Source organism: Pelobates fuscus, chromosome 2 (assembly GCF_036172605.1).
Source record: "Pelobates fuscus isolate aPelFus1 chromosome 2, aPelFus1.pri, whole genome shotgun sequence".
Classification (NCBI taxonomy): domain Eukaryota; kingdom Metazoa; phylum Chordata; class Amphibia; order Anura; family Pelobatidae; genus Pelobates; species Pelobates fuscus.
In genome coordinates, this window is record NC_086318.1 from 155,763,108 (window position 1) to 155,885,003 (window position 121,896).

The 121,896-nt window shown below is 42.0% G+C and overlaps 3 protein-coding genes across 5 annotated transcripts; all 3 read left to right on the forward strand.

Annotated features, from left to right (window-relative positions):
• The first annotated feature begins 3,624 nt into the window (after nt 1–3,624).
• On the forward strand, nt 3,625–16,883 carry LOC134586227 (5-hydroxytryptamine receptor 3A-like). The gene is made up of 9 exons (XM_063441724.1): nt 3,625–3,703; nt 4,607–4,770; nt 6,978–7,022; nt 9,040–9,149; nt 10,478–10,647; nt 12,621–12,766; nt 12,886–13,096; nt 15,411–15,635; nt 16,407–16,883. The coding sequence occupies exons 1-9, from the start codon at nt 3,625–3,627 to the stop codon at nt 16,667–16,669; spliced, it is 1,413 nt and encodes a 470-aa protein (XP_063297794.1). The 3' UTR covers nt 16,670–16,883.
• A 41,833-nt stretch (nt 16,884–58,716) lies between these two features.
• Nucleotides 58,717–77,887, forward strand: LOC134586228 (5-hydroxytryptamine receptor 3C-like). Its single transcript, XM_063441725.1, has 9 exons — nt 58,717–58,804; nt 59,662–59,816; nt 61,440–61,484; nt 62,660–62,769; nt 63,965–64,134; nt 69,665–69,825; nt 70,044–70,254; nt 71,101–71,379; nt 77,649–77,887. The coding sequence occupies exons 1-9, from the start codon at nt 58,717–58,719 to the stop codon at nt 77,885–77,887; spliced, it is 1,458 nt and encodes a 485-aa protein (XP_063297795.1).
• Nucleotides 77,888–93,528: 15,641 nt separating this feature from the next.
• Nucleotides 93,529–118,291, forward strand: EIF2B5 (eukaryotic translation initiation factor 2B subunit epsilon). Of its 3 annotated transcripts, none has more exons than XM_063442873.1 (17): nt 93,529–93,757; nt 94,702–94,826; nt 94,967–95,152; nt 95,333–95,510; nt 96,597–96,677; nt 97,211–97,288; nt 97,375–97,687; nt 98,329–98,474; nt 98,574–98,712; nt 103,335–103,436; nt 103,644–103,751; nt 106,476–106,566; nt 106,704–106,827; nt 106,917–107,042; nt 108,694–108,804; nt 108,930–108,999; nt 117,975–118,291. In XM_063442873.1, the coding sequence occupies exons 1-16, from the start codon at nt 93,533–93,535 to the stop codon at nt 108,987–108,989; spliced, it is 2,193 nt and encodes a 730-aa protein (XP_063298943.1). In that variant the 5' UTR covers nt 93,529–93,532; the 3' UTR covers nt 108,990–108,999; nt 117,975–118,291. The 3 variants fall into 3 exon arrangements, with proteins under 3 accessions (XP_063298943.1, XP_063298942.1, XP_063298941.1); XM_063442872.1 differs by lacking the exon at nt 117,975–118,291 and adding an exon at nt 109,083–109,738; XM_063442871.1 differs by lacking the exon at nt 117,975–118,291 and having other exon boundaries at nt 108,930–109,737.
• Nucleotides 118,292–121,896: the final 3,605 nt, after the last annotated feature.

Consider the following 121,896-nt stretch of genomic DNA (forward strand, 5'->3'; position numbering starts at 1 on the left):
ACTGGTTTTCTACCCTTCCCCTTCTCCAGAAGAGGAAATAAATCTTCATCATCTGGGTCTGTCTATCTAAACAGAACTACAGGCTAAAGGAAATCTCAGACTCTTTATTTTCCCAAGTGGTCAAAATAAAGGCGAGAGGTCATCTGTGAAAACCATCTCCAGATGGATTACCTCGGCTATATCTAAAGCTTATGAGGTTAATTAAATTCCTGCACCCAGGTAACTGAAAGCTCATTCCACCCGGGCTCTCTCTACTGCATGGGCAGCTGCGGCACATATTCCTTCTGATAAGATCTGTAGGGCTGCCACGTGGTCCTCGCAGAATACCTTTATTCGACATTACCAGCTGGATGCTAGTTCCTCTCAAGGAACAGAGTTTGCTACATCAGTCCTTTCTGCTTCAGAAATTGGATAAGTTTAATAAATGTTTGTTTGCAGGGGGCGGGTCCTGACCGCCAAGCGAGCAGGACACAGGTTGAGGGAGCTCCTCAGATTATCCTGTGATATAAGCCTATAAAGCATAAAATATTGACCTTGAGCAGCTGAAATCGACCCATGATTTAGGGAGACAGCTGTGACAACCTCCTGAACTGACTTACTTAGCTTTGATCAGCTTTTTCTGGGCCCCTAAGCTTACTGCGGCCTACTATTTGTACTGGAGTAAGAGACACGGCTAGTTTCCCACCTATCCTCGACATGACCATGTTCCCCCCCTCTGGGTCAGCGGGGGTTATCCCAGTCCCCGCTGGGGCTGCAAACACTGACCCAACAAACAACCTGTGATCTCTGCAACACTCCTGGCCCGAGGCCTAGCTCTGCAAGATGGCTGACGCACATGGTCTGGCCCTGGAGGGCCAGCTACAACCGTCCTGCTTACCTCTCCAACCATGGCATCATTGAATGCTCTCTTCAAATTTTTCTTAGCGATACTGGAGACATGCTTGAGAATGCTGACACCAGCTGCTCGGTCAGCTCAGGAGGTTTAGGGGTTCCACTGAGAGGAGCTAGTGAGGCCTCTGCTGGGCAAGGTGATTTCCCATACTGTCGCACACAAATGTGCACACCTTCCGAGGCAGAGAAACAGAAGGGATATGGCTCTGGCACAAAATCCCCAGAGACGAAGGGCCACGAGACACCACCATCAGAAATTGCATCCACAATGCAGACGGAGGACCTTACACTGCTACCTGCAACGGAAGAACTCAGACACCCTGATTCCACAGTCCTGGAAGGAAAGCCCTGGAAACTCACCCAAGCCCAACACCTCCTGCAGAAGAGTGAAAGTTGCTCTTATATACCTACTGGCTGACCCACTGCATAAAAGCATACTGCTGAAGCTGCACCCCCACACTAGGCTGGCATCTCAGGCTTTACATTACATGATACCACTGTTACCAAGCACTGTCCGACTGCATAGTTTGTGGTTAATGCCTTCAATTTTCATTGTTATAATTTTTTATCGTTATAGTTTTTTGTTCTTATGTCCATCAGGTTCCCTTAATTAAAATAGCCAGATTGGCCCATGTGAAATCCTACCCTTGGAGGCATTTGTCCCAGACCACTCCAGCCTACCTAGCAGACATTCTGTTTGCTGCTTTTGATAAATCTCATGATAGGCATGCTAGTTTAACTATTATATTGAAATCTATTCTTCTCATAGGTACCTACCCCGAGAATAGCTCCCAGCGGCTACTAAGCTACGGAGTTAACTATAGATTAGCGTGTTAGACTATTTTTTTTTTCTTATTTCTTTGACTACTCTAATGTCAGCCTAAATAATGTCTCATTCAATTTTATTGCCCTCTCATTAGCTGACATACCTTGAATCAGCCTGTTTATCACCTAAAAAAAAAAAGTGCAGCCCTATCCCATACCACGGTTTAATACATCTTGCAGTGTTTTAGCATTTATAACACACTCTGATTGGGCACCTATTTACTAAATAGTGGTCACTAGTTGTTTTTTTTTTTTATTTAAAAAGATTATATGGAAGAGTTTTTTAATATTTGAATATTATAAGAATTCTTAAATTGTGCGCACCAATTTTATAATTTTTTTTTATACATCTTGCAATACCTGTATTTACTGTCGTGGATTAACAATATGTATGTTAAACTTTTGCACAAAAAAATAAAGAATTAAAAAAAAAAAAAAGTTTGTTTGCAGCAACAATATGTTGGTTTCTTTTTTTTTTTTCCTTTCTTTGTTTGTTTAGCTTGGGCTTGTCCCAGGAGTAGTGCTGCTATGGCCATGACTGAAAAAAATAAAAATGTACTTATACTTAATCTTATTTTCCTTTCCCGGTAATAGGCCTGGGGCCTAAAGGGGAGGTATTTATAAAAGACATCAGTGGTGGGCGGCACTAACCCAGGACTAGTGCTGCCATCGCTTGTTACCGGGGGGTGGGGGGGATTTGTTAAGTATAAGTAAATTTTCCGTTATTTTGAACTCTTATTTAAAGATATTGTTTAATTGTTCCTTTTCTCAACCACAATTCTGTAAACATTATCTCCATGTTTCCTCCTCCACTTTAGCTGGATGGGTCAGACAAACAATGACCATGGCATTGGCATTGACTCTACTCAATTCGGGACACATTCCACCAAGATTCTAAGTGGGGGGGGGGGGGGGAGGGGTTCCTTCTCTAATAACAACTGAATGGTCCTCAGAATCTGCTTTTTAGACATTTTATTTAAAACCTTAGCTCTATGTTTCTATGCCTATATTATAACATAACTTATATAATGATACTTCTTAGTATTGCTATGCTATTATTATGTATTCATTAGCATTTAACATGCATATGTGCCTCCTGTCTGTCATAAGATCTCTCTAGTCCTTCGGCATCAGAAATTATAGATTTTATTAAAGACAGGAGACAAATATTATTCCACCTAACTATTCTACCCTTTATGGCTGTTCTGCTTTTGTTTTTCAGTTTAAAAAAGGAATTGATTGTATTATTATTTTCCTTTTTCCGGTTTTGAAGTTTGGCTTATTTTAAATTCTGTAATTCCTCATCTTTATTAGATTTTCTTTTTTTTATCTAGTTTATTTTCAGCAGCACAAAAGATGGGGATATTTGTGGAGTTACCGTTTTTATAGCCTGTGCTTAAACTCACCTTTTATTTAGCTGACAGGGGACAAGTACCTAAACGGTGCAGTTAGACATATAGTGTCAGGAATACGCGTTTGTATTCCTGACACTATAGTGTCTCTTTAAGCATAATATTCATAATATTCATATTAGGAGCCTGGTGTCTAATTTGATCAGAAAATGTCCCCAAGCCAGGGTGAATTCTCTTATCTTCTGTCTGTTAGTTCAGGGGCAATCAAGTTCCCAAAGTGCATTTCTGACAATGTAATTATTATGGTCTCTTGGGAACTACAGATCTTTACAGTCCAAGAGAGGCAGTCTAGATCATTATTACTAGTCTCATAATCCAAATAACTTAAAGAAAAGGAGCCCTAATGAACCTCCAACCAATTATTCCAACCTCCTGTATAAGCCACGAGCTGACATGCACGCAGCTTTTTTTCAATTGGCCAAGATGTAAACCCCTTTGCTAATAAAACTGGCAGTTCTATCTAGAATGGCAAAAGGATACAATTCATAACTAAAGCATGCAGACTATCATAGGAGGTAGACCAGGGGTCACTACTGGAGCCATCGTCCTCCTAGCTATGATACTCTTGGCACAGGGTAAGACTATAAGCAGGCCTTCATAAATGCACAGTGATTGTGAGAGCAGCGGTGTGGAATGTGTGGGTTTTGTTATGAAATAATATCTTTATAAGTGATGTATTCAAAATCTTTTAAACTTGGTAATGGCAGAGCAGCAAGCTATGACTTATGGAGATAAAACACACTTAAATGCACCGATGAATGCTAATTCAAAATGGTTTGCCGTTCAGTAAACATCCTAGTTCTCTTTTGCTCTGGCTTTAAGATGCATGAGGATTATAAAGTAGAGAGACTGATCTAGAGAAAATGTTCCATATATAACCTTGGCCACAAAGATATATGTTCCAGTTTAAAAAGTCAAGATATTTGAGTTGCTGTATTAGTCTAGTAATGTGGATACAAAATACTGAAGTATTACTGTAGCTTTTAATATCTTTGTATTGGGCTAACAGAACTACTGCAATACTTCACTATTTTGCATTTAGTTCAAAATGAAAGAAAATGAGTTTTTTAGACCAGGCTGTTTATGTTTTCAAGTTTATATGTTGACTTATTTTCTTCTTTTTTTCTTATTTCTCTGCTTTTTTGCATGCTGGAATGTAAGAAAATGCAATTTTCCCAATAAATATGATTTATCGAGCAGAGTGTTGCTTTAAACACTTTGATGAAAGGGTAGATTTACAAAGAATGGATCTTTTGTTACACCTCAGAAGGTTAATTTCAGGTTTATTTAGGTTTACTTCACTTTATATATTAAAAAGCATGTCTAACAAAGCCTGCATCTTTATCCTACAAGATTACCATATCACTTTAAAGGATCAGTAACAGAACTTGTTTTTATTACAAGAAGTACAAATGGTGTAAATGTATAAATTCTGACTGTGTACCCATAATAATTTTTTCTACAATAATCTCGCATAGGCTCTGATGCACCTGGTACAATTAATTGCACAGGTGGGAAGACAGAAGATTTCCTGGAAGCGTTCAGACCAGTGTTCCTAAGGAAAGCATTACGTCCTGTAAGGGACCTGAGAAAGCCAACTATTGTCAATATTTCCATCACTCTGTATGCAATCCTTGGTGTGGTATGTATTATGTTCTATAGATTGTGAATGTTAAACATTAGAATGATAGTACAGTTTTAGACCATTATGTATCTGAGTGCAACTATTTTGTTTCCTGTCCCTGGTGCTGAGGAGAGATAAGGTGTAGGACAGTGGTAGGCAACCTATGGCACGTGTGTCATGCATGGCACTCGAGGTGTCTTTGCACGGCACTCAAGGCTGCTAGAGCCAAACAGGCTCTGGCCTATCAGGAGTCCAGTGAAACTTCAGATATCTGCGAATACGAAAAAGGTGGTGAAGGACAATCCTAAATTTATGCATTGCAGCATGTAGAGGAAGTGATCTTAGATCACTTCCTCCCAGCACTTGTGAATGATAATCCACACTGTAGTAGAGCAGCCCGCAGCTGCTGTTGCAGCTTCTGTCCTCGACCTGTACCTGGCCAGCCTGGACCCTAGGAAAGCCACCCAAACTGCTAGATATACACAGGAATGCAGAATAACCCTCCCCTCATACAAATAATACGAACATCCCACACACAAACACAGCACACAATCCCCACAAACTCAACACCACTAACAATCCACATACATGCACACAACACCACGTGCAGCCTCTCACATGCAATACCACTAGCAGCCACACACATACACACTACCAAACACACAATGTGACATACCCATCCAGACACACAATTCCACAAGCAGCCCCCCCATACACAGCCCACATTTATAGGTATCATACACAACACCACAAACTACTTGTGAACATATACAATATAACAGTTCATACACACACAAATACAACGATACAAAGCAACTGCAGTATAAATAACACAAGCAGAATACAGCAACATACACACCTCAATTTAAAAAAATAGGACCGGCACGCTACGGGACATCAAAATCTTATTTCGGCATAGGGCTGCTAAAAGGTTACCTACCCCTGGTGTAGGATGTGCTACTGACTGTCTCAGGTTATGAGCGGGCTTTATGTCAAAGCACTAGGAGCTCGATTTTACTAATAAGATGTATGATATGAAACAACAAGAGGGTACTAAAGTTCACATCCAGTAGCAGGTGCCCATTTACATTCACCATTCAAAGAATTTTCCTGAGCTTTCAACAGCTCAGTGTTGAATATCCCCCACCTAGCAGATATAGAATGTACTTTAAAGGAGCACTATAGGGTCAGAAACACAAACATATATTTCTGACCTTATAGTGTTAAAGCCACCATCTAGCCCTCCTGGCCCTCTCTTGCCTCCCTAAATATAATAAAATCTTACTTGTATTTAAGCCTGAAGCTGCTCTCTGCCCCTGTCTGCCTCAGACCTGCAAGCTTACTGCTGACATCATCAGAAGTGTTATTCTGAGCCAATCACAGTGCTTCCCCATAGTATCAACTAGGCAGATCAGGGGCAGAGCCAGCACAAGCCAGCACAAGTCAAACACAGCCCTGGCCAGTGTTCAGTGGAGATACTGAATGTTGTGATGCACACTAGGCAAGACTGAGATAGGAAGCAGCTCTAGCAGCCATCTAAGGAGTGGCCAGTGGAGTTATCACTAGGCTGTAATGTAAACACTGCATTTTCTCTGAAAATACACAATTCTACATATGGCGAAGTCAGAAGAGGGCTGGCACCTTCTTGCTCCATATACTGCTGTCTACCAGGAAATATACTAGTGGTCCTGACCAGGGCTCAGAACAATCATATTGTGGCCCACCAGTCCATTCATAAACACATACAGTACTGCACTAGCAAACATCCTGCACAAATCGTTCCTTCTGTCTAACTCTAGCAGTACTATGCTCACAGACATCCGGACACGTATCCTGCTACTTTAATCCACAGAAAAAATGTTGTGAGGCTGCAGTCTACAAACCATGTATGTTAATGGACAGAGGCAATTGCTCCCCTGCTTCCCTTGCCAGACCTCTTATGGGTGTTGTGTGGGTGACTTTGCCATTGCATTGTGGGTCCAGTCTCATGAGCTTAAATTGTGACATTAGGTACATTAAATAACGTTACATGTCACTATTTACTTTAAATTCTTGTGGATCTAGTTAATCATAATCTCCTAATTCCAGAGTATATCTGTGTGGTAAGCATTATCAGAACTCTTTTTTTTCTGCAGTTAACTGGGAAAATCCCTTGAATTAGTCACCCTTACCATTTCATCCACTGTAAACCATTCCAAACAATGTTTGTTAATTTATTGTTTCAGAATGAGAAAGATCAACTGCTAACTTCGTTCTTGTGGCTCCGAATGGTGAGTAAAAGCTATTATTATCTAAATAAGTAGCAAGTACCAGTTATTTCCCATCTTCAAAATTCCCCTATTAGTAACAAGCAATACCAGTTAAGCCTACCTAAAGTAAGAATGTCTTATTGAGCCATAATAATTAAAGTGGGCCATGAGACTGGACATCTCCTTTGCTCCATTTCATTACTCTTCACTCCACTGCCAATGAATTGAATGATGGGGATGGGGCCCTTATTCAGTATTATTATGATCTATGTGACCCAACACTTTTATAATGTATTTAATAATTTATTCTACTGTGCCTTTCCATGCCCCAGCAGAGAGCAGTGTATTGTGCAGATCTTTACTGAAACACTGAAAGGGTTCACTCTGTTCCAGGCTGGGTAATCGCTATGCTGTAATCGCTATCAGTTGCGGCAGTGGATACTAACGTTAGGCTGTTAAAAAATAAATAAAAAAGAGCAACAAGATTAGAAACTTGTTGATAATTTGTATTCACTATTATCTACAGGTTACAGCTGATATTTAACGACAAGGGCCTCAGCTTACTTATAGCAGCAGAAAATAAATATAAACTTTTTAGGGCTGATATTTTTATTGATTCTCAACTGGATTTGCTACCAGTTTAAATTTGAGCAGCCCAACCTGATAAATTGTCCGGCAGCCTGAAAACAATCCTCTGATAAATGTGCTTCAGAAGTACATCTATGGGAATTTCCATCTTCTCACCAAAGTCTTGAGATAGGCTTGTCAGAGCAGTCTGATTGGCTGATGTACAAGTCATCCAATCAGAGCATTCTGAATAAGAATGTATAGTGTGGGAAAACCCTTTTCCCTCTGTGCAAGCAATGTGGAGATCTTATTTTGTAGGCAGTTTGTTTTATTTATTGCAATTGTTTTTGTGCGATTGGGTCTTTTATTTTTATTTGGCCTGGATTTTTATTTGACCCTTTTAGGGGCGAGGAAAACAAGTTTTAAAAAGAAAGAAGACATCAGTTTAGTTATTTTATTGTTACTGTTAAATCGGATTAAATCAATGGAAAAAAAGTCCACTACCGACAAGGGAGTAGAAAAGTTTGTAATATACAGACCCCCTCCAAGTACAGGGCATAATCCTAACATTAGAAGTATTACCATGAATGAAAGAGACAAGTGGAAGGACCCCCTATATAAAGAATTGTAAAATATAAACTTTATTGAGATGATTTTACTATACAGCCAAATTTTCCTTTATTTGGGGAAATATTTCCAAATGAATCACCAAAGCCTAAATTTTCAATGTAAAATATAGTCTTCAGATTCAATATTCTAACCAATATTTTTCGGCTTCCACTAAGCATTAAATGGCAGTAACTAAATCAATCCAAACTATTAAATAGATTATTGGTAGCAAATACATGTGATCAGTGGGAATTTAATTGAGTACAAGGTTGGAAACGAGCCCCAAGTAGGCAATATAGAAGTAAAACAGGCTCTTTAACAACCAATAACTTTTCAGAGTTGCTTTTAACACAACCTGCATTTTTGTATAATCTATGACTTCGTTCAAAATTAAGAGTTATATCTCTGGTGTGATATCACCCTTTGTTTAAGGCATTATAAAATGGATACTATAGGCAACCAGACCACTTCATCTCTGTGACGTGCTCTGGAGCAGTGTCGCTTACCTCTTTACCTCTTAACTCTGCAATGTAAACCATATCCAGCGTCTTCAAAATTACCCTAAGAAAGCATAGATTGCCACGCATGCAGATTAGGTTTCTCCATTGCAACAACAGAGGAGGAGGAGAAAGAACCAGCGCTAAGGGAACCCGGCACTGAAAAGAGGTAAGTGTTTAAAGTTTTTTTTTAACCATTTAAACACGGGGGAAGGGGGAGGCATTGCAGAAAGATACTATGGAGTTAGAAACACAGCTTTGTTTTCCTATTGCTATAGTGTTCCTTTAATTAATTGTGTCTTACGTTTTTGCTGCTGCCTGACAGTATCAGCAGTTTAATGAAAAGTCTGTTTCATTTATTGTAGGTATGGCATAATGAATTTGCAGAATGGGATCCCTTACTATGTGGTGGCATAGATAACATATCAGTTCCTGCTGAGGAGATGTGGATTCCAGATATCTTTGTTCATCAGTTGTAAGTATCACAAGCATTCATATTAGTCTTGTCTAATAGGTCATGACACAAGCCACGTTTGTACCTAAGAAGAAGGAACCTCTATAGACCCACTTTCACTTTGTTGTATATTTCAACTTCTGGATACTGCCTCCTTGATAAGAATCCATTATAAAAGGTGCCACTACATGTCTGGACCCTTTTTTAAAACTATATTAACCAGGCACTGACACAGGAAGCACCTCTATTGACCTCTAAAAAGGCTGTTTTTACAGCAAAAAGCCTGCAGTGCCAGACTATACTCACCAGAACAACTTCATTAAGTTGTAGTTGTTCTGATGACTATAGTGTCCCTTTAATAAATTATAAGTGATAAGGACACACATATAAAGGTTACTTCAAACATCCTTACCTGCTTTGGTCATGGCTGGATTTACTTGCTGCCTCAAGGCCAGTTTCCTTAATGCACCCCCCTGTATTCACCAGACCTTTCACCATTGTATTAACCCCAACTCCACAAAGGCAGAATATACCCTTTCCTTGTCCATTGTCCACGAATTTGTTACAGATAGCTTTGTTTTTACCACATTTTAATTTTCACCTTAACGCCTAACATTTAACTTTTGGGTAGATGAGGAAAGTGAGTACTTTTGAAGGAGAGTAATTCTATTGAGATGTTGGCTCCAGAATATGTGTTGCTGTAAATCTGCCCTTTTATCATGAGACTGGAATACGAAACTGAGATTTTTAAGTAATTTGTATATGGCTACAGAGTCTATAGCAGAGCCGTCATTATCGTTCTCTCCAAATGGCCCTTACTTTTTCAGCTTATGGAATGAACATATTGAATTCTCAGACTAAGATGAATACATATTCATCTGTACATAATGGAAATAGTGCCGTAAAGTGTTTGTGTTTTTATCAAACACTCCCCATAAGTCCAAATTCCAGTTAGACTAAAATATGAAATTTTAATGGTTCTGTGCAAAAGCAACTGGATGTCATTGCATGATAATCTCTCCTCTTTATTCTCAGATCTGCCCATGCCTATCTGCTATTAATTTCAGAATATTAAATATTAAACAGGACATCATAACATACAGTGGTTATTTAACATAGTTATTGGAGTTGATGTCTCCAGTATTTTTATCTATGGATATGTGAAATGTAAATTCTGCTACAAGCTCTATTATCATTATAATGCTTTCCCGTATTTTTTGTTATTCTAAACTTTCTGTGCACCTATCCAGTCATTATTCACACACTTAAAATTCCTCTTTTTTACCCTTCTTTATTACTTGTTGGAGTTAGTCTCTGTGTATTACTAGGCTGTTTTGGTTTTCTTATAGTGTGGATGAAGACAAATCCCCACATCTGCCCTATCTCCTGGTGGATCATACTGGGCAGGTGCGATACCTGAAACCATTGAGGGTGGTAAGCTCCTGCAATCTCAGCATCTTTCGCTTTCCTTTTGACATTCAGAATTGCTCCCTCACCTTTGGCTCTTTTTTGGACTCAGGTATGTTTTGACACAAATTAAACAATTAAAATAGCACTGTAATTATTGCAGCATTTATTGATCCTTAGAGTTCACTTCTACATGTTTTATGCCTCGTAGGTTCTCCAGAACAAAGTGTTGTCTTCTAAGCTTTCAAACTTTCATTATTTCTTGAAGAGTGCAGAAAGCAACAAGGTGGAGTGGTATCTTCAGAAGCATACCTAGGTTACTTGGCACCCAGGACATATATGTTTGTGCCCCCCTGTAGTTTAAACCCACTTATCCATATGTGCATATATTCTGACCCATTTTGTATGTTTCTCCTAATTCACCCTTTAAACAGTATGTGTCTCTTTTCACAATTTGTTTGTGTCTTTCAACCCACATTACTTCTTGTGTATCTCTTAACTCCCCCCACTTACCTCTTGTCTGTTTCTGACCACAACAGTTAAACCACTGTCAGGTAACTGATGGCACAATATTGCCACTCTGTGGCCTCATTCACCAAAACATGGCAGCAATGGGAAGCTTACAAGAGAATATAATAAGAAAGAAGGAAAAATGACTCCAACTATAAATAGTTAGGACTCAATTCTGTCCTGTTGTATTTTTTTTATAGCTCCCAAGAATGCATTATACTTGTTATGTTGATATTTCCAGATCTGATCTCTGGTACTATTGACTACTCTCCTTTCTGTAACCCCTGACTTTTATTTATGGTTTCCCTTGACTAACTTGTCTCAGACTATTCTTTGTTTACTTACATAAAGCCTAGCCACCCTAAGGACCAGTATATATTATTTATTGTATCTCAGGATACACTCTGCGTGATAGGTCTTACTATTCTGACATTACAATAGGGCCTTTTGGACCCTTCATGGATCATCACATGGACCAGTTTGCTCATACATTGCTGAATTGTTCAGCAACCCTGCAACCTGAGGGACAAACTTCTCCAGCCACTAATACATCGGTTGGGTTAGAAACATGCGCCTCTCAAACTTCCTCTCGTGTGACTTCACCTATACGTTATGTTGGAGATCCCTATCCTACTGACAGAGCCAAGATGGGTTTAGTTTTTACTCTATTGATTGATAATGCTTTAGTGTGGGCTAATCCTTTATGGAAGAATGATAGTCCTTTGCTATATAACTATGTGGCATTTGTGGATACATTTAGGAGAACCTTTGATGCCCCTGGTAGAAAGGCTAATGTAGAAAGATCCCTTCTAAGCTTAAACCAGGGAAATAGATTTTTAGTTAATTATGTTTTGGAATTCTGTTCTCTTGCAGCAGAAGTGTGCTGGATTAATCAGGGATTCATATATGGTTTTATAAATGTTTTTATGTAATTCTTGATGAGGTAGTCACTAGGCATCATCAAGAGAACTTAAATAATTCATACTTATACTCATACTTACAAAATACATGTTTGTTTTCCTGACACTATAATGTTTCTTTAAAAATTCTAAATTTTGTCATTCGTGGTAAAAGTATCAAGGAGGTCAACATTTCTTTGTTATTTTTATTTGTGGAACAATGTTCCATTTTAGAAGTCCTCTTTGAATCCTATCAGAATAGAATTCTTTTGTAATTTTAAAGCCATTTTCTCCAGAACTGGACACGATATTCTTTTGTCCACTTACAATAAACCTGCATAAGATCTGTTTTACTTCCCATACTGTGCCCAGGACCACTATTAGTGGTGATGGCCAACACAGCAGTATAGTCAAAACCAGCAAGAGTGTGAACTTTGGGTGTGTTCATATAATTATGTTATGTTGTACCTGAATATCTGAATTCAGCCTCCAGAAGGACGTAGACTGCCCAACTCCAGGCATACTTTTATCATATGTTGCAGTGAGTGCTTCTTGATTTCCTTCCTTCTAGTGCGTTCCCATTCAACCCTATAGCATGTACCTGTAATAGAATATCAATTCCTCTCTACACATATTTGAGGTTGTTCCATACGTTTTATCTATGTCCTTCTCACAGTGCAGCACATTAAACTTGGTCTGCTAATGCCAACTGACATCATTGAGAAATTCGCTAGGAATGCACGGACCTCACAGGGTGAATGGGAACTTGTTAAAATTGAAAGCCTATTTGCTGATGAAACAATGGATCTAGTGACATTTAATGTAAGTACATGCAAAATTAAAGCACAGAGCTATCCTCAATGTTAAGAAGTAAGATCTATGAACTCCTACATAAGGGCTTATAAATATCTGATGTATCAGTTGTATATTGTTTCCCTTAGATTATTGTGAAGCGCCGCCCTACTCTATATGTGGTGAATTTGCTGATTCCTAGCGCTTTTCTGATGTTGATTGATGTTTTAAGTTTTAACCTTCCGCCACATACTGTGGACAGAGCGTCTTTCAAAATGACCCTGCTGCTGGGATACACTGTCTTCCTGCTTATTCTCAATGACCTGCTTCCAGCCACTGCCAGCGGGACTCCTCTAATAGGTGAGGTCATGCCACCAGGGAACTCACAGTAACCACAGAAACTGTTGTTTGTACATTACATCTATAATACTCTAGTAGATCTGTTTAGCAATTTACAGGTTATGGTAGGAGGGATGTACACAATAAGTTCTATGATTTACAATGCAAAGTCATTTATTAGTATAAGAAGTCACTGTAACGAACTTAGGGGACGGTTTCTCAAATATACACTACGCCCAACTTCAAAAATCAAAACCAAATATACAAAAACATAGAATTATTCTGCAAGTCACAAAAATAGAGGGGCAGCTCAGTAATGCATAAAAAAAAAAAAAAAGAACAGATACAAAGGCATTCTTATTTTTTTTTTTAGCATATATTGTAGTGTGGATATATATTTCTTCAAAAGAATAATACTCTAACACAAGCTAATGAAAAGTGCCTACAGTGTTTTTAACAGGCAGGACAGTTTAGCCCTATAGTCACCTGAACAACTTTAGCTTAATGAGGTTGTTCAGGTGAGAACTATTGCTCACTGCAGCCTTTTTCATGTAAACACTGAGAAAATACAGTGTTTACATTGAAACCTAGGAACACCTCCAGTTGCAGTCACTCAGAGTGAACCAGAGGGACTTCGGAGTTGATGGAGGCATAATATGCCTCCATCCACTCAAATCTGCTCTCAGTAGAGCACAGGGCAGCACTGTGCACAGCATCCTGTGATTCAGTATCTCCTCCCTCTGTATGCAGACACTGAACATTCCTCATAGAGATTCATTGATTACATTAATCTCTATGAGGAGATGTTGATTGGCCAGGACTGTGTTTGAATCATGCTGGCTCTGCCCCTCATCTGCCTCTTTGTCAGTCTCAGCCAATCCTATGGGGAAGCGCTGTGATTGGATCAGGCTACCACATGTCAGCAGACTGCTTGTTTTTCTGAGTCTAACAGCATGCAGATTAACAGCTTCAGGCTTGAATACAGTAAGATTTTTTACTATATTTATGGAGGCATGAAGGGGCCCAGGGGGGCTAGATGGTGGTGTTAACACTATAGGGTCAGGAATATATGTTTGTGTTCCTGACCCTATAGTGATCCTTTAAGCATGCATTGGCACACCTGGCACACTTCTTATGCATGCCTATAGTATGGATTATAATGGGGTAATATTCCCAATCACATATGCCTTATACATTAGTAGGGGAAAGCTAGAACTAGTTTAGCAAACAAAATTCTTAGAACCCTGCTCACAACCTTCTATTTAAAAAATACATTGATAAAAAACACATATGTAATGTAATGTAATGTAATTCATTATCAGAGCCAGATTAAAGGTACACTATAGGCACCCAGATCACTTCACACTAAATCCACTACACACACTGCATCTATTATATAAACTACATCCACAATACACACACACCACATCCACTACACATACACACACACACACTGCATCCACTTTGCACAAGCTGCAATCACTACACAAACACATATACTGCATTCACTATACAAACATACTGCATTCAGTACACACACTCTGTATTTACTCTACACACACTGCATGCACTCTACACACACTGCATCCTTGTGGATGAACTCGGGAATGGACACTGTGGACGGAATGAGGGGTGGGCCCTGTGGATGAATTCAGGGTGGGCCCCAGGGGCCCAGACATTAAGCTGTGCAAGGGGCACCAACATTTCTAATGCAGCCATACATGTACATTAGATTCTCCCTGATTGCTGGAGAAAAATATTACTGACTTTGAATTGGTTTGGATACACTTGGAGCATTCACCATTTTAATTTATTCTACTTTATTTTTCACTAATACATTATTTGGATGACTTGTTTTTTTTCTGACTACACTAGTGTCTTAGTCTTGAACCTTCTTTTTCTTTTTCTTTCCTATGTGCGTGGGTGCAACATGAACTTACTTTTATTTTCCTCTTTTTTTTCTTTTTCTTCTGTTAACTCTGGTTAATGATAATTATGCTACTCTGTACTTATTATGTACAATTTACATGTCGCGTTTGAATCTTTGTATAAACTTGTATATTGTAAAATATATATGTAACTTATTTTTTCTTCAATGGAAAAAAAATTACTACATGCTGGACATAAAATAAAGGTTATGGTCATAATACAAGTTGACCATGGCACCTTAATTCCTGTGGCACATGTAATGGTGTATCTCTTTGAGATGATATGTACTAGAACAGATTATGTTGCTTAAGATCACACTTTATAATGTTTTTTATACACAGCTGACTATTTTGTTTAGTACTCTTATCTTTCTCTCGATCTCTCTCTTGTTCTCCCTTTTGTGCAGGAATTTATTTCTCACTTTGTCTGGCTTTGTTGGTTATTGGACTTTTAGAAACAGTCTTTGTGATGAATATTTTGCACAGGGGATCCTCACAATGCCCAGGGGTGCCCATCTGGGCTCGTACCTTAGTCTTGAATTACCTTGCTAGGTTGGTGTGTTACAAGAAAGTAGAACAATTTGAACCTGAATCCCTGAACAATTCCTTAACCTCTGAATCAGCATTTCATGGTATGTAGTGAGCACACTTATCAATCATCATTAGACAATGACACAAATTGCAAAAACTTTATGTATTCCAAAGATGTTGTTACACTGAGTAAAAATACATAAACTCGCAGAACTCATTAATTTCTGACTGCATAATGTTGAATTAGCATCTCTGTGGAACACCTCTAAATAGTTTTATAGCAGCTTGTGCTATAAGAAATTTTTTATAAATTACAATAATGGTATTTATTTTGTAGTAGAACAGGAATCACGGTCAGATAGCTACTACTGTCATTCACAACCATAGTAATAGAATACACGGGACTACAACAATCTACCATTTCTAATATCAGCTACCGGGTGTTGTCGGGTACCAATGTTGATGAGATCCTAAACTTTGTAACCCTATGAGAAAAACATTTCCCTCAGCAGGTCATGGGGTCTAGGCTATATGCTAAAAATAACATTGCAGATAAAATGCAATGAACATGTAACATTAATTTTATCCCAAGGAGTAGGTACAAACCATGATCCAAGACTTGTGTTTTGCAAAATCCAAGAACGGGAACTATGTACTATGGCTTAGAATTAGGAAAGGGGTAAAGGTAGGCATTATAGAAAATGTAACAAAGGTGGAAATGGCATTGTCAGGCAAAAAAAGATTTGCTTACAGTCTGAGTGATACAGGAAAATCTTAAACAATATCACTAATGTGGGACATAACATTTGCCATACCTGCAAGTTCCTTCTAGCATAACTATGTGTTTGAATTGCTAATATTCTTCTCCACAGGGAAGAATGTCAGTGTGCAGCTCACATGTGTAGAAATGAGCCAGGGGGATGTTCAGACGCACCAATTTCTAAGAAATATCAGCAGTGACCTGCACTCAATGAGAAGGCTGATGGAAGGTTACTTTGAACAACAAGAGATTGCTGAAGAATGGCTGCGCATTGGGTTAATCTTGGATGCTGTGGTGTACCGGATGTATCTGATCTTTATGATGGTATATGCTGTGGTACTTGGTGCTACATGGGGAACATGGTACAATGTATAGAAAACCAACATCACTGCAATTACTGGACATAGAACATGTTGATTTATAATCATACATAGTGCCTTATTGTACTGAGATGTTTTTCTAGTTTATTATTTTAAGACACACTGGCAAAGAGAAATTGTGATGCATGGTTCCTGGTGAAACACTCTCTAAATTGGGGGAAAAAATAGGTGAGGGATGGGTGAGGAGGTCTGACTATCCTATTGCAAAGACGTCCAACTGCTGAACTTCTTTAATTCAATCTACAAAATACCATTTCATTATTCATCAAAGCACTCCAGCATTGCTGATCCACCAGATTGTCATTTATGGTTATCCAACGATCAGTTTGAACAAACTCAATTGACTCTATTTGTGGGCTGAGTGAGGCATTGCCATTGTATGTGGCATAGCTACAGATATGAGGCGAGAGAAGTGGCCATTCTCCTGTCACAGCCATTAGTGAGCTAATAAAGGGCCCCAGCGCACCCACCTTTGGTCAGTGATGTTTATTCTGGACTTGAGGTTTCTCCTGCAAACTGATGCCAAACCCAAAATGGCTAGTGACACAAGCAATGTGACGACCTAGAGGCAAGTGTGGCATCCTCTGCAGGCCTTACCTGTTTGCAGCCTTTCTTAATGGCAGATCTGTACCAAGGCACAGGTTGCCGACTATGACATCCTCATCTACCAGCGAGGTTACAGGGAAACATATTTGTTTTTCAATGACTATGATTTTATTCTGTATACTGGTTCTCTCTGTGATCTGATTTTATTTCTTTAGCTTTCATATATTCTAGTGTTAAAATGTGCAGATGCATCTCTACAACGGCATTTGCACTGCTGTAATCAATTTTTTTACAACATTTATCCTACCGAGGTCTATTTACATTTTTCTACGTGCAGAAATATATAAATTAGTAAATAAATAAAAAGGGAGAAAAAGGAAATAGGAGCATGCAATATTAAAATATCTGGATGTGCAAAAACTTCAGAAAGGATGCTACTGGTCCTTTCAATCTGAATTCCTCTTGGTATTTGTTATTGTGATGCACCAAAACCCGTTGATCAGTATTTTATCAGGAACAACTGAATACCCATGCAGAAATATGCTATAAGCTAAACCTGTGGCTGCCAGGTTTATCGCAAAAGGGCTAGCACCTATAGGTGTACATAAGTGCACGTTTCCAGTAATATTTCCCTTACACACAAACTTGATTGGATTTGAATGAATACAAATTAAAAGGTTTATTGTTTTTATATGAATATAATGTGATTTGTACATAATGTTCGAATGTTTGGCATCTTTTGTAAGTGATGTTATTGTTCAAAGGAAATAAAATAGTGCATCGGGTCTTGAACTAAACTTATTTGAGGTCTGTAGCCAAGTCATCTTGTCTCATTGGGGCCACAGATCCAAATCCCCAGATGCACACATACAGATCTTTATTACCGGATACACTCGTTTGCACACATACAGATCTGTATTATCAGATAGACACACATTTATATACATACAACTGCAGCACTACCAGCACAGTTCTGCATTAATCCCAACTCCAAGCATTATACCTACACTTGCTGCATTAGCCCCCTCACTTGAAGCATTAAGTACACATCCAGGGTTAGAGCTGACATTAGGTGAAGCAGTGACTCACAGGAAGTACCCTACAGCCAACATGGGCTTTCAGGGAGATCTCACTGGCCAGCCTTGCATGATTAGTCCTCTAGTATTTACGTTGTTTTGTCCATTATTTTTGTTCATATATTCTAATTACAGTGCCTTGCAAAAGTATTCACCCCCCTTGGCATTTTTCGTGTTTTGTTGCCTTACAACTGGGAATTAACATGGATTGTTTGATTTTCATCATTTAATTTACAGAACATGCCCACAACTTTGAAGATGTTTTTTTTTTTATTATTGTGAAGCAAGCAACAAATAGGACAAAATAACAGAAAAGGACAATGTGCATAACTACTCACCCCCCTAAAGTCAATACTTTGTAGAGCCACCTTTTGCGGCAATCACAGCTCCAAGTCGCTTTGGATAAGTCTCTATAAGCTTGCCACATCTTGCCACTGGGATCTTTGCCCATTCCTCCTTGCAAAACTGCTCCAGCTCCTTCAAGTTGAATGGTTTGCACTTGTGAACAGGAATCTTTAAGTCTGACCACAGATTTTCTATTGGATTTAGGTCTGGGCTTTGACTAGGCCATTCCAACACATTTACATCTTTCCCCTTAAACCACTCAAGTATTGCTTTAGCAGTGTGTTTGGGGTCATTGTCCTGCTGGAAGGTGAACCTCCGTCCTAGCCTCAAATCACGTACTGAGTGGTACAGGTTTTGCTCAAGAATATCCCTGTATTTAGCACCATCCATCTTTCCCTCAACTCTGACCATTTTACCAGTCCCAGCTGCTGAAAAACATCCCCACAACATGATGCTGCCACCACCATGTTTCACTGTGGGCATGGTGTTCTTTGGTTGATGTGATGTGTTGGGTTTGCGCCAGACATAGCATTTTCTTTGATGGCCGAAAAGTTTAATTTTAGTCTCATCAGACCAGAGCACCTTCCTCCATACATTTTGGGCAAACTCAAAATGTGCCATTTTGTTTTTTGCTGAAAGTAATGGCTTTCTTCTGGCCACTCTGACATAAAGCCCAACTTTATGGAGCGTACGGCTTATTGTCGTCCTATGTACAGATACTTCAGTCTCTGCTGTGGAACTCTGCAGCTCCTCCAGGTTTACCTTAGGTCTCTGTGCTGCCTCTCTGATTAATGCCCTCCTTGCCCGGTCCATGAGTTTTGGTGAGCGGCCGTCTCTTGGCAGGTTTGCTGTTGTGCCATGTTTTTTTCAATTTGGTTATGAGAGATTTGATGGTGCACCTGGGGATCATCAAAGATTTGGATATTTTTTTATAACCTAACCCTGACTTGTACTTCTCAACAACATCGTCCCTTACTTGTTTGGAGAGTTCCTTGGTCTTCATGGCAGTGTTTGGTTAGTGGTGCCTCTTGCTTAGGTGTTGCAGCCTCTGGGGCCTTTCAAAAAAAAGGTGTGTATATGTAATGACAGATCATGTGACACTTAGATTGCACACAGGTGGACATTATTTCACTAATTATGGGACTTCTGAAGGTAATTGGTTGCACCAGAGCTTTTTATGGGCTTCATAACAAAGGGGGTGAATACATACGCACATGCCAATTTTCTGTTTTCTATTTCTAAAAAATAGTTTTATGTATATATTTTTCTCATTTCACTTCACTAACTTAGACTATTGTGTTCTGATCCATCACATAAAATTCAGATTAATAAAACATTGAACTTAAGGCTGTAATGTAACAAAATAAAAAGTCAAGGGGGGTGAATACTTTTGCAAGGCACTGTATATAAGGGGTTATCCCTACTAGTTCAAAATAATGAACTACTAGTTTAAAAAAAATGAACTATGGTCTATTTCATGGTTATGCAATCAGTAAGTAAAGAATATCATACAAACCAAAATTTACAACATTCCATGGCATCCCAGGGCAGGATCTTCACGATTTCACTTGTTCTTTATTGTAACTTTTATGGCATTGGTGCAAACTCTCTGGTTTATATCAGGGTTCCAGCCAGCTTCTGCTCATTAGACGTCATGCCACTCTACTGGCAACACCAATGTGGATGGAGATTTGTTACTAAACATAAAGTTAGAAGAGGATAGTGATTTGATCCTAAACATTGACAGGGTTATTCACTTAAATGAGAATACAAAGTGAATTTCAAATTGAAAGCCAAACTGGTTCCAGTTCATCAATTTTTACGCAAAATTTGAAATTCACTTTGAATTCTCACTTTAGTGAATAACTCTGTTAGAGTTCTATAGACTGTAAGCTTGTTTGAGCAAGGTCCTCTTCAGCCTATGGTTCCTATAAGTTTTTTTGCAATTGTTCTATTTATAGTTAAATCCCCCCCTATTATAATATTGTAAAGCGCTTCAGAGTCTGTTGGCGCTATATAAATGGTAATAATAATACTAATAATAGAGGACAAATCTAACAAGAAGCTTGCTCAACCAGATCAAGTCACAGACATGACAGAATTAGAATTATCAATCGGTTAAAACAGATGCAAGTTCTGTAGTCTCAAAACAACATCGCTTTGTGGAGTCATGTGAAAGGTTACCTGCATGTATAGAGCATCAATCTGTGACAAGTGCAACTCTGCATCATTTTCACCGCACTCGCAGTTGTAATGCGTCCAGCCTTCTCCCTAACTGCATTTAAAAAAAAAAAATAATAATTTAAAGTCAATTTTCAAGCCTTTTTGCCATCACTCGCTGTAATGGCTTGGTATTTGGGACCTGAGCTTGTGTTAGCAATTAGCTGCTAGTTTAAATTTTTCTCTCTAAGAATTAAACCCAGCAACTTTAAAATCTTGTAATAAACCTGCAACAGATCCCCTATACTCCGCTTTAACAGCGCGACCGGGCCCCTTGGTTTTCGGCAGTATGGGAGGAAGTGACAGCCGCGAGTCACTTCCTTCTATAAAGAGAGGAGCTGCACGGGATGGGGCAGAAGGAGATGCGCAGGAGGGAGGAGGCGACAGCAGTGGCAGTGAGGATGGAGGCTCCTCACTCCCATCGGCCTAAGGCACCACACTGGACCCCAGGGAAGCCACCCTCCAGGAAAAGGTAGGAAACTGGAGGGTGGGTTTAAAAATTGTACATGTATGGTAGTATATGTGTGTGCTAGTGTGCCTGTGTGTGTGTCAGTATGTCTGACAGTGTATGTATTTGTGTGTCAGTATGTCTGTGTGTGTGTGTGTTAGTGTGTGTGTGTTAGTTTATCTGTCTGTGTGTGTCAGTATTTCGGTGTGTGTGTCAGTATGTCTGACAGTGTATGTATTTGTGTGTCAGTATATCTGTGTGTGTGTCAGTATTTCTGCCAGTGTCTGTGTGTGTCAGTGTGTGTGTCAATATGTATATCAGTGTATGTTCCTTGCAATGGCTCATGATGTGTGTGTGTGCTAGTGTGCCTGTGTGTGTGTGTTTGTGTTAGTGTGTGTGTGTGTTAGTATTATTATTATTATATTTTATGTATGTCTATGTGTGTCAGTACCTCTGTGTGTGTCAGTATGTCTGTGTGTTTCAGAATATCTGTGTGTGTGTGTGTCAGTATGTCCTTGTCAGTATATCTGTGTTTGTGTGTCAGTATGTCTTTGTCAGTATATCTGTGTGTGTGTGTCAGTATGTCTTTGTCAGTATATCTGTGCGTGTGTGTTGGTATTTCTGACAGTGTATGTATTTGTGTCAGTATGTCTGTGTGTGTGTCAGTATGTCTTTCAGTGTATGCATCTGTGTGTCAATATTTCTGTCAGTGTATCTGTCTGTGTATGTGTGTCCATTTGTCAGTGTATGTGCCTGTGTGTGTCAGTATGTCTGTATATGTGCCTGTGTGTATGTGTGTGTGTGTGTGTGTGTCAGTATGTCTGTCAGTGTGTGTCAGTACATCTACCAGTGTATGTGCCTGTGTGTGTCAGTATGTCTGTCAGTGTATGTGCCTGTGTATCTGTATGTGTCTGTGTACCTGTATGTGGTCAGTGTGTGTATCTGTGTGTTTATCTGCATGTGTGTCAGTGTGTGTACCTGTGTGTGTGAGCACCAACATTAAATACACATACACCCCTTCATTCAAAATGTAACATTACATACAAACACACTCCTGCATTGAAACATCAACACTACATACAAACACACTCCTGCATTGAAACATCAACACTACATACAAACACACTCCTGCATTGAAACATCAACACTACATACAAACTCACTCCTGCATTGAATGTCAACACTACATACAAACTCACTCCTGCATTGAATGTCAACACTACATACAAACACACCTATGTGTTAAGCACCAAAATTATATATAAACAAATTCCTACATTCAAAAACCAACACTTCACATAAACGCACACTTGCATTTAAACTTCAACACCACATACAAACGCTTTCACACAAACATACTCCATGCAAACACATGCTTATATTCAAACACGGATCAAACACGGATCAGTGCTAAATACAACCCTGCAAACATGGGAAACTGGTAGAGCCCCAGCTGTCAAAGCATTGTTGAGTTGCACGACAGATAGGGTTCTACCTTTTGTCCAGCCTTACAATTGGGGGGCCCAATAAAATTCTTGCACCCGGGCTCTTTCTACTTTAGTTCCGCCACTGCGTTGGGGTGGATTCAGTGATTGCATGCCAGGGAGTGCCGGGGGAGGCATGGTCCAGGGGGCCCAAACAAATGCTTGCCCAGGGTCCAATCATTATTAAAGATGGCCCTGCATGCAGTGTAGGGGAAACGCCACCGTGTCAAAGTTCTGACCGGCCGCACACATGGTCCTATGCCCCAAACAGTTCCAGGGCGTTTGGTGCTTTGGCCGGTAAACTTTCGGAGCTCGGGTGATCTGCCTGGGTCTCAGGTAGCGTTTGTTCTCCTTAGTCCCAGGCACCTTCCCTCCCAAAAGCGCTCTCCTGGCGGATTTCAAAGTCGTTCAAAACCCCGGACCAAGTTGTCTGGGAGCCCCACGGTCACCTCATGCCAAAAACAGTTCCTTAACATTCGCAACTAAGTCCCACTGAGGTGACCGGGAGCCCATGAAGTCCTCATGCCGAATTTAGTTCCATAACGATCGTGGCTAAAGACCGCTGAGAACAATTTGTGTGTTTCTTCATGCGAACGGCCGCCAGGTTGCTAATGTTCGGTTCTATTCAAATTAAAGGAAAGTGCAGAATCAGAGCACCCATGGAAAGATTTAACTCATGAACAGGGTCTTTGTATGTGGCCCATAGTCCTTGGGCAGGAGGATAGCTAGCAGGCTCCTCCAGGAGTTTGTGACAAATGTCCAGGGTAAGGAGCGTTTGTCACAAAGCCTATCTTTCCATTTTATCCTTTGGTGAGATACTGACGTATACCTTGCTGAATTCCATCCCTACCTAGACAGGATGAGTCAGAGGTGAAATGGAGTGAAAGGATGACCCTGAGTACAGGGCTTTGTCACTACCGATACAATTGATGGTTCTTGTCATGTGTGTTCACATTGGGATTGGGTTTACTCTAAGGTTTTGTCTCTTTAAGAAAGGCTAACGCATTTTTTCCCCTTTAATTTGCTGGGCTATTTAAATCACTCATTGCCTATTAGCAGGTTTACTGTTAGTGTGTCTCCAGAGACCTATTTTCTCCTGCTAGCTGTATGTGTTATCTTTGAATGATTGCCTCTCCAGGTAACAGCATCAGCTATCTGTTGCTACATCTTATACTTGAATTGAGAATCCAAATAATTGATATAATTTAGATTTAGTGACCTCGACTTGCTACTTTGGACTAATGTCTGTTCTGGTTTTGCCTTTGATGTGCATATCTCCAAGTGTCCCTATTTAGGAAGTATAGTCCCTATTTTAGGCCCAAATTAATCTGTCCCTCTTTTCTATCCTAATGGCCCTTTTTTCTATGAGCTCTATATTGTTGGTGTGTAAGAGTGTATAACAGAGCTCTACAGCAATCACAGTAAAGTGTAAGTAAAAAAATAAATGTTTTTAGAAATCAGTCTGTGTAAATAACACATAATCCAACACATAATAATAGTATACAAAATTATCATAAGGTATTTCAAGTTACTAATTATAAACTAAAACAAATATACATAAATATATACTCATGGTAACCTAATCAGCCAACCAGTATATTAATTGTATCCAGTAATCCAATGTTACAAAATAACATTATACAAAAACAAATATACATATATAAAGTAAACTAAATACCAGTCACCCGAAATACCTGTCACCTGGAAAAGAAAAAGAAAAAAAAAAGAGATGGGAGAAGAGGAGAAGAGGAGAAGAGTCAAGCTAGTACCAAAATAAAAATGCCCCCCAACATTTCAGCCCAAGGCCTTTATCAAGGGAGGATGGTGGACACAACATCAGCTGACCTATGGTGGTATATTTACCCAGGAGCCTGAGAACTTTAGCTGACAAATGATGAAAGTAGATGGTAATAAACTTGATGATTATCATGGGCAACTGTCAAGGTGTGTATACCCAAACCCAGGAAAAACATGACACATGCAAAGGTATTACCAGTCCTTAGACAGGCTGGGCTTAATGCAAAAAGGCAGGAAAATAGAATCAACTGAGACAAGCCAAAGTCAAAAGACACAAAAGTATAAAGAGTGGAGGGGCGGGGCCTGACCGCCATGGCAAGCGGTCGCACGGTGTCTGAGCTCCGTGCAGCATCGTGAAACTAACCTACTTTATGGTCTCTAAAACTCCTGACTTTTAAGCGTGACAACACCGTGAGACCCTTGCCCTTCATGAGAGCATTGCCCGTGAGACCCTTGCCCTTTTAGCAGAGCATTGCCCACTTGTATAGAAGAGCAAGCAACATATTTACGGCCTTCCCGGCGGCGGAGGCATTGAGAAACGGCCGATCTCTCGGTCCCCAACCTACCTGGAAGCAGAATCACGGTGGTTAAGCCCCAATATTCCTTCCCCCCTGCCGGTGAGGGTTATCCCGGCACACATCTACTTTGGGACCTGCTGCAGTTGGTAACACGAACACAAAGTGCACAGACCCACCTAAGATGGCGGCCGTCTCGTGCCCATCGGGCCCACTCTCTCACAGCATGTCGGAGCTGGATCAGATCTTCAAGGTTTTCTGGGCCAAGTTGGCCAGCAGACTGCACAGTGCCACGCAAGAGCGGACACCCGCTGACACACCTCAGCGACCACGAGACAAAGGTACAGCACGGGAGGTCGGGCCGGCAAAGCATGCAGTGGGCCTGACACTAAAACGAAGGCCTAAAGGCTGTGCGGATGGTGCTCCCTCTCCTCGGAGGCTCCGCAAACCTCGCAAGCGACACACTACCCGAACTCACCGGGTCACAAAGCAAAACAGCACTCGTGGCGCGAAGCATGTCTCGAGGACTCTCCATGTGCAGATAGCTCAGCTGGGGAAGCCCTGGGTGAAGAGCCGAGATGACTCTCGGGCGCACGGGCTGGAAGTACAAAGACCTCAGCCTACTCAGTGGGACCCTGCTGAACCAGCGAAGGGTGTGGGCTGACTGCATGGACTCTCTTTAGGACACTAGGCCGCGGTCTGGATGGATACAATCTCATGAAGACCCTAATGGCCTCCCTCTGTTGAAAAGCATACTTTATAATAGTTTTACACAGCACCTACTAACGTTGATTGTGTAGCTTCATAGAATGCCATGAAGGTGTTTTTGCAGCAAGCATTATATTCATATAGCCAGCAGCAATTGTATATGTGTAGCCATTGTACCTTTCTCTTTGTCTCATAATTTTCTACAGCAACCACTAGGCAAGCATTAAAATAGCCTGACAACAGCTAATCTCACACTGACATATCTGGTTACGTAAGAATCTACTTGTTTATTCTCCTTTTTCAATACTCATGTCTCGCCAGCTTGTTTTAAACTTCATTATCATATAACATAATACCCGTCAACGCATGCGGGCACATGGTCCACCCTGTCAATTCAAATGGGCAGTATAACTGCGCAGAACCACTGCATTATAAAGCTGTATAATATGACATGCCAAACCTGTTGTAAGATTAAAGGACCACTATTGTGCCAGGAAAACATACTCGTTTTCCTGGCACTATAGTGCCCTGAGGGTGCCCCCACCCTCAGGGCCCCCCTCCCGCCGGGCTCTGGAGAGAGGAAGGGGTTAAACACTTACCTTTCTCCAGTGCCAGGCGGGGAGCTTTCCTCCTCCTCTCCTTCTTCCTCGCGACGTCATCAGCTGAATGCGCATGCGCCGCAGGAGCCGCGCGTGCATTCAGCCGGTCTCATAGGAAAGCATTATCAATGCTTTCCCAGGGACGCTGGCGTCTTCTCACTGTGATTTTCACAGTGAGAAGCACGCAAGCGCCTCTAGCGGCTGTCAATGAGACAGCCACTGGAGGCTCTAGAGGCTGGATTAACCCTCAGTATAAACATAGCAGTTTCTCTGAAACTGCTATGTTTATTAAAAAAAAGGGTTTATTAAAAAAAAGGGTTAATCCTTCATTAAGCTGAAGTGGTCTGGGTGCCTATAGTGGTCCTTTAAGCCTGTTTAACCTTTAACATGCTCTCGAATCGTATAAGCCTGCTTTAACCTCACCAAGTTGACTATTCAGTTTACCTAAACCCTCGCTTAACCTATAATATAAAAATGTGCAAGTACTAACTCAAACCCTAATGTTATAACTGTTTCTCGAAAAGCATGAGGATTGCCGTTGGGGTACCGCATGCTTGTTTGTCATATCTCAATGCACTGAAAAAAAAACCACTACCACTGGTGATATCATCGACATGATACGTTTTACTGTTTTGAAACTCATATTTGTGTTCAGCGAAGTCTCCCGAGTATAACAACACCCCCCATGTACCCTCCATGGAAACAAAATGCAAAAAAACTAATAAAAACACTAACTTTGCCCAGCGTTCGTGACTAAGTGGCTACTACAAAAGACTGGACATACCCCATTTTGAATACCCTGGGTTGTCTACATTTGCAAATGGTATGCCATGATGGGTTTAATTCACATTCTTGGGCTACCAAATGGTCTCAAAAGGCAACAAAGATGGTTTATCTAGTTTAGGGTCTGATACACAGTTAAAATCACCCGCTATCAATAGTATTCCTTTACGAATTGTTTCTAATCTTCTCATTATTTTCGATAGATATCTAATTGGAGCTTTATTTGGCAAATAGATGTTCAGTAAAGTATATTGGATCTCGTTTATCTTACCTATCCATATAATAAATCTCCCTTCTGTATCGCTTTCAGAATAATCACATGAATAATTGATCAGACTGGAAAACAATATTGCAACCCCTTTTTTTTTTTTTATTTGATCCGAGGCTTCCGCAATAATTTTAAATTTTTTATAGTTCCAATAGTGATTATCTTGTTTTTTCCAATGGGTTTCTTGAATAAAGGAAATTTGAGCGTTTTCCTTTATTAGGGTATTATATAGATATGCTCTTTTATTTGGGGAGTTGAGTCCTTGAGCATTTATTGATATCAATTTTAGCATTTTTATTGATTAATTTCTAACCGATCCCCTGTAAACTAGCGATTCCCACAAACCCTTCCATTTTCAGCCAAGTATATGTACAAATACATTTAAAAACAAACAACAAATAACTCAAGATGCTTAAAAGCATCAAACCTGTATAGCTCCTGCCGGTTATGCAGCACCTATATATTGGAATACAACAAGATTCCAACATCAAAGTATCATATAGATACCCACAGGGAGGGAGTCCTAATTGGAGATAATAGGGGACAGTATATAAAACTAGGGAGAAGAGGAGTAACCTTATCTTAAAATATTTTCATAGACTGTATTTTGTAATCTTATCCTACAACGTTTCCAATGGCATAGCCCAATAGCTTCTAGTGCCTAATTACTTCAAAGCATTTTTTTTTTTTTTTTTTTTTTTATCTTACCATGGATAATTTCTGTGCTATAGTACTTTAACATATCTTAATTTCAAATGCCCTTTTCTTGTGCTTACAGTGCGCGATATCTAAGAAATGGATAATTCCTCTTTACATACATATTTTCTAGTGGTTTCTTACATACATTGCCTGTGCATAATTTCATGTGATGAATTACACTATGTTCCGTGTTCAATTTCTCAAATACCTTATATCTACTATATATATCATACTATATTATATACTCCTATTACATACTCTTATAATCCTTAATATCTCGCGCTATGTTCCACAACTTCGCCATGATCAATTTACAGTGCTCAATTCACCGTGCAAAATTCTTGTGTTATATCTTATACTATTACGTTCCACTGTAATATGTGATTACTGTGAGGATACCCCCTAAATATTTTCAACAAAACAATACTTGAAGTGATTAATACTTAATGATCAATTACACTAAGTCCAATAGGTCTATAAAGACTTTGGTGCATGCTTTTTTTTTTTTTTTTTTTTTTTAGTGTCTTTCCAAGACCATCTTATTAATCTATTATGGGATTGATAGTCCTATTGAAGTAGTAAACCACTTGTAGTCTATGACTGATGTTCTGATTTTACAGTCTCTTATTTTATTTCCCCTTTTTTTTTTTCCTTTTCATTTCTCTTCTTTCTTTTTTTTTTTTTCTTCAATTTTCCTTTTTCCCCCTTTCTCTTCTTGCCCATTTTCTTTTCATTCTTTTCCTTTTCTTTTCATTTCTTTTCATTTCACCATGTATCTTTTTTATTTTTTTTGTTCTCTTTTCTCTTTCTCTTTTCTTTCTCCTTTCCCTCTTGCTCTTTTATTCCTGGTCTTGTCTTCCACTTTAGTTTCGCTTTACTTCTCTATATGTTGTGACAGCCATTCATTGGCTTTCTCGAATGTTGTGAATGAAATCCATTCATTATGGTAATATATTTGCAAGAAAGCAGGATGTCGCCATCTAAACCTCAGATTGTGCTTTATTAACCCCTTAAGTCCGGAGGACGTAATATTACGTCCTGCAGGAACCGGCTCTAAACGCCGGCGGGCGTAATATTACGTCCTCGCCATAATGGCCGCCCACGTGGCCGGCGCTAATCGCCCGCTGCAGATCGCAGTCGGGGGGGATGCCTGGCCCCCCAGGCAACCCCCCCTGTGGCCGGTGACCGCGATCTGCAGTCTCTGATCGCAGTGACAGGCTGTCACTGCGACCAGTATTAAGCATGTGTCAGCCGATTTCAAATCGGCTGACACATGCGGCCGGCGGCGTTCCCCTTCTGCAGATCGCGGTCGGGGGACTTACCTGGCCCCCCAGGCAGTCCCCCTGGGGTCAGTGACCGCGATCTGCGAAGTCTGAGATCGCAGTGACAGGCTGTCACTGCGATCTCAGAGCTCTCTGATCGCAGTGACAGCCTGTCACTGCGATCAGTGTTACATGTGTCAGCCTATTGGCTGACACATGTAACTGGCACAGTGATCCCCCTGCAGATTGGAAGGGGGGAGTGCTTGTACCACCCAGGCACTTCCCCCTGTGGTCAATCACCCAATCTGCAGGAGGTGATCACAGTGACAGGCAGTCACTGTGATCACTGATCCTGTGTGTCAGCCAGTGATGTGAAATCACTGGCTGACACTGTCATTGCCCCCTGTCCTGTAATAAAAATAAAATATTAGTTCAAAAAATAAATGTAAAAAATTACAGTTACAAATAAGATATACTTAGATCATATATATTATATATATATGATCTAAGTATATATATATATATATATATATATATACACACATACACACACACACACACATTTACACATACACGACGTGTATTTAAATATTAATATATATATAAATATATATATTAATATCAAATTACACGTAGACTGATACTGATCAAATATATATATAATTATTGTTATATATATATTTATATATAATATAAAAAAAATATGTAAATACGTAAAAAAATAAAATTAAAAAAATATTTAAAAATAAATAATAAAAAAATATATAGATGTGTGTTATTTCGTTCTAACTGTATTGTGATAATAATATATATATATTTATATCAAAATACACGTAGAACAAAATAATATATATCATAATATATATATCTATATACATAAATATATACGTATATATACCTATATATAAATAAAAATATTTAAAAAAAATTATATATATATATACGTATATATACACATATGTATATATATACATATATTAATTCTACACATATATTTATGTAATAATTTTACATAATTAGGTATCCTAATTAATTACAATTAGCGGGACCTGCCTGGCAACCCATGCCGAAAGTATAGGGAATTTAATTTGCTAGCACTATATTTAACCCTATAACTTTCCAAGACACCATAAAACCTGTACATGGGGGGTACTGTTTTACTCGGGAGACTTTGCTGAACACAGATATTAGTGTTTCAAAACAGTAAAATGTATTACAACGATGATATCGCCAGTAAAAGTGACGTTTTCTGCATTTTTCACGCACAAACAGCACTTACACGGACGATATTATTGCTGCAATACTTTTTACTGTTTTGAAATACAAATATTTGTGTTGAGCGAAGTCTCCCGAGTACAACAGTACCCCACATGTACAGGTTTTATGGTGTTTTCAAAAGTTACAGCGTCAAATATAAGGCTTGTGTTTCATTTTTTTCACATTAAAATTCGCCAGATTGCTTACGTTGCCTTTGTGACCCTATGGTAGCCCAAGAATGAAAATTACCCCTATGATGGCATACCATTTGCAATAGTAGACAACCCAAGGTATTGCAAATGGGGTTTGTCCAGACTTTTTTAGTAGCCACTCAGTCACAAACACTGGCCAAAATTGGCGTTTTTTGCATTTTTCACACACAAACAAATACTAACGCTAACTTTGGCCAGTGTTTGTGACCAAATGGCTACTAAAAAAGACTGGACATACCCCATTTGCAATACCTTGGGTTGTCTACTATTGCAAATGGTATGCCATTATGGGTGTAAATTTAATTCCTGGGCTACTATACAGTCTCAAAGGCAACGTAACCAATCTGGCGAATTTCAATTTCAAATGTAACGTGCTATATTTGACCCTGTAACTTCCCAAAACACCATAAAACCTGTACATAGGGGGTACTGTTTTACACGTGAGACATCGCTGAATACAAATATGTGTATTGTATTGCAGTAAAAGCAAACAGTATTTTGACATCCACAGTTAAAATGTCACATAGAACAAAAAAAAATTTAAAAATTCTTTTTTTCTCCCATTTTTTTATAAATTTTTTATATTAAATTATGTTCAATACCTAAATATTTGATGTTAAATGAAAGCCCTGTTTCCCCTGAATAAAATGATATATAATAAGGGGGGGTGCATTTAATATGAAAGAGGTGAATTACGGTTGGACAGACATATAGCGTAAATGCCAGGTTTTGTTTACGTTTTGTTCTGTTCACAACTTGTACATTTGGCTGCGGTGTTAAGGGGTTAACGTTTGAAATATTGGTGAAAAATTTCTTCTTTTAGCTCTTGTGTGGTAAGAGATATCAGGAACGGCGAATATCCCTTTAAATTTTTCTTCTGTTGATCTGTTGTTTTTTAAGGCAAACAAAATTTGGTTTTTCGTGTCATAGGAATGAAACGCCACTATTACGTCTCTTGGGGAGTCATTCTTGATACTTGTAGGCTTAGAGATTCTATGGCATCGGTCCATTATTAATTCATGAGGACCTAGTGATAATTTGAGGGATATAAACAGCTCCTTCAGAAAGTCTTTCAATTTATCGTTTGTTATATCTTCTGGAATATTTCTGAATTTTAAATTTGTTCTGCGGGCCCGGTCTTCTAAGTCTGCTATTTTAGCTTCCAGTTGCTCCAATTTGAGCTCCATTTCTTTGTGGGACTCTCCAAAGGATTGAATCTGAAGCTCTGTGTGATCTTGCTTATCTTCTATTGTTTGTATTCTAGTTAATACTTTAGAGATGTCATTTTTAGGGTCGCTGGAATTTCCCTGGATCTCTTTTTTTATCTGTTTTAAAGCATCATCCAATAATGATTTTATAATTTCTATAGTAATTGTCGATGTTTCTGTAAGTGGCAAAGTTGTATCAATAAAGGAATCTGAGGAGAGGTCTTCGTTGATACCTTGAGTTTTTTGAGGAGAAAAAAATGTAGAAAGTCTCTTTTCTTGTTTTGAAGATTTCTTTTCCATTTTTGATGTTGCTTTGAGATCCTGTGATCGTTTGGAAGCCATTTTTTTTTTTTTTTTTTAAATGAGAAATAGAGGGGTTATCCTTTAGATTCGGGGTTTGTTTTCCACGCTTATATATATATTTTTTTTTCCCCCTTTATTTATTTGTTTGATATTTGTTTGTTTGAAGCCAGGCTGCTTTTCTAACTTACAGTTTTTTTTGTTTTTTTTAGCAATTTTTTTTTTCCTTTTTTTAGCAGTTTAGGTGATATTCCCAGTATTTTAACAGTTCTTTATCAGTTTAAGTGGCAGTTTAGATAGCATTCCCTTTGAATTCTTAATTTCTTTCTGGTCCTGTTCTCTCTTTGTTGGTAGAGCAATACCTTTGGGAGTTATATGTGGAGTTTGTATTGGGAGGAGGCATATGATTGATTGTTGGGGTATGGAGGATATGGTCTCTTTTATTTTATCTTATCCACTTTTGCTTCCTCTCTTATCCCATTCTTTCCCTCCTTTCTTTATAACTTTCTTCCCCTCGTCCCCTTTATTTCTCCCTCTCTTTTTCGTTTCTTTTTTTTTTTTTAAATACCTTGGAATACCTTTACAGGATGACTTGCCCCTTTAATTTCTGCTTCAGCGATCTCAATAAGATAAGCGGTATGCAGCCAGATCAGACCCGATATGCTGGGGTATACTGGGAGCTTTTATCACTGCTCCTCCGTCGGTGGTAAAGGAAAACTCCGTCTCTTACCACGCGGTCTCACCGGAACAGCCACACCGAAACAGCCACTCAGATATCCAGGTATCGCCAGACAGACAGACAGAATAAGAGGTAAGTAGAGATTATTTAGAAGCTGGTTGAACCGAACACCATTGGAAATGGTTTTATCCCGGGCAGTGTTTTGAGCGGTATCATGCTTAGCTTAGCGTGGTCTCAAGCAGCAGCTACCTCGCGCTGATCATCTCCGACGGCTCCCTCCCCCTTACAGTTCGTACACCTTCCGGTCTACGTCATCACGTCACCTAACATCGCAAAATACCACATTTAATACCTTAGGTTGTCTTCTTTTAAAAATATATACATGTGAAGGGTTATTCAGGGATTCCTGACAGATATCAGTGTTACAATGTAACTTGCGTTCATTTTGAGGGAAAAAATGGTTTGGAAATAGCAAAGTGCTACTTGTACTTATTGCCCTATAACTTCCAAAAAAAACCCCGCTAAGAACATGTTAACATTGGGTATTTCTAAACTCAGCACACAATTTAGAAACTATTTAGTGTCAGGGTACCTGTGGTCTCTACCTCCGAAAGAGGTAGAGACTTAGCTGTTCCTCCATCCAGACGGTCTGATGGCTCCCTTCCCCGCGGTCTATCCGGTCATGCTAGGCCGGCCGCGAGGGAGTGACTGCCTTTTACAGCATCTAGGCAGGAAGTAGTCATCAGGACACTCCCCCGGAACAACCTGTCAGTCAATGGCTGCAGGACCAATCAGGACGCCTTGGAGGCGTGGTTACTGCTCTGAACAGGGTATTTAACAGAGCTTCTTTCATTAGCTCATTGCCCTGTCGTGGTTCTAGCTTGTTCTAGTCACTCAGTGCTTGTGTATTCTATTATCCCTTTTGGTTTTGACCCGGCTTGTTTACCTTACTCTGCTTATCTCTGTTACCCTTGATTCGGCTTGTCTCTCGCTTACCTGTCTTCTGTTACCCTCGACCTCGGCTTGTCTTTGACCATTCTATACTGTACTACTTACGTTAGTCCGGCCATTCTAAGGTCCGGTATACGTATCTGGCTACTGTTTGTACTCTGCGTGTTGGATCCCTGTCCCGATCCTGACATTACGACAGGGCCAATGGATCCTGCAAGTACAAACAGTCAGCTGGCTGCTCCTGATCCTAGGTTTGAAGCCATGGATCACAGAATGGATCAGATGGCGCTTGCGCTACAGGCTCTATTAGCTTGTGCCAATAACCCACCAGAGGAGATACGTAATACCCCTGTTTCTCCTGTCGGTTCAGGTCTAGAGGTAGCCACAGTGGGTGCTTCTTCTCACATTACCCCCCCAGTACGCTATGGTGGGGCTCCTGAGAAGTGTCGTGGTTTTTTAAACCAAATTAGTATCCACTTTGAATTGCAACCTCGCTCTTATCCTACAGATAGGGCAAAAGTAGGATTTATTATCACCCTACTCATTGAGAAAGCTCTGAGATGGACCAACCCACTATGGGAGAACGATAATCCATTAGTTTATAACTATAACGCATTTGTAGCTGCTTTTAGAAGAACATTTGACCCTCCAGGTAGAAAGGTTAATGCAGCCAGATTACTGTTGCGCCTGAGACAGGAGAACCAAACACTGGTGGATTATGCACTAGAGTTCAGGTCTCTGGCGGCAGAAATCAAGTGGAATGAGCAGGCGTATATGGATGTATTTTTGAATGGCCTATCTGATGTAATCCTTGATGAGGTTGCTACCAGAGAACTCCCTGAGAATTTAGAGGATTTAATTTCGTTCATCTCTCGTATAGATGAACGTCTAAGAGAGAGACAGAACACTCGAGAGAGGAACCAGAGACCTTCTTTTAGGTTAGCTCCCGCTGTTCCAAGTCCTGACTCCACGATATCTTTGCTTACTGAACCTATGCAGATAGGGTATACCCGCCTCTCTGAGGAGGAAAGACAGCACAGGAGAAGAGAGGGTTTGTGTATGTATTGTGGAGCCAAGGGTCATTTACTCTCGAACTGTTCTAACCGCCCGGGAAACGCTCGCACCTAAGTCTCTCTAGAGGACAGGCCTTGGGTGTTTCTATTTTGTCCTCTACTCCTGATTATAAAGATCACAGGCTTCTGCTACCAGTTTCCTTAACTTGGGGGAAGGAAGTAGTAAGGGCTATGGCATTGATAGATTCCGGTGCTGCTGAGAATTTTATCGACCAAGCCTTTGCTAGTAAGAACAATTTCCCATCCCAGCTAAGGGAGACACCTTTGGCCGTTGAGGCCATAGATGGTAGACCACTACTAGACCCTGTTATCTTTCGTGAGACCATACCCATTAATTTAAATGTGGGTATCCTACACGTGGAGAATTTATCTCTTCTGCTCATTTCGTCTCCTTCCGTTCCCATAGTTCTGGGGTACCCATGGTTGAAAAAACATAACCCTATTATCGATTGGGAGTTAGGAGAGATACTCTCGTGGGGCCAGGGCTGCCAGGATCGGTGTTTGTGCAAGGTTTCTCCATTAGCTAATATTAACATACCGGAGAATCCTACTCAGTCCACAGAAAGACAAATACCAGACCTTTACCTAGACTTAAGGGCAGTATTTGACAAGAAGAATGCCGATTCTTTGCCTCCACACAGGTCATTTGACTGTAAGATTAAGCTTCTACCCGGCACTATGCCTCCGAGGGGCCATGTATATCCTTTGTCTGTTCAGGAAAACTCGGTTCTAGAGGAGTATATTCGGGAGAATTTAGAAAAGGGATTCATCAGGAGGTCTTCTTCTCCGGCCGGGGCTGGGTTCTTTTTCATTAAGAAGAAGGATGGCACGCTGAGACCTTGTATCGATTACCGAGGCTTGAATAAAATAACTGTCAGAAATGCCTATCCTATCCCACTGATTACCGAGTTATTTGATCGTCTTAAGGGCTCCAAAATCTTCACCAAGTTAGATCTCAGAGGGGCTTACAATTTGGTGAGAATCCAGCAAGGTCACGAGTGGATGACGGCATTCAATACCCGGTATGGCCATTACGAATACACTGTTATGCCATTTGGACTATGCAATGCTCCTGCAGTATTTCAAGATTTGATTAATGAGGTACTTAGGGAGTTTCAGCATGATTGTGTTATTGTTTACCTGGACGACATACTAATACACTCTAAGGAGATTGAGACTCACCATAGACAGGTCAGAAAGGTATTACACAAGCTGCTGCAACATGGTCTATATTGCAAATTGGAGAAGTGCAGTTTTGATCAGTCTCAGGTAGACTTTCTTGGATACGTGATTTCTGGGGAGGGTTTTAAAATGGATCCTGTAAAACTTCAATCTATTTTAGACTGGCCCTTGCCCAAAGGACTCAAGGCTATCCAAAGGTTTATTGGTTTTTCCAACTACTATAGGCGCTTCATTAAAGGATACTCCTCTATCATTGTGCCTATTACCAATATGACCAAACAAGGGGCTGATACTAAGTTCTGGTCTAAGGAAGCTCTGGGTGCTTTCAAGACTCTCAAGGAACTTTTTGCCTCGGCTCCCATTCTAGTCCATCCTGATACGACTCTGCCTTTCTTGCTCGAGGTCGATGCCTCTGAGACAGCAGTTGGGGCTGTTCTGTCTCAAAGGTTAGGGGTGGATAAACCGTTACACCCTTGTGGTTTCTTCTCTAAGAAATTTTCTGGGCCTGAGAGCAGATATGACATCGGGGAAAGGGAACTGTTAGCAGTCATTAAAGCCTTAAAGGAGTGGAGACATTTGTTGGAGGGGACCCTACACCCTATTATGATTTTGACGGACCACAAAAACTTGTCCTATATTGGGGAGGCTAAGCGCTTATCGTCTAGACAAGCTCGTTGGTCCTTATTCCTGACTCACTTCAATTATGTACTGACTTACAGACCTGGTTCTAAAAACTCTAAAGCCGATGCATTATCTCGCCAATATGAACCTTCTACTGTACCTGAACCAGTTCTTTCTTCTATAGTTCCGAAATGCAATATCATTGCTAATACGAATCTCAGGATTCATTCTCCATTACTGGCCGAGATCATTAAGTTGCAACATCTAGCACCTAAACAGACTCCTGCGGGCCGTCATTTCGTTCCTCCTGCTCTTCAACTGGAACTTTTACAGTGTTTACATAATAGCAAGATGGCGGGACATCCTGGTATTCGCAAAACTTACGCGTTGATCTCTAAGGACTTCTGGTGGCCTGCTTTACGGAGGGATATTGAGGAGTTCATCGCTGCATGTGAAGTTTGTACTAAAACCAAACAACCCCATACGCTTCCATGTGGATTCCTGCAACCCTTGGAGGTTCCAGAAAAACCATGGTCCTGTTTGGCCATGGACTTTATTGTCGATCTACCTATCTCTAAAAGACAGACTGTTATCCTCACCGTGGTTGACAGGTTTACTAAGATGGCACACTTCATTCCCCTGCCTAAACTCCCGTCTTCTCCCGAATTGGCAGAGATATTCGCTAAGGAGATTTTTCGCCTACATGGGATACCCTCTCAAATTGTATCGGACAGAGGCTCCCAATTTGTTTCCCGCTTTTGGAGGTCCTTCTGCTCTCAACTTGGTATTAAATTAAACTTTTCTTCTGCCTATCATCCTCAGTCTAACGGAGCTGCTGAACGTACCAACCAGAAAATTGAACAATATTTACGATGCTTTGTTTCTGAACACCAGGATGATTGGGTCGGTTTGATTCCTTGGGCGGAGTTTGCACACAACAATCTCGTTTGCGATTCTACTCATTCAAGCCCCTTCTTCATGAATTATGGTTTTCATCCGTCTATTCTTCCTGCGGATTCCCTTTCCCAGGGGGTGCCGTCGGTTGATGTTCATGTTGCCAATTTGAGGAAGTTGTGGGATCAAACTCGACAAATCCTTGTGCACAACTCTATGTTGGTCAAGAAACACGCTGATAAACGTAGAAGGGCGGCTCCGGTCTTTGTTCCAGGTGATAGGGTATGGCTGAGCACGAGGAACATCCATTTAAAAGTGCCCTCCATGAAGTTCGCTCCTCGTTATATTGGACCCTACAGGGTGCTGACCCGTATCAATCCAGTTGCGTATCGTTTAGCTCTTCCTAATACCTTACGCATCCCGAACTCGTTTCACGTTTCATTGCTGAAACCACTCATATGTAACAGATTTTCCTCCACAATAGCCCCTCCTCGCCCCGTTCAGGTGGAGGGTCAGGAGGAGTATGAGGTTAACTCTATTATTGATTCTCGAATCTCCCGGGGGAGAGTACAATATCTGGTTGATTGGAAGGGATATGGTCCTGAGGAGAGGAGTTGGGTACCTCAGGAGGATGTTCATGCTCCCCGTCTCCGCAGGGCGTATCACTCTCGCTTCCCATCTCGTCCCGGTTCATTCCGCCCGGTGGGCGTATCTGAGAGGGGGGGTACTGTCAGGGTACCTGTGGTCTCTACCTCCGAAAGAGGTAGAGACTTAGCTGTTCCTCCATCCAGACGGTCTGATGGCTCCCTTCCCCGCGGTCTATCCGGTCATGCTAGGCCGGCCGCGAGGGAGTGACTGCCTTTTACAGCATCTAGGCAGGAAGTAGTCATCAGGACACTCCCCCGGAACAACCTGTCAGTCAATGGCTGCAGGACCAATCAGGACGCCTTGGAGGCGTGGTTACTGCTCTGAACAGGGTATTTAACAGAGCTTCTTTCATTAGCTCATTGCCCTGTCGTGGTTCTAGCTTGTTCTAGTCACTCAGTGCTTGTGTATTCTATTATCCCTTTTGGTTTTGACCCGGCTTGTTTACCTTACTCTGCTTATCTCTGTTACCCTTGATTCGGCTTGTCTCTCGCTTACCTGTCTTCTGTTACCCTCGACCTCGGCTTGTCTTTGACCATTCTATACTGTACTACTTACGTTAGTCCGGCCGTTCTAAGGTCCGGTATACGTATCTGGCTACTGTTTGTACTCTGCGTGTTGGATCCCTGTCCCGATCCTGACATTTAGCATGCGTGTTTTTTTGGCAGTTGTAGATGCGTAACAGATTTTGGGGGTCAAAGTTAGAAAAGGTGTGTTTTTTTTAAACATTTTTCATCATATTTTATAATTGGTTTTATAGTAAATTATATGATAGGATATGATGAAAATAATGGCATCTTTAAAAAGACCATTTAATGGCGAGAAAAACAGTATATAATATGTGTGGGTACAGTAAATGAGTAAGAGGAAAATTACAGCTAAACACAAATACCGCAGAAATGTAAAAACAGCCCTGGTCCCAAACGATAAGAAAATTGAAAAGCGGTCTGGTCACTAAAGGGGTTAAGATGATTACAATTATGAAACCATGGTCTTTTGCCAGCTGCCTGTAATATTTTTATTGATTCAATGGCAAATATCCAAAGACTCAAAAGCCTTACCTTCCAGTAAGTGACTCACTTTTTCCAATTTCCCTTTATTGAATAAAGCATGGTGTACATATACTTTTAAATATATTTTTACCTCCATGCAAGGGCACTATCAAGTCATCACAAAAATAAGGGAATGTGAAGTACCCAGGAAAAGTAAGTTTAAGAACCATTTGAAGTGATGTACTATTATGAAGGGATACCTGTTGAGCATTATGTATCAAGAGGACCTCTGATTGTCTGAAGTGTTCTAAGTGAACCTGAAACTTGCTCTGATTGCAGCAATGTTGTTAACAGAAACTTACTTTGCATAAATACGTCCCTTTTTATGCTGTGTAATCTACTGAGGAAAGTAGTGCAGTGCATGATGGGCTACCATAAAAGTTAATAGTTATTCATCACCTTATATCTACAAGCATCCTCCAACTACATGACTCCATAGAGCAAAATATTTATTGTATTCCACAAGTGTTAAGGAAAATGACCTCCCAGATTCATATATCTTAAAGGACCACTCTAGTGCCAGGAAAGCATACTCGTTTTCCTGGCACTAGAGTGCCCTGAGGGTGCCCCCACCCTCAGGGACCCCCTCCCGCCCGGCTCTGGAAAGGGGAAAGGGGTTAAATCTTACCTTTTTCCAGCGCTGGGCGGAGAGATCTCCTCCTGCTCTCCTCCTCCGATCCTCCTCTTCTCCTCCCCGTCGGCTGAATGCGCACGCGCGGCAAGAGCTGCGCGCGCATTCAGCCGGTCACATAGGAAAGCATTCATAATGCTTTCCTATGGACGCTGGCGTGCTCTCACTGTGAAAATCACAGTGAGAAGCACGCAAGCGCCTCTAGCGGCTGTCAATGAGACAGCCACTAGAGGACATAGGGGGAAGGCTTAACCCATTCACAAACATAGCAGTTTCTCTGAAACTGCTATGTTTATGAAAAAATGGGTTAACCCTAGAAGGACCTGGCACCCAGACCACCTCAATAAGCTGAAGTGGTCTGGGTGCCTAGAGTGGTCCTTTAACTACACATAACAGGAGAGACACAGTCTGACTACACCAGTAGGAGCATTCCCAATGTGATGGGTCCTATAGTCTGCACATATGTAGCCAATGTTGGTCCATATGATGAGGAAAAACATATTAATCAGCCATCAATTACCAGCTCTTTCGGAATCTTAAAATACAGTTCATCAGGGTGGTGGCAGGCTCCTCTAGGAGTGCCCATGATGCCTTTGCCCTCAGGCAGTCATTTATCAGCAGGAACTTTGAGGTTGGCATCCATGCTGTGGGTTGACTATTGGATCAGGCTTATATGTTTGATAAAGATAGAATAAAACAAATTAAATTTAAAAAAAAAGGCTTGTTCTCATTGCGTTTTTGTTTGTTTTTTTATAGACTGTTCCTTCTACCTTAAATTTATTTTAGGTTAGTATAATTCTAAGGTCCCCTGGGTTGATGTACTGTAGAGCTTGTTCTGAATCCTGTTTATATTTAGCTCCTGATCTGAACAATGTTTTCCTTGGCAGTGCATCAGAATGCTAGGACAGTCCATGAGCATCTGTACAGTCATACTTAGCATCACAATAAACCATTACTTCAGTCAATCAATAAATGTTTAGTATACAAGGCCTGTAAGCCTTTAAATTGTGGATCAGATTTAATAGATACTGAGATGGAAAAGATTCCATCACCCATTGCACCAGTTATTGTTTTTAACGCAGACTGCACACCTGCAAAGAAATACTATTCCTATGCATGAGTCTTATAAAAAAAAAAACACACATTGTCAATACATAATTTTAATAGAATGTTTGCACTTTGATTCCTTGTCTGTTATGGTATTTAGGATGGAGTATGGGCCAGCCAACAGAGGGCAGAAACGAGAGGTGGGCTCATCTCGTATAGGGTAAGGCTCACTAAAAAAAAGTTGGAATTTCAGCCTGCATGCGTGCGTGCATGGCAGACATGTTGACTGAAATGCAGTCTGGGTGATCCTTTTACAGCAGCCCATGCACAGAGCGTTTCTGAAGCAGTCTAAGCATGGGATGTGGTTACTCAGCACTCACACTGCTCTAATTGCGGACATGGTGTCACTCATCTGGTAGGGGATCCTAATTTTGGGCCATCCTACTGGACCTGTGACATTTAAGAGACATGCTATTCTAACATAGTGTATCCTGCTTATACAGTGAGGGGAAAAAGTATTTTATCCCCTGCTGATTTTGAACTTTTGCCCACTGCCAAAGAAATGATCAGTCTATAATTTTAATGGTAGATGTATTTTAACAGAATAACAACAACAAAAAATCCAGAAAAATGCATGTAAAAAAAGTTATAAATTGATTTGCATGTCAATGAGTGAAATACGTTTTTGACCCCTTCGACTTAGTACTTGGTGGCAAAACCCTTGTTGGCAATCAAAGAGGTCAGACGTTTCTTGTAGTTGGCACCAGGTTTGCACACATCTCAGGAGGGATTTTGTCCCACTCCTCTTTGCAGATGCTCTCCAAGTCATTAAGGTTTCGAGGCTGACGTTTGGCAACTCGAACCTTCAGCTCCCTCCACAGATTTTCTATGGGATTAAGGTCAGGAGACTGGTTAGGCCACTCCAGAACCTTAAATTGCTTCTTCTTGAGCCACTCCTTTGTAGCCTTGGCTGTGTGTATTGGATCATTGCCCTGCTGGAATACCCACCCACAGCCCATTTTTAATGCCCTGGCTGAGGGAAGGAGGTTCTCACCCAAGGTTTGACGCTACGTGGCCCCTGTCCATTGTCCCTTTGATGCGGTGCAGTTGTCCTGTCCCCTTAGCAGAAAAACACCCCCAAAGCATAATGTTTCCACCTCCATGTTTGACGGTGGGGATGGTGTTTTTGGGGTCATAGGCAGCATTCCTCCTCCAAACAGTTGAGTTGATGCCAAAGAGCTCAATTTTGGACTCATCTGACCACAACACTTTCACTCAGTTCTCCTCTGAATCATTCAGATTAGGGATGTGCATGGGGAAAAAAAATTGTTTTGGTTCGGAAATTAATCGGCAATTGTACATGTTCTTTCTTAAACAGTGGGACCTTGCGGGCGGTGCAGGATTTCAGTCCTCACAGCGTAGTGTGTTACCAATTGTTTTCTTGGTGACTATGGTCCAAGCTGCCTTGAGATCATTAACACGATCCTCCCATGTAGCTCTGGGCTGATTCCTCACCATTCTCATGATCACACAAGGAAACTCCACAAGGTGATATCTTGCATGGAGCAGCAGACAGATGGAAGCAGTTATTTTGTGTTTCTTAATTTGCAAATAATCGCACCAACTATTGTCACCTTTTCACCAAGCTGTTTGGCGATGGTCTTGTAGCCCATTCCAGCCTTGTGTAAATCTACAATCTTGTCTCTGACATCCTTGGACAGCTCTTTGGTCTTGGCCATGGTGGAGAGTTTGGAATTTGATTGATTGGCCTGTGGACAGGTGTCTTTTATACAGGTAATGAGCTCTCTGTGGGAGAGTTGGGGGATTCCCTGGGGTCCAGTGGTGCTGCTGGCCCTGCTGTCACCTGGCTGGCGGGCGCGCGAGGGAGCACTCTCCCCTGAGTACTACCTCTTCAGCTCCCTCCCACAGGTAAGGAGGCTGGGGGATTAAATAAAAAATAACAAAAACATGTGTGTGTATGTTAGTGTGTGTGTGTATGTTAGTGTGTGTGAGTGTATGTTAGTGTGTGTGTGTGAGTGTATGTTAGTGTGTGTGTGTGAGTGTATGTTAGTGCGTGTATGTTAGTGTGTGTGAGTGTGTTAGTGTGTGTAAGTGTGTGTGTTAGTGTTAGTGTGTGTGTCTGTTACTGAGTATGTTTGTGTGCGTCTGTTAGTGAGTGTTTGTCTGTCAGTGAGTGTCTATGCCTCTCAGCTCCGAACGCGCATGCGTGGCAAGACCCACGCGCGCATTCAAACCGCCCATAGGAAAGCATTACTCAATGCTTTCCTATGGACGTTCAGCGTCTTCTCACTGTGATTTTCAAAATCCTCTAGCGGCTGTCAATGAGACAGCCACTAGAGGCTGGATTAACCCTCAGTGAAACTGCTATGTTTTCAGCTGCAGGGTTAAAACTAGAGAGACCTAGCACCCAGACCACTTCATTGAGCTGATGTGATCTGGGTGTCTGGGTGGTCCTTTAAGTGTATGTGTTTATGCATGCACTGGCGTACATACCGCGGTCGCATGGGTCGCAGCCCTGCGACCAGGTGCCCGCCACCATGTGTTGCGGCCCCAGCCCACGCAGAGTAAGCGCGCGCGGGGGGGGGCCCACGGATCAGTTTTCGCACCGGGGCCCCATGGGTTGTGTGTACGACACTGGTCACATTCTTAAGTAAATCGGGGAAAGACCACGCAAAGGTATTGAACAAGGTTTCAAATCGGCACAAGATAAACTCTTGGATATTCGGAAACTTTTTGTCCTCTCAAAACATTTACCTATGAGATCTCACACACATGATCGGTCTCCTCTCGGCTTCCATACAAGCCATCTTTCTGGGACCACTGCATTATCGAGCAATGCAACAGACGTTTTACTCACATCGATCCACCTCATACGACCAAATAATTTAGGTAACAAACAAAGTACGGCTGGAACTTCATTGGTGGCTCCACAACATGGACGCCTGGAACTGAAAAGCCATATTCGGCTCCCAACCAGATTTTATTCAGGAGTCAGATGCCAGTCTTCTGGGATGGGGAGCAACATGCTCTGAAATGTCAACTGGAGTCCTTTGGTCCCCTACGGAACAAGCACTCCATATCAACTGTTCGAAGCTTATCACAGGCTCCTTTGCGATCCGCAGCTTCCGCAAAAGACATGTACAATTGCACCTGAGTACTACGAATGGATAACATATCCGCGGTCCATTATGTGAACAACCTCGGGGGACCCCATTCCAAACTCCTCTCCGACATCACGAAACATCACCATATCAGTCCTGCCTATCAAGGAATCTGTCCATTCATGCAGAATACCTTCCAGGTCCCGACAATCTAGTCGCTGGTTCTCCAGACGTTGGAGGGATGCAAGCGACTGGCAATTGAATCCACAGATCTTCCACAGCATTCATCTATTACGTGGACCACTCAACATGGATCTCTTTGCGTCTCATCTGAATCATCAGACGGTCGCCTACTTCAGTTGGCTACTAGATCCAATCTCCCCGGCGGTAGATGCATTTCTCCAAATCTGGCCAATGACGAGGGCGTATGCTATTCCCCCCTTCTCCATGATCTCATGTACTCTCTACCTTCTATGAGTTCAGGGTGTCCAGATAGTTCTAATAATGCCATTATGGCAAGCACAGTCATGGTTCCCAACCCTCCTGGAGATGTCAGTAGACCTCCCTCTGCTGTTACCTCATTATCAGGATCTACTCCGGAATCCAGCAGACAAATTTCATCCACTCGCTCTTCAGGGTCATCTACGGCTCATAGCCTGTACCATTTCAGGGGATTCTGGCATGTTGCAGGACTTTCGAACACAGCTCAATCACTCTTATGGGACTTGACAAGCCTACATCTCCGCTTGGCAGATTTGGATCCGCTGGTGTGTGGGAAGGAACACTGATCCAGTTTCAGCATCTCTCACACACATTTTGAATGTCCTCTCATCCCTGTATGATCAAGGCAAATCCAAATTCAAACTTTCGATATCCACTCAGTTACTTTTGCCCTGGACAGGGTACACTTTACCATTACAAGACATACTAAAGTTAGTTCGTCATCGGTTTTCTATCCCACTTTTCCGGAAATTACTTCCCTCTGCTTGGCTCGATGCGTTCGCCAATACATCTCTCTTACAACTCCACTCAGAGCAACCTTGGGTCCTCTATTCATGTCATATGTCCGACCTCATAAACCAGTCTCCTGCCTGACTATTGCCCATTGGATTAGGTGGCTACTAACTCTAGCAGGGATTGACCCCTCTTTTGGTGCTCATTCATACTAACATAGGTGTTAGCTCTATCAGTATATTATATCTAACCTCCGAACTAGGACATTGTATTGTTTTTTTCTTGTAGCAATAAATCATACTTTCACAATGTCTCTTCTTCTTTCCAGTGTGAAAATCCATCCACTTTATTACATGGATCCCTCTTCGGTTCATAGTTTACCTGGTTGACTATTCAACTGCATTTACCTGTTGTTTCCTGTTATCGTTTCATGGTTGACTCTACTGCGATTCAGAAGCATCAAGAAAGAGCAGTTAGGAGGAGCCTAATTACAATACATACTACTGTCATGCTCTCTGATTGCTTGATTTTTGTTAACTGTTTCTTTGCTGCTGGAGGTTTCAGTAAAGAAAGATAAGCAAATATTAGCCTCTTGTCTTTAATAAAATGTAGATTATTCGGTCACTAAACTAGAATAATCCCTAATTGTTGCAGTCCATCAATCTGGGAATGGTTGTAAGGCATTTCCAAACCATTTACAGTCCATCATTCTTGTGGCAGACCCTGTTCTATTACATAAACTGTGTCCCGAAAAGAGCTGTTCACGGTCCCCCTGGTTTGGTACCTTCTCTTGAACGTATTACCGAAAGCCCCTTTCTGGCATTCATAAACTAACAAACAGTCTTCAGCAGTACTTAACCACAAACGCTATGGAATTAAACTTATTTGACTTTGCGGCTCCCAATAATATTGACCCAGTGGGATGATCCCCTTACAGACCTCACAGGAGAGCACTATTTGGAGGGAAGGTACTACAGACTTATAGGAACAATCACTTCCTGAGATCCAGAGGGAGCCCCCTTCCATTTAACCGCAGGAGCACCCGCTATTTGACCGGCCCCAGCTACAATTTAGCTGGAACTATTTTGGGCTTAGTCCTCGTGTGCGGCTGGTCAAAACTTTACCCTGGTGGTGATCGAACAATTCTTCATTGATCCAGACGCTATTTTGCCAACTTGGGTGCCTGAATGAGAGCTATCTAGGGATGTATGATATGTGGGGTTCCTGTGTGTTTTTATTGTATTTTGTTTTTGTGTTAGGTACCTTGTATCCGGGAGATAAGTAGTCTAGCGGTCAGCAACTCAGTTATCTCCCAGATACAGAGGCACCTGGGCGGGCACTGTATGCACACCATGGAGACCCCATGTATGGGATCTGTGTATAAAAGACCAATCCTGTTGAATAAAAAACAGTTGTACTCCCAGAGTGTCAACGTCCAGTTACTGGGGGAAAGGGCTAAACAGCGCTTTTTTCCAGCTCGAGAGAATTTTGGCTGAGATATTCGGTCTCAGGATTGCAGCCCTGCTACAATTCTACAGACTCTACAGGCCTCAGCATGTTAAATATTAAAGTTCATGACAGTACAATTATAAAAAGACTGAACAAGTGTTGCTATTAGAAAACCTCTTATCTCCATAAAGAACTGTCTATGTGGTCCAAACTGTGACATCCTAGAGTCGTCCTGATACTCGACGCTGCATGATCAAAAGTACCCCACGTGTCCCCAGGCGAGCGCTGCAGAGGCAAACAGCCGTACCTGACCACCACGAGCCTCTGTGATCCCAGCGTGTCCTGCCTATACCAAAAAAACTCCTGCTTTAGCATCAGGGCGCACAATACCCGGGGACCACCAAGTAAAATTTTTTGCATTTTTCACACACGAACTGCACTTTTACGGACGATATTATTGTTGTAATGTGTTTTACTGTTTTTTTTTTTATTCTTTATTTTGAGTGACAGAAGAAGAAAAAAGCCAAAAACAAAGCAGACACGTGAATAATACAGAGGCTTGCGCAGAAGCCAATTTTTGTGTTTTACAGGGTTTTCACAGTAATACATAGAGCCGAGATTGCGTTGTTAGGTGATAATACCACTGTACGGGTTTGTGCTCCTCTGTTTCGTTCTGTCAGGTTTTCTTTTTTTTTTTATATATTCAACATTTACATACAGTAAGCAAACAAAAAAACATTACAAGGTTAATTTTGACCTTGAACAGTATAGTAACTATGTGATAATAACAAGTGGTATCGTTAAGAGGTCTTATGACCTCGGGTATTTCTGTGGGTCTGTGGGGGTGGGGGGGAGAAGGACGAGGGTCTGTGATTCTACTTGTTGTGTGACCTCTAAGTGTCATAGCCAGGTCTGCAATCTTTATGTGCCTTTAGGTGTCAGTTGGTTCTCGTGTTTGGTGTGTCGTCCCCCTTTGTGTCGGTGGTCAGTCCAATGACTTGTATTTATCTTTTCCTTCTGGTGGATAGGGTTGGGTAAATTGGTGTGTGTATGGTGTTGATGGGGTGGGGACTGGGGGTTGAGGTCCCCTTCCCTGTTGGGTTGTGTGTCTACTATTTTCAGTGTGTATCTTTACATATGTATGGTCTTTCTGTATGGTTGGTTTCCTGTCCTGTTGTGGGGGGTGGGGAAGCGTTTTATGAGGGTTGTGGTGTCTCTGCTGTGGTGTTGTGGGTGTAGATATGGGTTTGTTTCTATAGTTTTGTTGTTGCGCCTCTGTAGTGTCTCTTGTGTGTTCTTTTAGTGTTGTGTTGGTGGTTGGGCCCTCGGCTGTGTTTTGCCTCTCATTTCTCATACTTTGTCCTTCCCTCTGTGGTGGTTGTGTTATGGAGTCGTGGGTTGGTATTGTATGGGTTGGGGGGTATCTCTTTACTCTTGCCTCCAGTGGCCCTCCGTATAGAGTTTCCATTCTGTGTCGGTTAGTGGGTAGGTTGGGAGGCCGGGTCTGGGTAGTGGTATGTCTGCGTTCCTGGTAAGAGTGGTTGAGGGGAGGGTGTGCGTGACTCTATGGGGTGAGTGGGGGGGGGCTGGGTATGTTATCGGGTCTGGGTTACGTGATGGGAGGATATGTTAGTGTTGTGATGGTGGTCCTGTTGTTTTGTGTGTTTTGGGGCCCTTATGATTAAGCTGCGGTTGTGGGTTCCATGAGCCAGAGGTCCCATATTTTGTTGCAATGAGTTGTGGTATCATGAATGAGCGCTGACATGATGTCCATTGTTCTGGCCTCATTCATTTTTTTCTTTATATCAGTAATGGATGGTACTGTGTTTGCTCCCCAATGTGTAGCTAGGTCTTCTGGTGGCTAGGGCCAGTTTAGCCATTAGTTTGTTGTGGGCTCTGGGCGTGCCTTCCGCCGCTTTGGATAAGAGCCAAATCCAAGGGTCTTTTGGGATAGGGTTATGTAGGACTTTGGAGGCGAGGGTTACCACTTCCTCGCAGATTTGTGTTATGTGTGGGCATTCCCACCATAGGTGGTAGTATGTCCCTGTTTGGCCGCAGCCCTTCCAGCATCTGTCTGATGTAGAAATACCCATTTGCTTGAGTTTGAGCAGTGAGTACCATCGCATCAGGGTTTTATAGGCCTGTTCTTTATGTGTGGCGCATATTGGCACTGCTGTGGCTTCCCAGAATGTTTTACTGTTTTAAAACACTTATTTTTGTGTTCAGTGAAGTCTCCCAAGTATAACAGTACCCCCCATGTACAGTTTTTACGGTGTTTTGGAAAGTTAGATAGTCAAATATAAGGCTTGCATTTAATTTCTTTCACATTGAAATTTGCCAGATTGATTATGTTACCTTTTGAGACTGTATGGTAGCCCAGGAATAAGAATTACCCACATGATGGCCAAACACTGGCCAAATATTTGTTTTTTGCTTTTTTCACACAATAACAAATATGAATGCTAACTTTGGCCAGTGTTTGTGACTGAGTGGCCACTACCAGGGCCGGACTGGGAAAAAAATTCGGCCCGGGCATTTTTTGATCACAGCGGCCCACTAAGAAGGGGGCGGGGCAGAGAGGGTGTGTTTCGTCATCACCAATGACAAACACGCCCCCTCTCAAAGTGAGCATGTTGGTTCAATGCTCTTCCAGGGCAGACCATGCGCAGAGCTCTGCTGAAGAGCTCTAACATGAGAAAAAAGCCCTGTATTTGTTCTGCACAGCGCAAGCAAATTTAATAACATGCTTGCACTGTGCTTCCTTGCAACTTGTCTCTGGTGTCTCTATAAATGGATACCAGGAGACAAAAATGCCAGGAAAGAGTATTTTACATGTTTTTGGAGCCTGCCGTTGTGTGTGTGCAGAGTGAGCTGATTGTGGTGTGGTATTGTGTTATAAGGTCGGTTTTAGTCGTGTTGTGTTTGTGGTGTAATGTAATGCATATGTGGCTAGGGGCTGTAGAGAATGTGTGTATAGGGGATGTAGCAAGAGTGTGCATACAGGCTATAGTGTGTGTGTGTGAATATTTTATATATATATATATATATATTATATAAATATGTTTGGAAGTATTGTGTATGTGTGTGGTGCAGTGTGTCGGGGGGTTCTGTGTGTATGTGAGGGGTGCAGTATGTGTATGTGAGGTGTGATGTGTGTGAGGGTGCTGAGTGTGAGGGTGCTGTGTGTGATTGATTTGTGTGAGGGTGCTGTGTGATGTGTGTAAGGGTGCTGTGGGTGATTTGTGCGTGTGGGTGCTGTGTATGATGTGTGTGAGAGTGCTGTGTGTGATGTGTGTGTGAGAGTGCTGTGTGTGTGTGAGTGCTGTGTGTGTGTGAATATTATATATATATATATATATATATATATATATTATATAAATATGTTTGGAAGTATTGTGTATGTGTGTGGTGCAGTGTGTCGGGGGGGTTCTGTGTGTATGTGAGGGGTGCAGTATGTGTATGTGAGGTGTGATGTGTGTGAGGGTGCTGAGTGTGAGGGTGCTGTGTGTGATTGATTTGTGTGAGGGTGTTGTGTGATGTGTGTAAGGGTGCTGTGGGTGATTTGTGTGTGTGGGTGCTGGGTATGATGTGTGTGAGAGTGCTGTGTGTGATGTGTGTGTGAGAGTGCTGTGTGTGTGAGAGTGCTGTGTGTGAGAGTGCTGTGTGTGAGAGTGCTGTGTGTGTGTGAGTGCTGTGTGTGTGTGTGTGTGAGTGTTGTGTGTGTGAGTGCTGTGTGTGTGAGAGTGCTGTGTGTGTGAGAGTGCTGTGTGTGTGAGTGCTGTGTGAGTGCTGTGTGTGAGAGAGTGCTGTGTGTGAGAGAGTTCTGTGTGTGAGAGTGCTTTGTGTGAGAGTGCTGTGTGTGTGAGTGCTGTGTGTGAGAGAGTTCTGTGTCTGAGAGTGCTGTGTGTGAGAGTGCTGTGTGTGAGAGTGCTGTGTGTGTGTGAGAGGGCTGTGTGTGTGAGAGAGGGCTGTGTGTGTGAGAGTGCTGTGTGTGGGAATGCTGTGTGTGAGAGTGCTGTGTGTGAGAGTGCTGTGTGTGTGAGAGTGCTGTGTGTGTGAGTGCTGTGTGTGTGAGAGTGCTGTGTGTGTGAGAGAGTGCTGTGTGTGGGAGTGCTGTGTGTGAGAGTGCTGTGTGTGTGAGTGCTGTGTGTGTGAGAGAGCTGTGTGTGTGTGAGAGTGCTGTGTGTGTGAGAGGGCTGTGTGTGTGAGTGCTGTGTGAGTGCTGTGTGTGAGAGAGTGCTGTGTGTGAGAGAGTTCTGTGTGTGAGAGTGCTGTGTGTGAGAGTGCTGTGTGTGTGCTGTGTGTGAGAGAGTTCTGTGTGTGAGAGTGCTGTGTGTGTGAGAGGGCTGTGTGTGTGAGAGGGCTGTGTGTGTGAGAGGGCTGTGTGTGTGAGAGAGGGCTGTGTGTGTGAGAGTGCTGTGTGTGAGAGTGCTGTGTGTGAGAGTGCTGTGTGTGAGAGTGCTGTGTGTGAGAGTGCTGTGTGTGAGAGTGCTGTGTGTGTGAGAGTGCTGTGTGTGTGAGAGTGCTGTGTGTGAGAGTGCTGTGTGTGTGTGAGTGCTGTGTGTGTGAGTGTTGTGTGTGTGAGTGCTGTGTGTGTGAGTGCTGTGTGTGTGAGAGTGCTGTGTGTGTGAGAGTGCTGTGTGTGTGAGTGCTGTGTGAGTGCTGTGTGTGAGAGAGTGCTGTGTGTGAGAGAGTTCTGTGTGTGAGAGTGCTTTGTGTGAGAGTGCTGTGTGTGTGAGTGCTGTGTGTGAGAGAGTTCTGTGTGTGAGAGTGCTGTGTGTGAGAGTGCTGTGTGTGAGAGTGCTGTGTGTGTGTGAGAGGGCTGTGTGTGTGAGAGAGGGCTGTGTGTGTGAGAGTGCTGTGTGTGGGAATGCTGTGTGTGAGAGTGCTGTGTGTGAGAGTGCTGTGTGTGTGAGAGTGCTGTGTGTGTGAGTGCTGTGTGTGTGAGAGTGCTGTGTGTGTGAGAGAGTGCTGTGTGTGGGAGTGCTGTGTGTGAGAGTGCTGTGTGTGTGAGTGCTGTGTGTGGGAGTGCTGTGTGTGTGAGAGAGCTGTGTGTGTGTGAGAGTGCTGTGTGTGTGAGAGGGCTGTGTGTGAGAGTGCTGTGTGAGTGCTGTGTGTGAGAGAGTGCTCACAGGGGAGGTCGGGGAGGGCAGGTTTCCGTGGCGGACGGGTAAGGGGGAAAACCGCCCGTCGGCCTGGAACTCTGGCTGGGCATGGGAGAACCAGCGAGTTCTGTGTGTGAGAGTGCTGTGTGTGAGAGTGCTGTGTGTGTGCTGTGTGTGAGAGAGTTCTGTGTGTGAGAGTGTTGTGTGTGTGAGAGGGCTGTGTGTGTGAGAGGGCTGTGTGTGTGAGAGAGGGCTGTGTGTGTGAGAGTGCTGTGTGTGAGAGTGCTGTGTGTGAGAGTGCTGTGTGTGTGAGAGTGCTGTGTGTGTGAGAGTGCTGTGTGTGTGAGAGTGCTGTGTGTGTGAGAGAGTGCTGTGTGTGGGAGTGCTGTGTGTGAGAGTGCTGTGTGTGTGAGTGCTGTGTGTGGGAGTGCTGTGTGTGTGAGAGAGCTGTGTGTGTGTGAGAGTGCTGTGTGTGTGAGAGGGCTGTGTGTGTGAGTGCTGTGTGAGTGCTGTGTGTGAGAGAGTGCTCACAGGGGAGGTCGGGGAGGGCAGGTTTCTGTGGCGGACGGGTAAGGGGGAAAACCGCCCGTCGGCCTGGAACTCTGGCTGGGCATGGGAGAACCAGCGAGTTCTGTGTGTGAGAGTGCTGTGTGTGAGAGTGCTGTGTGTGTGCTGTGTGTGAGAGAGTTCTGTGTGTGAGAGTGCTGTGTGTGTGAGAGGGCTGTGTGTGTGAGAGGGCTGTGTGTGTGAGAGAGGGCTGTGTGTGTGAGAGTGCTGTGTGTGAGAGTGCTGTGTGTGAGAGTGCTGTGTGTGTGAGAGTGCTGTGTGTGTGAGAGTGCTGTGTGTGTGAGAGTGCTGTGTGTGTGAGTGCTGTGTGTGTGAGTGCTGTGTGTGAGAGTGCTGTGTGTGAGTGCTGTGTTAAAATTAGGGGCCTCTGCTTATATTCGGGTCGGCTTATACTCGAGTATATACGGTATGTAACTATGTAACTATCTACATAAATTCATGTGACTAAACTATCCCTTTAAGACCTTCTAAAGAACAAATGATTGTTATTATGTCCTGATATGTAAAAATATAGAATTTAAAGAGTGAGTACTTTTCCCCATAACTGTATCTGCACATCCAAAGAGGGTTACCTCTTTATCATCCCTCCCTGACCCTTTAACCCCTTAAGGACACATGACGTGTGTGACATGTCATGATTCCATTTTATTCCAGAAGCTTGGTCCTTAAGGGGTTAATTTGCCTAATGTTAGCAAAGAAAAGCCTAGTGTTACCTCCTGATTCTGTTACCTTGCTAGCTTTCAATTTTTTCACTCTTCTATAATGAACTTCACACCTTTTTTCAGGTTTCCAAGAGGTTAAAATTATACAAATTGTTACTATGATGACAGCTATGGGATCCCCATGCATAAATGTGATTCTTGTGGGATATGAAATACGTATATAATAAGGGCCATTCCATTAACCTTTCTTCTTCCTGTTAATGAATCCTTTGAGGATCGAATGGCACATTATTTGGATCTGGGCAGTGAAAAGGGAATAGTGCTCGGAATATATGTATTGAGAGGCAGTGGGAAATAAGAATTTGATTTAACAACACAATATAGGGCTCCTGGAAAAAGTAACTAAATAACTAGACAATTAAACTACAACAGAATAAGAAGAGGAATTCAAGGAAAGATTATAGGAGGCTGTTGTCAGTAGTCCATGGAAGGACTGATGGAGGGATGTCCTGCAAGGAAGATATTGTTCTTTCTAGTGATTTGGGGAACGTTTGTTTGTGGTAAGTTGATATACATATGATATGTAGCAAGAGGACTGTATCATCCTAATATACAAACATAGACAGGGTTTTTTACTTAAGCGACTATTGCCGGAATACAAAGTGAATTTTAAAATTTACATCAAAATAGCCAAATTAGAAAAACTCTCCAAATCAATTCTGTTTAGAGTTTGGCTACACTGGCTTTAAATTTGAAATTTACTTCTAATTCCCAGAAATTCTCACTTTAGTGAATAGTATATCCTTATTCATCCTAAACATTGAAATTGAGCATTGAGTTACTTTAAATTTTAAAATTCTGAGTTTAGGAAGAACCTTATGAATCACTTGACAGTAACACCAGGTGTCGTTTATGTAGGTCATATGTTTGTGAGAGATCCCTGTGTTTGGCTCTTCCTTGAGCAATGTGAGTGTTGACATTTCTGGTATACGTGTGTATATCTGAACTTGATATGATGTCCCATGAATTTAACTGGTATGTATATATGAACTCTTTTAATAGAATGGATTTACTTTACTGAGATTCATTGTGATCCTACTCGAGTGTTACACCAATTTTTATTTCCCTCAAGAGTGAGAAGCCGATTAAGGCATGGAGCCTGGAATAGTATGCTTACATTATAGACTAAGAGCAATGATATGAAAACAATAAAGATATAATCAGTTAAGTAACTAATTGGCCCTCTGCCTTTGATACCCCTAACCAAGCACTTAAAGGATCACTATAGTGTCAGGAAAACAAACTCGTTTTCCTGACACTATATAATCCTTATGCCCCCCCACCCTCGTGGCCCCCCTCCCGCTGGGCTGAAGGGGTTTGAACCCCTTCAGCCACTTACCTTTATCCAGCGCCGGGCTCCCTTGGCGCTGGTGACCTCTCCTCCCCCTCCGACTTAAGCTCCCGAGTGAGCATTTCTCAATGCTTTTCTATGGACGTTCTGTGTACTCAATGCGATTTTCGCATTGAGCGTTGCAGAAGCACCTCTAGAGGCTGGATTAGCCCTGCAATATAAACATAGCAGTTTCTCTAAATCTGCTATGTTTACATCTGAAGGGTTAAAACCTAGGGGACCTGGCACCCAGACCACTTCATTGAGCTAAAGTGGTCTGGGTGACTATAGTGTTCCTTTAAGTTTGCTGAAGTGCTTTAGGGGGTTAACAATACCAATTTGTGAAAGTGCCTAATTCAAGAGAAAGTGTCAGTAGTTTTAAATGATGGGCCCATTACTGAGCACACTGGTGTCAATGCAAAGAAGTTATTTTGTTGAGCTAAATGTGCTGGAACAATGTGTGATATCAGTTTGTGATAAATGGTATAATGTAGCTTGTGACACCAATTGAGCATGTAAGGGGTTAAAGGGACACTAAAGGCACACAGACCCCTTCATATCAATGATGTGCTCTGGGTGCAGTGGCCCTGTTGTTTTAACCCTGCGATGTAAAACACTGTCAGTTTTTAGAAACAGTATTTTTTTCATTACAGGCTTAAACACCTCTAGCGGTTGTCTCCCTGACAGCTATCACAGGCGTTTCTGCTGTAATAACCGAGGCTGACTTGTTTATTCAATGAAATGTCTCTCATAGAAAGCATTTGACTGGTGCAACACAGGCTCTATTGCATTGATGAATTCAGCCAGCAGCATGGAGTGTTAAAATGTGTGTAAAAATGCATATTTATTGCACACAGGTAGCGATGGGGCGGCCATTACCTAAATAGTTAGTAGGACATTGTAGCATTTGGAATATAGTGTTCCTTTAATACTGCCGGAATGTTACGGAATGTGCTGCTCTGGTACCATGTGTAATTTAATTAAAATAGGCCATAGTTCTTAGTTTCCCAAGTCCTGTTACTGTTTGTTGTTTTGACCTCCCCTTGTGTTTTCCTATGTAAACTCATACACGCTCCAATAAAAATATAGATTGTTCTTCCCTTCACTAAGTCTTGCCTGGTGTTTGGAGAGAGATATAAAAGCTATTTAACGTTTCCTCACCTGACTTACTGAGGGTTGTTGGAGTAGGACGGAACAAACACTGTAGCAGGTTCAGCTCTGGTACTCAAGCCTGAGACCTGTCCCTCTGCCCCCATGCCCCCCTGTTCCCATTACATAGTTATATAACATTATACATTAACCCCTTAAGGACACATGTCATGATTCCCTTTTATTCCAGACGTTCGGTCCTTAAGGGGTTAAAGGGTTACTCCAAGGACAGCTTCAGTAATTTGAAGTGGTCATAGTGCTTGGAATCTGTAAGTACAGCTTTCAGTATAAGAAACTGCACATACATAGGGCTGGTCTGGGTATAAAAAGCAGACAGCATTTCGCCAGTATAGTGCGCGGATATAAAGGCGGGGGGAAAAAACAACCTTGAAAGTGAAAATTATTTCCTCTACGTTAAGAGGCATATTAATTGCACTTCAAAATAATAAAAAACCTTTTTTTTTGTCTAACATGTAACAGGATGCAGTTAACATTTTATCCGCATTAGCTTGATATTTTGTAACTCTGGTAATAAGATTAAAATTTAGATTTTTGCTGTTGCATGTTGCAAGGTTATTTTTTTAAAATTCTGTTTATAGTGAAGTCCTTGTGGATTATATTATTGGGCTGGAGTTTTACTTCAGGGTAACAAAGACTGGAAAATGTTTGTGAATCAAGGCTAAAGCATCCAAGTCATGATGATCACCTGTTTACGGAGGAATCCCTTCTTACATTTTATATATATATATATATGTAGGTATATGATTTATGAGTGTATTATAAGTACATATTTATATCGGGGACAATAAGCTGAGTCAGAGGCGGAACAACCACGGTCGCAGGGGTTGCAGCTGCGACCGGGCTCATCTGCGAGGTAGAACCGCCAGGGGCGCGTGTTAAGTGGCCCGGGGGGGGTGGGGAGGGCGGTCAGCTCTGTGGCGCCTTAACAGCACGACCAGGCCCCATGAGAGCACATTACAGCTGGGAGGAAGTGTATGCCACGGTCACCCCTCCCAGCTTACACCGTAAGCTGCGCGGGAGGAAGAGGAGGGAGTCAGAGTGGGAACTCTGACTCCCATCAGGCTGAGCCACCGGACCCAAGGGAAGTCACCCTTCTGCACCTAAAAGGTAGGAAACAGGAGGGTGACTAAAACATTTTGTATATGTGTGTGTTTGTATGCATGTGTATGTGTGTCTATATGAATGTTCCTCTGTATGTGTGTATGTATGTGTATGTATATGTCTGTCTGTGTGTGTGTGTGTGTGTGTGTATGTCTGTCTGTGTATCTATATGTGTGTGTGAGTTTATATGTGTGTGTGTATGTATGTATGTGTGTTTGTATGTGTGTGTGTGTGTGTGTCTGTCCGTGTATTTGTATGTATGTGTGTTTGCATGTCTATGTTTGTGTGTATGTCTGTGTGTATGTGTGTATGTCTGTCTATGTATGTGTGTCTGTGTGTGTATGTGTCTGTATGTATGTATGTGTGTGTATGTATGTGTGTGTGTCTGAATGTATGTATGTGTGTGTCTATGTGTGTCTCTGTATATGTGTGTGTGTCTGCATGTGTATCTGTTTGTCTGCATGTGTGGGGTGGCAACGTATGGGAGGGAGAGGGTACACCTATTGGGAGTGGCGGGGGGGTAGACGTAAGGGGGGGCCGGGGCAGTTTTTGCACCGGTGCCCCATGGTTTCTAGTTACGCCTCTGAGCCGAGTTATGTTAGTAGTGCACAAGTTGGTTGTAGTGTGCCGAAATCAAAATTCGGGTAGGCCTGTAAAAAGAGGGCAAATAGTTAATAGCTTGATAGTGTATACATTACGCAATCAATACTTTACATTTTATCAGAATTTATAACCATACCTGAAAGAGAAAATTTGTTAGTGGGGGATACTCTATAAAACCAAGATACTGGCTGACCTATGTTATGCCAGGTTGCGGAACAATAAAGCTAAATTGGTGACATGGGAACCTAACTAGTTGCCAAGTGGCGATTAGAGGCTCTACCTAGGATTTGGCCTGCTGGGTATGTTTGCAAAAAAGCGTTGTGGCGGGGTGTTGGCCTCTCGGTGAGGATTAAAGAGATTTAAAATAAATTGGCCGTGACAGGTGAGGCCCTAACTGCTTTTGCCAAGAGGGCGGAGATGCGAGGCACTAACTATGATTTGGCCTGGGGGCGAATAACTCCGTAGTTGAGGATGGGAGTTGGCCTCGCGGGACAGCTATATACTGGCACAAGAAGCCAAAAACTACTTATGGCCACTTAGGGTACTCTAACAGCCAGACCAAGCTAAAGTTAGGTTCTGTAGAGCGAGTGGTTGTTGTAAGAAGGGAGGTAGTATCGTAAAGCAAGTCACTTACGTGGTGACTTGAAAAATGTAAATGCAAAACAATAAATGTGGCATGAGTAGACATACACCTAGCAGATAAATGAAAGATATGCTGGAAGTTGATGGTAAAAATATGTGAATAGAAAGTGGAAGGCAAATGAAAATGTTTACAGAGGTACAAAACTGAAATCCCACCTGAGAGAGTGACACCAAAGAACTTAGTGTTCATAATTCAGAACTACAACACCAACACCAATGAAAATACAACAGACAGATTGCAGGTAAGGTAGGTAAAGCAAGTGCAATGGGCTCAGAACACAAAATACTCTATATTAATCTATGTTACCAAACTAACCAAAGGAAATTGAACAGTGTAATACATGACTCAGTTGACCATACATGCAAAAATACCCACAGATATGCCCCCAAGCATATATATATATATATTTTAAAAGTACAACGCAGATGCCTAAAATACTTAAGCCTGTATACAGACACTAGGCTACAGCAGAATATAAACATTTCTGTATTACCAGATCTTAGAGTGGCTAGGCTTAATGTATGAATATTCAGATATATAGCCGATATCCAGGGTAGAAGAAAGCAGAGTAAACGTTAGGCAATATTAGGGACATAGGGAATAGAATAAACAGCAAATTATCCAAGGTAAGTAACACGAAGTCAAAGTTATCACAAATTCACTATTGGGCTAAAGTACAAAAACCACAATAGGGCAACTGGGACGAGAAAGGCCAGGTTTTAAATAGCTGTGGCTTTATTCTGGTTGGACTACATCACTGAAGAGCACCAGAAGATGCGAGGCAAGCAAGTTGCTGATGTTGTGTCATTAGAGAATTTGTTCATGCACGTCAAATTCATTGGAGCTCTGGGGTCTGCTATTCGTACGTAGAAATAAATGCTTATAAACAAACGCATATTTATGAGCAATGTGAGGCATCCAAATCAATGTCACAGCAGTAAGTTTTAATTAAACTTTGATATTTAAAATCACACGTACGCTTTCAGTGACACATGCAAATACTCACTGACACACAAACCATAAATACTTACACACATCATGACACACAATCTGGCACAGACATACACTGATACACAAATCCACTCATTCACCCACATTACACTGACACATGCAGTCACTGAAACACACACAGTCACTGCCACATACACTGACACACACACAGCCACTGCCACGTACACTGACCCACAAACACAGAAACATTAATTGACACAAGCTTACTGACACTCAAACACACACAGACATATACTGCCTTTACCAACAGCTGCACGGATGCTTTCCTAGGCCAGAACTGGATCTTCATATGAGCCCCATCACTCCCTCTCAATGCATAGAGTCTCAGCCGCCATGGTCTGATGTCGTGTATCTCGGCAGCCTTAGCTCTGTGCATCATGAGAAACTGGCTGCTGTCGCTCCTCACAAATCTGACCAATAGTGAGAACCCTTGGGGAAAAAAGATGGTTCAGTCATACTGGACTTTTACATCAAGAGAGTTTAGTACTTCTCTGAACAAAAAGAGGATATAAATGGATCTGAGCAAACATCAGTCCTAGTGCACTCTATTTTATGTTTCATTTTTCATATTTTTTATATTTAACTTAACACATATGTTTCAGTAAATCTACTCAGAAGTTGATGCTGCTAATCTTACATAAAAGAGGTTTAGTGATTTCTGACATTGATTCCTTTTTAATTAACTATTTCCTCCATCAATTCCCCCAGGGAGCAGTGAGCTGCAGTGTACAGGCTCTGAGACCGGGCCCTCAGAAGAATCCCTAATGGCTGTTTTTGAAAAAAAAGCTCTTCGTCCAACACTGAACTACAGTCGTCCGACAAGTGTGAACATCTCTTTCACACTCTATGCTGTTTTAGGAGTGGTGAGGAATATGGTTGAAAGGGTGTGTCTGAGTTGACCTGAATGTCTTAAAGAAATACTCCTTGCACTAGGATTGCTGGATGAACCACCCTGTTTGTCTCCCTTTAATTTAATGTATAGTTCAGCAACAATTTGCAAAACTTGCCTGAGCTTTGTCCTACTTGGCTATTCTAGAACATCGTAAATAAAGTAAGACTTGTCCATGACCTATCCAAGATCATGTTGATATTGGGAGCAGACATGAATCGCTCCCGTAAGTATATTTCAGGGACTTTGTCATAGCTTTATATGAAAGAGCCACTAACATACAAGGCTGTTGATAGGCTTGGGAAACCAGGGCTTCTGCTCCCACACTTATGGGTCTTGTGGCATTTTTTATTAATTTGCTTGCAGTGTGTCTCAATAGTGTTCAGTTCGCAAGGGGATCTGGCCAAGGTCTCTGATGGTCCACCAGTGGGAGTTGTGGGAATTATGATATGAAAAAAGTCCTTTTGTTGCAAATATCTGCATAATTATTCATTTGATCTTCCCCAGGTCATCCTTCTTTTCTACCGTCACTGAATCCGTCCAAACATATTAGCTTCCATAATTAAATTATACATTTCTAAGAAAGCATAAATGTGCAAATAAGGTATCTCAATGATGAACAAGTGGTAAAATAACAAGTCAACTAAAATGTTCTATGCCCAGGGGCTTTTTTTAGATTTTAGCAAAACTAATACACTGTTTGCCAGGATGATTTAGTAAAGTGAGAATTATTGGGTATTCAAAGAGAATTTCAGATTTTAGCCATAGAAGCAGAATTCCAATTCACCTACTTTGGCCTTAAATTTAAATCCACCCTGTAAATGTAAAATCTTACATTTCCACAAAACTTTGCAAACAACTGCCACTATGTCGAACTCATATTTTATTGAGCAGAGTAAGTGATGAGAACCGCACTCAGTCCCAACGGCCAAGGGTGCTCCAGAGCAGGACCAGCAATCCCAGTACAGTAATCCAAGAAGAAAAAACTCACAGGCACTCCAACTTCAAGCCGCAGGCAGATTTATTATGACAGAATGCAACGCAACGTTTCGACCGGAAAGGTCTTTTTCAAGCTTGAAAAATACCTTTCCGGTCGAAACGTTGCGTTGCATTCTGTCATAATAAATCTGCCTGCGGCTTGAAGTTGGAGAACTCATATTTTATGTCACAAGTAAACACATAATGTTGTCAGTTTATTCTGACACTTATTTTTCATTTATAGTAAAAAGAGACTGTTTGTTTTTACCTGTATAATTAAGTTATTGAGTATACTAGAGCGTTATTTATGAAACTAAAAAGCAGGTATATAAATAGAGCAGTCAACTTACTGTGAAATTTACGCTGGATGCTATATACACATGACATTTATTGCTATTCCTTCTGTTACACTTATTTTGATTTCCCTTTCAATAAAAAAAAATTAAAAAAAAAATAAAAAGTGGAAATCACAATTTGAGCTTAAGAACTTTCAACTTGCAAATATATTGCTGGAAAAAGGGCTTATTATCGTGTGTTTTAAAGACATAAAGACACCAGTTTGTGAGTCTTTCCATTTAATATCTGTAATAATGGCTTTTCCATTATGTTTCCTTTGTAGAATGAGAAAAGTCAGATTCTGACGACATTTCTATGGCTGCGTTTGGTGAGTTACAAAGTCAGCCCTGTGAATCAAACTCTAGAATAGATCCTAAAACCTATCAAAGCCTTCTGCAAATTTGTTGAAGACAACTATTAATAGTAAAAGAAAGTTAAAAGCCTGTAACTGATATCTAATTAAAAACATTTCTTACATAAATATTCAAAAAAAAAAGACTAATGGAACTAAGACCACAAAATTGTGGCATTTGGCGGTTAAAAAGTATTCGAGCCAGAAAACGATCTAGATGCCAGTAATGAGTCTGTCTCCAGGAAACTATGAATCATATCTTGAAAAGCTGTGTTTTATGCTTAAAGAAACAGTACACATCTTCCAAGACTATACACCACATTGTGATTTTTCAGGAATTCAAAGCAAATTTTAAGTGTGAAAAAGTGATATATTGGTTTTAAAACGCACACATATATATATATATAGTGGAGCGCTTCCAATTAATAAAAAATAAACATGCAATAAAGCTTACCCTCCTATTATAAAGATAAAATGGGGGGATATACATCGATGGACAATATGAAAAGCACAAATACAGTGCAGATGGTACTGAATGTGTTTAAGTAATGTGAACAGTAATTAGAATCACTCACATGGACATGAGCCTGACAATGCTGGCTCAGTAGATTGCACCTTTATGCTCTTTTAGGCAGATTCACAACCCCCTTTGATGAGAAAGTTGTTCTCCAAATATGAAAAGAAAAGAAATAATAAATAGTGTAGCTTGTAGCTTGTATTCACTTCACAACTACTGCAATGTTCTACAAATAAGTGTATATTTCTGAGGTAGCACTACACTACATCACAGACTGTATCTGCTGGGATATGCACCAATATGGCAGTATATATATATATATATATATATATATATATATAATTATTATTATTTCTTTTTAACTTTACAATTAAAAAGCCACAAAATAAACATAGGAAGGATGTTAGGTTTTAGGGTAGGTGCAAGGTAAAGTGAAATTGGTTTAGGAATACCGAAGATTTAGGGTTAGGGGGCAACTTCAAAATGCAGTACACTTTAACCCCCTTTATTCTCAGCCAGACAGATTATTTAATTATTTTATAATTACATGGGTAAGACTTTCTAGCTTAGACAAACATAACCTTCTCATACTGCCCTTTAATTTTGTATAAATGTTTGGAATTTCGGTGATTAGTTTTGGCAGAACGAGCTTCTAACCTGGATTCCGGATAAATGTGGATCAGTAGAGAAGATTTCGCTGCCAGTGGAAAACATGTGGTCCCCGGATATTATTGTCTACGAATTGTAAGTGGTAAATGCAAATTTACAAGCATGAACATCTTTCTTATGTATATTTATAAACGGACAGGGAGTAATAATTTTAGAGCCTGTTAGAAGGCTACAGGGTGTGTAAGATCTATTGATCCAGAAGTAATTTGTGATACTTAGAAGAAAAAAAAAAGAAAGAAAATTAAATATCACCATGTCACTGGGTATAATATGGTGTGAACATTGCAGTGAACTATTTACCATATAGAACCATGAAGTATACACCTTTTTGTTTAACACAAATACATACATTGTGTGCTGAATTAAATCTGTGATTTCACAAGATAAAAAGTTGATGGTACAATAAATTATTGTAAAACCAAAAAACGTTTTTTATTCCATTTGAGAAAGCCTATATGGTGAAACGCGTTATGGGCATTACTTTTTATTTGATTGATTTTGGTTTCACAATAATCTGTTGTACCATCACCTTTTTATCTCAACAACTTATTAATACTTCTTGGCATTTTATAATTTTTTTATCATCTCTATCATCCTTACTCTCAAGAATATCCCAGGTGGGGATCATGCCACCAACGCTATCATCATAGAGCAGTGAGCCTGCTCTACGCTTGTTAGTACAATTCTGATTAATTTTATACAACTTTTACTTTTACTGAGAGCACTATTTGTGGCTATTTTTATTTCTTTTCTGAGTACCTGGACAACCATATGCTGTGAATAACCCTCACCATATCCCATAAGTGGGGATAATACCACTATATGTGATATACACTAGAGCTGGTCATAGCTCTCTTACATGTGAGTGCAATATCACTATTATTTATGTATTGTCAATCAAGCCCTGACACACTGCACTATTAGGTTGTCTTGTCTTTTTTCTATCCACATACAGAGACTAAAGACACTCAGACCTTCCACATCCCCCAAGCATAAAGAACCACAGCTGCATCTACTCCTTAATAGGAGACACCTTTATATGTGACAATTTGCACTGTAGGGACAGGATTTTCAGTACTATCTGTTCCTGTTCAATTTTATGTAGCACAGACCTTCTCTATCTCTATCCATTTTCTTGTGTTACTTTGAAGGGTTGAGAAGGATCCCCTTCTTAGGGTTGCTGCCTTGTTGTCTATTATTCTCTGTTACTAAGCGCTGACCCAATTGTGTGTTTTTATCTAAAATGTATTTTGTGTTATCTTTATTCCAGTATAGATGAGGATAAGTTCCAGCGCACACCGTTCACATATGTTAATCACACCGGCCGTGTACGCTATGACCGTATGATGCGAGTGGTCAGCTCTTGTAACCTTGGAATCTTTAACTTCCCATTTGATGTCCAGAACTGCTCGCTAACCTTTGGCTCTTATATGCATACAGGTACTAACGAATTACACATAAAATAAAAAAAAGGAATTTTTTAAGGAATTACACAGAAAAATAGTTATAGGTAATTATAATGAAACATACGTAGCAGAGAGCCTCATAGGAATTACACTAAAAGAGTCATCACATTGGAATTATAGTTAAATATGTATGGCTGGAAGTCACACAGTTAATTCGAAAATTTAAACATTAGCACCAAAGAGTAGTAGTTAGCCACCCAGTCTCTAAAGCATATCAGCCATCCAAAATGCAGAATACAGTTGCAAGAAAAAGTATGTGAACCCTTTGGAATGATATGGATTTCTGCACAAATTGGTCATAAAATGTGATCTGATCGGGGGGGCGGAGCCTGACCTGCAAGCAGACAAGACGTGTCTAGCTGGGGCTCCTGCAAATACCCGCTGATTCAAGGCAATATCTCAAGCCACAGAGTCCCAAACCTGAATCTGAGATGCACAGCAGAGAGGAGACACGATACCACACATTTAGACACCTGTAGCGAAGCCAAAAACCGCAGATAACCGCGGCAGTAATTTGCGGCCTGTCAACCACAGAGCAAGGGAGATGCGCCCGGTCCCCCCATGCTGGATACTGCAGCTTGACATGGCAAGAGACCACAGAGGACCCCCCCCCACCCCCTTTGGACCGGTGGGGGTTATCCCGGTCCCCACGGGTGGAACCCACAAAATCGACACAAACAAGCACGGCACAGACACCACTCACTGTAGATCCAAGATGGTGGAGGCATACCCCGACCCTGCACAGGAACAACAGCAACAAACGGTGGCCCAACATTGCCCTAATGACTGCATGCTGAAGTGCATAGATAAGCACTTTGCACGATTCTGGGCGCAACTTAGGGCACGATCGGCAGACTCACTGACCCAAGACCGGGAGGAGCGGTGCAGCGGAGCACAGCGGGAGTGGGGTACAACCCCTCCTGGTGTTACTCACCCTGAAGCATCTAAACCACTCACCCTACACCGGCCTGGACTGAAGGCCCGCAGGGCTCAGCCCCTGGGGCACCGACCACGGAAGCGTCAGGTCCACCGCCACAGGCGGAAACAGACCAACGGGAGCCTCGCCTGGAGCCAAACAAAGAGAGACTTGGCCTCCCTTACGATTACCCGAGTGTTTGGGGCTGAGAAACAGGTCTCCAGGATTGCCTGGGGCAGGAGGGCCCCTATACCCCATGCCTACCGGGATATTGCCGGGACTCAACACCTGAAAGACACCCTGACAGTCAGCAGGAGTATAACACCTCCACAAAGCCGAAACTCGCCCGGGAGCCAGAACACCTCAGCAGCGGAGGGTAACCATGCAAAGCCCAGGCCCTCAAGACGACCCAGCAGGCACCAGCAAACACCGAACATACTGCACCTGTCGCCTGACGGGCCACTGAAAGCCCTGCATGAACTGTCCACACATGGCGGCTTGCAGCCCACCCGGGGTATAGGTTGACGGACTGCTTAACTGTGCAGGCATGCCAGATCACTTATTATTGCTAGCGATGCATGTTACCCATTTATCTTAGTCACCTGTTGATGTTTCAATGTTTAAATGTTTTTGCTAGCTCAAGCTTTCTTTCTCTTCCCACCACCCACTCTCACCTTGCTCTCACACTAACTCACCTGTGCATCAGGTCTCCTATGCCATACATCGCTATAACTGCCATTCCAGCAACGAGACTATTCATGTATGTGATGAGCCTTAAAGCTATATACCTAATCTGTGTTACTTTAATCTAGACCAGCTGTTAGTACATAAAACGCAGACCTCTCACCTATGCACAATCAAGACTAACAGTGCTGTTGTACTTAGCGTAGTTTAACTTTTATCGTAAAGATCTACAGCGTCATGAACAGATATAGATGCAAGCGCTTATAATTACACCTATGTATGACAATGTTTGAAATATTAGTACTTCTGGTTTAAAATTAGGCCTCATATTTTGGAACAACCTTTCCGGCTTTAACTTTGTCATTATTATAAAAATGTGCTGTTAAATTGCATGCCATGTCAAACCATTTGTCTCTAATTAGCTTGCCAATGCTGTTGTGGCATCGCAAGAAAAATGTAAACTGTCTATCCATGCACAAGAAAAATAAAGAAATAAAAAAAAAAAAAAAATGTGATCTGATCATCATCTAAGTCACAACAATAGACAATCACTAGAAAAGATACAATTTATCCAGGAGCTTTTACAATAAAAAGAAGAGAATGCCTTATAGTTACACAATAAAATTCTAATTTCTAAAAATGAGGAATTTCTTAAAATGCAAATGTGTGTACTCAGGCAGACAAAGTTATACTCAGTATAAAATCACAGCATTATGTTTCATAGCAGCAAATAGTCCAAGTATAAATATATAAGTCCCAAATTGGATGAATAATATATACCAGTCTATTTATACTTGGACTATTTGCTGCTATGAAACATAATGCTGTGATTTTATACTGAGTATAACTTTGTCTGCCTGAGTACACACATTTGCATTTTAAGAATTTCCTCATTTTTAGAAATTAGAATTTTATTGTGTAACTATAAGGCATTCTCTTCTTTTTATTGTAAAAGCTCCTGGATAAATTGTATCTTTTCTACGTTAATCCTTGGGATTTGGTGAAACCCCACTCACTCCAGTTTTCGAGCTTCCACGTATTACTCTGTCTTGTTCCCTCTTATTTTCTGATAGCCATTACTTTTGTCTTTCAGTTTTGTTTATTTAATAGACAATCACTGACTGGCCGTGAAACAAAACATATGGAGATGTGGCTCCCGTGGTTCATGTACATTACCCAATATAGACAAGCAGAAGATGCTCCTGGACCCACTACTGGAGCGGCAGCAGTCGTGGGCCCCACTTGATGCAGATCAACTCATCCTACACCCCTTCCTTCTACACCTAATCCCTACTTACCTCCCTCCAACTCCGCAATTGCTAAGCCAACGGGTCCCGGGGCCCGGGGGACAAGGGCCAGGATCAGAGGGACATACCATTGACCGTACAATCTACTACACCTTAATGACACATAAATTCCCAGCCCTCACGGGGCACAGACAACCACCCATACTTTGGGAAATGCGAGATAAACGTAGACATACGCACTATCACACCATGAGTCGATGTAAGAGACAACACAGGTTTACAGCTTACGGTACTATACCACATAGACCTGCATCATACTCACTCTGCGCTAACACTGATACACATGCTAATGACTGACCACAATTACCCACACTCGACATTTGCACTGTCAACGACAACCACATGTAACTTGCAACCTAGCTTAGAGGGAGATTATGCCCCGAATCATATGCTTATACGAACAGTTGACTACCTGAGGACTGTGACGCTTACTAAGAAACACGACCCAAGTAATCCCACCTTTTCCGCGCACTAGGGTATACCAATGCGGACCTGCGAGTCTGCACCCAACAAGGGCCTGCGAGCCACCTTTCTCGTTATTGCTTTGACATCCCACCCAAACGTTCAGATAGCACCTTGTTGTCTAACTTACATCTTACATCATAGCCCACCGAGAACGGCATGTCTAGTTACAAACTATGTTTGTCCGTAGCACATAACCATATTACGCGATGCCCTCTGAGCGCTCCATACGTATTACTCTGTATGATACCACCGCCTCGCACTGTTGTGCACCTACGCTATCTATAACGTGTGAACATTATATTTCCCTTGCTACGAGACCTGCGAGTCTCTCTACTGAAGATTACGCAGAGATTTGCATATCTCAATGTATAACCTGCTCCACCAAACAACAGAAACCTGCGAGTTTCACACTGCTTACTTACTAAATGCTCTTTATAACATGAAAACACCTAATAAAAAGATTTAAAAAAAACAATAGACAATCACAGTCTGCTTAAACTAATAACACACAAAGAATGAAATGTTGCCATGTTTTTATTGAACACACCATGTAAACATTCACAGTGCAGGTGGAAAAAGTATGTGAACCCCTAGACTAATGACATCTTCAAGAGCTAATTGAATTGAGATGTCAGCCAACTGGAGTCCAATCAATAAGATGAGATTGGAGGTGTTGGTTACAGCTGCCCTGCCCTATAAAAAACACACACCAGTTCTGAGTTTGCTTTTCACAAGAAGCATTGCCTGATGTGAATGATGCCTCGCACAAAAGAGCTCTCAGAAGACCTACGATTAAGAATTGTTGACTTGCATAAAGCTGGAAAGGGTTATAAAAGTATCTCCAAAAGCCTTGCTGTTCATCAGTCCACGGTAAGACAAATTGTCTATAAATGGAGGAAGTTCAGCACTGCTGCTACTCTCCCTAGGAGTGGCCGTCCTGTAAAGATGACTGCAAGAGCACAGCGCAAACTGCTCAATGAGGTGAAGAAGAATCCTAGAGTGTCAGCTAAAGACTTACAAAAGTCACTGGCAAATGCTAACATCCCTGTTAGCGAATCTACAATACGTAAAACACTAAACAAGAATGGATTTCATGGGAGGATACCACAGAGGAAGCCCCTGCTGTCCAAACAAAACATTGCGGCATGTTTACAGTTTGCACAAGAGCACCTGGATGTTCCACAGCAGTACTGGCAAAATATTCTGTGGACAGATGAAACCAAAGTTGAGTTGTTTGGAAGAAACACACAACACTATGTGTGGCGAAAAAGAGGCACAGCACACCAACATCAAAACCTCATCCCAACTGTGAAGTATGGTGGTGGGGGCATCATGGTTTGGGGCTGCTTTGCTGCGTCAGGGCCTGGACAGATTGCTATCATCGAAGGAAAAATGAATTCCCAAGTTTATCAAGACATTTTGCAGGAGAACTTAAGGCCATCTGTCTACCAGCTGAAGCTCAACAGAAGATGGGTGTTGCAACAGGACAATGACCCAAAGCATAGAAGTAATTCAACAACAGAATGGCTTAAACAGAAGAAAATAAGCCTTCTGAAGTGGCCCAGTCAGAGTCCTGACCTCAACCCGATTGAGATGCTGTGGCATGACCTCAAGAAAGCGATTCACACCAGACATCCCAAGAATATTGCTGAACTGAAACAGTTCTGTAAAGAGGAATGGTCAAGAATTACTCCTGACCGTTGTGCACGTCTGATCTGCAACTAAGGAAACGTTTGGTTGAAGTTATTGCTGCCAAAGGAGGTTCAACCAGTTATTAAATCCAAGGGTTCACATACTTTTTCCACCTGCACTGTGAATGTTTACATGGTGTGTTCAATAAAAACATGCTAACATTTCATTCTTTGTGTGTTATTAGTTTAAGCAGACTGTGATTGTCTATTGTTGTGACTTAGATGATGATCAGATCACATTTTATGACCAATTTGTGCAGAAATCCATATCATTCCAAAGGGTTCACATACTTTTTCTTGCAACTGTATATTGTGAACCACACAGTTGAACTATAAATTGTATGTTTGTGAAAACCTCTATATGATTTGCACATATGTAAAGCACATTAATAATAAACAAAATGACACAGAGTACCATCTCTACCTGTCTTCTCATTACAGTGAAAGATGTGCGTCTTGGGCTGGCTCTACCTGTTGAACAGATCCTGACAAATTCATTGAACTATTTGGAGACCAGTGGCGAGTGGGAACTTCTGAGGATAGAAGGAGCCCCTGATGTCCTGAAATTTGGTGCTGATGAATGGGATATAATAACATTTTGGGTGAGGAGCAATCAAAGTAAGGTTTATTGGGGCTAGGGTGGCGGGGGAGGGGTGAGGGGGGCAGGGTTGATAGAGTATGAGTATATTAAGGTAATAAATCATAGAATGAATGAAAGAGCTAAAAGATGAAAGTGGAACATATTAAAATGTGTCTCTTTAAAAAAAATGTAAAAAAATGTTATGTTGCACAGTGCACATTTTCTTTTTCATTTTGCCAGGTGGTGATTAGGCGGCGCTCGGTACTCTACGTTGTAAACTTGCTCATTCCCAGCGCCTTCCTAATGCTGATTGATATTCTGAGCTTCTATCTCCCACCACACAGCACAGACCGGGCTTCCTTCAAGATGACTCTTCTGCTGGGATACACAGTGTTCCTTCTCATTATGAATGATCTGTTGCCAAGTACAGCTAATGGGACCCCTCTGATTGGTAAACTTGTGCTCACAGGTTACACACACACACACACATACACACAGCTGCCTACAAGAACTACAGGATGTGATGAATTAGACTACAAATATCTTACATTTAATTGGTTACCTGTTGCATTAAAGGAGCACTATAGGGTCAGAAACACAAACATATATTTCTGACCCTATAATGTTAAAACCACCATCTAGCCCCTCTGGCCCTCTCTTGCCTCCCTCTCTTGGGAGGGGTGCAAAAAATCCACACAGGTGCCTCATTCCAGGACCCTATTTAGCCTTGACTTGCAGAGAGTTCCAGTAAGGAAGTATTTCACAAGTAAGTTTATTAATCTCATAAGAGCAAGCATGAGGCTGCTAAAGAAGGACCTGCCAAGAATGGGGTACATTGACGTAGTTGGCAGGCTTATGCAATATATGATCATATAATGTAACTAAACCCCCATTATTTTTTTGCGTAGGTGAGGAGTTTTTAAATAAAACTATTACAATCTCTAAGATTTGAAATCATTGTTTAGTGAATAAGCGAGTGCCCTGGATTGTGTATTTTGAAATTTTTTGGCCCCAGCAGCAACCTATAATGAACAGCCACTAGAGTAGCTTCCTGGCCTTTCACGGAGTTTGACTATGGTGAAGTCCTATGAGCATGCGGCACTCTTCACGCATGTGCATAAGGTCCACCCCATCTGCTGAAAAATGTTTTTAATCCTTAAAGTTTTTTTTGTTCTTTTAACCAGAGGAACTATATTCCTAACATTAACGTTTTCCTTTAATGTGATTTGGCAGTCAGGTGGCCATTAATATGTCACTCACCATTCATTGTCACTCTTATTTTTTTGTCTGTTTTCAGGTATTTACTTTTCAGTGTGCTTGGCTCTGCTTGTTCTCAGTCTGTTAGAGACCGTAATAATCACTCATGTTCTACATCGTGGAACGTTGCAGAGCGGATCTGTGCCATCTTGGGTCAAACGCCTTGTGTTGGGATACATTGCTCAGCTCATCTGTTATCGTGTCACAGTTATTCCTAGCTCTGCTTCATCCAATAACCATGTCCCACCCACAAACAGCAAGAATTATACACCAAAACCTCCACCATCCAACAACTTCCAAGAAAATGGCAGTAACATAGGTAAGATCTTGGCACAGAGTAGTTCCTGGAAAGAAAGGTTGTCAAAAAAAGCACCCAAAAATATCATAATAAACTTATTCACTAAACTGAATATTTTGTAACCATGTCAGTAGTTGTACTATAAATAATTAGCTGTAGGTTTGTAATTTTCATCTATAATCAGTTGCTAACCTTGTTAGTTTAAAAAAAAATCGCAGCATGTGAGTAACTGTATTTTAAAGGTGAATCTTAATCAGAATATATCAGTTATGGACAGTACTAAAGTACAACAAAAACAAATAAGTAGGAATGCAGAGCAGAAGAGAAAAACACTTCTAAGGTGTAGATATAAGTATATATACAACCTTATTATAACGTGATGGGCGATATCTGCAGAAAGATATATAAATCGCACATAGTGTAATACAAAATAAAATATAAGGACACGCAGTGAATATCAGGCCCATCATCCTTAGTCCATCATCCAAACGCGTCCGCAGGACTTCCTCAGGGATTATGAAGTCCTGCGGACGAAACGCGTCTGATTATACCATTGGAGGACTTGCTATTGTTGCTTTTTAATACCACCTTGCAGTGGATTATATGCTGTTTTACCTGGACCTTTTTTGAGAAAGAAGACTCCTCTAATATATTCTGAAGACCACTTCTGACTAAGGATGATGGGCCTGATATTCACTGATCTCTTGTGAGTTTTATATAGTCATCCTGCGTGTCCTTATATTTTATTTTGTATTACACTATGTGCGATTTATATATCTTTCTGCAGATATCGCCCATCACGTTATAATAAGGTTGTATATATACTTATATCTACACCTTAGAAGTGTTTTTCTCTTCTGCTCTGCATTCCTACTTATTTGTTTTTGTTGTACTTTTGTATTGGTGTTTTAGAGGGCACACTATTTAGTAGGTTTTGCTGGTTTTGTATTTTAGTGGTTGGGCACTTTTTATTGCCTTATGGACAGTACTCAACCTATAATACTCCATAAACTGCTACAATCCAGAAGGAACCATTTCAGTCATCTAAATGGTCTTTAAGTATAAAAGACCAAAATAGAACATGCCAATCATTCTGAAAAACAGGCTCTACAGAGCTGCTATTGCTAATTAAATAGGATACTCCACCCTGGAACAATGAGTGAGCTATTTCAGGGCAAAATAACAGTTGCAAATCTGGGTCAAAGAGCACAATAAGCAGCAATCACACTGGAAACCAAAATTGTGTATGTCAACATTCAGCACTTTGCTCTCAAATTAGCACCAGTTTTGCCTTGATAATTCTCCCTCGTTATCTGTTGGGACTAAACTATAATGATAGCAAAGAATTCCAGAAGATTTATCATAAAAACAATAAAGTGAGATAGCATACAGACAGGGCCGGTGCAAGGATTTTGGGCTGCACAGGCGAAGATTAATTTTGCCCCCCCCCCCCCCCCACACACACACACAATAAGATGTATCTTTAGTGGTGTCTCATATCCAGGCTTTTGAAATCCCCATGTAGTGTATTGTACCCCCTTTAATGTGTCTTACACCTCCTTGTATGTCTCTTACAACCCCCATATGTATCTCCTTTCCCCCCCAGCCCCTTTGTGTGTGTGTCTTTCTTTCCCACAGCCCTTTTCTGTGGGTCTCTCCCCTCAGCCTGTTTTTTGTGTGTCCCTCTACCCCTCAGGCCCCTTTGTGTAACTTTTCCCTCCCAAGCCATATAGACATAGATATATAGCTACACACACATACAGGCACAGTCACAGAAATATGCAGGCACACAATCAAACAAACACAGCCATACAGGCACACAGTCATACAATCAACACATACAGGTACACAGACATACAGTCATACAGACACACACACAGAGACATGCAGACACTGGCATATAGATAAATAAAGACACAGTTATACAAACACAGACATGCAGACAGGTATACAGGTATACAGAGCAGGGGCAGATCCAGAACCTAATCTTGGGTGGGGGGGTGGTAGTGAGTTTTAGTGGGGTAATAGGGGCTCTAATTGAGGAGTTAGGGGCTGTAGTAGGGGGACAGGGGCTGTAGTTGAGAGTTAGGGGCTGTAATTGGGGGCTTAGGAAATGTAGTGGGGAATTGGGGCTGTAGTAGAGGGTTAGGGACTGAAGTAGGTTGATGGCTGCAAGTGGGAACAGGGGCTGTAGTGTGGGGGATATGGGCAGCAATTGGGGGAGAGGGGCTGTAGTGGGGGTAATGACTGTAGTAAGGGAATAGGGGCTGTACTGGAGTTATGGGGTGTAAAAGGGAGTGGAAGGGATGTGAAGTAAGGGAGTTAGGGGCTGTATAAGGGAGTATAGGGGCTGTGGTGGGAGCAAAGGGGCAATGTGGTTGGAAACGGGCAGTATGGTGGGAAACGGGCAGTAGAGGGGGACACAGGGGCAGTATGGTGTGGGCACAGGCTGTAACGAGGGACACTGAAGCATTAAAGTGGTGTCGCAGGGACAGTATGGTGGGGGTAAATGGGAAGCAGAGGGGAGGACAGGGGCTGTAGAGGCGGGTAGGGGAAGTAGAGGGGGAGACAGGGGCAGTAGAGGCGTGTGAAAGGGGGGCAGAGGCAGGGGGCAGGGTCTGTAGAGGGAAATAGAGGAGGCACAGGGTATAAAGAGGGGGGCACAAAAGCAATAGAGGGGGGCATTGGCAGTATAGTGGGGACAGGGGCTGTAGAGGGAAAGAGGGGCTGTAGAAGGGGGCATGGGCTGTATAGGATGCGCATGGGCAGTATGGTGGGGCAGAGGCCTTAGAGGGAAATAGAGGGGCTGTAGACAGGGCAGGGGCTGTAGAGGGAAATAGAGGAGCTGTAGAGGGGCTGTATGGTGGGGCAGGGGTTATGGAGGTAAATAGAGGTGCTGTAGAGTGGCACATGGGGCAGTAGAGGAGGACAGGGTCAGTATGGTGGGGGCAGGGGCTATAGAGGGAAATAGAAGTGCTGTAGAGGGGCACATGGGGCAGTATGGTGGGGCAGGGGCTATAGAGGGACGTAGAGGGGACATGGGCAGTATGGTGGGGGCAGGGTCTATAGAGGGAAATAGAAGTGCTGGAGAGGGGCACATGGAGCAGTAGAGGGGGGTTGGGGCAGTATGGTGGGGACAGAGGCTATAGAGGGGTTGTTAAGGGGCAGGGGTAGTTTGGTGGGGCAGGGGCTGCAGAGGGGGCAGGGGTAGTATGGTGGGGCAGGGGGTATAGAGGGGACAGGGGCAGTATAGTGGGGGCAGGGGCATAGAGGGGCTGTAGAGGGGGCAGGGGCAGTATGGTGGGGTAGGGGCTATAGAGGGACATAGAGGGGCGGGGGCTATAGAGGGGGCAGTGTGGTGGGGGCAGGGGCTATAGAGGGAAATAGAATTGCTGTAGAGGGGCACATGGGGCAGTAGAGGGGGCAGGGGCACTATGGTGGGGGCAGAGGCTATAGAGGGGCTGTAAAGGGGGCAGTATGGTGGGGGCAGGGGCTATTGAGGGACATAGAGGGGCAGGGGCTATAGAGGAGCTGTAAAGGGGGCAGTATGGTGGGGCAGGGGCTATAGAGGGACATAGAGGGGCAGGGGCTATAGAGGAGCTGTAAAGGGGGCAGTATGGTGGGGCAGGGGCTATAGAGGGAAATAGAAGTGCTGAAGAGGGGCACATGGGGCAGTAGAGTGGGCAGGGACACTATGGTGGGGCAGGGGCACTATGGTGGGGCAGGGGCTATAGATGGGCTTTAAAGGGGGCAGGGGTAGTATGGTGGGGCAGGGGCTATAGAGGTGGCAGGGGAGTATGGTGGGGGCAGGGGGAGTATGGTGGAGGCAGGGGGAGTATGGTGGAGGCAGGGGGAGTATGGTGGAGGCAGGGGGAGTATGGTGGAGGCAGGGGGAGTATGGTGGGGGCAGGGGGAGTATGGTGGGGGCAGGGGGAGTATGGTGGAGGCAGGGGGAGTATGGTGGAGGCAGGGGGAGTTTGGTGGAAGCAGGGGGAGTATGGTGGAGGCAGTGGGAGTATGGTGGAGGCAGGGGGAGTATGGTGGGGGCAGGGGGAGTATGGTGGAGGCAGGGGGAGTATGGTGGAGGCAGGGGGAGTTTGGTGGAGGCAGGGGGAGTATGGTGGAGGCAGTGGGAGTATGGTGGAGGCAGGGGGAGTATGGTGGGGGCAGGGGGAGAATAGTGGGGGCAGGGGGAGTATAGTGGGGGCAGGGGCAGTATAGTGGGTGCAGGGGTTGTAGAAAGGGGCTGCAAAAAAACGTTTTGATTTAAAAAAAAATACAAAAAATACAAATAAACATTTCTTCCCCCACCCCCTTCCCCTCCCCTCTTACCTTGGGCCAGGGAGGGAGAGCCTTACCCCTGGTGGTCGGCTGGGACAGGCTGCACTGGAGGCTGGAGCTGCAATCAGGACCGCTGGGGACTGGAGTCTGGGAGCAGTAGAAGTCCCGCCCTCTTCTGACATCATCAGAGGAGGACAGCTGACTTCACTGCCCTGCTCCTGCTGTGTGCTGGCTGCAGGGAGAGAGGTGAGTTTAAAAATCCGAGTCTCCAGCCAGAGGCAGGGGATTCGGATTTTTGCGCCCCCCTGCTCTGGCGCCCTAAGGCGGCCGCCTGTGCCACCTTATGGACGCGCCGGCCCTGCATACAGATAAAAATAAACACATGCAATTAATCATAGAAAAGAGTGAATGTAGCACAGCTCCCTGTACCCTGGTTGAGTACCTCCGCCAAGGATCGCTTCCTAGCTTGAACCGAGGAAAACCTCAGTGCTTTGGCCCCAGTCGCCGCTTGACTGGGGTCCTCCTGGAGCCTCTCTGTCCTGGAACTATTCCCTCCCAGGGACTGGATGACACATTGCCTCTGGGAGCTATAGTCCTTTCAAGAACTTTCCATGCTCCTCCACGAGCTGGAACAAGGTGCTGAGTAGTGATTAGCCCTTTCCCCTCCCAGTAACTAGACGACATATAGTTTGGTGAGTTCAACAAATTTTAATGAGTAAAACTCTGCCTTTTATGCAGAGACCCCAACATGGGTTCTCCATTGTATTCAACACAAGACCCTCACAGGAATCTCTCAGCCTGGGAGATAATTGGGGTAAAGACCAGTAAGCTAATTATCTCCCAGGAACAGAGAGTCAAACACAAAAATATAAAAACATAAAAGTACCCCAAAACATAATAAAAACATACAATAGCCCCACAAATAATAAATCCTCAAATAGCCCTGATTTCAGCACCAAAATTCTCCAAATAGCACTCAGATCCATGCAGTGTAGGGTAAACGCCACCGTGTTATAGTTTTGACCAGCCGCACACGTAGTCCTATGCCCAAAATAGTTCCTGGGCGTTTGGGGCTTTTGCCGGTCAACTTTCGGGAGCTCATGTGTCCGAAATATGGGGTGAAATATGGGGTAAGTAGTGTTTGCTCCTCTTAGTCTCAGGCACCTTCCCTCCAAAAAAGCACTCCTCCAGGAGTCCGTGGCAAACGTTCGTGGGAAGGAGTGTTTGTCACAGTGATTAACCATGTAATCCTTAAAGGAACACTATAGTGTCAGGGATACAAAAGTGTATTCCTGACACTATAAGTCTACATAATTGTTTAGTTACCCTACTAATCAGTTTTGTACATTTATTTATAACAATAACCATTGCAAAGTTATAGTAAAAATAAGTTATGTTGACGCTGAGAAGTTGCAGGTTAAATTACCCCTTCCAGTAATGCTAAAAAATATATGTATCATGGGTCAAAATAAGTTCTGGTTCTGCTGGGCCAGTTATCAGAAGATGAAATCCTAGTCAATTATGAGATTGATCGATGAAGAGTTATATTCAAGTCTCTGTAGAAATCGCAAGACTTATATCTAGAAGATAAGTCTTTTTTTAGATGTAAGTCTTAGTAAGATGTACTTACAAGAGAGACAAACTATGGTAACCTTCATAAAGCAGAACAGAAACTCATCACATTTCTCTGCGAGGAGATCAGATCTTTATTTAATTGGCATGTGACCTCACACTGTTCCACATCTAAACTTGTTATGCCAATATTCCAGACTTCCCTTTTACTGACTGGTGCAAGTGTATCCCTCTCTACACAGCTGGTCAACCTCTTCACATACATATTTAATATCTGTATATTTCTATTGTCCGATAGAGACATAGGAAATGTATGGCTGGTATAAATGTCCTTTATAGAGTTAGGTTTTCTCCTTGCTCTCTTTGACTGCATAGTTTGTATTGTCTTTTTTAAAATGTATTTACTTGTTGTTTCTACCCTCATACCTCAATACCAGAGCTGCCTCCTCCAGATGCCTTGTCCCCTGGTCCCGAGAGGCAATTAGAAATGATCAATCACAATCTTCATTTTATCAAGGAGGTGATGGAGAGCAAAAACCATCTTCAAGAACAAGAAGAGGAATGGATACAGATTGGATATGTTTTAGATTCTCTGCTTTATCGTTTCTACCTTATCTTCATTGGATCCTATGCCATCATCATTATCTGTGTGTGGTGTGTCTGGTTGGACATATAAAAAGATAAAAAATAATAATAAAGACCTTAATGATGATATGGAAGGGGAAGGGGGGGGGGGAGAGAGGGAGCATAAAATATCTAGATAAATAAAAACCTTCTCAATTGATTACCTAATTTGCTGTGTTGCTACTGGTTCCTTCATTAAGGAATAAAATGATATATTTTTGTCAGAAATCAAGAAAATTATTCTGTACTCAAATATAATTCAACTTAACATGGAAAAATCCATAGATGTAAATGACAAACGCCCCACCCATTTTAATTTACTACATATCTACTAGTTTTCATTTTATAAATATCTACTATTTTGTTATACCAGTGAAAAAAAATGTAGAAGTAGAGCAGAACAAAATGGCAATTCAGAAACAGGACCACACATGATTAAATCAGTGCTGTAATAGAAAAATAAAAAATAAAAAAAACATACTTTAACGGGGCTGAGTAGTCAAAGTTTGTTGGTCTACATTTCGGTTAAAATCACACAGGTGAGGAAGATATACAGGCATTTAGGTTTTTAGTTTAGTCTAGAACCAATTGCTTGAGTTTAGACATCTAAAACAAAAGAGCTTTGTAACAGATGAATAATACATTAACTAGCATTACCTATGATACAGAAACACTCAAGATACTGCACGCAACATTTCCCTGACGCCGGTACAATGTGAAACCGTGGATCCATTATTAGCCATTTCTACAGCTGTGTAACTGCTAGGTGTGAGTCTTGGGACAACATAGGTCTACAATGTATAATACTGTGTGACACATTGTGGGAATGTTCCCATTATCACATCATACAAGCTTCTCCCACAGTGCAAGTGTCTGAGCAAGACGTAACAAATTAGCAAAATGTATAAACCATTGCATATATGTTGTTCTAGGCAACATGGGTTTCTATTTAATATTTCACTCAAGCATGAATTTTAATTTAGATTGAAATTAGCAGATGTTGGCCACACAAATGCACAGAAGGCTGTATCTCACTAGAGATTGTTTTCTTATTTGATATGTGGTCGGCCATGCACTAAGCAACATGTGGTAGAAAAGCACATGACGACCTCATCACACTGGTTCCTGCACTTGTGGTACAATTGCACAATATTGCTTAGTGCTTACTCATCAGGTGAAGCTCAGGGATCTGAACGGAGAGATCTTAACCCCCGCCAACCCACACAAAATAGGGAAGTCATCTTCATGGGAAATGCTAAATATGCAAAGAACCCCAAAACTGACAGTGTCACTTTAACACATAGATAGATAGATAGACAGACAGACAGGCAGACTGACTGACTGACTGGTAAATAGTGGCCTGAGTATGTCAATAAATATTACAACCTACAAAAAGCATCAACAAAGCCTGAATTTCATAACAAGAATGGCATATCATCATATTTTTTTTAAGATTTTGCAATTGTATTGAATATTATGAAATAACAAATAAATACATCCAAACATTCAAATCTACATACATGGTTGGCGAGAGTCAAAACAAAGAAAATAAGGAAAAATTAAAATAAAGCCTGTCGATAGCACAATATTTTAAATATGTATGTGTCCCTCAGTGTTTCAAAATTAATGTGTGCTATCACTGGCTTCCCAGCGCCTGGCACTTAGAATGACAGCAGTGTGTATGAAAAATCCCCTTTAAATAGTATTTTGGAAAGTCTTAGGGAATTTAAACAATAAAGAATAATAATATAGTTTGAGGCAACCTGTCCCTAACACCTGCCGCCAATCCCTCCCTGCTCTGTATGTATGATGAATGCATTTGCGACTGTTTTTGTATGGTACTACGATACTCTTGTTTTTTTACAATCTTAGCATTAACAATATGGGTTATCCTGATTTTTTTTATTCAAAAGTTAAGTTTAGTATAACATAACTATCTTTTTTCTTTTTTTTGATGACTAATCCAAACTTAAATGGCTGTGGTGGCAGTCCTGGCACTGGAAGCCCCCTGCCCATTAGAGTAATGGGCAGGGGGTTCCCAGTGCCAGGACTGCCACAACTACCACTTAAACAGCTATAGGGCTCCCAGAGCCAGGACTGCCACCACAACCACTTACACATCCATAGAGCTCCCGACTCCCAGTGCCCGGACTGCCACCACAACCACTTACATATATATAGGGCTCCCAGTGCCAGGACTGCCACCACAACCACTTACACATCTATAGGGCTTCCACCTCCCAGTGCCAGGATTGCCACCACAACTACTGACACATCTATGGGGCTCCCAGTGTCTGGGGAGCGGGATGCCATCCTCTGATGAAGTGATCAGCGAGATAAGAAAACCTTTGGACCCTCAGTTTGTTAACCTGGTACTTTTTGCTTCTCACTTGGAACATTTTCTATTACTAGTCTTTTAAATATGTGTAGAATAAAGATAGCGAAAGGAAAGAATCCTATTGCTAAGACCAGGAGATCGTTACTAACACTTATAATTATAGAATAGGTATATTCAAAACCACAGTATTTAAAATGGGATAGGAAATTGGCAGCAGTGGTGGGTCTGCTAAACAATGTTATACAATAAATAAATCACAGTAGCAATGATAACACTCAGATCTTCAGTATGCGCAAACCAGATGGAAATGTATAAATTGTAACAATCAGTTATGAAAATTGTAACAGTCCTTAGTAATTTGAACCACCATACGTGGGTGAAACAGTCCTAATAAGTCTTTTGAGCTGTATGCTCCTATTTATGGCTAGAATCCCTTCTATTGAAACAGCAGGGAAAGCTGACCAATGGGAGCTCAATATTATTCTAGTAACACACTGATAAGGACATTTAATAGTATGGCACACATGAAAAATAACGTAATACACTTTGTGAAAAATGTAGAAATGTGTAATGAAACTTTTCTACACAAGAGTCAGGTTTAAAAATCGACACTGTTATCCATCCAACACCAGCCGTTGGTCTTCATAGTGAGAAACACAGAAAAAATGTCTTACTTAAAAACAGAAATTTTATTCTAAAAATAGAATCAATGTCACTCAATAAGTGGTTAAAATCAAATATCACAGACGGTGCAAAAGAGTGGGAACCTTTATCCGGAGTCTCACCAGCTTCAGTCTTGTTCCTCTGCCGTTGCTGACTGTCAGAAGCCGGCTTGCAGGCAGCTGCAGAGTCCTGTGTTTCCAGTAGCTGAAGGGGAGATTTGCCGCGTGCGTTCCACTTTGGATCTCTTTGCGTTCCAATCTGTTTCAGTGAGATGCAGCCTTACGCGTTTCGTGACGGTCCGTCACTTCATCAGAGGACTGTTACAATTTTCATAACTGATTGTTACAATTTATACATTTCCATCTGGTTTGCGCATACTGAAGATCTGAGTGTTATCATTGCTACTGTGATTTATTTATTGTATAACATTGTTTAGCATGTTGCCAATTTCCTATCCCATTTTAAATACTGTGGTTTTGAATATACCTATTCTATAATTATAAGTGTTAGTAACGATCTCCTGGTCTCAGCAATAGGATTCTTTCCTTTTGCTATCTTTATTCTTTCTATTACTTTTTCAGCCTAAGGTGTGGGTTGATTTACTGGGATTTGAGGAGTTACACACTTTTCTTGAGACCATTTCCTTAACCTTCCTATTTATCAGAAAGGAAGCAATACCTCTTCTGGTGATCCTTTATTTTTCTTTTTATATATGTGTGTTGTTATGACAGTGTCTATTTGCAATAAATATTTTATAGGAAGCACTCTCTCTGCTGCACTATATGACTCACTGATCAGCAAGGATTTTAACCCTTTGGGTATATTGTCATATACTTGGATTTATTATATTATACACCAATTTTGTTTCGGTTTTCTTACTTAAAAGTCACAGAACCTTTACTATGTTATTATTTGCAGCTCTATTAGATCTTTCCTGCCTATCTCATGGGAGGTAAATAGTCTGATAAGCTGTTACAATCTTTCCAATCAGATACAATTATCCTTTTGTATCAAATTCCTACAGCTAAAAGCATTCTATCTCTGTCAATATAACTTTTGACATATCTTCAACAAATCTATCCTATTCAATTTCCACTGCAGTCCTGGTTTTACTAGTGATTTAGTTCAGTAGTTACTTATGATATTATTTTCCATTATAACCTAAGGTGGTGGCTGTTTTTTTCAGTGAGACGGTGGTTATGGTAGTTTTATTTGGTCTCTCCATTTAACTTCAGCAGGGTATTTCATCATCCTTTTTTGTGAGTTTTTTTTTTTTTTTTTTTAAATTCTTTATTTTTGCTGTGCATATGGCGTTACAGACTTGCACGGGGTACCCCAAAGGCAATCCTCGTGCTATTCAGGCATTAGTTACAATGGGATATTCGTTGGTGCTTGCACAATTTTTGGTTAAGTGACATAACTGAACAAATGCACATTTTTATAGATATACAAGATTATACTACGTGTGACAGAAGAGAAATCGGTGTGACTAATGACTACAAGAGTGTGAACTGGTGTTTCTCTGAGACACACTGTAGAGATAAGAAAGGAGAGAAAAAAAAAAAATGAAACACAAAACGCAATAAAGGAGAGCATATTCTTCGCTGGTACTATATGCGCTATGAACGCGTTAATGCTTAATGAAGTATACATGCAGCCCTTGTCTGGTTATGTATTCTTGTCTATGTGTTTAACAGTAGATGTAGCCTATAGAGAGGAGCTTTAAACATGCACGGGTTTTTCCACCCCCATTTAACGCCTCACCGCACCAACGACGCCCGCCCGGGCTGAGAGCCAAAATAGGCATGGCCTCGAGACATCGACCACACGGGGGAAGAACACACGCCGCAGGCAGCGGATGTCACCACGATTTTCCAACTGCCCCTTTGGGGGCCAGGACTGGGCCACATGTAGGTACCGAGTCCGTGGACAGAGGGTGTCGGCTATCACACCAACCTGGGGCTGGAGGACAATCTCCTGCACCTGTTGCCCATCAGTTGAACCCAACAATTATCGCAAACAAACAACTACTCACCAAGCTGCTCAACCTTCCAGGCTAGAAACACCTTGAGGCACTGCCTCCCTGCAACAGCCATGCAAGCGGAAGATCACCCGCCATGACCGCAGTCACCCACGACCCTCCACAAACCTAAGGCAGGAGACGGACTTGAACCACATGAACACCAGGGACAATGGACTAGCGATACTTACCCTTCTGCAGACCTGGAGCTGGAAGAGGGTCATGAAACGGCACACTGCGGTAGATAATTGTTGGGACTCCCCTACACTTGTACCACCTCTGCTGCTACTGGGGATTGGATGACCGGGCACCCAAAACCACACCCAGAGCTCCTGGTAACGCACTGAAGACACCGAGCGAAGGGACAAGCCTGATAAGATACTTCCCACTTACACCCTGTTCCAAATTATTATGCAAATTCTATTTAAGTGTCACAAAGATTAAATATTTTGTTTTTCAGTTTAACTCATGGATGGCATTGTGTCTCAGGGCTCATTTGATCACTGAAAACAATCTTGGACACCTGTGATAATTAGATTGCCAGGTGAGCCCAATTTAAGGAAAAACTACTAAAGGAGGGTGTTCCACATTATTAAGCAGAGCACCATTTTCATGCAATATGGGGAAGAAAAATGATCTCTCTGCTGCCAAAAAGAGTAAAATAGTTCAATGCCTTGGACGAGGTATGAAAACATTGGATATTTCACGAAAACTTAAGTGTGATCATCGCACTGTTAAGAGATTTGTTGCTGATTCAGACGGGTTTGTGCAGATAAAGGCACATTGAGGAAGATTTCTGCCAGATCCAGGGCCGGATTTTCCTATAGGCTAACTAGGCTTCAGCCTAGGGCCTCAAGATCAAGAGGGGCCTACATTCAAATTGTTGGCAAAATTAAAATTACACTATTCTAAAAACACTGAACCGAAAACACTAAACCGAAAATAAGGAGAAATTCTACGCATATGATATGACCAGTGGCGTACTAAGGGGGGGCGGGGAGCAGTCCAACCTGGGTGCTACTTACTAGGGGGGTGCCCGGGGCAGACTGCAATGCTCTTCCTGCCGCGATAACCGAGACCGGCGGTCTGCAGCTTCGCAATGTGCAGAGCTGCAGACCATGGATCTCGCGTGCACTGCCCAATCAGAGCGTTGCCGCGGGTTACCACGGCAACGCTCTGATTGGGTCTCGCGAGATCCATGGTCTGCAGCTCCGCGGAGCTGCAGACCGGAAATGAGGGCCACCGGACCACCAGGCAGCCCCCACTGGACCACCAGGGTTTTAAGATAATTTTTTTAGTCCCCCCCCTCCTCATCACCCCCCTCCCTCTCACAATCACCCTCCCTCTCCTCATCACCCCCCTCTCACAATCACCCCCCTCTCCTCATCAGCCCTCTCACAAATCACCCCCCCTCTCCTCATCACCCCCCTCCCTCTCACAATCACCCCCCTCTCACAATCATCCCCCTCTCCTCATCACCCCCCTCCCTCTCACAATCACCCCCATCTCACAATCACTCCCCCTCTCCTCATCACCCCCTCCCTCTCACAATCACCCCCCCTCTCACAATAACCCCCCCTGTCCTCATCATCCCCTCCCTCTCACAATCACCCCCTCCTCATCTCAACTTTTTTTTAATTTATTATCCGTGCCACATTTTTTATAAAGGTTAGTACCAATCACAACATGTTTCATTTAACATATTGATATATATCACAGTAATTATGTATTTTATTGTCTCTCATGTAATTTACAAACTTAAAAATGGGAGGTGAAAGGGCCTCATAAGTGGAATAGCCTTGGCCTCTTTTCATCTAAATCCGGCCCTGGCCAGATCCATTCATCGGATCAAGTGAGCAGCTGCTAAAATACCATTACATAGCAGCAAACAGATATTTGTAGCTGCTGGTGCCTCTGGAGTTCCACGGACATCAAGGTATAGAGTCCTTCAGAGTCTTGCAGCTGTGCATAAACCTTCTATTCGGCCATCACTAACCAATGCTCACAAGCAGAAATGGCTGCATTGGGCAGAAAAATACATGAAGACTAATTTTCAAACAGTCCTGTTCACAGATGAGTGCCGTGCAACCCTGGATGGTCCAGATGGATGGAGTAGTGGATGGTTGGTGGACGGCCACCCTGTTCCAACAAGGCTGCGACTTCAGCAAGGCAGTGATGGAGTCGTGTTTTGGGCCAGAATCATGGGAAGAGAGCTGGTCGGCCCCTTTAGGGTCCCCGAAGGTGTAAAGATGACCTCTGCAAAGTACGTGGAGTTTCTGACTGACCACTTTCTTCCCTGGTACAGAAGGAAGAACTATGCTTTCTGTAATAAAATCATATTCATGCATGACAATGCACCATTACACGCTGCAAAGAATACCTCTGCATTAATGGCTGCTATGGGGATAAAAGGAGAGAAAGTCATGGTGTGGCCTCCATCCTCCCCTGACCTCAATCCTATTGAGAACCTTTGGAGCATCCTCAAGAAAAAAGATCTATGAGGGTGGGAGGCAATTTACATCCAAACAGCAGCTCTGGGAGGCTATTCTGACATCTTGCAAACAAATTCAAGCAGAAACTGTCCAAAAACTCACAAGTTCATTGGATGCAAGACTTGTGAAGCTGCTATCAAATAAGGGGTCCTATGTTAAAATGTAATGTGACCTGTTAAAATGTTTAAAAAGTTCAAATGTTTTTATAAGTTTGATTGAAATAGCTTTTGATTTCAGTAAATATGCTGCAAACACAACAAATGACAATTTTCAGTTCTTTACAACCTATAAAGTGTTTTGAAACTTACTGTGTGTAATAATTTGGAACAGTGCATTGTAAGTTTTTTATGTTTAAAAAAAATACTGTTATCATCAGGAGGTTTGTTCAATAAAATTTGAATTGTACTATTAATAGTTGATAACATGAGAATTATGCTGACTGTTATTTACATCAATTATTTAGGTAAATGAGAAAAATATAATTTGCATAATAATTTGGAACAGGGTGTATTGTTGAGGAAGTACTAGATAAGCTTTGTTTATTTAGCTGCTTATAATTTTGACCTAATCGGTTGCGCAGTTTTCTATTCCTAGACCCAGAACCCAGTGGTATACTGTTCTCAATCCATGCAAGACTCAATGTTTAACTAGCCTGTTAACTCACAGACACATCTGCCAAGCAATTTTCAGTCTGATGTCACTAGCCTGTATAGTTTCACGAAAAGTCAAGATTGTAATTAGCGGCTCGGTCACAAGAGTATAGCATGTCTTGGATAGCAGTCTATGTACCTTATGTATACACTACTACTAACTAATTTAACCGCGCTAGCCTGTTTAATTAACTAGCATATTGTACCCACACTACCTATACTGTTACTAGAGCAGCTTAAGTATTACCTTGACAATTGTACCTTACAGTAATGGGTGTGTTAACAATCTACTTATTCTTTGGGGGAAAAAACGGGGCAGACGCTTCACGAAGATGCTATCAACTGTATTGTTATACCTCCATTTGAAATGTATCTTAATTGTCCTCCCCTTCTTTCTTCTGTTCCCATGCAACTCTATGCCTCAATAAAAGAAAGATTGACCAAAAAAAAAGAAAAATTCCCTCGTGGCTCCACCAGGCATAGCTACAGCCAGGATACCTTCCAGGCGGTCCAGCCCCCAGCACCGCTGATCTTCCAGGGCACCTTCCCAAACTTCTGGGTCGGCTACCAGGCACTCGGTAACAGTGAGTACATACGAATGCGGTTAAACTACCGAATGGGGGACGCATGCACACGAACACAATTACACATTAACATATAGCTCGCACATAAACAAATGAAATAACGTATCAATAGGCACGAACACGGTCAAAACGAACCCAACTTCATTCTCCTGAAACATAGTAGTTCCCATAGACGAAAACCCATACGGCTACTATCACCTCATAATGATGAATGCAAGCTTTCCGTTTGGCTAAAGCTTGGTTACAAACTCTATACGAAACATGCACCAACACTGCCATCTACTGTCAAAAATTGCTAACTACGAGTAAATCCCAAACGGTAACTTTAGTGCGGTGAAAATTATAAATGGTTTTACTGGAATTGCCTTATATATACCAATACACGCTCATATTGTCATTATGTACTTTCAGAATTCAGATCAATACTCTCTTGTATCATCCTGTCACATTGATTTTTCTTGTATACACGGTACGTTGAAACTCGAGCGGATTCCAGGTGGTGGGGGGGGATGTTGCATGGATGTCATAACCTTGGTAGTTAAGATAATAATATATTAGACATATTTAGCTCTAAATGTTTAATACTTTTGTCATAGGGGTTAATGTCAGTATTAGGAGTACTAGGTAAAACCCCAGTAAAGAGTCTTGACATATCATGATACGATTAGATTCCAGTCAGAACTCCTATCAATCTCCAGTTCCTATTCAAATTGGTACGCTCACATCTGCCTGAATACACGATCTGTACCACAAATATACAGACCAGTAAGTTACATTTCCTATTATACCTCTTTCCGGCACAATTTAAAAGTTACGTAAATTTTCCACACTAACAGAATAACTTTAAATAGAGCAGCCTGGGGCGTGTCCTTGACTCGGACCGGGGCGGACGCACGTGCTGATTGCTCCACTTTGTGAGAGCTTCTACTGAGCAATTAAGCCCCAAAGAAGGGCACCAACTCCCCAACATGTCACAACCCAAGGCCAAGGGGAAGAGAACTACGGAGAGGTCAGAAAAGACAAATCTCTTCGACCTTGTGGGGGACAGGGACAAAAAGGTTACAGCCAATAATATTACAGTGACAAAGATGAACACTCCCAATGCAAACAGACAATCCCCTCCTCTCTGCCTGTGAGATAATTGAGTCAGCTGACTTAATATCTCAATTATCTTCAGGCAGTAAAAACATATTTTTCCCAAAACTTGGAAAGTACCCTAAAACACATAGTAACCCCGTAAAAGTCACATCTCCTGATAGCCCTGATCTGGGTTACCAACATATCCAAAAATCACCCAGATCAGTTCAGGGGTTTTCGAATTTTATGGAAGTCCCATTTGACCGACCACACACGAGGCTCCTGCTCAGAAACAGTTCCATGAGTTTAGGCTGTGCGGTCGGTCTATTTCGAAAAGTCATAAAAACGAATAAATGCACGAACGGAGCCCCCTGGCTCATAGTAGCGATTGTTCCCCCGGTTCGTGGGAACCAAACTACCGAACAGCGTTCTCCTGGCTGTTCGGGAAAAGGAAGCCGGCGTTCATATGGTTTGACCAGTGTTCGGGAAGTCGGGTGTCAGATTTAAGTTCCAGACACTCGACGACCAAGTCCCGCTGCCTCCTTTCATGCAAACAAGATGGCCACTGTTTTCTCTCGCACGTGGCATTTGGCTATACGAACGGCGGCCACACAAGGAGAGCACTTAATCGACAGTTTTCTTTGAAGATAATGAGCCAGGGGGTGGTGGATGTTCGGTAGTTACAGTTACCGAACCAATAAAACATAAAAAGTCCCGAATGGTAATAAAAGTCTTGAATAACATGCTATTTTCTTCACACACCTAATCTCTTGAAGATTAAGCATAAGCTTAATTTCAAGCCCTCAGTCTGCTAGGTCCAGAAGTAACCCAACCATACTTAAAACCCCTTAAAAGGAAAAACGGTTTACCCAGGTATGTATCACTTTGAATTAATATTAAACACTCACATATTCATGGTGAAGTTACCAACCATAGTCTTGGTTATCAACAGGTGATACATACTAATAAATCAGACATCCCGTCAAACCATAAGACCCCTTCAAAAAAGTTAACAGATATGTTACATCCTTCATACCTTTTACCCCAAGCATCGTTAACTGGCATTTAGATTACTCGAACAACCCCATATACAGATTAAGGTACTTTGGAAATTTCCGCAAGTCCAACACCCATCCTCACATAGAGGTATTTTCGTCCATCAGTCCAAGTCATAGATATAGTCTCGCAACACTCTGTTAAGAGGTTTAGAAATGGCGTCACTTTCTTATCCTTTTACCACTTATCAAGTTCCCCAGAGGCCTACACCCTGCCTCCGTTTTAATGGCACAGCACAGGGCCAAATCACAGACAGCGCCTCTATTAGCCACTTGGCAATTAGCAGGGCCTCACCATCTCACAAGTAGTTAAGTTCTTTGCAACCTGGCATTTAAAGAGATGCCAGTTAACGCAAGTCACAAATAACCATATCAGGATAAGTCTTACGTTTAAATTTCATTATAGCATGCCTCACGTGTCAGACCAAGGAGAGCACTTCTCCCTACCCAGCACGCCAGCTAGACCACCCCCTCCAACTACAGCCCCTACATCAGGCGAGAATCAAGACCCTTCATGTCCCTGTTCTTTAAGATAATGGACAATCCCAAAGATCGCCGATGGCGCAGTGTCGGCCTGGGGATACAAAGTAGCCCTGGAAAAAAATCTATGCCAGCCCATAAGTCATTGTCCTATGTAGTGTGTGTTATATACACACACACACACACACATATATATATATATATATATGTATATATATATATATATATATATATATATATATATAATTGGTATATTTATTTTTCCAATTCAAAATTAGTCCTTTCAGGGTAATTAAGTTATACAGTAAAACATACACACATACAGACACGGACAATCTTACTGATGCACACAAATAGGCTCATTGACAGACAATCTCAATGACACACACAGACAAGGTTACTGGTACACACACACGTTAAGAACAGACAAACTCTGATACACACACCAGCTTACTACAGACAAGCTCACTGTCACACACACACGCTCACTACAGACAAGCTCACTGATGCGCACACACTCTCCCTACAGACAAGCCCATTGACACACACATGCTCCCTACAGAAGAGCTCACTAACACACAGATTCACTACAGACAGGCTCAGACACACCCATGCTCCCTACAGACAAGCTCACTAACACACACACATGATCCCTACAGACAAGCTCACTGACACACATACAAGCTCACTCACTAGCAAGCACACACACACAAATGCACTAGCAGGCGCACACACACAGAAGCTCCCTCACTAGCAGATGCACACACAGAAGCTCACTCACTAGCAGATGAGCACACACAAAGACATCCACACATTTAGTACAGACAAACTCTGATACACACACAAGCTTACTACAGATAAGCTCACTGTCACACACACATGCTCACTACAGACACGCTCACTGATGCGCACACACTCTCCCTACAGACAAGCCCATTGACACACACATGCTCCCTACAGAAGAGCTCACTAACACATAGATTCACTACAGACAAGCTCACTGACACACGCATGCTCACTACAGACAAGCTCACTGACACACATATGGTCACTATAGACAAGCTCACGATCACACACATGCTTACTACAGACAAGCTCACTGCACACACATGCTCACCACAGACAGGCTCAGACACACCCATGCTCCCTGCAGACAAGCTCACTAACACACACACACGATCCCTACAGACAAGCTCACTAACACACATACAAGGTCCCTCACTAGCAGGTACACACACACAAACTCACTAGCAGGTGCACACACACAGAAGCTCCCTCACTAGCAGATGCACACACAGAAGCTCACTCACTAGCAAATGCACACACACACAAACACACAGAAGCTCACTCACTAGCAGATGCACACATGGAGGCAGACATCCACACACACAGAGGCAGACAGCCACACACAGAAAGCCACACACACACACACACACACAGGCAGACAGTCACACATACACACACACAGGCAGTTACACACACACTCACACAGGCAGACAGTCACACACACACACACACACACACACTCCTGCTTCTTACCTCCACAACCCTTGGAGACTGGTTGTTGAGGAAGCAGGGACTCCTTCCTGCTTACCATGCTGCAGTTACCCAGCTCATTTAGCCCCGACATGCTGCACTGTAAGCTCTGCCCCGTCGCACACTAAGCTCCGCCCCCACTGCGCGATAAGCTCTGCCCCTGTCGCAATATTGGGATATATTGGGGTTTTTTCTTTTGTTTTTTATAATCCTGGCCGGCCATGTGCGAGCTGTGTCGGCCGCCTGGCGCCCCTTGCTCCCATGGGGCCCTGTGCGGCCGCACAGCTCGCATTTGGCCGGCCGGGATTACAGGAGCCTGATCAGTGATTAGGGCTGTCAGCCCAGTCTTAGGTGCCACGGCCCACCGGGAAATTTCCCGATAACCCAGTGGGCCAGTCCGGACCTGCTGAGGCGTAGGGGCATACCTTATTGTGCCACCACCAGAAATGCAGAGTTATACAGAATTATGATGACCAGTACGGATAATCCACAGCCAGGGTCCAGTACTCAAGATAACTTAATGACACCCTAACAGGGATTCAGACCACAATAACAGCCATGCTGCATCCATCAATAATTTGAACCAAAGAATAGAAAAGTTGGAATCTCCAGCACCAGCTACCGTGTGTCCCCCAGATATCCCTTCAACACAAATCATCGACCAAACTGTCTCAAAGGGTAATGTCACAGGTACACAGAATTCACAGGGTTCCGCTACACACATCATCACACCAGCACATATGGTCCCTCCCAACATCAAGAAAGACATATTGGAGGGAAAGGACGTAAACTTCATGTCGTTACTGATTGCATCACAAGACATAGTAGAAAACAAGACATACAACTACGGTGACCTGTCAGTGGTGCTCAAAGCCAAAGATCCTAGGTTAAGTAAAAAGTTGTCCTTACCAGACTTTGTACTAGCCTTCGGGTTATATAGAGACGTAATATGCTTCAATTTTCCTCTCTAGAGAGGAACTGGACTTGACCATGCCCAAGTTGGTAGATCTGGGGAACAAGTACGGTGGTACCAATTTCTACGATTATCACAAATCATTTTCAGCCAAGGCAGTGCCAATCTTTGCCCAGTTCAACATCAGGATAGATTGGAGTCACGTGGACACTGAAGTGTCACTGACAGGCACACACACTCAGATACACATACAGTGACATACATTCAAAGACTGACACACACATTCACTGACAGACACACACATTCACTCACAGACATAGTGACAGAAACACTCGGACACAGTGACAGATATGCACACATTCACTCACACACACACACATTCACTGACAGACACCCTGATACTGACACACTCACGCACTTACAAAGTATTATATATATTTTTAACATTGTAATCCACCCAGCCTCCCTACCTTTGGGAGAGCTGGAGTGGATTCTTCCCTGGGGTCCAGTGGGACTTGCTGTTGGTGGCTGGGCTTGCAGGCAGGAACACAGTTGTGGCAGTGAGAGAGCTGTAATCCTCCTGCTCACCTCCCTCACATGCCGCTCAGTGATGCCGGGAGCCAGAGTGACGTCATATTCCGGCCCTCGGCGTTACTGCGGGGCGCGAGAGAGCTGAGAAGGAAGAGCACAAAGGAGAGTGCTCCCTGTTTCCCCTGTGATAATTTGAAAGTTTCGGAGGGGGCCAGCTCTTGGGCCCCCATGAAAGAGGCTAACAAGGCAAGGAAAATGCCTGGTTAGCCTTGTGGGAAATACACCACTGTATACACACACACACAATACGCATTTAAAAACAGTTTTATAGGGTCACTGTAACTTAAATGAACACTCCACACACCATATGGCCATAGTGACCCCTAGTGGTGAGCTTAAAGGAACTCTCCAGTGCCAGGAAAACAAACCGTCCCCTCTCCTTCCCACCCCTCATCCCAAGTTACTGAAGGGATTAAAACCACTTCAGTGACTTACCTGTATACAGCACCGATGTCCCTCGGCGCTGGTTCAGGGTCCGCCCGCGCTCCTCCCTGCCGGCGTCATCCGGTGGCGGGGCAAGACCTAATGCGCGTGCGCGGCATTAGACCTCCCCATAGGAAAGCATTGAAAAAAATTTTCCTATGGTGATTTCAGCGATGCTGGAGGTCCTCACATAGCGTGAGGACGTCCAGCGACGCTACAGCACACGAAATGTGTGCTATAAACCCGGAAGTGCCCTCTAGTGGCTGTCTAGTAGACAGCCACTAGAGGAGGAGTTAACCCTGCAAGGTAATTATTGCAGTTTATGAAAACTGCAATATTTACAGTTGCAGGGTTAAGGGTAGTGGGAGTTGGCACCCAGACCACTCCAGTGGGCAGAAGAGGTCTGGGTGCCTGGAGTGTCCCTTTAACACGATATTACCATATGGTGCAAGTAAATTCCATTATTTTTTGTTAACACAGGTGGTTTTAAGTATACTTGTATAATGTAAAACTGTATTCTTTTGTATGTGCTCTGTTCCCTTAATCTACATTTTGGCCTTACTGGCAGCACCACTGTTGAGAAGTGCAAATCCCACTTTTTTCAGTACTATAGATATCCAGGTTGACATGGGTGCCAATAATATTTTGGTAAGTATGCATTCATGCTGAGGTTAGTCATTGTATTCAACGCAGTACCGGCTGGTCATACTGTTTTTGTTTTTTTGTCATTGAATTACTAGTAGTGATTTAGTGAGCAACACCGAAAAATTGATTGCAGACCTATTACACCACCCTCTATAGGAGTACCAAGATGGTGGCGCTCGGATTTGAGTAGCAAGATGTCCAAATGCCAGCGCATGCACAGTCGGTATGCAATGTTTTGTCCCGCTTCGGCCGCCGTATACCACGCTTGCAGAGCATGCGGGCGTACGGTGTCCGCCGAGGGACACAGTGCACGCGTTGGGAACCTGCATGTCATGGCTTCGCGGCTCGGGAAACGGGCGGCAGCGGGAGAGGACGAACAGCCTCCCCTACAGGCCGTTCTAATCGCTGACAGCTTCAACCGGAGATTTTTCCCCATCACCAAGGACCGCCCTCGGGTAAACTTACTAAACAGAGCACGGCTTAGACTGGCAGCAATGGGAGGGCTTAACATGGGAAATGACAGCTGTAAAGTGGAAACCCCAGTGCCACCATATGCCTTGGCTCCCTCCCTCCCCCTGCCTCCATGCCAGCCCAATGACCCCTCCGGTCAATGACCCCCCTCCATGCCAGCCCAATGACCCCTCCATGCCAGCCCAGTGACCCCCCTCCATGCCAGCCCAATAACCCCTCCATGCCAGCCCAGTGACCCCCCTCCATGCCAGCCCAATAACCCCATCCATGCCAGCCCAGTGACCCCTCCATGCCAGCCCAGTGACCCCTCCATGCCAGCCCAGTGACCCCTCTATGCCAGCCCAATGAGGTAATTTACAATGAGTTGCTGCATGGCTTCAATGGGCTGTCTCAGGCTGTGCTCAGCAAGCTGCAGACTTACAGCAATGTCTTCCTGGCACACGTACATCTAGTACTAGCAAGGTGCTAAGTGGGGGGATGAAAAGCTTTATGGAAGATCACATGTCACGTAAGCAAATTGTGGGATGTGTAGTCATGAGCCCAGTATACAGGATCAAAGAAACACAGACACAATAAAACACTGACATACAAAATGAAGTCCTGCACTAAAAACTCCCACTACTCCTAGGCAGCAGCAATGACTGTAGTACACATCCGCCCAATTACAACCAAAGAAAAAGCTGCTCACTATCCCAGCTCCCCACGCACACCTAAACTATTGGAAACCATCATTGACCATCCAACATGAGTAAATGTAAGTAAATTTTCAAACATGCTCAAGATGGGCAGTCCGTGATAAGACTGTGAGTGTCACTGCTCGAGATAATACTTTCACGATAGCCAGAGCACAAGAGGAGAAGCAGGAGGTTACAGGTTTAGCATACCCCTTCTTGAAAAGGGACTGACACTGTGAATGTTCTATCTACAGGCTCTTCTACCATTAGCTAATGTGGCTCTGATAGATTACACTCTTGAATTTCTTACTGCAACTGGCGTTAAAGAAACATTTGTGTTCTGCTGCTGGTTGGCAAATGAAATAAAAGAACATTTGAGGTAAGCAATTTTGTTGTGAAATGATGGATAAGATTATATACAAGTAAGGAGTATGGTTACAGTTTCAACTTCATTGTACATATTCCTAAAATGCTACCAGCTTGGTATAGATCTAGACTTTCACTCTTTGTGATGTACAGGAATTCCAAGTGGTGTCGATCTACAAGTCCCAATGTAGTCCGTGTGGTGACATCTGAACTTTACCGGTCTCTTGGAGACGTCTTGAGAGATGTTGATGCCAAATCCTTATTGAGATCAGACTTCATTCTAGTCACTGGGGATGTGGTCTCCAATATCAACATTGAAGCAGCTCTGGAGGCACATAGGTATAAAAGGGAATCTTGTGTGTTAATGAAAATTGTTTTGGTTATTGAGGTGATGTTAAAATGCATTTTTTTTTTGTTTTGTTTTGTTTTTTGTAAATCTGTTTGGATTTTTTTTTTTCCCATCTAATCACTAATGGCCTATTGTTTAAAGTTCATACATTAAACCCCACACTTTTGTAGGACACGCCGAAAGCTGGAGAAGAATGTGTCTGTGATGACCATGATTCTCAAGGAGTCTTCCCCACGTCATCGCACAAGGTGCCAGGAGGACGATGTCATCATTGCCATGGATAGCAAAACAAAAAGAGTACTTCTCTTTCAGAAGAGCCAGGATCTAAAGCGGTTCCATTTCCCAATGGTGAGTGGATCTTATGTTCGTTATTAGTATAACATAAGTATATTAGTTAAAGAAACACTATAGTGATTAGAATTACAACCACTACAGCTTAATGTGGTGTTTCTTGGGTATATAATGTTTACATTGCTGCCAAAGTCCACCTCTAGCGGCTGTCACTTGGACAGCCCCTAGAGGGACTTCCTCGATGAGATCCTGCAATCTTCGCAAGACCTACATTTAGCATGGAGATGCTGAATATTCCCCTTAGAGATGCAATGCTTTAGTGCAACTCTATGAGGAGATGCTAATTGGTGCAGTGCACTAGCCTCCCAATGTTTCCCCATGGGGAAGCATTGGATTAGCTGAGATCATCAAGAATGATGATCTCAGCTAAGGAGGTGGGACAGCAGCATAGCAAGGACCAGAAGGTAAATTTATCTAAAATAGAATTTTTAATGCACATGGTCTAGGGCTAGAAACCTAAATAGTTAGCAGAGCACTATGGCATTAGGAATACATGTGTGTATTCCTAACTCTACAAAGTTATTTTAATTAATCTTATCTCATGGCTACTCTTTGGTAGATAATAGCATGACAAGAGTAGTATGAAGTATATTAATAGGTCTGTCAACTACAACCTTTAATCACTCCCATACATTTATATTTTTAGCACATTGCGATCTGTTGCTGTTTCTTCGTAATATTTTTTAATAACGTAAATTTTCTGTGTTCTCTTTCAAGTTTGGCATGTCTTAGAATTGGGTTATTCTGCTTATGCCAGCAAGGGGGAATAGGACAACGAATGCAATATCCAATTTTTAGTTTCCATTAGCGTCTTCTCACAGACATTGCCTTTTTTTTTTTGTACAATCATACAACCTAGAATTTGTAGTTCTTTGTGTATTTATATGATTTATGTCTAATAGGAAACATTAGATTTAAAGACATAACTGCCGAAATAGCATTGGTCCTATATACAAAACAATTTACTCCATTAACTGATCTATTTGGTTATCTAGCCTTAGCTAGTGATACCATATAAAAGAAAAATATTCATGTGCTAGTATTTTAATCAGGCCTACTTTTACTATGTCTTTCTTTTTAAAGAGCATATTCCAGAGTAAGACTGATGAAGTGGAACTACGGCATGATTTGCTGGATTGCCATATCAGTATCTGTTCTCCCCAGGTGAGTAATGGGAGATGTGTTGGGCTATTTTATTATTTCACCACCCATAAATAGGGTTTCTGGTTTATCTCTGTTTTCTTTCAGATTTAACAGGTTAATTTCAAAGGTATAATACAAAAAAAGAAAATGTTTATTCATTAACTTGTTCATTCAACTAGCTGAAATATTAATCAACCCATCCCTCTTCCCTGGTAAAGCATATATCACTTAATTAATCCCACCTTGAAGGCATGCAATGCAATATATTTTCATGCCAAACTCCTTCAAAATGCTTGGAAAGGGTTGCAATGAACATTTGATCAATGTCTTGGCAATCTTGATAGTACAGTGCATGAACCCAAATGCCTCTACCTCAAAATGATCCACTGCAATCAAAGTACGATATGTGTAATTTGTGATCAGGTTGAGAAAATAGATTTTACCTCTCGTATACTTTGTTTTTGTGTTTGTTCTGTTCTTACTTTTTCAATTGAATTTTTTCCCATCACCTCAATTTCCTATACATTCTGTGTTTCCCGTTTTTCTCCCTATAGGTTGCAGAACTGTTCACAGATAACTTTGATTATCAGACAAGGGACGATTTTGTCCGTGGCATTTTAGTAAATGAAGAGGTGAGGCATCTGTACTAGTATATTAAAAGATGTGCCCTTTTCTGTGCTCTGCTTCCATTTGTAATTATCTTTATGTCTGTGTGTAGATCTTAGGAAATCAGATCCACCTTCATGTAACCCAAGAAGAGTATGGTGCCCGGGTATCCAACCTGCTGATGTATGAAGCTGTGACCTTAGATATCCTGTGCCGCTGGCTCTACCCTCTTACCCCAGAAACAAATTTCACTGACCAAGAGTCCCAGTGTTGTACACACGCCCGTCATAATATATACCGAGGGTCAGAGGTTAGCCGAGGCCATGGTAGCACTCTGCGAGAAAATGTGCTGATTGGGAGCAATACCACTATTGGAGCAAACTGCAACATCAGCAACACTAGCATTGGAAGAAAATGCAGTATCGGTAAGAGGGAAGGGAGAGTATAATGATTGGCTAGTGAAGCAGAGAGTGAGCAGTAAAAGTGAGTAGCAATCAGAGAGGAAAGTGAAGAACTCAGATTTGTTTAACGTTTGTCATTACAACATTGGTTTGATGTACGCTTGTGCAAAAAAATGATTTCGTCCTTAATTGAACCATTTAATCCAGAACAGAACAAATCTGCTTGTTAAGGGAATCATTTATGTGAACACATTGATTAGTTCGTGTGTAGGTTAAAAGGTTTTGTTTTGGTTGAATTTATTCAATTAATTTTGTAAAATTATGTAAATAAAATACAGACCCATGTTTTCTGTTGCCTCTGTTTATTCTCAACAAATTGCTATTTAGTGAATATACCTCTGAATTAGAAGTTAGTCCTATGGAAAATAATGAGGATGTGCTTAAGAATGCAATGGATTAAGCATTGTAAAGCCATATTTATTTTTTAAATAATTTTTTAAAAAGAGATCAGGCACCCACACATCTCGTGCAGAATGCAGTTTAGATTAAACACTAGTATTCAGCCTCCAAATTATCTTGTGGAACTGTGTCCGCAAATTACTACACAAAAAAGTACCCGTGTTGGCAAGTTCCTAGTAAGAGTCTCCTTTTACTCTTTCTGACAGGTGACAGAGTTACTCTGGAGAATGTGTACATCTGGGATGGGGTTCACATTGAAGATGATGTCACTATCAAAACGTCAATCATTTGCGACAATGTGATTGTAAAAAAAAGGGTGCAGATAAATGCCAACTGTGTCCTAACTTCTAAGGTAAGGGAATGAGCACGTGTATGTGAAGGTAGCAGTCTATAGTGACACCAAACTTCACCAGGTTCTCAAAGTTAACTTATATCGCAATCTTGCCTTCAGGTGGTTGTGGGCCCAGACCTGCAGATCCTAGAGAGTACAGTAATTTCTCTACATCATCCAGATGAGGATGAAGAGGACGAGGATGAATTTAGTGACGATGCAGAACATGGAAAACTAAAAGAGATTTCAAAGGTCAAAGGTAATAAAGCTGCCATTGAGTTAAGGCCTGCATAATGTTCTATATGAGGCTTTACCAAACCTGGAAAGTTGACTTCAAACAATTTGAGCATTTTGTGCAGATATATGTGAATATACAAAATTGCCTTACAGAGTAGTAATGCCCAGCTTTCTTTTTTGAAGCTATTATAAATACATCGAACACTTGCAATGTAATTTTGCGGGAGTTTAAACTTTTTATTGTTAATGTGGGAAAGCTAAAGGCTTTAATTTTTTCCATACCCCAGTTTGTTAAATCATAATATATGTTACTCAGATCTGGCACTGTTTAAATATCTCATGTTTTCCTAAAGGTTTACGGTAAGTAGAAATGTTGTATTATGATATACCGTATATACTCGAGTATAAGCCGACCCGAATATAAGCCGAGGCCCCTAATTTTATCCCAAAAAACTGGGAAAACGTATTGACTCGAGTATAAGACTAGGGTGGGAAATGCAGCAGCTACTGGTAAATTTCTAAATAAAATTAGATCCTAAAAAAAATATATTAATTGAATATTTATTTACAGTGTGTGTATAATGAATGCAGTGTGTGCGTATGTGTGTGTGTATGAGTGCAGCGTGTGTGTATGAGTGCAGCGTGTGTGTATGAGTGCAGCGTGTGTGTATGAGTGCAGCGTGTGTGTATGAGTGCAGTGTGTGTATGAGTGCAGTGTGTGTGTGCATGAATGCAGTGTGTGCGTGCATGAATGCAGTGTGTGCAGGGCCGGTGCAAGGATATTTGCCGCCGTAGGCAAAAAAAATTTTGCCGCCCCCTCCCCCCCCCATATGTCCTGACTTCCCCTCCTCCTCCCTCAGTGGTCCTTACCTCCCCACCCCCGTGTTCCTTCACTCCCCCCCCCAGTGGTCCTGACTCACCCCTCCCCTAGTGGTCCTTACCCTCCCCTCCCGTAGTGGTCCTTACTTCCCCCTCCCCTCCCATAGTGGTCCTTATCCCACCCCCTCCCTCTCATAGTGGTCCTTATCCCCCTTCTCCCTCCCATAGTGTTCCTTATCCCCCCCATCCCTCCCATAGTGGTCCATATACCCCCCCCCTCCCTCCCATAATGGTCCTTATACCCCCCCTCCCTCCCATAGTGGTCCTTATCCCACCCCCTCCCATAGTGGTCCTTATACCCCCCCTCCCTCCCATAGTGGTCCTTATACCCCCTCCCTCCAATAGTGGTCCTTATCCCCCTCCCTCCCATAGTGGTCCTTATCCCCCCCTCCCTCCCATAGTGGTCCTTATACCCCCCTCCCTCCCATAGTGGTCCTTACCCCCCCCCCCCCCCTCCCTCCCATAGTGGTCCTTACCCCCCCCCCCCCTCCCTCCCATAGTGGTCCTTATACCCCCCCTCCCTCCCATAGCGGTCCTTATACCCCCCTCCCTCCCATAGTGGTCCTTAACCCACCCCCTCCCTCCCATAGTGGTCCTTATACCCCCCCCCCCCCTCCCATAGTGGTCCTTATAACCCTTTTTTTATTATTATTAATTTTTTTTTATTATTTTATTTATATTTTTTTTTTTTCGTCCCCCCTCCCTGCTTGATATATGGCAGGGAGGGGGGCTCTCCTTCCCTGGTGGTCCAGCATTGGTAGTTCAGTGGGGGGGAGAGGGGGGCTGGCAGAGCTGTACTTACCTTTCCTGCAGCTCCTGTCAGCTCTCTCCTCCTCCGCGCGGTCTGTGCAGCTCCCTCTGTCAGCTCCCAGTGTAAGTCTCGCGAGAGCCGCGGCTCTCGCGAGACTTACACTGGGAGCTGACCGAGGTGCTGAACGGACGGCGCGGAGGAGGAGAGAGCTGACAGGAGCTGCAGGAAAGGTAAGTACAGCTCTGCCAGCCCCCCTCTCCCCCCAGTCTGTATTATGGCAATGCAAATTGTCATAATACAGACTCTGACTCGAGTATAAGCCGAGTTGGGGTTTTTCAGCCCAAAAAATGGGCTGAAAAACTCGGCTTATACTCGAGTATATACGGTACTAAACATTATGAATACACCTTTAAAGGACACTATAGTCACCAGAACAACTACAGCTTATTGTATTTTTTCTGGTGAGTAGAATCATTCCCTTCAGACTTTTTGCAGTAAACACTGTCTTTTCAAAGAAAATGCAGTGTTTGCATTACAGTCTAGGGATAACTTCACTGACCACTCCTCAGGTGGCTACTAGAAATGCTTCCTGGGACAGTACTGCACACTGTGCAACACTGCCATTCAGTCTGTGCAGCACTGAAATTGAGTGTCTACATTCTCTGCATCTAGACACTGAAGTTTACTCATAGAGATGCATTTAATTAATTTATCTCTATAAGGAGATGCTGATTGGCCAGAGCTGGGCTTGACTTGTGCTGGCTCTCCCCCTGATCTGCCTCTGTGTCAGTCTCGGCCAATTATATGGGAAAGCATTTTGATTGGCTCAGAAAATCACTTCTGATGATGTCAGCCAAGCAGATCAGGGGCAGAGGCAGTGGCTGCAGACTTGAATACAAGTAGGATTTTACTAAATTTAGGGAGGGTGTATGAGGGGGGGCTGGGAGGTTAGATGTTAATTTTAACCCCTTAAGGATGGCGGGCGTGCTTGGGGACCCGGCTCTAAACGCCAGCAGGCAGCATAGCATGTCCACACCGTCTTGGCCACTTACCTGGCATCACGATCACATGGACAGAATAGCCATCCATAGCAGTGCCAGCAGGGGGAGTGCCTGGAATGACAGGTAATCCCCCTGCTGTCTGTAAAAAGTTAAATAAAGGTTAAAAACAGTTTAAAATAAAATAATATATACTTAGATCATATATAATATATATATATATTATATGTGACCCAAGAGTGTGTGTGTGTGTGTATATATATATATATATATATATATATATATATAATATATATATATACACTTTTACATACATACACTGTCTAAGTGTATTTTAATATATATAGTTATATAAATATCAAAATACACGTAGAATGATATTAAATATATATAATATAAAGTAAATAAATATATAAATACGTTAAAAATTTAATTATATATATATATATATATATACATTTATGTAATATTTTTACATAATGAAGTCATTTTATTCATTACAATTTGCGGGACCTGCCTGATAACCCAGGCAGAAAGTCCAGAGAATTTAGTTTGCTAGCACTATATTTAACCCTGTAACTTTCCAAGACGCCATAAAACCTGTACATTAGGGGTACTGCTTTATTCGGGAGACTTTGCAGAACACAAATATTAGTGTTTCAAAACCGTAAAATGTTTTACAACGATGATATCATCAGTGAAAGTGAAATTTTTTGCATTTTTCACACACAAACGGCACTTACACTGACGATATAATTGTTCATATACGGTTTTGAAACACTAATATTTGTGTTCAGCAAAGTCTCCATAGTATAACCGTACCCCTCATGTACAGGTTTATGGTGTTTTCAAAAGTTACAGAATCAAATATAATGCTTGCGTTTCAGTTTTTATTCACATTGAAATTCGCCAGATTGGTTACGTTTCCTTTGAGACCGTATGGTAGCTGAGGAATGAGAATTACCCCCATGATGGCATACCATTTGCAATAGTTGACAACCAAAGGTATTGCAAATGGGGTATGTCCAGTCTTTTTTGTAGCCACTTAGTCAGAAACACTGGCCAAAATTGGCGTTCAGATTAGTTTTATGCATTTTTCACACACAAACAAATATTAATGCTAACTTTGGCCAGTTTTTGTGACTAAGTGGCTACTAAAAAAGACTGGACATATACCCCATTTGCAATACCTTGGGTTGTCTACTATTGCAAATGGTATGCCATCATGGGGGTAATTCTCATTTCTGGGCTACCATTCGGTCTCAAAGGCAACGTAACCAATCTGGCGAATTTCAATGTAAAATGCTATGTTTCACCCTGTAACTTCCCAAAACACCATAAAACCTGTACATAGGGGGTACTGTTTTACACGTGTGACATCGCTGAATATGACATTCACGGTTAAAATGTCTTGTAGAACTAAAGAAATAACACAATTTCTTAATTTATCAATTTTTTTATATTTTATTCATAATAAATAATGTTTCATATCTAAATATTTGATGTTAAATGAAAGCCCTATTTCTCCTGAATAAAATGATATATAATAAGTGTGGGTGCACCTAATATGAAAGAGGTGAATTACAGTTGAACAGACATGTAGTCAAATTCCAAGTTTTGTTGATGTTTTTCTTTTGATCAAAATGTGTACATTTGGCTCAGTCCTTAAGGGGTTAAACACTATAGGGTCAAGAATGCATGTTTGTGTTCCTGACCCTATAGTGTTCCATTGCTGTCTACTATATCTAGTTCCATATGCATTGCTGGAGTTTAGGGGTCCCTGGAGAATTTGCCTATTGCTGCTGTTGCTTTGGAATTACACAAGAGCAAATACTGGTATAGCTAAATGGTGTTTAGAATGCCCCTAATAAAGTTGGAAGGGGTTGTGTGTGTTGCTGCCATCCAGTAGATATCTCCTTAGTTAAGTTCTTAAGTTTTGTGTTTTCATATTTCATTCTACCTTTAGATCAAGTAAGGTTTGTCAGTTGTATTTATTAACATGTTTTCTCTTTATAGTATACAACAAAGATGAAGTTGGATCAGAAGGTAAAGGATATGTGTGGAAATCTTCAAAGATGACAGAGGATGAAGAAGAGGATCTGCAAATAAGTTTGTGGGGTAAGTACAGAAGAACTTTCAAAGGAGTAGTTGGACATTTCAAAACCTATAGAGGTTTCTTCAGGAATCCTAATGTGAATATTGTATAATTGTACACATAATCAAATGTAGAAAACATATATTTTGGCCAGTTATACATGGTGCTACTTTTAAGAATATACAATACCTCTCCCATACAAGATTTTATTTGTGTATTATCAACTACAGGCCTTACTTTGACCACTGTGGAAGACAGTGACAGTGAGAGTGAGAAAAGTGTTGGGTCGGAGTTGATAGATAGTCGCACAGTTTCCCCAGTGCTTGATGATATTAAAGGTAAGCATTTTCTCTTTCACTTCATGAAAACAGTTAAAAAAAATCTACATGTGGGGTACTATGATGCCCCTTTTTGATACTGGTGAAACTTTCAGTTTGCATGTAGATTTTTTGCAGTCTATTATATTACTATTATTAATAGTTTCTAGTTTGCTGCTATATTTGTTTCACTTTGAAATCATATTAAGAATTTTGCAAATATATGTATAAAAGGATCTGTTCTCTTATTTTTTTATTTCTTTATCATTAACATCAGAAAAATAGTACTCCATAGAAAATGTGTAAGTTGTAGTATATACGTTTTTAACATAATACAAAAGACATTAACCCCTTAAGGACCAAACTTCTGGAATAAAAGGGAATCATGACATGTCCTTAAGGGGTTAAACATATCTAAGAAATGACAGTAAAGATAAAGAGAAGAACGGGAGGAGGGGATACATGTTGATGCTTTTATCCATATTCTCACTATATTCCATGTGGGAAAAACATGATATGTACAAATCTGAAGAGTATCTTGGGTCATGAGTATTAATTTATCAATTAACGTGAAATCCACCAGCTATACTGAACCTTATGTGCAGAGCGTACGCTATCAGATCCTTTAATGGTGCGTCACCAAATATAGCCAGTTGGTCATTCCGGCTTACCAATCAGAAAAGCAGAATTTGTTTGAGATAGTGGCCTTTTGTTAGTTGCACAATGGTATATTTCTCTTGCTTACCCTACTGTCTTTGCAACAGCACCACATCCTTTTTTGTTTGCATACAATGCTCTTTTTATGTCCTGGTCCTTCATTAAGTATTGGACTTGCATAAGGAATTATGCACTGTATAGAGTTCACCTTAAGTTAAAAAGTCTAAACATGTAGTTGTCACTTTGTTTTTTACTGTTTTCCAAACCTGCTGTAAAAGTTCTGACTTTTAGATTTCCAGTCCTCTCTCTGGAAACTCATTATTGCATGTATTATAGCTGCGCCTAAAACACTAGTGCCTAACCACTGTGTAAGGTTCATGTCACCAAATTGCACAATGATTTAAACCACTTCTGGTCACAATGTGCAACAAGGTTCAATAATCCAGGTGGCTTTGACAAAAAGGCAATATGGTAGTTAACCTGTGAGTTCTTTAAATGGCTGCCAATGAAAGTGCAAGCTTTGAAGGCAGATGAGATGCTGCTGTCTTTGGGCAAGTCAGACCTAACACCAGACCTTGACTAAGAAGGGATTAGGTGTGTGAGTATGGGAAATGAAAATGATTCTGGATTTGAACAGGAATACTTGTAAGAGTGACAGTAGGTTAATTCATTTATTGACTGGCTAAACACACTCTCACAGAGAATTAAATCCTCCTCTATAAACAGATGGTTTGTCAGTGAATTTATACCAAGCATGATGCCTCTGGGCACCGATAACAATAGTCTCTTGTACAGTGTTATGATCTCAGATTCCACCTTATTCTTCCCACTTGTTTAGACTGGCTCACAGTGACATTAAATATTCCACGAGAGCACACTCAAATAGCACAAATAGCCATTTACTAAGTTAAAATGATGAGGTTGGACCTGGAGCTCCTCCAAACCGAGGTGCAAATGGTTTCCTAGTGTCCTCTCTTAAGACCTCCAAAATTTTAAGCAATAACAAAAAATAGATAGGACCTTGCGCATTCTAATAAACAACAAAGAAAATCCAGCAGACCACAATAAACCTGCTGAGAAGACTTTAATGGAAAACAAGGAATTATGTACACTCTGAAGGAGTGATCTCCGAATTCCCAGATTCACCAAGGTCAAATCAGAAACCACTGCCACTTAAAGGCAGTCATAAAGCCATTTTCCATATTCTCCATTTAGCTGGCACCCCCAGGGCAGATCTTTGTACTTATTCATATTCTACTCATACATTTCAGTATTATCCACCCAACCTATCAAACCATGGATGGTAATGACAGGCGGTAAGGTCTGGTCTTCCACGCTCTGAGCCTATCACTGCTACCAAAAGTTGGACGGATTGTGAAGCGGAGAGGCTGGGCTTTGGATGCCAGAGACAGATCATCTTTTTATTTACCGTATTTACTCGCATCTAATGCACCATCAAATTAAATGCGCATCTTAATTTTTGAAATCTGGAAGCTGAAAAAAGTTTTTTTGCTGGCGAATGTAATGCGCATTTATACAATGTGATACTACTATAAATTATTGAGCTACAATTAAAATGTTTATTGCCATATACCATAGTAACATTGATGGTATTTCAATTTTAGTGTTACATGTTAAGTCGAAATTTGCCTGTGTGAATTCACCGGAATGAAATTCGCATGTGTGAATTCACCAGTTTTAATCCGCCTGTGTGAATTCACCAGAATATTTAGAATTTTGTCCCGATTGTAATGCGTCATCAAATCTAATGCACATTTACATTTTAGAAACTTTATTTTTCCAAAAAGGTGCGCATTAGATTCAAGTAAATATGGTATTCAATTATTGTCAAGGCTGCTTATTGATTATTTGCACTATGATCACTACAATGAGCTGTAGTTGTCATGGCTCTTAGTGACCCTCTTAATAGACATATCTTAGTTAGCCATATATTTACCAATTCATATTTTTTCTTTGTACATGGAGTCAGTTGTTATTTACATCTATTATTTCTGTGAGTGGGTGGGTGGCGAGTCTTAATGTTTGGGAATCCCAACTGCCCCTAATTACAATACTTTTGTGATACAGTGTTTCAGAATGAAGTTGTTGGAACGTTACAGAGAGGTTTGGATGAGAACATTTCTTGTGATAATCTGGTGTTAGAAATCAACTCATTGAAGTAAGTAGGAAGAAAATTGCAAATGATGGCATATAAAAGTGAGCGTGTGTTCATATATATATATATATATATATATATATTTTTTTTTTTTTTTTTTTTTTTTTTTTTACCGGTTTTACTGTGTCATTGCCCTACAGGTATGCTTATAACATCTCCCTGTCGGAGGTAATGCAGGTGTTGTGTAAAGTGACCCTGGAGTTCCCTTTGCTGCAGCTGGATGTGGAACTTGACACAAACCCATATTTCAGCTCTCTTCTCCCGGTGAGTGTTTACTGCTTATTATCTGTGCCCTGTCTGAACGTTATTCCTACACACACTGATCCTAACTGCATCCTCTTTCTTTCCCTCAGCTAATGAAGAGATGGACACCAGTATTTAAAAATTATATAAAGCGTGCTACAGATCACCTATGTTTTTTAGGGGCCGTTGAGGAATTTTTTTTGGATCACGAGTCTCTCTGGGCTGCTATTGCAAAGGTAAGAAATTGTATTGTAATTGAAGATTTTTTTATTTTTTATTTTTTTTTATCTTTGGTAAATTTGTATTCATATTATTTAGAAGGTAATTGTGTTTTAATTTTATAGTTGCATATTGAAATACATCCCTTACAATTTTAACAGCAGTTTTAGGCGACTTGGAATTGTGCATTACTGTTGTAGTTGCCCTTTTTTTCATACACCATCATGATCTGGAAAATTGCACATCCCACTGGTATTCAAAACATACTTAGATTTGGCAAATGTTCAACAAAATAAAAACAACAAGGGCTTGGCTCATGAGAAATAGCCAATATTTAACTCTACAGCTGTGTCTCAAACTAGAATTTCCCTTGCCATCAACAAGGTTTTGTCTAAATGCAACATTGTATTTCAACAAGAAAGAAAACTATTGTTTGACCAGCTATTTTGGGTGATGATTAAAAACCATCATGTCACTTGCTGAAATCAACTTGTTTTTCACCCTAATGATAAAGTCTCAATAAAGAACAAACCACTCAGAGCCCGTGACTTGGATTTTGACAAATGGTCCCAATCCACTCAAAACATTATTTAGCTGTTTATCAACCATTGGCTCTCTTTGACATGCGTCTGCACTCCAATATTACTTAATACACTGACTCATAACACTATGGTATTGTGTATGACCAGCAATAACAACATGGTTCAAGCTAGGGATCGACCAATATTGATTTTTTTTAGAGCCGATACCGATAATCTGTGAACTTTCAGGCCGATAGCCGATAACTTATTGATATTCTGTACATTTACCATTTTGAAAAAATAAACTATTTCTACACAAATCTACTGTTAACTGAACATGTTTATTATCTATTTTTTTATTAAGGTAAATGCACAAAATATACATGCTAGTCAGATTTTTTTATGTTTTTAAGAATATATGTATGTGTAGTGGATACAGTGAGAGTATTTGATTAGTGAATGCGGTGTATGTTATTGTAGTGGAATGCATGTGTGTGTTTGTGTAGTGTGTATATAATGAATGCAGAGTGTGTTTGTATAGTGAATGCAGTGAGTGTGTAGTGTGTATATAATGAATGCAGAGTGTGTTTGTGTAGTGTGCATATAATGAATGCAGTTTGTTTGTGTAGTGTGTGTATAGTGAATGCAGTGTGTGTGTGCGTTTGTGTAGTGTGCTTAAATATTTTTTATTTTTTTTGTCCCCCCTCCCTGCTTCTTACTTGGCCAGGGAGGGGGGATATGGCATTCCCTGGTGGCATAGACTGCGCAGTGGGGGCCCGCAGCAATCTCTTACTTACTTCCCTTCAGCTCCCCTGTCTAAATCTCGCGGCCAGCGTGACACACGGTGCGCTGCAATGGTAACCTGTGGCAACGCTCTGGCGGTTGTGGGACTCGCAAGATTTAGACGGGAGCTGCTGGGAAGGTAAGTAAGCTGAAGGGAGCTGCTGGGCCCTCCAGGACCGCCGGGCTTGTCCTGGTCTGCATTATCGGCAACATCGGTATCTCTATAGACTGATATTGCCGAAAATACCGAATATCGGCCGATAATATTGGCCTGACCGATAATCGGTCGATCCCTACTTCAAGCACACATTGGTTTTGCTTTTTTGTTTTCACAAATTTCCAAATTTTATTTTGCTATATGTAGGTGCTGATGGGGTTCTACCAGCAGGATGTGGTAGCAGAAGAGATGATTCTTCGCTGGTTCTCAAAGACTGATATCACAGAAAAAGGCCGGCAGCTGCGCAAGAGACAGGTGGTAAGTGCAATGACGGCTCTTACAAATATGCACAAGGACTTAAGTCCCTTGTTATCTTACTACATGTTGCTGTTTAATTTCTGACTTCTCTAATTGTAGCTAGTTTCTTTTTTTCTGTTCTTCAGCTACAGAAATTTATACAGTGGTTAGAGGAAGCTGAAGAAGAATCCTCAGAAGACGAGTGATAAATAGGAGGTACTTGCTTCTCATGCCCTCATACAATATTTCAGTCTGGTGACCTTTTGAGTTTGACTCACCACTGTGACCTATCTCTACAGCAGTCAGTGGAGGACAACATCCTGAGGACTTCTCCACTGACAATTTGTTTATGGCCTGTGGTTTGCAGCTCTTTGTTCCCTGGATTCTAAAAAGATCGTCTTTGCTAGTCACAAGAACATCTGCACTCCCTCCATTAGAATGTAGTGAGGTTTGTCAACGCCAGTAATCCGCTTTTATACCTCACTACCTGAGCATTCAGTGCTCTTCTAGGGAACTTGCAAATTTGAAGCCACTGATTGCGACCTGGGGGTTCAAGTCTGCATTAACTGAGGAGTTACTGTCTCACACGTTTACAGTGGATCTTTCTGTTTTCAATTTCTGCTTCCATTTATTATTCCCCGTGATGACTAACACAGGAATTCTGCCAGATGATTTAGTCCTAGGAAGCCATGGGAAGCTTAATACACTGCACACTGTGCCTGTAAGAATCTCCACAGGATTAAAAACTGACATGTATGAGAATGCAAATATTTATTTCAGGGAACAAATAAAGAAAACATAGATATGGTGTGCATGTAGACTCTGTGGTGACTGGGAGAATATAGGCATTAGTCACTTCCTGCTCTGTTGTACATTGAGGTACCAGCACTGCCATGTATTGTATTACTAAAGGAAAACATGTTTTTATTGAAAATAAAAAAAAAAATACATACATCATCTTTATCATTTTAAAATGCATACAAATAACTAAATACTTATTTTCAGTACATCTCTTGGTTTAGCGTTGCAACCCATTGCAACAATAATTTCTATTGTCTTCCCTGTTTCAGTGCAGTGAGTGAAACAGGGAAAGCCACAGAGACTGTTGGATCCATGGTGTATGGATATAGCTGAGGGATCCTGTCGTGTGCTAAAGGTAGAGATGAGTTTCAAAGAAAACGTTGGTGTGCTTCATTCTTTCGAACTGGTGTAGGTATCAAGGTCACCCTCCAAAGACCTTACACTAAATAACTAGAAAATCAATACGATGCCGCACTCCACATATAGTATCTGTATATATTTTTTTGGTTATTTATTAATACAGTATTGCCACAAACTGTCGGGTCAGAACGTATAGAAACAAAAACATATGGGCACAAACATATAGACCTGAAAAAACTAGGTATTGGGTGATTCCGGGGTTGCGCACTCGGATTGTGGAATCCCTTTTATGGGGATTAATTCTTTATTTTTGGGGGAAATGATTATTGTATTAAAAAATAGTTTTGAGTTGACAGATATCCTAAGCATAATATCCGTATCGGTGGACACTTTGATTAGCTGTAAACAAGTGGCCTTGAAAAATGCAAAGCAAGGTTAAGATGTACTAGAAATCAGTATTTACCTATATGAATACTTTACAAAAGAATGCAAATGGTGGAACTAATGTAGAGAGGGCCGTTATGCAAGAAACATTTTTGGGGCCCCCTCTAGTGCAAGCGTGGCCAAAAAGTAGATCCCCATCTGCTGTAGAATTCCAATTATGCTATGCCAACTAGGGATCTACCATTTGCCCATATTGCAGGGTTGTATTTATGAGCTGTGTTTGTGCGTTTGAACGTAAGCATGTTTTTGTATATAGTATGTGTGCACATGTAGGTGTGTATTTGTATGTACTGTTAATGTTGGAATGCAATGGTGTACTTTTGTGTAGTGTTGGCTTTTATATGCAGGTTTGCTTTGAGTTTAGTGTTGGTGTTTTAATACAGGGTTGTATTTGTGTGTGTGTAATGTAAGTGATTGCGGGGGGTGTATTTGCATGTAATGTTGGCTTTGAAATGTGAATGTAAATTTGTGTGTAGTATTGGTGTTTGAGTGAAGGGGGGTGTGTTTGTATGTCATATTTGTGTAAGATTGCCATTTGCTTGTTGTGTTGGTGTTTGATTGCTTAGATGTATGCACATAGAAACATTGCCACATCCATACTTACACAGATCTACATACACATTAACACAGATACACATATATAAAGGCACTGTCACAAACACAAATTCATATACAGTCTGACAAACAAACACATAGGTACCAACACATATACACTGTGACACACCCTGAAACGCAGATACACATACTGACATATACACAGGCTGGCACACAGATATATAATACACCCGACACACATATACACATGCATGTCATAAGCTTATATTTGCAGCCACCCTCTCATTACCATAACTTTAGTGTGCAGAAGGGTGGCTTGCTTGAGGTTTTGTTGCTGGCTGAGGTTAATGGGAGTGTGGGGCTCTCTATTTGCTCCTCTGACTGATCTCTGACTCCATGCGGTCTCCTCTCTCTGTGCTTGATCTCTCACTCCATGCGGTCTCCTCTCTCTGTGCCTGATCTCTCACTTCATGCTGCCTCCTCTCCCTGTGCCTGATCTCTAACTCCATGCTGCATGATCTCCCTTTGCCTAATCTATCACTTCATGCTGTCTCCTCTCCCTACCCTGTGTACGCCACTAACACCTCTTCCCTCATGCGCGGCATTTGAAGCTTGGAGAATGTGATTTGCAGTCACTTCCTCACAGCCTAAAAATTCAACAGGGGCCCAGTCGCGGTCTTAAAAGGCTGTGGCAACGGACCGGGCCCCTGTTAAACAATAAATGCGTGGCCACTTGATAGGCCCCTCTATTATTAGAATTATCAGTGCTCCCAGGTGCAATCGCACTTAAATCTGCCATCCTCTTTCTTAGCACCACCATACAGACATACAGTTTCACCTTTACAAAAAATGCAAAACTTTCTCAGATGACAGTTCCACTTAAAGATCAAACTGCAGAGTTAAACTGGAGACTGATGGAAGACAGTTTTGTAAATTTGTTGTGGTGCCTGAAAAATGGAGACTGAATGGAGAGGTTGGTTTTGGGCGGCTAGGGGCAAATAAGCAGCTTAGTATGCCATGTTAAACAAGAAATCTGCCTAATGAGGTCTTGTCTGAATTTTGGCACAGGCATACACAAAAGCAGAAAAAATGATGCCTATGACTCTGATGACATGCAAAACAGCTCTAATGTTGCCTGGCCAAATGGCTATACAATATCAGGTGTTTTTTGCAATGCCAATTCTGGGTTGCCAAAATTAGATAATTGTATATCTGTAAACATAAATGTGAGAAGAGGGAGATCTTGGTTTTAGAATGATTGATTGTAATTTTTTTCATTTTATCTTGTATGAATGAAAAATCGGGAGCAAGAGTTATTTTATATTGATCTAGGGGCTTTATCAAAAATTAAAGAAAAAAGAGGGACCACTCACTCACTTCTACCACCCAACCAAGAACAAAACCTGTCCACACATCCAGTCTGTAATGTCAGTGACTGTCCTTCAGTGTGGAAATAAATGTCTTATTGGCTTCTCCCATCTAAGTCTGCAGAGATGGCACACAAAGCACAACTGGCAGAGCAAAACAATACAATGAAAGGCATTTTAAACATTTGGAAACCACTGCATGACAAATTTAATTTGATGTTTTTTTTATTTACCGCCAGAATTTAGAGTATTTTTTTTAAATCTCACATCCGAGTGGGGAGTCAATGCCAATGGAGTTGTAACAAGATTTCCATCTGCTGCTCCAAAACTTTTTCCAGCATGTCTAAAGTGGAGTTCCACTGTGTGCTACCATCCTGTTGTAGATGGTATGTGGAAAACCTCATTATTTTATTTTCTCTTGTTCCAGACACAAGTTGACCAGCCCTTGCACTATGGTGGAAATAACTAGGAATCCACTTCCGATGCCCGAGTATGGTTTCCACCTTGGTGTAGGTAGTGCCCAGATGCGTGAATATGAGTAATCTCGGTATCCCCCATATGTTGGGAATGTCCTGGTGCGGAGGTGTTGCAAGAATGGAAGCAGGGACTTGCTCCGTGTAAGAGAGCCTCTTGTGAGGTCTGGGAACAATAACAATGTGGAGCCTTTACCCCTTAAGGACCAAACTTCTGGAATAAAAGGGAATCATGACATGTCACACATGTCATGTGTCCTTAAAGGGACACTCCAGGCACCCAGACCACTTCTGCTCATTGGAGTGGTCTGGGTGCCAACTCTCACTACTCTTAACCCTGCAAGTGTAATTATTGCAGTTTTGTATAAACTGCAATAATTACCTTGCAGGGTTAACTCCACCTCTAGTGGCTGTCTACTAGACAGCCACTAGAGGTCACTTCCTCCTTCATAGCACAGATTATCTGTGCTAGAGCGTCGCTGGACGTCCTCACGCTGTGTGAGGACCTCTAGCGTCGCTCATTTCCTCATAGGAAAGCATTGAAAATCGTTTTCAATGCTTTCCTATGGGGAGTGCTAATGCGCATGCGCGGCATTGGCGCGCATGCGCATTAGGTCTCCTCGGCCGGTGGGCGGGATCAGTCTCTCCCACCGGCCGACGGAGACAAAAGGAGGAGCGGCGTGGAGGAGGAGACAGCGACGAGGGACATCGTCGTTGCCTCAGGTAAGTGACTGAAGGGGTTTTCACCCCTTCAGTAACCGGGGATTGGGGGGTGGGAGGAAGAGGGTACCTCCAGTGCCAGGAAAACGGATTGTTTAAGGGGTTAAAGAGCAACTGAGTTTTTCCAAGGGCTGCTGAAAGAAGCAGGGCCTTATCTTAAAGTGATTGGAAACGGTAAATGAGGTCCGCAATTGCTGATGTTAATGCAGTCGCCGGTTTCAGGAATCGAAACATGCTATCAATCTTCACCGTTTTGGCCTGCTTAGGCAGCAACAAGACAGCAAACAGATGCCTAACGAAATGCAGTAAGTCTGAGAGGCCTATAGACTCCTGAATACCTCAAACTTTTAAGTTGTATCATCTCCTCTGATCCTCCACTGTTTTTATCCTCCATTAGTAGTGAGTTGCTGTCACTGGAGTTAATTGATTTTCTGCCCCATGGAGGATAGCCATGGAGTCATGGGTGCTCGCGGAGGCCTCCAGAAGGGTGATCCTAGAGGTGGCGCTGTCGATTGCATCTTTAAAGTAGGCCATGTCAGTGCTATGTTCATGCATAGTTCAGCCAGCATGCTTTTTAGCAGGCCTGTATTGGCCAGTTCCTAGACCATGGCTGCCAAATGACACCCCCTCGCCTTCACTATTGGGATTTCCCTATTCTCTCCCACCCTTCCTATGTATGGTGGAGTTTCTCATATAGTGAAGATATCTATCAGTGGAAACTACCTTTTCCTTTCCAGCCTTTAAAACCCAGAGCTGGTTATTTTGGCCTCTGGTCCAAGTGAGTTTGATACCATAGGGATTTTTTCACTAACATATTATTGTATTGCTTTTAATACATTTTATTCTTGTATTTTTTGCACTGTTGTTTTTTGTCTTTTAGGTTCAAATACATTATATGTGGTAATATTTTGATTGTTTATGCATATATTGAGATCTTGGTATGATACTATCTGCATTCTACTACAGAACCCTTTGAAACTCTCCTTTGAACTTACTCTCACTGAAAACAATTTCCTTAGTTGCCATAACATTGGCCAGAAGGGTGTGGGGCTTACTCAGCATATGTAATTTACCAATAGCATGTCTGATTGTCTCCTTCCAGCATTCAGACCAAATGTTCTCAGTAGGCATGTGCATGGGGAACATTTTTGGTTCGGTTCGGCATTCCGAAATTCGGTATTTTCGCAATTCGGGACTTCGGAACTTCGGCAGTTCAACAGTTCGGAAATTTGGCAACTTCGGCACTTAGGGACTTCGGCACTTCTGAACTTAGGGACTTCGGCACTTCTGAACTTAGGGACTTCGGCACTTCTGAACTTAGGGACTTCGGCACTTCTGAACTTAGGGACTTCGGCACTTCTGAACTTAGGGACTTCGGGACTTCTTTGCAGCCGCTTATTAGATAACTCCCTAATTCCCACGGTATATTGGTCTTTAAGAAATATTTACTAATACTAAGTAAAAATTACTTAGTATTAGTAAATTTTGCCCCTACTCGCCGCATGTCTAGTAAACAGTGAGCAGCCTGTGGCTGTTCACTGTTTTTTTTGTTTTGTTTTTTATATATAATTCTTTATTTTTGTAGTGCACGAAAATAAGACAGGTAAGCTTGAGGTGCCCCAAAAGCAATCCTCAGGGATTTCCCACACTTAACATGCGGGGTATACGATTAACTGGCACAATTTTTTGTTTTATCAGGCTTAATTAATGTAACGTTAAAGCAACAGTTGAAATGTAAATATATTATACAAACAGGCTTGGTTCATGCGTGAATTATGTTAGAATCAACATAGTACAGGTAGTGTAATACAACGCTAGTGACAACAGTTAGCTAGTACATATGTACCTGTGGAAGTTAGACAGTTCGCTTATATGTTATAACCTGCTAGGGTAGCGTCGCTTATAGTTATATTAGTTGCGCTTAGGTTAATAAATATGCGGTTTGCATTTAGTGTGCTATGAAAAGCTAGTAGAAGCAGCATTATGTGATTTAATGCAAACCAGCATTGATGGTACATGCCAATTTTGCGCATTAAACAACAAACAAATGAAAATCAAAATGGGGGAGAGTAGAGTAGAGCTCAGCGTAAGTAAACAGGTGTAGTGAGTCTGACATGCAGTGAGCTTTGGGAGGAGAGAGTCTCTGCATTGTGTGCAGGGTCTTGGGCCGTGAGCCTCACCACGTATCTGTCCATATTGCCTCAGCCGATGCCTGTCCTGGAGGCCATCCCTGCATCTCCGTTTCGGGAGTCCGCTTTAGTGCGTCTCTTTTTAGTGTGCTGTCTCGCGGTAGCTTGTGTTGTGGCCGCTGTTGGGAAGAGGCGCCTGGTGCTGCACTGGTAGCCGGGTTTAAGGTCAGGCGCTTTATTTGTGTGCGTCGCTGGGTTTGTGATCTTGGTATTTCTTGTGTGCAGATGGGTGCGTGAGTCCGAGAGGCCTGGTGCCGAGTCCTGCCGCGAGGCCCTCCGGTGTCTATGGTGCCTGACGGCCATCTTGGATGCTCGGGGTGCCTGCTTGTAGTACCTGCGTCGCGCTGCTTGTCGTATCCAGGAGGCCACCATTAGATCCGCTTGGCGGAGAGTCACCCCTCGACTTTGCAGTGCTGCCCTGAGGCCAGCGCAGGTCCTGTCAAATATCTCTATTGGGGATGTGTGCGCCTCTGGGCAGGTGCTCCGCTTTCTCCACTTAGGTCGGGTGGCCATATTGGCTGTACCTCGTGGGTCTGTTGCCCCTTCATTTATTGTGGCTGGTATGCTCGTGTTCCATGCTGTTCCATGCTGGTCCATGCGTCCAGAGGGGACCGGGATGTCCCCCACCGGTCCAGAGGGGGGGGGGGGTACTCTGAGGTAAGATCGCTTGTGGGCTCTGGCCTCGAGGGGAGGGGCCGTCTCCCCCCTGCCTCAGCCCCAGTAGGCCGCATTGAGATCTCAGTGTTCCCGGGGTCGGCAGACACCGGGGTGGTGTCGATATGCTCAGCGGGGCACCCCCGACATGAGTGGTGCACCCTCTGGTGAGTGTGGGCTTGGTAGCCTGCGTTTTAACCCCCGGATTCTGCCTGCCGGTTCGCAGCTCATGGCAGGTGCGTCCGCTCAGCTCGGCGGCAAACTCCGCCCCCCGGCTGCTCACTGTTTTTTATAAAAAAAAAAAAAAATAGGGTCCCCCCCTCCCGAGCCTATTGCCCCCCCCCCCCGGCCCTTATTTTACTGTAGGGCCCCCACCCACCGCTCAGGGGTGGGGGCAACGGGGGAGGACGACATTAGGTCCCCCCCATTAGTATTTAGGGCCCCCACCCACCGCTCAGGGGTGGGGGCCAGGGGGGAAGACATTAGGTCCCCCCCCTATTCTGATTTAGGACCCCCACCCGCCGCTCAGGGGTGGGGGTCCGGGGGGAGGACAATAGGTCCCCCCCATTATTTTACATTAGGGCCCCCACCTGCCGCACAGGGGTGGGGGCCGGGGGGGCAATTTATTTATTTTTTAACAGTGAGCAGCCACAGGCTGCTCACTGTTTAATAGACATGCCCCTACTCGCGTTATAGCGAGTAGGGGCATAATTTACTAATTTACTAATACTAATCTTTACTTAGTATTAGTAAATTTGGCTGAAAGACCAATTTAGGTCTTTCAACCTTTTAGTAGATAGCTCCCTAATACCGTGGGAATTAGGAAGTTATCTACTTATTCATTCCTGTCATTACACTGACTGGCCAAGTAACTTACATTTTATATGAATGTATGTTACTTGATTGTTGTAAGTGTTGCAAATGTTTACAGCTGAATCCTGGCCAATTAAAAAAAAAAAAAAAAAGAATCCTTCTTCACCCATGGAGGGCTCCACGCAGACAGAGCTCTGCAGGGCGAGGGAAGGCTTATAAAGCCTTGCCCCGCCCTGCAGTTAGGCTCAGAGCACTCTGATTGGTGGGTTTAAGACATCCAATCAGAGTGCTCTGACAGGTAAATGAAGAGACTGACGGGTAAGTCTCTACATTTACCTGTCACAGCACTCTGGTTGGTTTGAAATCCAACAGTCAGAGTGCTCTGTGTCATTTTACACAGCATGGGAATGTTCTTTGGAATTTTCCCACGCTGTGTAATTTGACTCATAACTCTCTGATTGGTTACTTAATCCGCCAATCAGAGAGTTATGAGTCAAATTACACAGCAATACTGTACTTCGTAAATTCTGTAATTTCGGAACTTCGGGAACTCGGCAATTCGGACATTCGGAAGTACCCGAATGTCCGAATTGCCCGAAATACGTCCAAATTCATATTCGGACCGAAACAAATTGCACATGTCTAGTTCTCAGCTCTATTGTACTTAGTCAAGGAATTTGATCACCAACTTTTTCTTTCCTCTTCATTCCTTCCTCTGGGAGTAACACCTTCTGAATGCAAAGAGAACTTTACAGATTTATCTAGACCAAATATCGGGCTATAGGAAATCTAAAAAAGTTTTACATTTTTTTGAGGAAAATAAAAAGGAGTGAAAGCTTCAATAGTATCACTATCAAGATGGATCAGAGAAATGATCTAGTCAGAACTGGAAAATCTCCCCCAAACAAAATATAGTTCATTCAACAATGCCTGTCAACATCCTGGTCCTCATACCATTGGTGGTAATTTGTAAAGCGGTGACATGGTCTTCCCTGTGTAAGGTTTTTCATGATATTGTCAGGATCCTATCCAAAGATAAGGTTTCTTTTATTCTGTTTCATTACAAGAAGTTCCAGTTTTCCACCCCTAGACCACTCGACCTTTTCTTCTCTCTACCTCACCTGCCTGGACTGATTACTTATTCTACAAAAGACCACACCCAGCTCAATACTGGGCCTTTACATTAAAGTTGATGGTCTACCTGAAAGAACTTCTGAATTATCAGTGCTCCTTCCAAACAAGGGGCTGATTCCCTAAACGTTTATTAAGTATTCTTGCATAGCAAGACCACTTAATGTTATCTCACATATATATTATTCTTATTATAGCCAAATTTACCACCCTAACTCCTCCCACAGTTTTTACACTAAATAGACAGTAATATACCGAAACATGTGGATTGTTGCCGATTGGTTTGCTATTACTTTGTGGAACGTTTCGTGGAATATCGTCATTCTTGTGGCGAAATTGATCCCATAGGAATGAATGGCAAAATGTTCAAAACTAGAGTGGAAGCTGGCAAAACTGAAAAATCAGGACATGATTTCTAAACTGCCACCATCATTTTCAAGCCCACCTACACAAATCTTATATCAAAACATTCAGCTATCCCTGCTGCCACTTAAAATGTCCACGGCTAAGCCATAGTCCTGATAGTTTTCACAATATGACCAATGTAGCGGAGAGCTGATTTCCCACAGCTTAACTCCACCAATATTTTAGGAGGATGCAGGAACAAGTAATAAATCCAAGAGAATATCCAGCACAATCAGCAATAAAATCCAATAATATCCCAACACCTTTCCCAATCACTGGACGACACACAGTATCAGGAGTAGAACTGAAGTTTAATTCCTAACCACCTTCTTTTAAAGCATTCTCCCACGCAAGGGAGGGATTTACATCAATTCTACAGTACACCAATCACATAGACGTTACCTCCCACACATCTACTCCACTTAGCTTAACATTTAACACAAATATAATGTCCATACTTTTCCCCAATTCCTGGATGTACCCCAAATATGGTAGGTACACCTTTAAATGTGGTATCTCCTGGTAGCCCTGATCTTGGTGAGGAACATATCCTAAAATCACCCAGATCAGACCAAGGGTTCGGGAGTTATGGGAAGGTAAAGTTTTGACCGACCGCATGGGTAAGGTAGCCGAAAATAGTTCCATAAGATCTGGCCCTGCGGTCAGTCTCAGTTCGTGTATATAACTGGATGAAAATACCGAATAAAATAGCTGTTGCTTGCCTTCATTTGAATCCCCTTGTTCATTTGAATATTTCTACCGAACGGCAGCCCGTTCGGTAGTTTTGGCACGAATCCATTGAAGTCTGGAGGTCTCAGCGGTGTTTGCCTAGTCGAGTGTCCGATTTTAGTTCCAGACACTCAATGGCAAAACACCGCTGTTCGGGAGTTTAAGATGGCCGCCGCCACCACGTGTTAGTTTCCCGAATGGCGGCCACCCAGAGGACAAAGCCCATATTGCACGGATTGCCAATTACTCGTTTGCAACATTGTTGCAAATGGTAATTGGAGGCACACTTCCTCCTGGGGTGGTCTGATTTGTTCGGTAGTTTCACTCGTATAATAAACTGAGTGGTTTTACCGAACAATCAGACGAATGCTGCATACAAGGTGAATGAATACACAATACATGAAAATATATTAAAAGACACACATTTTTGGTAATAGCTCAATGTCATTTGCTGCATAAGGTATATGGTCCGAAGTCTCTGTAATAGTATCTTATGTCCTTGGCTGGGTCTTAAAGGGCCAGTAGTGCCATACCACATCCCATTAATCCCAGCCATTGTACTTAAAGGGTCCCATCTTTCTGGGACCATAATCACTGGGCAGGAGGTGAACAATCAGCCCCCTCCAGGAAACTGGGGCATACTCTGGTACAGGACCCAGTCCGCTACAACCATTTGTTTGCAACTCACGCCGTTCATTGACATTCATTGAAACTCCACTCTAGCCAGCTCAAACTTAAAGGGCAATTTCTAAACTGCGACTGTGCCTTCATTTTTAATACCCCAGAGACATACTATGCATCAAAATGGGTCTTGTGATTCTCACAATATAAAGCTCTTCGCTGTAGGATGTATAGTTTTTAAAATACGACCATTTGAAGATGGCAACTGCCAAAATACTCTGACCTGTGCCAGGCTGGAGCAGCAAGTGATGTCATAGACAGGGCCTTTTGTACACCTGCTAATGTTTTTAAAAATGTATGTCTTAACCCCTTAAGACCGGAGGGCGTACAATTACGTCCTTTTTTAAGCGGCTCTAAACGCCGCCGGGCATAATTGTACACCCTCAGTTTTTTTTTTTTTTACTTACCCGGTCGCCGGCGATTGCGGTTGGGGGGACTCCCAGGGAGCCCCCCGCAGCACCTCCGTCCTCTTCAGCCCCCCCGGGCCATGTGTGAGTGAGTGTAATGACAGGTAGTCCCCCTGCTGGCTGAAATCAAATAAAAATTTTTTTAAAATAAGTGTAAAAAAAAATAATAATATACTTAGATCATATATATATATATATATATATATATATATACCGTATATACTCAAGTATAAGCCGAGTTTTTCAGCACATTTTTTGTGCTGAAATACCCCAACTCGGCTTATATACTCGAGTCAATGTCTGTATTATGGCAATTTACATTGCCATAATACAGACAATGGGGCTGGCAGCGAGCGCTTACCTCTCCTGCAGCTCCTGTCAGCTCCCTTCTCATCCGCGCCGGTCCGTTCAGCACCTCTGTCAGCTCCCAGTGTAAGTCTCGCAAGAGCCGCGGGGTCATAGTGCGGCTCTCGCGAGACTTACAGTGTGAGCTGGCAGAGGGAGATGACCGGACCGGCGCGGAGGAGAAGGGAGCTGACAGGAGCTGCAGGAGAGGTAAGTGCTTCCTGCCAGCCCCCTCCACTGAACTGCCAATGCCACTGGACCACCAGGGAGTGAGAGCCCCCCTCCCTGCCATGTATCAAGCAGGGAGGGTGGACGAAAAAAAAATAATAATAATAAAATAAAATAATATTTTAAAAATAATAATAATAAAAAAATTATTAAAATAATAATAAAAAAAAATAATAAAAATGCCCAACCCCCACCAAGGCTCTGCAACACACACACACACACACACTGCATTCATACACACACTGCATTCATACACACACTGCACTCATTATATACACACACTGTAAATAAATATTAAATTAATATAATTATTTTAGGATCAAATTTTATTTAGAAATTTACCAGTAGCTGCTGCATTTCCCACCCTAGTCTTATACTCGAGTCAATAAGTTTTCCCAGTTTTTTTGGGTAAAATTAGGGGCCTCGGCTTATATTCGGGTCGGCTTATACTCGAGTATATACGGTATATTATATATATATATATATATATATATATATATGATCTAAGTATATATATACACATTCATACACACACATACACTGTCTAGGTGTATTTTAATATTAATATATATATATATTAATATCAAATTACACGTAGACTGATACTGATTAAATATATATATAATTATTGTTATATATATATTTATATATAATGTAAAAAAAATATGTAAATACGTAAAAAATAAAATTAAAAAAATTAAAAATAAATTATTAAAAAATATATAGATGTTTTATATCGTTCTAACTGTATTGTGATATTAATATATATATATATCAAAATACACGTAGAACGAAATAATATATATCTATA

Excerpts from the sequence above, each read along its gene's own strand:
- LOC134586227 (XM_063441724.1), top strand. The coding sequence starts at position 3,625 with ATGCAGACTATCATAGGAGGTAGACCAGGGGTCACTACTGGAGCCATC. Across the intron at positions 13,097-15,410 it reads CAGCGGGACTCCTCTAATAG|GAATTTATTTCTCACTTTGT; the intron begins GTGAGGTCATGC and ends CCTTTTGTGCAG. Across the intron at positions 15,636-16,406 it reads CTCTGAATCAGCATTTCATG|GGAAGAATGTCAGTGTGCAG; the intron begins GTATGTAGTGAG and ends TCTTCTCCACAG.
- LOC134586228 (XM_063441725.1), top strand. The coding sequence starts at position 58,717 with ATGCGAGGCAAGCAAGTTGCTGATGTTGTGTCATTAGAGAATTTGTTC. Across the intron at positions 58,805-59,661 it reads AGCTCTGGGGTCTGCTATTC|GGAGCAGTGAGCTGCAGTGT; the intron begins GTACGTAGAAAT and ends CAATTCCCCCAG. Across the intron at positions 61,485-62,659 it reads CATTTCTATGGCTGCGTTTG|TTTTGGCAGAACGAGCTTCT; the intron begins GTGAGTTACAAA and ends TTCGGTGATTAG.
- EIF2B5 (XM_063442873.1), top strand. The coding sequence starts at position 93,533 with ATGTTTTGTCCCGCTTCGGCCGCCGTATACCACGCTTGCAGAGCATGC. Across the intron at positions 94,827-94,966 it reads GAAATAAAAGAACATTTGAG|GAATTCCAAGTGGTGTCGAT; the intron begins GTAAGCAATTTT and ends TGTGATGTACAG. Across the intron at positions 95,153-95,332 it reads GCAGCTCTGGAGGCACATAG|GACACGCCGAAAGCTGGAGA; the intron begins GTATAAAAGGGA and ends ACACTTTTGTAG.